We start from the raw sequence: 138,656 nt of genomic DNA on the forward strand, positions 1-138,656 counted from the left end.
GTCAGCGAGAAGTGGAATTGGATCCCGCTGAGCAACGGAAGTGATTCCATCCCTCTAGGCAGGAGGCATTACAACTCCTAAGGGAAGACTGAAGACCGGGGACAAAGATCATTTTAACCTGTGGAGGTCAGAGGACAAGTTGTGGGTGTCGGTTCTCTCCTTCATACCACGTGGGTCGTGGAGACAGAAATCAGGTCCTAAGGTTTGATGGCCACCTGGCCATCTCAGCCTTTGTTTTTTTAAGATTCTAGCCAAGGCATCTCTGGAGTCACCCCATAATTTATTTTACTAAGAGAAGAAGAAAAAGGAGGAGGGAATTCTTAGCAATCTTCTGAGATGTAGTATTTACATAGTTAATGCTAAGACAACCGTGGCTCTTCAAGAAGCCACACCCATACCCTAGGGTGTGTCTTAGTTTCTCCCAGGGAGCCCCCCTTTTTTTCTTAACCCCTAAATTTAAACCCTTATTAAAACGTCTTTAATAAAGTCTTTCATCTCTGCTCCACAAACTCGCTAGTCTTGAACTTCCTTGGGTGGCTGAGAAAGGCAGTCTAAAGCCTCCCACTGCTGACACTACCCAGTCCCAAACATCCCTCCCTCAGTTCCGAGCATTCACACAGGGCTTTGTCCGGAGGACCCTGACAATTCCATCTTCTCCATTGTTTGTTGGCATTCCTGGGTTGACACGTTCCCAGCTTAACAGAGCTACCTCATGGGAGGCCCGGCTTTCTTTTTATAAATTCTCACCTCTGTGAGGACACCTCCATATTCTCCAAGCTAGAATTCTTGGTAGGGTAGAGAATTCTACTATAGGGCTTCGATGTTAACAAACATTAAGCGACTTAATGCACTCAAGCCATCTACATACATCCACAGCCCACGGTGCATACCCTGAGGTGCCCTGCCCGGGTGTGCGTGCATGGGTGTCGGGATGGTGAGCGGTGATAAGGGCGCTTTTTACTCTTAGGTTTAAAGACGCGCCAGACGACCAAGATGAAGAGGACGATTCGTGCACCTGCTAGTCAGTCATTGGCATTAAAATATCTTCTAATTCACAAGAGAGAGAACGTTTGCGGAGGGTGACCCAAGCCACCCAAAGAGCTACAAGCTGACCACACAGTCCAACCTAGCCTGGGGACGAAGGCCGCGTGCGAGCTGCACCTTTCGGCCAACGCACGTGGCACGCCCTTGCTTACAAACAAACGGCGCGGCGAGGCGCATGCGCCATCGGCCTTGCCAGCCCTCAGGGGCGGTGCTGATCACAGTCTTAGGGCGCATGCTCTAAGGTCTCGGCGTTCCGCAGCGGCTGAGGCGACTGGGATTTCGTTTGGGCGGCCGCGTGGTCCTGGGTAAGTGTCCGGCAGCCGGACGGAAGGCCGGGTATGGGTGCCTGCGTCTCGGGCTGGCTATGCCGTCGTGGCCCCGCGCCTTGGCGTCTAGCCTCCTGCTGCAGGGTCTGTCGGAGCGAGCGGTGGTTTCCCCGACCCGCGGGGCCGGGTGTCTTCCGGCCGGCTAACCCGAGGCCGGAAGTGACGCCGGCGCATGCGCTCACCTGCGCGGCGGGCGGGGGTCTGTCGCGGCGCTGCCTCTGGGTTTGTGAATGGGAGCCAGCGTGCAGGGCCTGCCGGGCACTGTTGGGTCTGGATTGCCATAATGGCGTGCCTGAGAGGGAGGGTACGGGCTGTGCACGCCCAGCGCCTTTCGCGCTGATGCAAAGTTGAGTGGGAAGAACTGAGATGTTGAGGGCTGTAAGCTGGCATCCCTTGTGGAGTCATCTTCCCTGCTGTAGCCCTCTTGCAAGCTCTCCTCGTTTTCTTCCTGACTACCTAATAACTGTTTTTACTAGACCACCTCCCGCGTCGCTATTCCTTTATTACCCATACAGTGGTCCAACTGGGTATTTATCGGGTCCCACCGTTATCATCCAGCGTAAAACCCTTTGAGAGCCATTTCAGTGAAATGAAGTCTTAAGAGCAGGTTGTTTTCTTTTTTGTTTGTTTGTTTGTTTTTCCCCAGACTTGTGTGACTTGGTCCTTCTTGGCTGCCTGTTCTCAAAACCGTGTAGGTAACTCTCCAAACCCTAATCCAGCTCAGTCTTGGCTACAGAAACCCTCCAAGATTTACAAGTCTGTTTTTCCCAGCCTTGTAAATCTTGGATATATCTAAAGCCGTTCTGTAAGGTTTACACAGCGAGGAAGGTTCTAATCAGTTCTTTAACTTGGTTACAAATAAGTTGTCACTGTGTTCTAGCCTTTTTCTCATTGTCTCATTGCAAGATGGTAACCCTGCTTTTGACCTTGATTAAATCCCGTCTATCCTTTAGAATGTTACTTTGTCAGAGAGGCCACCTCCACCTCCATCTACCTTCACAGTGTCACTTAGGTCTCTCTTACTGTGGAGTTTTATATAATGTTTTTATGGCCATCACCACAGTTGCACTTGTATATATCCATACTATTGTTATTTTAAAAATTCCTGGCCTCCCAAGGATCTAAGCTCTGCACAGCTGGCTAGTGTGCCTAATGCCTGGTGTAATTGAGTCAGTAACAATTTGTTAAAATTTGTGATTTATTTCACCTCTGAAATTTTAACTTTGTTCAAAGCCTTCAGGTTTACTTCTCTTCCCCCTTCTAACTCTAGCTAGAAGCTAAATGTTTTTTTTGCCCTCTTTCACTTCCTGTCTGACTAAAAAATAAATTAAAAAGCCCATCCATCATGAACTCCAAGCTGTCACTTCAACTGCCCATCCTTGCCCCTTCAGTTTTTATTCCTTTGTGCTACCACTTGTCTGGCCATCGTAAGGAATGACATTTCTGCAAGGCCTGCACATTTCAGGGGGAGGGAACTATACAGTACAGTACAGTACTGGTGTTTCGTCAATCCAGAATTTTGGAGAGCACACACCTGCAGTCCAGACATTTGCCCCAGATACCCACCTCTTCTCAACTTTGACTGATTTAGGAAATACCCAGGCTTCTTCTTAGGGCATTTGTCCTCTCTGTAGTCCCCCTCAACTTCCTTTTGCATCTGTGGACACCAGGACTCTTCAGTGAGAAGCAGATAACACATGCTGGGTCTTCTGCTCACCTCTACTCTGCACCTTCTCTGGTTGCTGCACAGTTCAAGTCATTTCCTTATGACATTATATTGTTTTCTTACCATATATATATATTTTTTCTCTTTACTTTCCAACAAAACCTCAGGTTATTTATCACTCTATTTTTCTTCCTTATGTAGCCAAGGTCCTTAAAGAGGTAGGTTGCCTCCCTGTGTCCTCCTTTGCCTTGTTGCCTGCTGAACTCATCTGCTGTTTAGTTTTTGTGTATGTTACTCCACTGGTTCATTCAGTTCTTCCCCACTTGCTTTTGTTCTTGTTGCTTGTTTTCAAATGGTATAGCTGTGTGGCTCAGGCTGGCCTGGAACTCGCTGTCCTCCTGCTTCAACCTCTCAAGTGCTGGGATTACAGCATGTGCCACCATGCCCAATCAGAAACTTCTTTTACTGGTATCCCCAGTGAGCTGCCAGTGTCCCAGTTGACTGAATCCTGCTTTTCTTATGTAATCAACCCATTTATTTCTTTTAATCATTACTTTCCCCTGCTTAAAATGATCTGTTTCCTCAAATTTTATTTGTAAATTTAATGCTTTCGATAATTTTGGTTTAACTGACATTTTAACTTAAAAAAATAAATCCCTTTGTACATGAAAGATGAGAAAATAAATTTCTTTAAGCTCTGAGTAAGTGGATTTTGAATTCCAGCTCGTACAAGGCTCTAAACCAGAATTCTACCTTCTGTTGGAGGGTGACTTGTTTCCTGAAGATAATCAGAAAGCCCCCAAAGGGAGGAACATTTTCTTTTTACCATCACCCTCTTCTGACAGGTGATCTTTGTCTCCTGTCAGAGCTTAGGGACCTCTGGAGCTGCTTGCCCTTAGAACTTCGTCCACATCTGCCCAGCCCTTCCCCCTTGGACTCGGATTTGCATTTGGACCACACTGTGTAGCAGTATTGTGACTTGCAACTGACTCAGAAGCCCCCATTTCAATTTCCTGTCTGCTTGCTTTCTGAGAGTCTTGCTTTCTGTGATGGAATTCCCTGTGACTCAGTCACCTAGGCCACCCTTTTATTTTGGACTCCTCTCTAAACTGTACTTCCTTTCAGCAGATTGAATGTCCCTTCCATTAACCTGTGGCCAGGTATTCAAATCCCAGTTCATCTCTGATACTCTTGGGTCCTAGAGCCGGTGCATGATTTCCTCCCCTGAGCTCACGAGGTGTCCTGACCATACTCCTACCAACTGACATGCTCTGATTGGCTTCTCACCAAAGGCAGAGGCTGCTCAGTTGTTGGCATTTTTATATCCTAGTGTTGCTGGGATATTTCATTCCATGAGAAATGAGTGGGTTGTGTGTGGTTATTTATTATGGTTATTTATGGTTATTAATTAGAAATAAAGTTTCAGTGCCTAAAGAGTTTAGTAGTCTTTGTACGTTAAATAGAAAGCATAGCTGTCTCCTGTTTTGTTTTTTTTATTTCTTATTTTTTGGTGCTACACCACTAATATAGTATGTTCTCTTTCAAGCAGTTCCTGAGTATGTAATAAGATGTGAAAAATCATTTTCCCCTTTCCTGCTCCTGAAGCCCCCTTGAGCTGTTACAGATATAGAATGGGTCTTTTCAGATGTTCTGTATGCAGTCTGTGCACACACACACACACATACACACACACACACACACACACACACACCTTCCAACATTAATGCACTCTTACTCTGTCCAGGGCCTCTTCGCTTTGAAATAGTTGATGCCTTCATTAGGCTATTAAACATGTTATTCTGGCTATTCTTATACCCATGTGTGAGTAGAGAGTCTGTCTCATAACTTACACACCTTTTCTGTAATGATGGGGTAAAAGCAGAGCATGTTTAGATGAAACTGCACTTTGAATTTGATTCTTGAGTGAGGGATATGTGGTCCAATCCTTGATGATTTAGGGCAGTGCTTCGAATGTCATCTCCCAGTCAGTCACAGGATCATGAGATAAACAACCGAAACTAGCTGAAACCAACTGAAAACAGTGTTTTGTGTTTCTCTGGGATAGTGTCTAGAACTGGAATTTCTGGGCAAAGATTACATACATTTAGTTTTTGACTAATATTTTTAAATTGTCTCTGAACAGGGGCTATACTAATTTGTATTCCTACCAACAGCATGTGAAGTGAATTTTTCTTGCTTATATTAGTCTGTTGTGCCTGCTGACCTGATGGATGAGAAATTATTGAAATGAAGTTTTTTTTTTAATTTATTTTAAAGTTTTAAAAATACTGTATAGTTTGATAATACTTTTTCCTTCCTTCAATTTCTTCCAGATTATCCCCATGTCCCTACCCACTACTTCATGTTTTTTCTCTCTCTCTCAAAAATAAAACCAAGGAAAACAACAGAAAGCAAGAATCAAAATAGACAAACTAAAAACAACAACAATAACAACAACAAAACAGGATAAAACAAGTAACAAGACAGAACAAAAGTGCACAAAAAAATACAGAGTCCATTTTGTGTTGGTCAGCTTTTCCTGGGCATAGGGCTAATATTCCCAGTAACACTCCATTGGAGAAAATCGATTTTCCCTTTCCTAGCAGGTGTTGTTTGCAGATAGCTTCTTGGTTGGGGATCTGAGAAAGAAGATCCCCTTCTCAGATCTGGGATTTTATCTGGTTTTAACCTGTTCTGTCTTGCACATGTGTCAGCCTCTGAGTTCTCCTGTTGTGTCTAGAAGACAGTTTCTCTGGAATCACTTACCACCTTTGACCCATACAATCTCTCCTGCACTTTGTCCATATAGATCCTGGGCCTTAAGGGTAGCGATTTGATAAACACCTCTGGAAAGGAGTTATCTTTTGAGGATTTTTCTAACTTACTCTTGGAGCTTCTGATGTGCTCTGTTTATCCCATGGGTATTCAGCTTACAAGTCTCTAGTGTGGTTCCTACAGAAATTTTCACATTACTGGTACTGTACTGAACAGTTGGCCATGCTACGCTAACATAAAGCATTTGTGCCACGGCTCAGCAAAGATGTTAACTGGCAAGATAGCAGCTGGGTCATTTTACCTGTTTGAGAACCTTTCTCAGGCAGCTGCCCATGTGTTTGTCCTTTGTTGTTACTGTATTTTGATTTAGCTTTTTGTGCTTATCATTTGTACTCTTTAAAGTAGTTAGTATTTAGAAACTTGAACCTATTTAATTGGAAGGTTATTGCTGTTTTGAGAAATCCGTGCATTTAACATATTTAAGAAATGTAATGATCGATTCAAAAGGGTTACCAATGTTTTCCTTTTCTTTTTAGATAGTTTGTAGAGGATGCCCCATGAGGAAATCTCCAACACAGCTCAACCTCAGGAGCAAGACTGTCTACCAAGTCAGCATGTCAGTGCTAACGAAGGCATGTCAGCTGGGCAGGAGAATGGTGGGGTATCGGAGGCTGGAGAGTGCCTCTCCTCTGCTTCCTCTGAGTACCGGCCATCCACATCCGAAGCCACAAGGCGAGGGCCAACCTTGCTACACATTGATCGGCATCAGATCCCCGCAGTGGAGCCCGGAGCGCAGGCCCTGGAGCTGCAGGGCCTGGGTGTGGATGTCTATGACCAGGCCGTCCTGGAGCAAGGTGTGCTTCAGCAGGTGGACAGCGCAATGCACGAGGCCAGCCGTGTGGCTCAGATTGCTGATGCGGAGAAGGAGTATCAGTCAGTCCTGGATGACCTCATGTGAGTGTAGCCCTTAGTTTTTCAGAGTTTGCATTGAAATATGACAGGAAAATTTACATTTTAGAAAGCTGAGATTTATGGAACCTCTCACCTGTGTAACAGTTGGTTAAGATAATCCTCAATTTGCCGTTTGAGCTTCTGTCCCTCCCTTCAGAACAACATTGCCTATAGAAAGGGGCTCAGATCAGCTACCGAAGGCCTGCCCTTGCCTAGGGTCTTGAAGAGAAAGGCTGTTCTGAAAGCACATGCAGAGTGCTCTTAGCAGTGAATTCTGGGAGTTTCATACTTGAGATTCAGGGAACTCTCATCACCCATCATCGCCTTTTTCTTTCTCCTATAGTGTCTAGTTTGCTCTTCCCGAACAGTGTTTATTCTTTTGGCAGTCTTTCAGACTTTAGTTTATAAAAATAATGAAAAATCCCCTGCCATTCAATTTTTTGTGTCCTGTTTTTGGCTGTAAATAAATATTAAGTCTTGTGGGAACTTCATTTGTGTTGTAGAGGAGAGAGACATGGACTTTACTGAGTGGAGTATTCTGGGAAAGGTGGCAGGCCAGCCTGAGGGAGAGGTCAAGGATGGGGAGGTAGTGATGTGTGCAGCTCACTCATCCTCCGGGGCAGTGCCTAGGCAGGGTCAGACATAGAAGAAATTGAATGCAGACTAGAAGAAAGGGCAGCCCCAGTGCATGGCTGGAGAAGGAGGCAGGTGAGTGAGCACGGAGCTGGAAGTGCTACCCAGCCCAAGGGGCTGTGTCTAGGTTTCTGTAGGTACTTTTGTCTCCAATTGTTTGTATTTTTTTTTAATTGAAATATTATTGTGATTATTATTATTATTTAGTTTTTGTCCTTTGAGTAACACATCTTTTTACCTAAGTGTTGTGAAACCTTTTGTGTTCCATGCAGTGGCCCACCTTCTATGATTGAACTGTGTCCACTGTTTTTTTGCTGTTGTTTTTTGTTCTTTGTTTTTGTTTTTTGAGACAGGATTTCTCTGTGTAGCCTTGGCTGTCATGGAACTCACAGAGATTTGCCTGCCTCTGCCTCCCGAGAGGTGGGATTAAAGATGTGTGCCACCATACCTGCTGTATCCACTTTCTATAGAGATGCCAGAGGAGAATGCTATGGACTGCCTTAGATAACCAGTAAGCATTGTTACCCTGAAATCTGCAAAGACTACAAATAAGAAATTATGAGATTGATTTTCTCTTTTAAAAGTTAGAAGGAGCAATTTTGTATTATTTTAACTATTTTAACAAAATTGCTCCTTCTAGCAACTAATTTTCATTTGTTCTTTTCTGTTTGTACCATGAAGTTTACTGTTACAGTAGAGGAATTTCTAGTTCTGTGAAAGGAAAATATTTTCACAGACAAGTGATTCAGTCAAGGAAATTATTTAACCACTTTTAGGACTTTTTCAAACTTTAGGAGCTTCTGTGATGTGTATCAATTTTTCCATGTGTAAAAGGAGACATGGGCTGAGTTCTGTCCTTATCCCACTGTCTTGAGTAAAGTAGACACTAAAAAAATGCTTGAAGAAGACATGAGTCAATTTGCAAACAGGCATGGGCTGATTTAAACCATCCAGAGAAGAGAATAGCACTGTTACTTATTTTATGCCTCTAATCTATTTGTGGCTATCAAGAATGCATTCTGCTTTGGTTTTATTTAGTTTCAGCTCCTAAGAAATAAAATAGACACAGTTTTAACATTTTCCTCTGCTTAGTGCTATGAAAATGTTACCAAGGAGAAAAACAGACCATTCTTATTTTTCAGGTCATGTACAACATCCCTAAGACAAATCAATAAAATTATAGAGCAACTTAGCCCTCAAGCTGCCACCAACAGAGATATCAACAGGAAGCTGGACTCTGTGAAACGACAGAAGTATAACAAGGTAATGCAAAGTAACCTACTAAGTACTGCATTAAAAATGTTAAAATTCAAGACCATTTAAGAATTTAGGAAGTCTTCTGGAGAGTACATATGTTATGTGAAGCAATGTTATAATAATAAAAAAAAACCTTTTTAAAAGGATTTATTTTTAAGTGTATGAGTGTTTTGCCTGCATTTATGTATGTCCGCCATGTGTGTGTGCCTGGTGCCTGAAGAGGCCAGAAGAGGGCATGCTCTCTTGTAACTGGAGTTACAGGTAGTTGTGAACCACCACGTGGATGCTAGGAACTGAACCCAGGACATCTGTAAGAGTAGTAATTGCTCTTCATCTCTGAGCCGGCTCTCTAATCCCACAATAGAAAATTTGGGGTGTGTGATCTGTCAGCTCTGCTCTACAGGATGTTTACTAACCCATATATACAGATATATATCCATGTATATTCATGCATGCATCCATCCATCTGTATGTATTTGAGCGTAGTTCTTGGTGTGGTTTGTATGCTACCTCACTGCTGTGCTCTATTACAGTTGTCCCTGTACCATTTTACTCTACCATTTCAGCCTCTGCTTGGGACCTGGCCTCTGGCTCAGTGTCTTCCTTCTGTCTGGACTTTGCTATCCTGCTCAGGTCTTGCTTACGCCAGTGTGTTCTCTTTTTTGTTTCCTGTGGATACAGCATCATCACTCTCACATCCCATCTCTGCGTTGGGTATAGTCAGCACAGCCACACGGGCTGACCTTAGAGGAAGAGCACTCACGGCTAGGAAGGAACTGTTACCTATGATGTCACTTTTCTGTGGCTTTTAAGGGTAGGATTTATATACAGCTTTCTGAAGTTTGAAATATGTTTTGGGGTTTGTGTACCACCTTGTGAAAATTCATGCCAGTAGCTAGGAATGATCAGCATTGATGGTTTTAGTTCTGATGCCAGCAGATATCTTTGTGCTTGAAGTTGATTCACAGCAGCATGTAGAATACTTGTGCCTCATTATTATAATAGTAAGGTCTGTATGTGGACTCAGATCATGTGGCCTTCCTTTTATTTTCCACGTGGGACCCCATTCTCTCACCCAGCTCTTCATTTCTACAGTAGCAGCCTAGATGTCCAAGCTGGCAGTAGTTCAGTGTGGATGGAACCTTCATAAGACAGAAAGGGACATTTGGCTTCTTGTGGGCTGGGATTTTAAGGGTGGAGAAGACCAAACTTTAAGTGGCAGGGTCATGGTGTGACCTGATTACATTTCCCTATCTTTCTTTAGCTAGACCTCAGTGTTTAAGGTTTTCAGAGGGGAAGTGTTTCAAGTAGGATTGCTGAGAAGACTGAGAAAACAACTAATTGCCACAAAGCACACAGCTTTGTTTCCCTTTGACCCTCACTCTGATGCTGGAGTGCAAGGCCAGGGCTTTGTGTGCACTAGGCAAGAACTCTTCTCCATGAATACAGTGGAAGCCCTTGAGGTCTGGTTAGTTGAGAGGCTGTAGGAAGGCTACATACCTGAGTTCTGTACATGTCCAAGGAGACAAAAAGGAGTCTCAGTAACAAAAGGAAAAGGCATCACAGTGTCTTTCAAAGTTTTTGATGGTGTAGAATACCACAAAGGACACCATTCACAGCCAGCTCTCAATGACTCTCTAACAGCTGAAGCTTTTGTATTTTTGTGTCTCATCACTCTAGCCTGTTGCCTGCCGTAGCCTTGGCTGCCAAGATCAGAAACAGAATTTAGAGATGTAACTGGAGTGGGTAGAGGGAACGCAGAGAACATTTCCACCTCTCAAGTCAGCGCGTGTGGCCTCAGTGCTCAGGTTGCCCAAGGGTGAGGGCTGCCTGCTCAAGCCTGCGTGCTGCAGCAAAGTGGGAGCTGCTCAAAAAGGAATCCACCGTGTGGAGTTTCAGTTTCATTCTTAGTTTAATCTTGACTAAAGTTTTAAATTGTGGTGTAATCTTTCATATGTAACAGTAAATCACTGTATTGTGTATCTTGTATTTGGGGCTTACAATTCAAGGAACAACAGCTAAAGAAGATAACTGCAAAACAGAAACGTCTCCAGGCCATCCTTGGAGGGGCCGGAGTCCAAGTGGAACTGGATCATGCCAGCCTGGAGGAAGAAGATGAAGGTGAGGATGCTGGGGCCAGCTTGCCATGCTCTTCATTGATATCTGGTGCCTGTATTCAGGGGGTGTGTCTTGTGAGTCTTTTTCTGAGTTTTGAGAATAACACATTGCTTTGCCTTTGTGTCAAGTGGCTCTGGGGAAATCTTACCCTTCTGAGGAACCAGAGCTCTTAAGTGACACACTTTTTAGAGACTGGAATAAAACGTTAACCTGGTTTTCTGGTAGTTACTGATGTACATTTAGTATTAGGCTAACAAATAGGAAATTTAGACATTTGCATGCATGTAATTTGATAAAGAGAATGAACATTTGGTTGGGTCCATTTTGTACTCCCAACCTCGTCGGTCAGTGTCTGTAGGATTGTTCTCGGTGCCGAGCCTCGTCAGTCCGTTTCCGTAGGATTGTTCTCACTTACCTTAAAGGAGCATTGCGGGTCTTCATTCTGTTAAGGAAGGACATTAAGGTTAGACCATGGCCAGGATTTCATTTAAAGTCCTCCTCAGGGTGGATGTGCTTTGGAAAATCTCTTGGAAAATATATCAACACCAGAAGTAAATGTTTACTCTTCGTGTCTGTATTTATACACTGTTGGTGGTTGCTTGGCCAGTTCCTGCTTGAAGTATAGATGAAAGATCAAAGCCTCTTAGAGTCTGGCTGATCAAGCAGGCATTCTCTACTAGCTCCTGGAAATTTTTTTCACATAGACCAGTGGATTGGTATGAAGAATGTTAATAGTGGACAAAAAATAATAAATGTGCTCTCCTCTCCTGTCTCTCTGTCTGAAAGCAAGATCTCACTGTATAGCCCAGGCTAGCCTCAAAATTGTAGTCTTTCTGCATTAGGTGTATGTCCTCATCCTGGCTTTAGTTTTGCTCTTAAACTTCATTGTCATCTGATCCATTAGTCCAAGCATCGGTGTTTTCTACCACCTGGGCACTGGATTTCTCACTGGTAAAGGAGATCCATTTCTGTCCATTGTCAAGCCTGCTGTTCTTCTGTTCTGTTGATGCTTTAGTGCAGAGTTCACGGATACCTCCCCAAATCCTGAAGCCTCTTTCTACCTCTGCCGAGTCCAGCCTCTTGATAGCCACTGATACTGCCTGTGCTTTGAGAGAGTGTCAGAGCCTGTGTCCTGGTTTCTTTCCTGCCCTCTGCGCAGTTCTGGGTAGTAATTTTTGGTTAGCGTATCCGGCAGCATCTTACTGACACTGCTTAGGACTTGTTCAGTGCTCTTGTTGTTTCCTCTCTGAGTACTTTATCCATTTCTCATGGATTTTGCAGCCACCTAGGATCTGATCGCTTACAAACCGTAGCCCCCCTTTTTTTTCCTGATTTTTTTGGTTCCCAAGATCCTCCCCATCTGACCACCAGTCATCACTAGAAACTGGGTTCTCTCATTGTCCCTGTCTGCAGAGGCCATAGAGCTGAGTGCCAGAGTAGCCAGGCTTTGGGGTGCCAGCTCTGTACCGTGGGGTGTGGACCCCCCTCAGCCCACCTGGAGCTGTGTAGCAGGTGTCAGGGGAGTGTACTGCTCACATGCTTTCCTGAGGACATGGCTTTGCTGCTTCCACACGGTGATTATGTCAGCAGCCCTTGCGTCCATGGTGGGATGAGGACAGATTGCAGACACAGTGAGATCTGGCTTTGTCGGTGTGATCTGCAGGGCAGCAGACACATGTGCTCACCTTCTCTATTTAGCAGGCCACGCAGTCTTTTGGGAGTAGAAGAAAGGAGGCCCAAAGAGTAAAGGTGGGAAGCATCCATCATTATTCACAGCCATGTGATGGTTTATATAGAAAATTTAAAAGAATTTATGTAGAATTACCTCATGACTTTTAGAGATAGAATTGAATACATAGTACACAAAAATCAGTCATTTTCATATGCCAGAAAAAAAATATAAACGTTATTAAAGGTGCCACTTGTAATCCAAATACCTAGAAATAAATCTTAAAAAAAAGTAGTTCATCAATGTTTTACACATCAAAAAACTGCAAAATATTATTGACAAAAAACAAACAAACAAACAAACAAAAAACAAAAAAAAAACCCAAAGTAAGTAGGGAGATATACTGTGGTTGAGGATGGGTGGTACAGTGTTATAAAGATGTCATTTAGCCCATTGTAATTTCCTACCCCAATACACATTTGAGCCTTTTGAAGATGACAAGTGGCATGTGTAAGACATGTAGGCTGAAGTTAGATGCTAAATCCGCAATCCCAGCTCTTGGGAGACTGAATCAGGAGGATTGCTGTGAATTTGAGGCCAACCTAGCCAACAGAGTAAGGCCTTGTCTTACCACTCCTTACCCAAGAAAGAACAGAATGCCAAGATGTAACATAAAACTGTAGTGATTAAGCCAGCGTGGTGTTGGCATGAGGATATGCAGACAGGCTGATGGACGAATCGAAGACTCAGGAAACAGGCCACTTACGTAGAGTCACTTGATGATGATTAAAGAAAGCCAGCAGTACTATGCTGAATCTGAATTACAGGAAATTTCATATTAGTGGGAAGAGGAGTCTTGAACCATTACATTTTGTACAACTATATATTGCAAGCAGATCATAGATCTGATATTAATTATAAAAACCTTTGAGAACATAACCCAGGGAAAACGCTTTATGATCCTGGGAGGCAGAGGAGGCAAAGCCTGGAGCAAGACCAAAAAATGTGCATATGGAAGAAAAGAGTTTGTTAAATGGACTCCAATAACAGCCAATAATTCCGAGAGCCTCTGCCTGTCAAGGTTCAGACTGGGAGAAGGGAGGCTGCAGAGCAGGTGGATACTTGTGGAACATGCAAAGGACTTGAATTTCTAATGTGTTTTTAAAAACCTAGAAAAAGGATAAGGCAGAGACTAAGAATGAGATTTTGTACACAAAACTAGTTGTCCATAAGATTTGTGGTTCTGAAAGTTCTTCTGTTTTGACTGAGAATCAGCAAAATCATGGAATGGCAAGAACTTTTAAACACTATTGAAACTTAAGCTAGTGCCACTTTGCAAATCTCTTCATGGCTGAAAAGTGTTAACATACTCAAGAATCAGATGCACGCTATTACCAAAGGATGTATACCAGAGTATTCATGGCAACCTCATTCTAATGCCTAGTAGCCCAAACCCAGAAACCACCCAAACTACATCAATAGTGGAAAGAGAAAATGGCTGAATCACAGGATATTATTAACAGCCAATAAATTTCAACTCACTTTAACAAATCAGTGTGGATCTCACATGCCAGGCATAGAGGCAGACAGGAAACATTGAGCCAGGCACGAGGCATCCTTAGAGTCAGCCTGTCAGTATCTGGGGAGGGTGGAGGCTGCAGAGATGCATAGAGGGTGCTCCGGGAGTACTAGTGATTTCTATCAGGATGCTGATACATCACTGTAGATTCTTCTGCTGAATATTCACAGAACGTGCCATTTGTGTACTCTGAGGTACATTTTATCAGTACAGGGTTAGTGAAGAGCTGGCTGTGATGGCATCAGTCTGGTATGTCCTTTGTCTCCTGACTACAGGATAAAGTATTTTTCTGAAGGTCAGCTTCAGTTAGGGAGAGGGGTGTTTCTGGGTGACTATACTTGGCATGTTTTCATGTTTAGTTCATCTTTTCTTATCGACATCACATGTCTAGCATGGTGTCATCCAACAGGGGCATACACATACAGGTGTGAGTGTGTGTGTGTGTGTGTGTTTGTGTGTGTGTATGCATGGATGTGCATGTGCTCATGTGGAGACCAGCAGGAGCTATCAGGAGTTTTCCTTTGTCACTTCTTGAGACCTTATTTCCTGAGACAGGGTTTCTTACTGAACCGGGGGCTTGCTGTTTCGGCTAGGCTGGCTAGCTAGCAAACCTGCAGGGTCTGTTTCCTCTGCCCCTAATGGTGGGGTTTCACCACTGTGACCATGCCTGGCTTTACATGGATACTGAAGATGATTTAAACTTAGTTTTTCACAGCAAACCATCTTGCCAGCTGTCTGGCAGCCCTTTTTGCATTAGGAAGAACACTCCCTTTGTTATTCAGTGTGCTGACCATCGGTCACATCTGCCTACTGAGCACTCACGTATTACAGCTGTGGAATTCAGTTTTCCCATATCTGCAGTGAACCTACCTGTGTCCTGGGGGCCACACATATAGCTATGAGTACAGCCAAGTAGATGACGGTGTCTTGTGGCAATGTTGAAAGGTTAGACAGTCTGATAGAAGTGAGTGGTGGTGACTCTCCAGTTCTTTGTGTGCAAAGCTAGTATTTTGTGTCTTTCTTAGATAGGCATGCTGGTCCTTAGATGAACTAAGGACCGTCTGAGTGGTGGGCAAAGCAATGACATGGAATGTGGGGGATCACTTCTCGTGCCTACTTCTTAACTGATAAGAAGACACAGCTAAGTTTGTCTGTTTGTAACCAATAATGTATAGATAAGCTGCCTTTGCACAGTGCGGATGACTATCAGGTGATACATTTTTATTCAGATTCAAAGTTAGACAAAAGAACTAATGTATAGAAAGGTAAACATTTAGTTTATGGGATGTCATGTGATATTTCAATGTGTATATATTATGCAGTGTGTAAATTAGGTTAAACATTTGTCTTTTCAAATAGTTATTATTTTTTAATAGTTAAAAACATCTAAAACCATTATTCCAGCTATTGAAACATATATGCTCTTTGCACTCCTACTGTGGAATGGCACCACAGACTTCCCGCTTCTATTCATCTGGGACTTAGTCCATGGATCAGCCTACTCTTTCTTCCCTGGGGTTCTTCTCAGCCTTGCTAGTTACCATCCTACCCTGAGCTCTGTGAAGATCAGCTCTCCTGGAGTCCGCACACAGTGAGCGCACACAGTACTTGTATTTATATGCCTGGCTTGTGTCACTTCTCGTAGTTGTCAGTTCTGTGTTGTCACAGGTGCAGTGATTGCATCCTTTTTAAGAATGGCTGTCTAGGGTTCTGTGGCGTAGTGTACCACAGTCACATGGTATCATGTTTGGGGCCACTGAAAAATCACCTTTCAAAACAGGAATATATAACCCATGGGTTGTAAATGCCACAATAAACTTTACTCTGTGCTGCAGTCCACTGATTTGTTCTGTGAATTATTGGAAGTTCTCACTGTCTGTGCGTAAGGGATTGCGTCCTGTGTGCTGCTGAGGGTTCTGACTCCAGTCTTCACTGTTTCCTTTCAGAGCCAGGGCCGTCATGTCTTGGCAGTATGCTCATGCCCGCGCAGGAGACCGCCTGGGAAGAGCTTATCCGCACTGGCCAGATGACACCATTTGGTACCCCAGCCCCTCAGAAACAGGAGAAAAAGCCGAGAAAAATAATGCTCAATGAAGTATCAGGCTTTGAAAAATATTTGGCAGACCAAGCACAACTGTCGTTTGAAAGGAAGAAACAAGCTGCTAACAAAAGAGCAGCTAAAAAAGCCGTGGCCAAATCTGAGTCAAGCCCAGGACCAAGTGAAAGTAAGCCAAAGCCGAGAGGCCAGGTCCTCTCGCAGGCAGACAAGCGCTTGAAGAAGCACATCAGGAAGCTCCAGAAGAGGGCGCTGCAGTTCCAGGGGAAAGTGGGATTGCCAAGGGGGAAGAAACCTCGGGAGCCTGAGGTGAGGCCAGAGGAAGAGGGAGATACCGAGGGTGAGGAGTCTGGGTCCTTTTCCACCGAAGGGGAGGAGGAGGAAGAGCAAGAGGAGGAGGAAGAAGGGGTAGCCAGCCTGTCTTCCGATGACATCAGCTATGAATTGAAGCCTCTTAAGAAGGGCCGGAAATACCAGAAGAAAGTCCCAGTGCAGGAGGTTGATGATGACTTTTTCCCAAGTTCTGGGGAGGAAGATGAAGCTATGGAAGGAAGAGGAGGAGGCCGCAAGGTAGCAAGGTGTCGAGACGATGGAGACGAGGATTCTTATAAGCAGCGGTTAAGGTCAGTGTGTGGGCGCGTGCTGCTCCCTGGATGTGAGGAGGCCAACTTTAAAGCTCTTAGCATTCTAAGTTCGCCTTGTACTAGACCCCGGTGTGCGGGCGCTGGCCTTGCTGCCTTAGCCCACAAGAATCTGGACATGGAACCTTAGTGGAGCTGGCCCAAGGACTTCAGAGTCTTTATACTAATTCAGAGGCAAGTCTGGGATGAGGAGCCAAGGGGAGGGCTGGGCAAGAGCTGAGAGGACTGACAGGAGCTGGGTGGTCTTGACTCAGAGTTGTCATCCTGCAGGAAGTGTCGGGGAAGGAAAAGGTGGTGCTGTGCCTTGGGTCTTTCTTATGAAGTAGGATATTCACTTTAGAGAAATTTCTTTCAGAGAATTAGGTGAAGCTTGTGTTTTGGCGTATGAGAGAAAATGCTCTTTCTCAAATCCCTGCTCCCATGATTTTGAGAAAATAGTTGTCTACAGGATGATAGACCACCACAATGCTGACGATACACTGTGTGCACAGCCCATGTCCCCCTCGCTGCCATTTGCCACAGCTGAGACTGAGTTGGCTTTTTCCTTGAGGACTTTGTCAGCACTTGATGTGAGATAGGTGGGAGATGAGCGTCCGCGTGGAGTTCCAGTCACCGTCGCTGGGTAGTTTCTGTGAGCTGGGAAGGCTCCTCACACGCTGTAGGCCCAGGGCTTCTACCTGAGCTCTGTAGGGATTCTGCTGAAGTCAGAGGAGAAAAGGAACCATGGTACTTGTAAAATATTTACTATTGGGATGGCTCTGGCCTATCTTCCACAGTGCCTTTATTTCTCAATGAGGGGAAAGCTAATTGATAGTGTTTCAGGTGGATTTCCCAGGGCCTTCCTGGAAAAGTTGACCCATTGATTTTCTTTACTTCAGAACCGCGGTAACCTAGCCCATGCGCCACATACACTGCACAGCTTTTTCAGAGGTTCTTAAAAGTAACTCGAGGCCCAGTGACACTGCCATGCCAGAAGCAACTCCATTGATAGGAAGGGGTGGCTCTTGTCATTTCCCACTGCAACATTAGTCTGCACACCCAGTAGCTGTACCATTTGAGGAATACTGCTCAATAATCTTAAAGAGTGAGTAGTGTCAGTCTTTACTGTGGAAAATTAATAAAAATGTTAATCATAACATATTGATTATAAATGAAGCAATATGTAGTCTTCTCATTAAATTGGGTCAATATTAAATGTATTTTAAACATAGCAATTTATTTTGATTGAATTTTAAATATGGGTATAGTTTAATTTCATGGCAGTAAGTTTTTTTTAATAATGTTAAGATTGTAAAACAATTTATTATTTCCAAAGCCATATCATAATCCATTTTTTGCTAAAGTTACAGTAAAATCTCAAATGAATTTCAGAAATATCAATAATTCTTAATTGCCACCAAAATACGATAGCTCTTAAAATTTTATAGCTAGTTATTAAGGCTGTTAAGCGGTAGATATACACATTGAAATGTTTATATTACATCTCCTTTGGTGCTCTTTTGATTGGGGGATGTTAAAATAGAATGCTAAGGATTGAGAAGCATATTAATGTTTGAAATTTGCCAGTCATCAAATTCTGTTATGTCTTGCAGCTCTTTGTAGACAGATTAAGCTGTAGTGGTAGTCATTGGATTGAAAGAACTTCAGTGTTGCTGATCATAGACTGACTAGAATGGTCAGAATAAATCTGTAGTTTCCAATGTAGAAAACTTTGTTTTTTTAATTGGTTAAAGTTTAAGCATACCTTTTCTCTAATAGAACTGGACAAGAGCAGTCACAATCCTTTCTCTGACTAGCCCCAAGCTCTCAGGTCAGTCCAGGATGTTCTAACCACTTGTAAACTGCCCCTTTCTGTGTGTTTCCTACCCCTTTCATATCCTCAGGTCCTCCAGTGAGACCCAGGAACTGTCAGATCTGAATATCCCTAAGTAGAAGCTATGCCTGTGGCCTCTCTTATTTATTTATTTATTTATGTATTTATTTATTTATCAGGCAAGGTTTCCCTGAGTTCTGGTATACAGGTGTGCCCACCCTACCCAGCTTGTGGACTCTTAATTCTTGCTGGAGGTGCACACATAGGACTGGCTTTCCTAACATAATGCTGATGCTTGAGAAATGTCCAAGCTGAACAGCATTTCTGGAACTGATAACACACCCCGTGCTTTTAATTATCTGAGTCTGGCAAGACACAGGTCTACTCGCCTAGTCAAGGCTGGACACTAGGACAGAATAGTAACTCTTTCCCAGCATGGCGGTCAAGTCGGTGCCCCTGTGCCTGGCACTTGCTGCCTGGGTGATGTGTACTCATTTCCCAGTTATGGTTCACGGTCAGCTCTTTTGCTTGGTTTTTGCCTCCACATGCCAGTGCATGTCTACATCCTGGGGCTGGCATTGAGGATTTTTGTAAGAAGTCTGTAGGCTGTTTGTTAGTGGACATGAACAGGTGCAGAACCTTTATAGTATGAAGGGAGCAGTGAACGCAGAGGAGGTGGGAAGGAGACTCTGGAGGAAGTTCATTCCTGTGCAGGCCTTGCCTATTAACTAGCTCACATGTTAGTGTGGTCCTCGTGCTACCTGTTCAATTTGCTGCTCACCTAGGTATGTCCCTGAAAAGGAAATATTCATGACAGTGACAAAAAGGAGATGCAGTCCAGCATTGCCACCCCTCAGGGACCTCGCTTAGTTAAGCCAGACCCTGGATTACACCACAGAATACTTGAGGACAAGTCAGTGAAGCAAAGTTAGCATGTTTAGAGTGAAGATAAGGGACAGTACACACGTCAGGTTTCAGCATGGTGGACAGGGATGTTCAGCAAGGAGATACGTACCCAAGACATGGCTTTGGGCTTCTCAGTAGAGAGCACTTAGATGTCTCTACAGTTTTAATGTGATTTTGTGGCTTTTTAAATTACATTGCTCAAAAGATATAATTTGTAAGGATTAAAGATTACGCAGCTTAAAAATTAAGTAAAAGTACGTGAATTGGTTTACTTATTTACTGTAAAGAACTTCCATTTGTAAATGAAAGTGCACAGAGGTCTTATGAAGTGCGCTGTCTTGTGTAAGGATAAGGGAGGAGTGCTGATACAGGTACATCAAGGTTACAAACATTCTGGGCTTGAACAAGCAGGGCTTATTTGTTGTTTTTAGTATCCCGTTAGCACCTTTAGGAAACCTAGAGTTTTCTCTGTAGGTACTCTTAGTTTTGTCAGAGTGTTGAAGTTTCTTGGCTGTGAGCTAGCAGGAAAGACAGCTGAGCTCCTAGGCTTCAGGGTTACTTTCCCTTCCTATGTCCCTGTGATTATTTTTTCTGCTCTGTCTCTTTGAGCCTTGGAGGCCACCAATTCCTTGGGGGTCTGATTTGGGTTGCCTTAGAGATGAGTATGATGGCAGTGAACTGTCGAGAGGCATGGCATCCAAGCTGTCCACATTAACAGAAACTCAGCATCACCTGGAGCTGTCAGCTCCACTGTCTGGGAGCGGTGCTCTGTTTTCGGGGGAACCAGGCCTTTGGGGAAGGAACACCAGAGTCCCTCAGTGATGTCCAACCTGGCTCCAGGGGGTGGTACAGGGGACATCCACCGTGTTTCTACCAGCTATTTGCTTGAGATGATAAAACAAAGATGTCCTTGGCTCTGGCCTCCTTCCCCAGCAGTAGTCAGCACTGCTCAGATCAGGCTGAGAGGCATGGGTTAACTTAAGCTCATTCCCAAAGACTTTCTGTGGTTTCTGTTGGCAGGAGGACGTTAAAACGTATCATTTAGCTTTAATTCAAACCCAAAAGCTTCACTTCTGTTCCGGCCAGCTGTGGTGTAAGTTGCAGAGTGAACTGCCTGTACAGCCTTAGTATGGAGGAGGCGCTGGAGAGAACTTAGCAGCACGTAGACTGGTCCTTGGCCCCAGGAATGATGTGCAGGTCTAGCATGGAAATTCCACCCAAAAGCTTGTCCGGGCATGCCTCGGCACTCTCTGAGTTGCAAACTGCCAAGATGTGTATGTTGACTACTGTTTCCCTTCTGAGACCGTGACTTTTGGCCAATTTGGTTTCTCTAAAATATTTCCTAGTATACCTTGATAATTGTAAAAGAGGACCCTGGGTAGAGGAGAATCTCTGCCTTTTAGACAATCAGAAAAAATTGCTATGGGCGTTGGGGTGTGAGGTGCAGTGCTTTTTCTAGTCAACCCTAAATCAGTATGACATTGCTTTTGAGATGATCTTCACCCAGTTAGACACAGGAGAGGAAAGAAACCACTGTTTGGAGTGAAGTTGGTTGCAGTTGATCTTTGTGCTTGGCTTGCAGACTTTCCATCTTCCTCTACTTGTTTTTAATTGTGTAACTATATATAGCCATATTAAGGTGGGGAAATCTTTACATATTCTTCTTCACTGTTCCTAACTTTGAGTTTGTGCATACCTGTTTTTGCCTTGTACAGTTATAGTGGCCCTCACAAATATGCTATAATCAACTTGCTCAGAACCAGAGCTGAGGCTTGAAGCTGGGAACTGTTAGAAATGTTTCCTTCCTTTGGTGGGTTGCTGGAAAGGACAGTGTCCATGTGTGACCACAAGGTGGTGCCAAGAAGCAGCACATAGCTGCCTCTTCCATGTTGAGAAAACAAACAGAAACCTGGAGTCTGGGAGTTGGAGAAGGTTTAGAGAGATAGCGTCCTAAACTTTGATCACTGTTGGCAAAAGAAATGGTTCTAACCTCAGAAGGTTAACAGAGATGGCATATTTTTGGAATCAAGTATGAGAGTAGGGCTCAGAAACACAGATTTAACTCATTTTAGTACATTCTTTTAATTTTAAATTTTTATCTTTTTGTGCCCTATTTTTTAAATTTTATTTGAATAAACTGGGGTTGAAATTGCTGATAAAGACTCAATTCATTGTGTGAATATTACAGCGTGCCTTCTAGTTGTATCAGGTTTAGTCTTTTGGGAAGCTAATGCTCTCTTCCCTCCCCTCCCCTGGAGCATTGACCAGGCTTCCCAGATCTGGCTGAGTTGGATCCTAGTATGGCAATTTGACTGTGCACATGGCCGTCTCTGAGGAGAAACAGGTCATCCCTTGTGCTGCCAAGGGTCAGATCCTGAAAGGGTTCAAGTAAGCTAGGGTGAACGTTGAAGAGTCTTATTTCGAAAGTCAGAGTCCTCTATGGTTTGAGAAAAGATTGCATCTGATAACCGTCTGAGTAATTACAGTGCACAGCCCTGGAAGGCAGGAGCCTGAGAGCTGAGCTTGTGTGGCTGGAAGAGCCTTGGGAAGCAGAAGGCTGTGAGTAATCCAGGCTGCTCAGGCCTCACAACACTGTCTCCAAGGTGGATCCTCTAGTCACCTGGAGGAGCGCAGTGCCAGTCCACCCTTCTGGGGTCCAGCTCCTGCTGAAGACAGTGCTCTCAGAAGGCCTGTGCTCCAGCCTGGGCACTGTGGAGCCTCTCCCCGTTTTGCCAGCATCCTTTTTGTGCTGGATCGTTTCTGTTTCCCGAACGGATCCTTGCTTGGATAGGGTAGGCTTTCAGCAGTTTTAGGCTGTACACACTTAAGAAAAAGCCACATAGATTTATTTGTTCCTTTATAAAAGCCCTAATAATTTCCTTTTTGAAAATTTAAGATTAACATTTAATCCAGACTTGGTCTAGAAACCTAAATATAACACTTTGAAGATTGTTTTTAACGTGTTTTGAGGCGCTCAATTCTTTGTCAAGGAAATAAACCATTCTTAGTTACTTTCTTCTTAGGAATCTAGATTTTAAAGAGAAAAGAAAGTTGCCCCACCCCATGTATTTTGAGAGAGTGTGCTGGCTTTAAAATGACAAAACCAAGACACAATGAAGACTAATTCTGTCTCCTGCTCTGCGCACCTTTTATTCTCAGCTCGGGGTGTAATTGTTTGCATCAGTCTTAATTTACTCTGTGAGATCTGGACTCCTAACTGAGGGTGTTTCATCTGCTCAGATGTGCCAATTAAGTTCACCCAGATAGACCATAAAAAGGGAGATAGAAAAGTAAAACACTGAGTATCTCGGTTTAGCAAATGAGACTAATCTGTAAGGGATTCCTAGCTGTCTGAAATAGAAAAGCTGCTGCAGCACACCAATGCAGACGGTGTTAAGTACCCAGCTTGGTGTCCGAGCACACTTAAAATCAGGTTGTACTCACCGGGCTGCCATTGTAGAGTCTCCTTCACGGAAATTGCAATGAGTGGAGAATGATCTTGAGTTTGAAATGTCACTGTATTAACAGTGATTTGACTGTGTAGTGTGTATTGTTGCCCTTCCGGTCTGAATTGTGCCTGGCCCAGTGATCTTTGCAGTGCAGAAACAGTAGCCACCAGCGAGTGGGGACGGTGGAGCTTGAGGGGCGTGCTCATGTCTTGACTGCACAACCTGAGGCTCCTCATGTTTGCCAATTCCCGTTAACAGGCATACTTTGTCCTGTTAGTCAGTTGGTGTGGGCAGCTCTGTCCATCGATTTGTCTGGTGTTAAGTGTGTCTCATGGGATGATTCAGCTCAGATCATCTGTAGTCAGAGCTGCCAAGCAGCTTTTCTGGTTACTTGGAAGAGTCCGTAGGTGTCGGGTGACGTCCAGCTGTGACTTTCCCTGTGCTCTTGCACAGACGAAATCCGTAGCCTTGTTGATTTTGTAATATATATATATATATAACAAACTTTTTAATAAAATGTCGTAAAAAATTCACACACAGAACCTAACCAGGCCCAAGGTCTGTCCATCTACCTGTCTAGCAGGTCACTGCGCACTGCTGATGTTAGGACAGAAGTTGAAGGTGGGAGAATTGGTCTACTCCCATTACAAACCTCAGTCGTCACTGACTCTGGAAGTTTGTGAGACACCATAGAGAGAGACTGTTGTGTAACCAAGAAGGGTAGACGGGGGAGCCTGCCTGACTGGCCTGGTGTTCTCCCACTGTTGCTAGTGTACATTTTCCTCAGCTTCTCTCTCTCTGGGGAAAAAGGAAAGTGTCTGTCTGGTTAGATTAAGGGACGTAATAAATGTGAGCTGCTTAGGTTAGTGCTTGGAATACAGCGAACACCGGTAACCTCAGTCATTATTACTCATCGTCTTCTGACTCTATATTTAAAACTATAGAAATATTTTTTAAATATATAAGTATTTTACATATATAAAATGTAATCTTTGTCACCGACCAGCAGTGACAGACCTTGGTGTAATCTCAGAATTTGTTTGGGGGCCTGGGAGAAGGCTGTCTGGTAAAAGCTCTTACACAAACCGCATCACCTGAGTCCAGTTCCCAGAAGTGAGAAGCTGAGCATGCTGCTGCACGTCTGTGTACAGTGAAGTGGGAGGTGGAGACGGGAGACGCTCCTGGAAGCTCCCAGGCTGGACAGCACGGGGTACGCTGCCTGCACAGCGGCAGAGAGCCGGAAGCCAGTCTTCACCAAGGTGGGAGTAGAGAGCCAACTCCTGAGAGTGTTCCATGCCACTCCCAACCCCGGGAAAAAACCCAGCAACCCCACCACTACTAACAGAAAGCCTGTCCGGGCTCTCACGTCTCGGGTGGAGGTCACAGGCCATGAAGTCAAAGCTGTCAGCTGGCAGCCGTGAGATCGCGTTTCATCTGCACAACAGGAACTGGAGTGGTGGCCTGCCCACGAGTGACAGCACCACAGCAGACAGGATGTTAAGTGGGAGCTCGTAACTGTTGGCTGTTGCTGAGTTCTCATGCCACAAGCAGAAACTGAGGGCAAAGATTCCATCCAACTAGTAAGAGCCTTGAGAAGAGGGTCCGTGAAGAGCCGTGAAGACCTAACAATGTACACATGAGACGACCCGTCTCGAGTGAAAGGTAGCCTAACAATTGGTGCTGATATGTGGGAAAATACCACCTGTCACAAAATTTCATTGTTCTTAGGATTTTTCTGTATCTCTCGTACTTTTTTGTTAATTTGATTATGAATGTGAGCACCACGATCAGTAGTTGTTTCTTCTTCTTTGCCTATAGTAGGGGGCACTAGGCCCCTGCCCAGGTAGGTCAAGGTTATACCGTGAGTCCCCACAGCGCTGCTCTAAGGGATCCTCCCTTGAGGCTCTTCTGTGGTCTTCTGTGGCTTTATTTCCAGACCACTGGTGTGTGTGTGCGCGCATGAGTGTGTGTTTGATGTTTAAGTCCCACAGGCCCAGGCTTGCATTGCATAATTTTTGTTGGTTTACTTATTTTAAAAAAATGTTTTTCTTTTCTTTTTTGAGACCGTCTCATGTACACCAGACTGGCCTCGAACTGTGTATTTGAGGCTACCTTGAACTCCTGATCTTCCTGTCCTGCCTCCTACGTGCTGGGTCTGTGGACCTGTGCTGTGATCCCAGCTGTAGTAGTTGCTTTGGATGTTTGTTATTCATGTTTAAGCCACAGTTAACTAATATTGCTTGATTTTCCATTATTAAAAATGGGCTGGAACTCTCCCTCTCTCTTCTCTGCCCTGCCCAGAGACAGTCTCTTTGATCCCTTCCCCCTTCCCTTAATAAACCTCCCATGTGGAAAAAAAAAGGGGGGGCGGGGGCTGGAGAGATGGCCTAGCAGAAGAGCAACTGTTGATCTTCCAGAGGACCTAGACTCAGTTCCCAGCGTCTGCAGGGGGCTGTGCAAGTTGTGTAGAACTCCAGTTCTAGGAGGGCCAACACCGTCTTCTGGCCTCTGTTGGCATGAGGTGTGCAAGTGGGATAGACAGTAGGCAAAACACCCATGCGCATAAAATTAAATCAAAGATAAATAAAAGTTTAAAAATTAAATAAAAAACTTGAAAAGGTTTGTTTTATGTATCTGAGAGGCTTTTTTGGCTGAATAAATATATGTGCACTACATATGTCCCTGATGTCCCTGGACGTCAGAAGAAGGTACCATCCGCCGGAACTAGATTGCAGAAGAGTGTGAACCACCATGTGAGTTCTGGGAACTGAACTCAGATCCCTGCAAGATGAACAAGTGCTTTTAACTGCTAAGCCATCTCTCCAGACCTTGATTTTACACTTTTTGTAAAGATTACATACTAGAATTATCCAACACCACTTAATGTGTATAAAGTTTCTTTAATATGTTGTCCATCTCCTAACTCATCTAGTCTTTGTAGCAGACCCCTGTTTGGCTCTTTGTAGGGTCAAGGACATAGATGCAGCAGTGGGGAGTGACATTTTCTGGAACACAGGCCTCCCCTTCCCTGTGAAAGGCCTCATGTCTGCATCTGGTTTCCTCTTGTCAGTGTTCCTCTGAGGTCTGCTCTAGTGGCCCCTGCTGGAGTCTGACAGGGCCTACAGGAAGCAGGACCAGGCCAGGAGAATGGGGTGCTCACCTTGTTCAGTTTGCTTGCAGCTGCCGCAATTGCAAGGATAACATAAAGGAGCCGTGAGGATGAGTTCCCTTCCTAGTGATACAAATAGAGGTGAGAATTAGCCACTCCATTCCTGTCCCAAAAGAAGTCTTTTCTAGGTTGTGGAATATTTGCCCATCCTTTTCAGTTGATACCGGGCAAGCATGGAGCCAAAATTGGAGCCTCTGATTCTTCTTACTAGCTGGGATACAGAAACTGGTTCATCTGTTACTAAGTGGATGATTTGGGCAATCCAAAAATGGAAGCTCAGATTTGAAAATAAGGAAATTTTGTTTTAAATTGTTCAAGTAATGAGCGTCTCTTTACCTCTTTCTAATTTCATCTTATTCTCTTTGTTATTTATTTTGTTTTTTTAAGATAGGGTTTCTCTGTGTAACAGTCCTGACTACCTGGAACTCATTCTGTAGACCAGGCTGGCCCCAAACTCCTTTACCTTTTTGAAAATTATTAGTATTCTAAGATTCTAAGTTAAGAATTTCTCTGGCATTGTAGCTAGCTACCCTCTTCCCTGGGTCATTCTTCGTCCGTAGCTAGCTACCCTCTTCCCTGGGTCATTCTTCGTCCCAGACTGTAATCATGCTTGTCAGGAGGTTCAGGGCCTGAGGGTCAGGTGAGTAGCAGGTAAGGGAATCTCTCAATGAGGCAGAACAGGAAATTTCTAGAAACATTTCTGGATGACCCACTTATGTCATTTTCAAACGATGCTTCTATGCATCTATCTTCCTTATCCCAAGCTCAGTTCTGAACATCGGTCATTGCTCAGCATTTATTGAGCTGAGCTGTGAGCTCTAGGGCATCATGCCAGTTCTCTGGCCTCGAATGTCTCCCACTTGATTGGGAGACGGGTAAGGCTCTCACTATATGCTGACACTGTATGGGCACCGTGGATGAGACCTGACCCTTGGTTGTGCCGAGGATGTTATAGAAAGGAGCATGGTATCTGAAGGGTCTGCCAAGTGTGAAGATGTACAAGTTGGAGGGTGGAGGCTGGGGAATGGATATGCAGCTGATGAGAATCAAGGCCACGTACATGGCACAGTAGATGCCCCCAGCTGTGTTTTTCTATTTATGTAATCTGCTTCTCTTCAGAATGTTAGGAATTATAAAACAGACTAACAGTAAATAGTGGCCCGTAGCTCTTCAGGTATGTTTTCTGGGTTCCATCGACAAAGCACCCCAGTGGCTTCCGTGGGCCTTGGTGTCGTTCAGCTGATTATCCTGGGTCTGGGTTGCTTCTGACAGACATTATTGCAACATCAGCCCCAGGCCGCAGAGCCTCGGCCAGGTTCTCATCCCTGCAGGCATGCAGGGAAGCCGAGGAGAGTTTTCCGGGCCTGCGCCGATGAGACTTGAAGTTCATCGCTGGCTTCCCCTCTGATCGCTGCCAGCGGAGTCGGCAGTGGGCTGAGCACGGCAGTTGTGTGAGGCGTTAGAAGCTCTGCCAGGGAACACCGGGCACTTTCACTTTATGTGGCTGCAGCTGTGACTATTACATGTGTGGATTTTTTTAAATGAGAGGATAGAGAACATGAAAAAGTTATGCTTTTCTGAAAAATGTAAATGGTAGATTATTTACTGCCCCCAGCCAATTTTTAGTAATTCTGCATGTGCCTTTTGTTATTGTCATAAAAGCCAGCTGTAATTCAGACACTATACATACACATTTATAGTCAAATTTTTATTTCTGTCTTTGGTGCTGGAGGTTGAATCCAGAGCCTTGTACATTCTAAGAATGTGCTCTGCCACTGAGCTGCATTCCTAGTCCATGGCAAAATAATAATAATAATAATGATAATAATAATAATAATAATAACAATAATAATTTAGCTATCCAGCAGGTATCCTCTGAAGGGCAGGTGTCCTGGTTTGGTCACATAATTGATAATAATTCGCCGTGCAGCCATTGATCAACTGTGGTAGTTTTTGCTGGCGTATATTCCTTCCAGAAGTTCTGTGAAACCTTTGAGGGCCACGCATCACTGAACAGAGACTGTGAGGGAATGCATCTTGCCTACGTGTCCTCTCTTTAAAGTAGTGGTAGTTCCTCTTACAGGGTGAGGGTGGCAATTTCAACAAGCCAGTGTAAGCGATTATATACAGTTCTGTCTGAGAGAAGTATTTAAATTCTCGCTCTTTTGTGCACTTGTTTGCCTGTGACACCTCAGTCAGTCCTTCATGTAGCCCAGTGAAGCAGGCGTCACTGTTCTTACCAAGGCTCTTTGTGGGCATTTAGTTACGAGGTCAATTTTCCTGCTGAGGGTAAAGGGTGCAGATCCATGTTTGGATCTGGAATGCTCTCCAGAGAGAATATTCTCCTCCTCCTCCGTCTCCTTTTTCTTCTCTTCTCCTTCTCCTTCTCCTTCTCCTTCTCCTTCTTCTTCTCCTTCTTCTTCTTCATCATGTATTTAGAAGCTTGATGCCCTAAAGCAGTGTTCAGAGGTGGGTTTTGGGGGAATGGCTATGACCTCACTCATGCATTAATCCACGGATGCTCATATTTTGGTGGGTTATTGAGAGGTTATTGACAGAAACCTAGGAGGTGGGACCTAGTTAAAGAGAGTATAAACCCTGCCTTCTCCCTCTTTTAAGTTGATTTTCTCAGATATTTTTAACACAGTGATAGAAAGGTGACTAACACAGCTAATAAATGCAGCAGGGTTTGCTTCCAGCCAGTCTCTGCAGGCTGTATGGGGGCCTGGGCTTCTGTCTCTTTGTGTGCAGGATAGTCATAGCACAGTTGCCCCTTCACATGTGCCTGCTGGACATATTGTTCAGCCTGCTAGGCTGCAGGACAAGCTGGATTCCAGAGGCCATGCTAAAAAGGGCACCCTTAAGAAGATGCTTGGCTGGTGGGATGGCTCAGGAGGGAAAAATCCTTGTGGCAGGCAGCCTGACTTCTGTGTTTGACACTGGAACCCACCAAAAGATGGAAGGAGGGAACCACCTAGTGGAAGTTGTTTTCTGGCCTTCGCATACACACCACAGCACACGTGTTTCTACACTCCCATGGCTACACCACCAGCAACAGAGAAAGACTCTTGGCAGCAGCTCGGGTGGAGACACCACTGTCTCTGCTATGCTGCTTTTTCTTTTTCTTGAAGAACTGATGTGGAAGCCACAACCCCACCCCCATGTCAGACAAGCACCCTGTCACCGTGCTCCATCTCTCTTCCTGTATTTGGGTGGCTGCAGCTCTCCTAGCTTTCCTGGGCATGCCATGTCTTTCTGGGGTACTCCTTAGATGGTGAGCCCCAATCCACACAAGGAAGTATTGCTGTCTATAGCCCCAGCCATATGTGCATGAGGTCGTATTTTCTGTCCTTTAGATTCTTGTGGGATGATTTGTCTTCACAATGGTTCAGGTGCTTGTTGACCATAACGATTTAGCCCCACCACCTTTGCTCATTCTTTGGCCAAACTGAATGAACATTAAACGCTTTCATCTTTCTTTATGCAGCTGAAAGCTCTAGGATGTAATCATTTCTGCAGTGGCTTATGTGGTTTCCTAGGTGCTGGGTTCTGTGGCAACATGATGCCCATATATTTTAGGACAGAGAGAGGAAGACAAGAGGGGAAGATGCAATCTTGTCAGTGTGGGATGATGTGGTGGGAAGTTTAACAGCCACAAACACTGAGTGGTAGAGTCTTAAGGAAAAAGCTGTCGTCTGTGAGTGAAACGTACTGTGTAAAGTGGAAAAGCCCTTGTTCATCTGTTGTGCCAAACTGCTCAAGACAGTACCTTCTGGGATTCCCATTTCCCACTGTGGGAAATTATTGAAGAAAATACCAACTAAAGTCTCTTTAAGTGCCGGTGATAGCGTTTGTGATTCTCAGAGTGTCACAGTTTGCTAAGTAGAGGCATCTTACTTTGTCGATATTTTGATGCCTAGTTCTGGTGCTCAGAGTTTGGGTGCCAAGGATTATTATTTCATTACCTAAAACTGCAGCACATTTAGATAAGTGCATCAGGAGAATAACTATCCCTTTCCAGCATGTTCTTTGGACAGTTCTTGCAGTTCCACCACTTTCTTGGCATTACTGATATGTGAGGCTAGGCAACATTTTTACTGGAGGATTGAGCTGTCCTGAGTCTGCTGCCATAGCTTAAACTTATCTGTAGTGTCCTCATCCAAGAATGGAACCCCCGTCACCTTCGTGATAGGCAAGAACAGTCACTGTGCTCCTGAGGAGAACGTGTGGCGGCGTGTCCGTTAGCTTCAGATCCCCCTTACGGGAGGCCAGCAGGAGACCTCTGTAATGACTGGGCATGTCAGATTGCTCTGGGTATGGATGCGGGGCAGAGTTGTCCCTGTTGGGAACCACTGAGGCACACCATTACATTAAGCTAAGTTTGTAAATGACACGAAAATTGGAAGAACGGGAGGCTGTTGACGCCACCGAGAGAACTCACTTGGTCCATGGTGTGGAGGTAATTTCAGGGAAGACAAGTAATAAGGGGAAGAAGAGGTGGTCTTCGAAGATGTTTTGTGTAAAGAAGCGCTGCAGTAGACCTTACGGTGTGTGACAGATGTTCCACTAGGCTGCGCTTAGTCGCGCTGCTTCTGTTTGCTGCGCTTCTCGGTTGTGTTGCTCTTCCTGCTAAGATCCCACCGTGCTGCGGAACAGTTCCACCTCACTGTCTAGTGCTTTCTTACTAAGCAAGGATTAGTTGCTTGGAAGACTTGAAATTTTGAAGGATGTGCTTTACAGTCCGCTGGCAGCGTCCTGGGAGGGTTGGCTGCCCATGACTCCAGCCTGTGGCCTCTGCAGCTTTTGTGATGGATTCTCCAGCGAGCGCTGTGCTCATGCTCTCCTGTCATGTTTTCTCTGCCTTCCCTCATATACGCTCTGCTACTCTCACATAGGCAATGGAAGTTAGAAGCTTTTGTTTGCTGCTGTTGTCTTCCTGTGAGCTTTTAATTCAAGGCATCTCTCAGTAGTTACGCTTCTCTTCTATTTCTACCACTTTGTAACATTTAGAATGTCAGTTGTATGCATACTAACAAAGTCATACTTTTTTTAAAATAATGGAATCCAAGGTTATTTACTTTGGTAATTGCTTTTCTTTTTGCTCACAACATCAGAGTTCACCATAGTTGTGGGAATGTAAAATTAGTTAACATGACTGCCTCCTCTCTACAGCTGTGGTGTGTTTCAGGACCTTCGTAGCTTGTCACTGTACAACAAACATGGCATCATGCTTCTGAAATAGAAATGTTCATCTTTCCTTTAAATTTAAGTTTATCTGTAACACATTCTGAGTAGCGTGATTGTCAGCACAATGGCACTGCTGATCCTCTTCACTTGAGTAATTAGAAAAAAAATATCTGATACAGCGATTTTGGATAAAAATTTGTTTTCTTTTTAAAATAGTATGTTTTTATCCTGTGACTATTATTTCCAGTATAGAAATACCAGTTCTAAATAAAGTATGATCTGAATTGAATTGCCATTTTGGAAATGCTTGGTTATATTGAAAATTTCCTGAGTCTGTTCTGGGATGAAGGTCATGTATCTTAGGAGCTGATTGAAAAGTTTCCCTTTAGGATATGCGGAAAAGGAGTAAGTGGTTTTGATAATGAAATGAGAGATACAGGAATCTTTCTAGAGTGGCTGTAATAATTCAAGTAAGAATTGACTTGAGGGGGCAGGAGAGAGAATTGGGTTTTGTAGATGGTTAGTGTTGGGTAGTGAACGCAGCAGAAGCCTGAAAGGCCATTCTGATTTGCCTATTTCTTTCCAGTGCATACTTTAGAGCTATCTCTTTTAATCTATCTTATAATCAAAATAATGGAAATGTGATTTCTCTCTCACCGTAGGAGGTGGAATAAACTGAGGCTGCAGGACAAAGAGAAACGCCTGAGGCTTGAAGATGATTCTGAGGAAAGTGATGCCGAGTTTGATGAAGGTTTCAAAGTGCCGGGTTTTCTGTTCAGAAAGCTCTTTAAGTATGTGCCATTTGTTCTGTCCTTTCAGTTTGTCATCAGGCCATTGTGTACAAATTAACATTCAGAAATCACACAGTAGTTACCTGTGGGCCCTTAAGGTACTTGCAGCAATTTATTGCAAATCCAGACACTGTCAAATGAAATTTTAGCCACATGCTGTTCATTAAAATTAGATGATAATAAATTGACTAAGGTGCACATTGGGTATGTTTGTACACTGATGAATCTGCGTGGGCTTGTCTCGGCAGACTAAAAGCAACACATTTAAAAGTCTCGGCATCAAATTTTGTTTTTGTTCTTAAGGCACTAAACTTCTCATTTTAAAAATTAGATTAATTTATTTCAGAAGATTTGTTTATTAACATCAACATGAGGAGTTATATGTATTAAAGTCAAACCTTGGGGAGGTTTTTTGTTTTTACTTCTGTGTGGAAACACAAACTGTTGATTGTTTTCTCAGGATCTTACGTCATGCCTAAGGGTGCAGTATTTCTGAACTGACCAAATGTGCATCTCAGTATTTTCTGGGGATGTCTTTCTACATAATGGCAAAAGATATGACACAGACAACACCTCAAGAATTAAGTTGCTGTTGGAAGCTGACTTAAGTTCTGTGTGTAAACGGCCGAGTGCTGTGATGACCGGAAGCTGCCTGATAGATGCATGCTTGGTCTGTAAGGCTTGGCAGGACTTGGATGAGGAATGTAAACTCCAAGGGGCATTTTCAGTCTCCTCACTCTTGAATTTACTTAACATGATGCTTCAGGAAGGCTTCTTCAGATGTGTAGAGGAAGTTAAACCATTAGATACCGTCTTTCCTTTTCACATCATCAATTCATAGAGCAGGAGGCAAACTTCCTTCTGTGAGATGATGATGTTTAATTTCCTTTATGGATTCAGCTGTCAGCTGTGTCCTAAACTTATGGAAGTGAGCTACTTAAAAATAGCATGCCCTTTGTGTTTACTCTCAAAGAGTTTATTTATTGTGTGGGGTGGGTGTGTATGTACATGGCAAGCACCGGACTGCTGAGAAACGTCAGGCGAGATCAGGACCTACAGATAATACTTACGTATTTGATTATTATGCTGGAGGAATAGGATTGGGGCTTTGCTCATGGTAGGCAAGTGCTCTGTCATTCTGCCCCCTTCCTATTATAGTTTCATGTTATAGTTTTAATTGCTCTTTGCATTGGAGGCATTTGGGGTGGGGGAGTAAAGAGTAGATATTTATCCCATTAAACATGTAGCAAAACCAAGTCCTACCTGCACTGACATGGCTGGGTGGCCTAACTAGAGTAAGAGGCAGAACCACTGGAAGGCAGAATCCACATTTCTGCTCATTTTTGCAGAGAAGTTAGTTCATAGCCTAGAAAGGCAAGTGGTTTGTTTATTGTTCTTCCCTAATGGAAATTAACTATAGAAAGGTAAAGACTGCATTTATTGGCAACTCTTTTTATTTTCATTGAAGTTACTGTTTATTAAAGAGCAAGTAAAATAGTGTCTGTGTTGTACTAGCAAAAAGAAATACCCAACTTATACATTAAGCTGATGTAACAAGGACAGGCCTCTTCTGCACGTTCAGTGAGTGATCTGTAAATGTCCTCAGGAGTCAGGTTGAATGCACAGGTTTGTGTAAGTGTCAGATTTCCTAGCAAAGAAGTTTCACAGTAACAGAACCAAACTTTGCTATGCTAAGTATATGTAAGAGCCAGTATATTGGCTATTAACTTTCTTATTAATATAAACACATGCTTATAAGCATTTTAAATTTGTCTTTATGGTTTCTAGAAAGTATTGTTTTTTTATATATAAAATAATTTAAAATACTTTATAAATGTTATTAGATTCCATGTTTTCTCTTGTAAGAAAGAGGATGACAAATAGAATCTCTGCTTTTAAAAAGTTATTTTTATTTTGTGTGTGGGTGTTTCGCCTACAAGTATGTATGCGTACCATGTATATAGAGTGCCCATAGAGGCCAGAAGCGGGTGCCAGGCGCCTCGAAGCTGGAATGACAGCTGGTTGTGAGCGGCTGTGTAAGTGCTGAAAGCACGCCCAGGCCCTCGACAGGAGCAGCAAGTGCACGTTCTCTCTCTAGCCTTTAATCTCGACCTTTTTTATGATTAAGTTTTATCCATGCCAGTTTACTTTTAAGTTGTGGGTGTATTTTTATTCTGTTTACTACACTGAGTGGAAGTGAATTAACAGGATATAGCTACACCCCGGGGAGTTAGAAGGCACAGTTTTCCATTTAAGTGCTATTTTCTACAAGATAATATTTAACTTCTAAATTTCAGTTTTGAAAGTTTGCCCAGCAAATGTATTCGTCTCTATAATTTAACAGCCTCATGACAAACTTCAATTTGTTTTGACCTTACCTTCCACCAAACTAGTAAGTGCAATCTAGTATTAGTGTGAGAATGCCAAGATCCAACAATTACGTGTGGTTATTTTCTGATGCTTTGTTCCCATGGGGATGACAGAGTTTAGTAATTTCCTTGCTGTTGTACAACAATTGAAAAGACTATTTAACTCCCTAAAGAGTAAATTTTTATATGCTTCTCAAAGATTTTGAAAACTAGACTCTGTTCCCTGTTTTCATTTTAACTGTGTAGTTGTTTTTATGGTATTTACTGTTCAGAACGTAAAGCAATAGCATTCAGAGCATTTACCAGAGCCCAGGCTTTTTATTCCTTACTCACCATTCACCCCTGCTGACCAGGCCATCATCAGTGACTATTCTTCACCTGAAGGCTGAGAGCCTATTTATGGTGTGAGTAAGGGAGCTAACCCCTTTACCCAGGCTTTGTGCAATCTCTGGCTATTGCAGTGTGGTTCCTGGGCTGCCTCATAAGTATTTCTCCTTGAGTTATTTCTGTATTGCTTCTCACTCTTGCGTAAACATCCCACTGTATGCCCGGTGAAAACCCTTGGAGTTTTAGGGTAGGAGATGTCAAAACATCTCGCCCATTGTTGCTGATTCTCCAGGATCACGTAGAATCACTGGTGTCCAGTTCACTCCCGGTTTCTTTCTGAGAGACACCAAACTGATCAATGTTGCTTTTCCAAATTCTTACCATTTTAATTAAATTTGGGCCCTAAGCAAAGAAGGGTGCTGTCCCTGTATTGGGTGGATTGGTTTCAAGGTGGTCTCCAGAAGGTCCTGGGTGTGTCTGGAGCTGCTTCAGTGGCTTCTCTGTTTGGTAGGAGAAGGCCAGAGGTAGAATCCAGCCCTTCTGGGCCGTGAGTACAAACAGACTGTTTTATTTTGTTTTCTTTATTTTTAATTTATATTCTTTTGAGACAGGGTATCATCTTGTAGCCTGGGGTAGCCTTCACACTTGAAAGCCTCCTGCCTTAACCTCACTTGGGTTGCATTATGGGCGTACAACCAGTTCAGGAACCAGATTGTCTTCCAAGTCAGGACTGCCTCAGCCTTGGCACACTTGACATTTTGGCCAAATAATCTTCTGTAGGGACTGACCACAGCGCTGTAGGACAAATAGCATCTCTGGCTTCTGCCCACTAGGTCCTAATTGTTCTTTTCCACTTGAAAAAAAAAATGTCTGTAGATATTGCCAAATGGCCCAAGGGAGCAAATTAGCCCTGGTTCAGGGCTGCTATTCTAGATTATTCCCAAAGTGGGGTCCCTTTGGAGTCATACAGTTCTGGATTCCAGTATTGCTCGCTTGTATTCTTCCTTGTTTGTCTGTGTGTCAGTCCTTCCTCTCCTTTCCCCTTTCCTTCCTTTTTTTCTCTTCCTCTCCCCTCCACTCCTTCCCCAACCTTTGCCTCCTACGTATAAAATATGCCACCAGCTCCACAGTGCAGGTTCATTGTCAGGTGCTGTCCAGACTGCCTGGTCCAGAATGTCCACATAGGTTTGTTCAGTGGGAGACATTGTTCTCAGAGGGATGCATTTACAGAGCTTGTCTTCTCAAATTAATCAATCTTATTTTCATACTTCATTGGGTTTTGATTTTTTAATCCTTTTTTTTTTCCAGAGTGCATAGTCAATGTATTTATTATAATTAGCCAAACTAATAAGCAGTAAATGTCTCAAAGTTTTTCTTATATGTGAGCAATGATGTCACCACCTAGAGTCACACTTTTAAAATAAAATTGACTTACAAAATACAAAATTATGGCACATCTACTGTGGATAAATAACAGCTCACCAAGAACTGAGGTCCACAGTGAGATGAACTTACCTCTCTGTCTCTGTGTCCGCTGCTTATCCCCCTTCCTCACTTCCTTTCTTCTTTCAAGACAGACCTGGAACTTCTAGAATTCTTCTGCCGTAGCCTCCCAAGTACTGAGCTTATAGACAGGAGCTACCATGCCAGGCTCAGAACAAGATTTTAATAGGCAGAGTAGAACCAAGTAGTCATTTTCAGGGCGGGAAGGCAGGAATGGTAAGCCAACCTTCTCTCACTGGGGGTAGCGCTTAACTGGGGTATTTTCTTCGGGTGCGGCCATCCTTTGGCTTTGAGCATAAGTGGGCTTTACGTGGTTTAATGTGGCATATAATCTTCATACCATTCCATGATAGCAGGTCATAGTCATTCCTGAAAATATTTTTTTGCTTTATTACTTGAACACAAAACAAGCCTTTGAGGTTTTTAGAGTTGAATGTGTGATCGGTGAAGAAAGAAAAATACCAGCTGCATTTTGGGGGCAGAGTGAGGAGATGGGTGAGGGAAATACTGTTTCTTTTTTGCTTGGAAACCTTATTTAAAAATTTAATAGCCCTGATCTTGTAACTTTTGTTAAACTCCTTGAATCAGTTTGTGCTTTAAAATGCTAAAACACCTATTGCACTGTTTGGCCTTTATAGACAGTTCTTTCTTACATTTGTTAATCACGCAACAGAGTCATCGGTCATACACTAATTTTGAGAACAGTTCTATTATTCATACTTGTTTATGGCCTTAAAGTTTAATTTAATTTTCCTTATAAAAAGATAATATGATTACAAAGTGACTTTACAACTATATAAGCTATAAATTGTGGTGTTCTCTGCCTTGCCTTTTTGATGCTATTTAGAGTGAAAAAAAATCTATCATTTCTTTCTGTAGCAAAACTTGTGGAACTTTATATACTTAGGATATTTGAGATTCTTATTTTTCAGAAAGTGAATCAAAGCTAGTAAGTTTGTACTTGTTATCAAGCTATATCTAATGTTTAAAAAGAAATAAAATAGTCCTTAATTACCCCATCTATCAGTTTAATTAGAAATGTGTTAACATTCTATAACAAAAAATTACGATTTTTATGCCTAAGTGATCAAAAATGTATGACCTTATAAATATAACAGTCAAATAAAACACGCATCCAGCACGCTTCTCTGACTGGACTAGAACCTACCAAATGATTAATTCATGAGTACTTTCTGTTGCAGTCTGTATTACCCACCATTTGCCATTTTCTCTTTTCTTGTTGGTGTTTGTTGTTGTAGGTATCAGCAGACAGGTGTTAGGTGGCTGTGGGAATTGCACTGCCAGCAGGCAGGAGGAATTCTGGGAGATGAAATGGGATTGGGCAAGACCATCCAGATAATTGCCTTCTTGGCAGGTCTGAGCTACAGCAAGATCAGGACTCGCGGTTCAAATTACAGGCAAGTGCCCCTCTGCAGACTGTCAGTCTGTGGAGCTCAATTAATATTTCATCAGATGTATTGCTGTGGAGGAGGGTCTTGTGAATTATTGATGACATTTCAATTACAATATTCCTTTAATTCTTTTAGTGGGGGACATCAAAGGAAAAATTTTACGAGACAATGGAGCTGTAGGGCAGGAGAAATTAAACATGTAACACTTGTAATGAATTCCAGGCGTTGATGCTTCATTTTGCAGATGGGCCCCACTAGATATTTTGGGTCAATACAATGTCCAAGGTTAGCTCTTGCAAATGGATTGTTTACAAACTCAATTATGTTAATATCAATAGTTTACACAATATGGAATTTTAAATTAGACATAATACCTTTAGTCCCATTTATTAAATTTTACATTAAAATATTTGTTCTGGCAGGAGACCAGGTGAGCATTACAGTAAGTACAAGTCTGCTCCTGGGCAAAGTTGGAGCTTTGAAGAAGCTGCTCCCTCTGGTTTCCTTTAGCATCCGTGTGCGTGATAGCATTTAGAGGTGTGCTCACTCTTTCGGAGTGAAGTTGCTTAATCTGCTCGGTCTGCTTTATGCTTTCCTCCCAAGGTCAGCACCTGAATGACTTCCAGAAAGTGAGGAAAGTATTTTAGTCTGTTTCTGCTTATTTTCTAATACACCCCTAAAGCATTAGTATTCTGAAAGGTGAGCAGTTAATCTGTTCGGAGGGCGCACGGAAATGTTTGTTCTGGTAATAAAGAGCTGTGAGCATTGCCTTAAGTTGTAAATTGGCCTCATGGAACTCTACATTGGTAAAAATGTTGGTGGATAAATTCTGTAGGATGTTTCTCCTCGGACACAGATAAACCGAGAGCTCCCTGTATCTCAGCAGACTTATCTAATGAGTGGCCGTGGTGGAGTTATCCAGTGGACCTGAGTCCTGTGAATTGAGGCAGTCACTGTATGCCATTTGCAGATGTCTGTGAAACAGTGCTGATGTGTTCAAAGTCAGCAACTGCAGAACATTACTGCCCACATTCTAAGGAAGTGACACAGACCTTTTTCTGTTCCCAACAGGCCTTGCCTCTGTGGCTCTTTTGAGGTTTTCAGATAGCCAGAATGCCCTGACTGTTCTGGATGCCTCCTTAAGTTATTTCTGGAATTTTCTCACTTCCCAATTTCTCTCTTCTCTTTCGTCCTGTTATCATGAACCTTGTGTAGAGTCTTAACATTCTGGGTGTAGGAGACCTTAGTTCATCTCTGATAATATAAAAATTAAAACATGTTCACTTGAGTGGAGAACTCCTATGAGGAGTGGAGTGAGGGCTTCTGATGAGCATCAGCTGCAATCAGTTAACTATCAATGCTCATATTCTCTTTCCATCATGAAATAGTGTGGCACCGCCCACAACATCCTCATTAAGATAGTATCGGTGGAACTGGCTTCTGAGGGGGTGGAGATGTATCAGCCACACTACAGGGCTGGCTGAGGAGCTCCATGAAGAATGACTGTGTAACATAACCTTCTCCTGTACTAGATGACCTTAAGTCTTAAAGAAAAATAGCTCTTAAAGCAACAGGAATATCTGTGTAAGCCAGAATTGTATTGCTGGCTAGAGATGTTGGGGTCCTATTTGGAGGTGATAACCTAATTTTAAAGTCTGTGAACACTGAACCTCTGTGATATCAAGTACTTTTACTAAAAGTAGTTTGTTGTATTAGTTTACGTTTTGATGGATGTTGTACCATTGTTTGCTTTTAGAAGGAAAGAAGCATATTACATGAATGAGAAAGCGATTGCTCTCAGCTGTGCTCCCAGTGTACAAAGAACACACTGACTTTTTTCTTGAGCATTCTTATAGAGATGGCCCTCTGAATTTTGTAACATATTTCAGTTAATACTTGACCTGGCTGTCAATTTTTAATTAATTTCTAATGAAGAGTTAATGTCCTATGAACTTTGAAGGGTAAATGTTACACTTTGTAATTCCCAGTAAGTTCTAGGCCGTAACTAGTAGGCTTCCCACTTGTAAGTTGAAGTATTTGACCATGGGGCTATTGACTGGTCCTAAATTCATTAAGTAATCAATGATAATCAAAGATGAAAGGAGCTATAGTATGTTTGGTAATTGATGCTAATCACTCTAGTACACTTAGCCATTTTGTATCATCTCACTGGTATTGAGGCTGGGGAAGTGGTTCACTTGCCTGTTAATGGATTGCCTTGTCCCTCTGTGATCCAGGAATAGCCTGCCTCGGCTGTGGGATTTCAGCTCAGCATGAAAACCTCCCTGTTCTAACAGAGGGAGAAAGATAGAAATTAAAGGACAGCAGTAGTGCCAGATAGCAGTTCAGCGGAGATGAAATAGTAGGCTGAATAAGCGCGTATGTCACTGACAAAGCAGTCTGTAGAAGTTGTGTTATGAAGGAGAGGAAAATGCTGTACAAAGGCATGCAGGCATGCATATACACTGAGGCTTGTTTGAAGGTGAGCTTGTTTTAGACTGCATTAAACAGCAGTTGATTGGCTGTTTCCTAATCCCTGCCAAGTGCACACTGATGACAAGAAAAGGGAGTCCTTTTCTTCCCACTAGAGGATATAAAGAAGGTGGCATGTGTAATCCTTTTAAAAGGAATGCAGTCGTGGTAGGGGCCAGGGGCCAAGGGCCAGGGCAGAGTCCTGTTGTCCCCGAGGAGAGTGAGAGACACCTGTCTTGGCCCTTGCCTTTGGTGACAACGTGGCTTGGAAATCTGTGAGAAGAGCTAAGTTTGGTATGAGCTCCTAATTCTCTGTTCCGACCCTGAGGGCCAGGGGACAGCGACCATATACAACAGGAACTGAAGGGTCCAAAAGTGGACTGAGGCGTTTTGTCATGTTGGAATGTAGTGGTAAAGCTTTTAGTTAAGAGTTGGCCAGCATCTTATTTTTTGCTAGGCTAATTATTCTTTAGTTATATAGATGATAATTTTTACAATTTCAAGCTCTATGTGGCTCACATTGAAATCTTGAACATTTTAAGTTCAGGAATCATTTCCTGAGTTATAATAAGAATATAAAAATTATGCATGACTTTTCAACTTAAAATAATCTTTCACATTTTTACATTTCCTTCCAATCTTTAAATAAATCTTGTCATATTTATCCTTTCACATGCTGTGGGCTAGGCTATACCGTAAAGAGATTGTCCAGGCTTCAAAAGTGCTGAAGAAGAGTGATGCACGTTACAGCAGGGTTAGCATGGATACATCAAGGAAGGCTCATCTGTTTGTCTGGAGAGAAGGACCAGTTCTGTCAAGGATAAGGAGGTGGTGGCAGGATGGAGAAGAGGGAAAGAAGGAAGTGAATGTGTGCACTGAGGACGGTGCAGGCTGTGTCAGAGGTCAGTGGTGCCAACTGTATGAGCAGTAAGACAAATGAGGCAGCAGGTAGATTTGCATATGGTCTCAAAGGCCAAGTCGGGAGGTGCTCTTCCAAGAGCAGCCATTGGAAGCCATGAAGGGAGAGGACAGATAGACAGATCTTGCTTTCAAAAAGTGCCAGAAGATGCGAAAATGTAGATGAGATTATAGTGGCTGCAACTGGAACAGTGACACTGTCCAGGGAAAGAGATGGTGACCTGTGGAGAGACTTAGGGGGTAGAAGGGATGTAAATTTGTACAGGTGTCTTATGGTGAGAAGCGAAAGGCTTGATCAGAGAACAGAGTCTGGACTTGTGGTTTGGTGCCTTGAAGAACAGATGACAGTTGTGCCCTTTGGCTTGGAAAGCCGTGAAGGAGAGGCGGCATGTGTTTCTGTGGGCACGTCACTATTAATTTTTGATTTGTGCTTCATCTTAAACACCAAATAGCATCCATACACACAGTAGGATAGAGCAAGAAAAATGGCTCCCCTGGCCTGGAGTGTTGAGTTCTTTCTTCCTAAGCCAGGCAGTTCTTCTTCGGGAGTTTCAGGGACATGCTGTGCTGCTTGGCTATGGACAGACGGGAGCCCCTCCTCGTGGCATACCAGTGCTTAGGGTCTCCTGAAATAGTTCTCTCTGGGAGCTAGTTCAGTCTGCTTCCAGTGGAGCTAGGGGAAGCCAGGCAGGAGTGAGGAAGGCTCCGGTGAGGTGCCTCCACCTGCCTCCCGGCTCCTGCCTGTTATGAAATTGCGTTAAGGGTTTTCTTTTTTTTCTCTTTTCTCCTCGTTTTTTAAAAGTTTATTATTATAAGGATTTTCTCAGGCTATCAAATATTCTTCAAAAACTGCTTCATCAGTTATATGATACTGTCTTATTAAACAGACCCTTTTAGTATTTACTAGATGACAATCACCAATACTAGCTGTCAATTTTCATAGTAACTGTAAACTCAGCACTATTATTATCTTGCTTCATGATGAGAAACTGAGTTCAGAGAAGTTAAATATATGCCCGAGGTTGCACAGAGCTGTGTTCAGACCCAGGTGGTGTCCATAACTGCTGGCTTGTGTTGTGTGGGATATTTCCCCTCTCCCTTGTCCCTTGTCTAGGTCATCTACCTTCCTAGTATAAATAAATGTTGCTCAGTGGGTTCCTCAGTGACCCCGTGGGCACTGTGGCACACTTCCTTGGAGAGAGTAATCTCTGGGATGCTCCTCTACTGTGTTGCCATTGCAGAGGGAAATAGGCAGCATGTCATAGTGAGAGGAGGCCGCAGCAGCCAGAGCAGTCTTGCGAGCGTCCCTCCAGCTCCCAAGTGACCGCGTCTCCCTGGACACAGTCTTCCACGCTTCTGAACTACGTCTGTCGTGCATGCTTTCTAGAGCAGTAAAGATATACTGAAATTCCATGGGCTGTGATCTGTGGTGCAGTGGAGAGCTTTATACAAATTGAAGATGCTGCTGTGCATTATCCGGCCTGATAAGAAACTGAAGGAGGGAAGAAGTATTTCGTTGTGTATTGTTTAATTTTAATTTTTCTTTACTGTAGATGTTGGGTTCCAAGTGTTCCATTTACTGTTTGTTCTTAATTCCTCCATCCACTAAGTGATGAATGGAATCATACAGATTTTCCTTACTGTTAACTTTGGTAGCTTTTTTTCCTTAAAGCATCAGCGAATTTTTATGGTTTATTTTCTTTTTTGAAGCATTTTTGGTTTTGGCTGTTGGTCACTTTCTCTAGTGTCTTTCATGGTTATGTTTTCTTTTTTTATTTTTAATTTATATATTTACTTTGCATCCTAACCAAAGCAAAGTACCCCTCCCTCCTCTCCTTCCATTCCCTCCCTCCTACCCTCTGTATTCTATCCCTCCTCCCCTTGTCTTCTAAAAAGGGGAGCTCCCCCCACTTTAAGCCTACCCCAGCACATCAAGTCTGAGCTCCCCCTTATCCACTAAGGTCAGGCAAGGCAGCCTGGCTAGGGCAAAGTGATCGACAGCAGGCAACTTTCTTGAACCATTCAAGGTTTTGGCTGTTGGTTATTTTCTCTACTCTCTTTCATGGTTGTGTTTTCTTCTTGGACTTTTGGGTGCAGGTTCGAGGGACTGGGGCCTACTATAATTGTCTGCCCAACAACAGTGATGCATCAGTGGGTGAAAGAATTCCACACATGGTGGCCTCCCTTCAGAGTGGCGATTCTGCATGAAACAGGTTCCTATGGCCACAAAAAGGTAATGTTACAGTGCTTGGCTGCTTTTGTTTGCCCTCTACTCTATATATTTGGCTTTTTTTTTCTTTCTTCCAAATGTGCCTATGTATTTTTCTTTCATTTTAATTCATTTAATTATTGACTTGAAGCTGTACATTATCAAACAGATATGAACAAAGGCTTTCTTGTTCTAATAGTCTGATAGTATGATATTTTGATGTCTAGGAAAACATGGCAGTGCACAGACGGGATCACAAGGCTGAGTGTGTTCATGGGATCACAAATCAGGTGGTCTACATGGCAGTTGACTGGAGGGACTTTTGACATTAGCAGCTTTAAACAGTTTCAGAAAAGTGGGTTTGAAAAGTAACATACACACTGAGCATCCTTAATCAGAAATCCAAAATGCTCTAAAATCTGAAACTGAGTAATGAACAGTCCATACCTGACTCATGTGACAGGTCACAAGGAATGCAGGCACACCAGAACTGTCTGTATGAAAACTCCTAGCAGGGAGCCTGTAGATGTGTATGAGACCTAAGGGGTTTTGTGTTTAGGCTGAGCTCTATCTCCAAGGCACCTTAGCGCACATATGCAAGTACTCCAAAGTCTGACCTACCCCTGGTCCCAAAGCATTCTGAATAAGAAATAGTTAACTTTAATTAATAAATGCATCTGTAATTATGCTTTTCAAATATGTTTCTGATGCAGGAGAGACAGCATGCTACTTTTGAGACTTTCCTAGGTACAGATAGTTTAGTTTTCTTGCTTTGTCCTCCTGGATCCCAGTGCTTTGGATATTGCAGTTTCTCCCAGGCTTGCAGATGTGGTAACAGATACATTTTCTCTCTCTTTTCTCTGTCTCTCTTTTTCTTCCCCTCATTTTTTCAAAACAGGGTTTCTCTGTGTAGTTCTTGCTGTCCTGGAACTCATTCTGTAGATCAGGCTGGCCTTGAACTCACAGAGTTCCTCTGCCTGCTAAGTGCTGGGATTAAAGGTGTGTGCCACCACCACCCAGAGTGTGTGCCTGCCTGTCTGCTCCCTTCCTTCCTTCCTTCCTTCCTTCCTTCCTTCCTTCCTTCCTTCCTTCCTTCCTTCCTTCCTTCTCCTTCTCCTCCTCCTCCTTTTTCTGCTTCTTTCTCCCCCTGCCTTCCTGCTTCCCCCCTCCCTCCCTCTATTGTTTTTGTTTTGTTTTAAGACAGGGTTTCTACATAGCCATGGCTGTCCTCAAACTCTCTTTGTGGACCAGGATGGCCTCAAACTCACAGAGATCCACCTGCATCTGCTTCTCAAGTGATGGGATTAAAGACATGTGCTACCATTCCCAGCTACAGATGTATTTTTCAGAAGGAGGCTTACCTTTGCTCCTAAATTCTGTAGCTGTGTCATACCAGGCTGTTTTTTTCTTCCCATCTGTTGCAACATGTAGACTGTAGAATACTGCACACCTCAAGCACAACAAATGTTCGTTCATTAAATAGTACAAATAATGCTTCCAGTCCTACAGGTTTACAGTAAGAGTCCTGTCAGGTGGCAGTGTGTCCAGATTCAGTATTCTGAGTCTGCTCAGCTCCTGAGTGAGAGATGCAGTGCTGGCCGTTAGGGCCATGGATGTTTCTCCTCACCCCAGATGCCCTCTGCAGCCACTGAACTATTGGGTCTTTAATTTTGCTCTGTGTTCTTCTTCCTGCAAATTCCCATGCACTCATGATTTTGGGTAAGCAGAATTTTTGATAGATCAGAAATATCTATGATATAGTCACTCAAATAAGGTGAGTTGGAGTCTTGCTTATCAAAGCCAACTGTCTTTGCCCAAGATTCTAAAAGATAAATAGAAAACAAATAGAATTGAAATAATTAGCAAAATAGAGCAAGTGCTGTGATTTAAAAGAAATGATTTTTAGCAGTATTAAAGTAGTAATGGTTTAGTACTTTAGTAATGCTTTTCTTGTCAGACTCAGCTGCTAGTTGGCTCTGTTATCGCCCACGTGAAACATTTTCCATTCTGTTTTCATTTTGCTATTTGCTGATACTTCTTAAAGTTTCATGTTGAGAACTCATATAAAGAGTAGTTTTCATTGACTAACCAGGGGAAAGGTAGTTGATAGGGAATCTGTTGGAAGAACTTGGGACCCTTATCTGTCAGGAGGACAGAACTTTTAAGGAATAGTGTTCACCTTGGTTCATGGTTTCCTTTGCTGTTTTAATTTGTGTTTTTTGAAAGAGAGTCTTGTTCTGTAGCCCCGGTTGCCTTTGAACTTGTGACACTCCCCACCCCCGACCCCCACCCACCCTGTCTCTGCTTCTTTTATATCGAGGTTTTCCCTGCTAAAGAAATTTTGCTTACACTCATGTGCATGCACATGGCAGGGACTCTTTTTTTTTTTTTTTCCTGGTGCTTTTCATTACAGTTTTTTTGCTCACACAGAAAAATATTGTACATGAGTTGATTAATATTTATTTGTGGAACAACTCTAAATGCTATAGTCCAGGTGTTTCATATTGTTAGGTCTCTGGAAGAAAGAGGGTATGATGTTTTTAATTAACCTTGAAAGGGAACTCTTCTTGGGGAAAGACCATACATGAGAGATAATGAAAGAAGGCAGTCTGCAGCACTTATCCCACAAGGCACAGCGGGTGGTGGCGTCATTAGCACTGTGCAGAAAAGCTTATTTAACGATTAAGGATCCTCTTTTCAGTTTGCAAGGAGATGTATAATGAGTGCTTACTTGTATTCTGAAATAACTGTCACTGTCTCCCAGCTTTTCCTGATACGTAGGATCTAGTGATTTTGTGGACATTTCAGATAATGCAAACAGTTTTCTCTCATTTTGATCAACTTATACCGCTAGAATCCTAGAAATGAAAAAAAAAATCCCCCACCTCCTGAAGCCTCTGGAGGACAAGGTTTGTTTACCATAGCAGGGTTTCAGCTGCATGCATGCCTCCTGTTGTGGAGTTTTGAAACTGGTGGCTACTGGCTTCCCTGAGCCTGGTTTGGTGATGTGTAGCTCATCATTGGGAGTTTTGATGATTTTGTGAAGCTCTATTGAGTTAGTGTGTGCGCGTGAAGAACAGCATGTACTCCCTGAGAGGTAACAGTTTCCGCTTATTTTCTTGATAGCAACATAGCGTATCACAGGCTTTGATTTTAGTAGCTGAGAAGGATGGCCCCAAAGACTATTGATTACACATTCTAGATAGAACAGCTCATACCTTTCTTACCAAAAAATGTTCATGACCAATGTCTAGATCTTTTTCTCATGTCCTAAATGGAAAGAATGATTTAAAGCATTACAGTTTCTTTGGAAATTGTAAGGTCAGGGGATAGTTGGAAAGCAAATCACAACAGTACTTGACCATCTGATGAATGCTATCTTGTATTTTTTGAAAAGGCCTGCTTTGTGGAACAGGAGCCAGACACTTGACTTCTTTGAAAGTAGAAAGGGGAGGGCTGGTGATACAGCTCGGGTAGAAGTGCTTTCACAAGGGTTTGCTTTCTGGATCTCAGAAAGTGGCAAGAGAGAATCAACTCCGGAGAGTTGTCTCTTTACTGTCACATTGTCACATTCAGCTGTACAGACACACACACACACACACACACACACACACTAATTAATAAGTATAACAAAAATTAAATGCAAAGGGAGAGGAAAAATAAAAACAACAAGTGGGAATGAAAAGGATGGTCATATGCTCCTCCCAGTGTCCTGAACATTCCAGACGCATCCCAAGCACAATTACAAAGCAAAGTGTGTTATTTCCTATTAGCTCTGAGTTGCTGTGTGCCCCTGATGCAAGACACCATAGCTGCTCGGTGTGTTCTGTGAGGTATACTGTAAAATTACGCTGCTGGAGCCCCTTTTCCTCATTGTCAGCACAAATCCTTGTTTATTAAAGATTTAGCTTGAAGGAAATTTTAATTAATTCCAGGTGCAGTAAATCCTGCCTGGGAAGCTGCCGAGCCGTGTTCAGTGTGAATGGCCTTCATGTGCCTGAGCTTCACTGGTCCTCCCCGCTGCCTGACAGTGTGATTTATGGCTGTTGTTTCCTACCAGTCCACTGTTGGCCCTCTAGGAGGGATCGGTCTCCTGAGCCTCCATAATAACAGCAGCACTTCCTCAGACATCTTTTAATGACAACGGCACTGCATTCAGTAAGTCAGGCTAATTGCACATGTACCCTATTAATTGCAAAAACTAGGAGAGGTTACATATTTTACAAGCTTTTAATTTGAAACCGCCCGAGATGATTTGTCTTAAGTGTTTGGATTGAGACGTCCATAATATTCAACAATTCACCATTATTGAAACTCCAGGCCAGGCAGTTACAGGATTCTGAGATTGAATCAGGTGAACATCAATTGTCATAGATGCATTGTTTTTACCCAGTAGAAATTATATTTTCATTGTGAACATTTTGTACAAGTTCTTGTTCTTTCTCTGAAGCATCTTTTTTAATTCTTTATAATCATTATATGTTTTTTTGAACACTAGAAATGGGAATTCTGTGGTTCTATAGTTAACATTGTAGAATGTTCCAAATAAGCACTCTCAAGAAGCTGTCTGTGAGGTCTTTGATCCACTTGGACTTTAGTTTTCTGCAGGGTGATAAGTATGGATCTATTTTCATTTTTCTACATGTAGACTTCCAGTTAGACCAGCACCATTTGTTGAAGGTGCTGTCTTTTTTCCATTTAATGGATTTGGCATCTTTGTCAAAAATCACATGTCCATAAGTGTCTGGATTTATGTCAGGGTCTTCTATTCGATTCCATTGATCCACCAGTCTGTTTCTATGCCAGTACCATGCAGGTTTTAATATTGTTGCTCTATAGTACAGCTTGAGATCAGGGATGGAGATACCTCCTGAAGATCTTTTACTGTAGAGAATTGTTTGAGCAATTCTGGGTTTCTTGTTGTTCCATATGAAGGTGAGAATTTTTCTTTCAAGGTCTGTAAAGAATTGTGTTGGCATTGCTACAGTGGCATATGTTTCGCAGGTCAGTGTCTCGTTAGCTTAACTACAGTAAAGCTAACTTCAAGAACTCCTTTTGGGGTTGGGCCCCTTAGGGGTAAATGGAGTGGCTGTGGTGAGCCTGTGCAACAGTTCGTGAGCAAGTGGATCTGCAGGGCTTAGCCACACACAGTTGTGAATATTTCATAAATGTGAGTGGTGGTTTAACTTTTGCTCTTATTTCAAGCCCCAGGCAACTATAACTGTTCTCCTTTCTCTGTCTCCCGGTGTGCACATGGCTGACACCTGGACAGCACTCAGTCATGGAGGATTCCATTGCTGTCACTTCATGCTCTGCCTACAGTCACGGCTTTGGGGCGCCCCTGATCTCCTGGAGGGAAACAGGGATAGAGCTGGGGTGCTGCCTGCCTAGAATCTTGGTAGAAGATGTGGGTGTGGAGGAACTGTGGGAATTAGCTCTAGCAGCTCAGTTACGGGGTTCATGGGGAGTGGAGTCTTCCTCGGGCGGTTCTTTTCTGCACGTACCACTAGTAGCTGAAGGGGTGGCACTCAGTCAACATTGATTGAGGTGAGTCTTAGTTCTCTGCCCATGTCTGCAAGGCTGCGCACCACAACAATTACTGTTATAGAATTATGCATTAGACAGTGAACTTTTCAAATGGGACGTGGCAGAAGAGTAGTCGCTGTAATAACACAGTTCACACTTGTTGAGCCTTTACTGTGTCTTTGGTTTATAATCTGTAAAGCAATTTTATTAGCTCCTTGAATGTCTTGTGTGTTGTGGCACATGAACACACATTTCCCACTTTAGTTTTTCTTGAGCCGTCTTGGAACTCCTTTACACTTTATCAAACACACACACACACGCACACACACACAGATATGTACACACATGCATATGTACTATCTGTACACCTGGTTCTAAGGCATGATCTCACTGTGTAGCTGAGGACAGCCTGGAGACTCCTGGGCCTCCTGCCTCCATTCCCCAAGTGCTGAGATTACAAGTGTGCACCAGCCAGGCCAAGTTTATTCAGGTCTGGGAATTGAACTCAGGGCTCTGTGTGTGTTATGCAAACACCTGCCAACTGAGCTGCTTGCCCATCCCACATTAATTTTTTTCATTTGTTTATTTGCGTGCATGTGTGCGTGTATGAGTGTGTGTGTGTGTGTGTGTGTGTGTGTGCACGACAGCAAGCTTGAGTGTGCCATGTGGAAGTAAGAACAACACGTGGGAGTTGTTTTCTCTGTCTACTTTGTAGATTTTGGGACTGAGCTCAGGTTGTCTGGCTTAGGAGCAAGCCCCTTTACATCCTGGGCCGCCGCCTGCCTCCTCTTTTGAGGTAGGGCTTTGTTATATGATACAGGCTGGACTTGAACTTACACGCCTCCTGCCTCAGCCTCCTAAATGTTAAGGTTAGAGCTGTACTACTATGCCTGGCCTAAAATAAATTTTTAACTCCCAGTTTCTTAAAATGATATTAATAAAATATCACTTAGAAGATTTTTGAATTACAAACAATGTGTGAGTGCTATTGGGTCTTTTCATACTGAGCTACTTTTGTATTCCTGTGAGGAACCCCGTGAGGGTGGCACATTGCTAGGTTTATCTGTTATCTGTAAAATGATGACTGTAGCTAGGGATGTACATGCACTTCTCTTTGTTTAGAGGGCTGAGTTGGACCAGCTGTATCCCACCAGTTTGGACAGTTTGAAGAACTGTTCCTGGGGCTCTCGGGGTACCCCTTGGGAGGTCACTTGTAGTAGGAAAAACATAATACCCTTTTCTATTCCTTCTGGTCCCTAGTTAGCCTGGTTCTTCTTGTGCCGTTCTCTTTTGAATAGTTAATTTGTTGTTATTTGAGACAGGGTTTCTCTGTGTAGCTCTGGCTGTCCTAAAACTTTCTGTGTAGACCAGGCTGGCCTCAAACTCACAAATCCATCTTCCTCTGCCTCCTGAGTGCTGACATTAAAACTGTGCGCCACTATTGCCTGGCTTGAATAATTAATTTTTTAAACTCATTTCTGTTGAAATGTTGAGCGTCTCTGATAATCAGTGTTAGTGGTGTTGCATTCTCTCTATTTCTGACATTTTTTTCAAGCTACCCACTGAATTTTTTGGTTTGCCTTTTCAAAGAGTCCATTATTATTTTGGCTTTCTTTGAGACAAGATCTGATTCTGTAGCCCTGGCTGGCCTGCAACTTCCTGTGTAAATTCTCCGCATTCTCAGTGTTGGGATATGGGTGAGTGCCAGCACATGCAGCCTTGCTCTGTCTGTTCCAACAGGCATTTTCTTTAAGAATCACTGGTGTTGTCTCTTGTTCTGTTGTTTTACCCCCCTTGCCCGTTGAGTTGCCTGTATATCTGAGCTTGTGGGTGTACAGGATTGAGTACTCTCTGTCTGAGCCATACTGCTAACTGAGAAGGAGCCCTAACAGCATACTCAGGTCCTGTGTCCTCAGTTTCTCTCTGTCTCTGGCTCTCTGGCTCTGGCTCTCTCTCTCTCTTGTTTGCTTGGCTTATTTCTTGTCTGTGGAAAGGCCTTTGACCCTGTGCCAGGAGCTGCCCTGCTTTGGGGGCTTTGCCCATGTTCGTGATAGTGTTTTATACAGATAAAGGTTCATGGTCTTTTTTTAAAAAAACATGTCATTCCCTGTTAAGATATACAATAAATATAAAATAAAAAAAAAACATCTGATATTTATACGGCAAATTTTTGGTATATCATCACTAGATCCCAGGTTGGTGTTCATGTCAGTCTGGTTTAGGTGTCCTTTAAGCTCAAGGCTGTGTTTTTGTCTCTCTTCCTCCTGTGTGCTCCTGTATGATAGGTATGTGGAGGTCAGAGAATAACTTGCCAGCCATCAGCTCTCCTTCCATGCAGGAGTTACAGGGTCACACTCTGGTCACCAGACTTGTTGGCTAGTACCTTTGCTCATTGAGCTGCCTCACCAGCCCAAGCCCTTGTCTTTAAAGAAAAGGTGGACAGGACCTGAGGAACAACACCGGAAGCTGTCTTTTGGCCTCCACATCCATGTAAACACACACACACATGCACACACTCGTACGCTTGGAGAAAGTGGAGGTTTGGGTCCACTTTTTTATTTGTTACCCTGGTTTTCCTCCAGGTTTTGTTAATTAAACAGGAATTTCAGTACTACTTAGAAAAGTACTACTCCATTATTTAGAAGTATTCCATACTGTACATGTCTGACAGGATTTAAAAATGCTCTGTATGTTTTCACTCTGAAGCTTTCTCCTGTGACACTGAGCAGCAGTGCGACCTCATACTGGATGACTGTAGCTTTGGACTGGGCTATCCTTTTGCCTTTGAGTCTTGACTCTGCCCCTCACCAACCTCAGGACCTGATTCGAGCCATAGTTTCCATTTGTAGAAGGGGAGTTCCTGGGACTCATCTGTCCTTGCCCCAGGAGTTGGTGTCAGCGTGCCCTGTAGAGGGAGCACTAGCCTAGCCCCTCTGCCCAGAGGCTCTGTGGGACTACCTCTCCTGCACTTAGCAGTGTGCCTGGCCAGCTTCCAGGTGGCTTCTTTCTTGAACCTGGCCTGACTGAAGCCTGGATCAAGTAAGATTCTGGGTTTGGCCTTTCCCGCTAAGAATTAAATATTTCTCTTAAGAAAAATAATTTATTTCTGATAGTTGCTGGTCTCATCAAAGATGCTTGATGTGGACTATTTCCTCACGAGGAAAACTTTTATGTTCTCATGCCCAGACATTCTCTTTGTATGTGTGTTTGTATATTTTTACAGTATGCTTTAGGTGCTCTCATGATAATCCATATCTAATCTTTAGATGGTGGTTTTAGGTCCTGCTTGGTTTTCTTTTGCTTCTTACATAAACCTGCCCTTATGGTGTTATTGTGGTTATAGGAGAGGCTGATTCGAGATATTGTTCATTGTCATGGAGTCTTGATAACGTCTTATTCCTACATTCGGCTGATGCAAGACGACATTAGCAGACATGACTGGCACTATGTGATCTTAGATGAGGGACACAAAATCCGAAATCCAAATGCTGCTATCACCCTTGCTTGCAAACAGGTATGGCTGCTTACAGAGAGAGGGATTTCAGATGGGTAGTGACATTTAATTTTAAAATAGGCAATTTGCTTTATGAATACATTTACTGAATTTTGTCTTAATGTAGAAAATTCTTTATGCCTGTCCTTTGTGATTTTCATTGTTCAGGTCTTTTGAAAGAGTCAGCTGTTAGAATGTAACTTCATCCAACTTTAATAGGTGCTGTTTAACCTGAAAAGTAAGACAGAATTCTTCCCAGTGTTTTCATCCATATGCAGTTAGAAAATTCGACAAAATATCCACATTTTGGAGAGGACCAAAATAACGGACAAACAAAAACAATGATTAAATGTGTTAATTAACTATCACATTGGAATGTTTGGGGGTTGGATGGCATTCATCTTTGAAAGTAAATATCATAAAAGGATGTCTCATTTCCCCAAATAGTTCCGCACACCTCATCGGATCATCTTGTCTGGATCACCGATGCAGAATAACCTCCGAGAGCTGTGGTCACTCTTCGACTTCATCTTCCCAGGAAAGCTAGGCACGTTGCCTGTGTTTATGGAGCAGTTCTCTGTCCCCATCACTATGGGAGGATATTCCAACGCTTCCCCAGTACAGGTAATGTGCTAGGCAGTGGCTCCTTTGGCCTTTCCCCAAACATGATACTTTGTAGCCAAGTCATTGACAATGTAAGAAAATGGCCAGGCTTATAAATTGGTGTTTGATAAAGTCAGACATTGCCCCTACTCAATAGAACATATTTTTGCATATAAGGTTTTTAAAAATCATGTAAGGAAAACACTAGAATAAACTTCTCTTTTTGCAAGAGAAAGGAAATGGTTTCAGTGTTGCTTTTTCCTGGGAAGTGTCGCTCAGATAATAAGTTTAAACATAATTTTGGAAGTGATCATAAGATCAGTAAGAACTCATGAAGAAGATTGAGCAGTTCTGGACAGTGTACGCTTTGATGCCAACCAGGGTAGTGTGCCTTTTACAGAGAGAAGGGGTGGACTGGAAGCTAGGGAAGACATAATGATCCACTTCTTTAACCCGGCCCTGGGAACATAGGACACAGAGTGCAGGCATTCAGGGTCAGGGCTGTGAGTGAGCACAGCTGTGTTCTATTGCTGGAGCAGCAGAAGAGCTGCTGGACTGTGCTAGACATGGTGCTGGTTTGACTCTTTAGTGTGGAAAAGCTGGAAGTAGGGCCTTGGGACACCAAGAGGCAGCAGATGAAAGGTGGCGTTTCTTGGGGTTGTCTGCACTGCAGGTGGTTATGAGGAGGCTGGAATTAGAGGACCTGGGACTTTTGAGGGGGAAGTGAGGAGCCAGATCAGACTAAGCGGTGGTCTGAGAATAACACAGTAGGGGATAGGAGATGCAGGTGGCATTTTAGGCAGGATAAGGAAGATGTAGATGCTGATAGAATAAAGAAAACAGGGTTGGGCTTGCTGAACCCAACTGACGCTTCAGGCCTGGGCCACAAGTGGTTTTGGGTTATTATGAAGTTCAGAGGGTAGAGCTCTCCTGGGGGCAGTCTGTGACCTATGGGAGCAGGTTTCCAGCCTTGGCGTGAAGTAGAGCATCTGCATTCCTGTACAGGTGCGTGTGCACGTGCTGGGTCCTGGCTGGGCCAAGACTAAAGTCCTCCTCCAAAGATGACCTTATGTTTTGGAAAACTTAATTAGAAAGACAATTTCATACCTTTAAAACCAGAGGCTTGTCAAAAACCAATTTTACTTGCTTTATGTTTTGTGAGTAAAAAGTTATTAATAAGCGTTTAACTGCTCCCTTCTCTGGATCTTGCTTTGTCCTTTGATTATGTTGTTATTTTAACTTTCCATTTTAGAATCATTTCAAGCCAAAGCTAAAGCTTGTCTCACACGGCTTTCACATTGCATTCAAACTGCATGTTTTGGCAGGAGCCACAAATGAACATGATGTTTTCTTAGGTTGTAGAGTCTGCCACTTTGCCCTGTTACTGAGGACTGCTTGGCAAAGTGCACTGGGCCAGATTTCTAAACTCTGCATGTAGTATTTTTCTTAGGGAATGAACAGGTCATCTGTGGAAAGCTGTCTTGAGAACAAGGACATGTGGTGTGCTTCTTGAAAGCCTCGTCTCAGGAACGTGTGTGCATGGCTCCTCCTTGTGTGTAGGAGGTTTGCTCTGAGACATCTGGCGGATGCCTGCAGCTCTGGACAAGCCCTGTGGTATAGGACAGGCAGTCTGATAACTGAACACACTGCTGGTGACTAATGGATGGGTATCATACACAGTGGGATACACTGGGCAGAGGAATGCTTTGTGTCTTGGATGGAGCAGAGGAGAGCTGTACAAGATTTTATTATATTACAGAAACAACACACAACTTAAAACCTTTGAGCTGTTTTCGTTCTGTAATTTCCAATGTAGTATCTGTGAGGCATTTGCCTTTATAGAAAGCAAAAGTGGGAAGAGGAAACTGCCAAGTGTATCTTTCTTAGTTCTGATGGCAAGGTCTTGTTAGAGGGGCATTGCTTTTCTTTGCTCTTTTTGCATAAGGCCACACTTTTCTCACGCTGTTGAATCATGTGAGGATAGTCTGCCCACAGGTAATTGCTGTGTCAGACTGCGGCTCATATGGGAGACCAGAAGCCTCCCTAGAAACCCAGTGGGGCACAGCGAGGGAAATGTGGTGAAGGGTCATGTAGAACAAGGCTGTGAGGCCTGTAACTACCGATGGCACATTTAGCCCAGGGAGCTGAGGGCAGGCCCAAAGGCTGGGGAGCTGAGGGCAGGCCACCCCAGCCCATAAGAGGCTGGCGGGGCTTCAGAACTAAAAAGAACCTTGGCAGACAGTTGCTGGAACCTCGTTGAGGTCTAGGGAACCCGAGTAAGGTCTGCCCGTTCTGCAGAGGGGAGGCTGGACTGTGCCACCTCTCTCTCCTGTCAGTCTCAGCAGGTGTCTTATGTCTCATCAGGCTTACAAGTAAGAGGAAGGGCATAACTGCCTCCCGCCCCCTGTATTTGTACTAATAGAGACAGACCTGGAGACCAGGTGGGCATTAAATACCAGATTCCTCTTCCATCTCCTCAGAAAGGCCATGCAGAAGACAGTGGGAGCTGGAGCTGATGACACCAGGCGAGCCCTGGTGTAGTTCCCCAGTGTCCCAAAGCAGGGAGATGAGAAGCATTTACCTAGGACACCAGACCTTGCTTTCTCAGTGGGCTGGGTTGGTAAACTATGAAGTTTAACATCTCAGCATTATAAATCATCTATAAATCCTTACCGGTAACTTCTGCTATTGTCCCAGTGATAAACTTTCAGAGTGACTAGAAGTTCTTACCAGCTTAGCCTTCTGTATTCCAGGTACTGCCCGTGTTTGGTAATTGTTTGCACACACTCACACAGCACCGTCATGCAGACAGGTGAACGTAGATGACGCAGATGTGAGTAAGGAGTACTCAGGGTGTTAAGAAATATTTTCTTTTTAACAGTAAAGTGTTTAACTTGAACTTTTCTGTGTTTGTTATGCTCGAGCTTCTTTTAAAACTAAGTTTCTTACATTTAAATTTTTCGATTTTTGTTGTTTTATAAAATAATAATTTACTGAATTGTTAAACCTATTTAGAATTTTTTAAACTATCAATAATTAATTGAAGCCTTTGCTTGCCCAGAAGTGAAATGCGGAGGGTATGGCGTCCCGGGCTGCGGTCTTTGTTTTTCTGTGTACAGCTAATGCCCTCTCATGTGGCCATGTCCATTACGAGCCATATGCTCCGTTTTAGGCCAGAGTGACCTTTCATTTCTGGGATCATAGGACTCCTCTTGGACTTATTCCCTGGAGCCTAATCTCCCAGTATTAGCTGGTGGCTCTCACGGCTGCAGCTCTCCCCACGCTTAGCTTTGATCTCCACCCTCGAAAAGCCCAGGTCCTTTGTAGCTCCTGGAGAATGCAAGATCATAACTAGGGATTGTTGGAGGCTAGTTTTTCCCCTTGAGGATGGTCAGTAATCAGGTCAGTCTCTACTTTCAGGCTTAACAAACAGTGATAATTAAATAAGTACAAGTGAGGAGATAAACCATGATGTAACAGTTTTTTTCACCTATATTTTGGTTAATGGGGTAATTTTTTTCTTCTCTAATGATAATATTTTGAAAGGTGCCATCCTCTGGAGTATACAGAACTTGACTTTTTCTAAGTTGAATTTATATGCCATTTGATCATTCTTTAATTTTTTAAGAAATGAAATCAATTGAGAAGAACAAATGTATTCCTTCAGCTAATCTCTCTCTTTTTTTTTTCTTTTATCAAAGGTCAAAACAGCCTATAAGTGTGCATGCGTCTTAAGAGACACCATTAACCCATACCTACTTCGGAGAATGAAATCAGATGTCAAGATGAGCCTGTCTTTGCCAGATAAAAATGAACAGGTCTGTGAATCTGGGAGGTGATCAAGCATTTCTCAAGCATGAGTGTGTCTGTGTAACTGACTAGGCCTACTGTTGGTCCTGGGACTGTGGGCAGGCTGGTCTGCTGATGTCTGTACCCATTTGTGGCATCAGAATCCCATGGCTGGATTTTCCTCTAGTCCACAGGCTTCGGTTTGCTTCTGTCAACACATTGGCCTGACCCTACAACTACTCTAAAATATCTCCATGTTCCTTAGGTCCACAGTTTATTCCCTCCACACACTGTATAAGCTCTGGGACACAGCAGTGACAAGCAGTCCTGGGACATAGACCTCATAGGTGCACAAATAAGTAAGGTAATGGGGTCATTCCAGGCACTACATCGAAGAGTAAGACATTCTGAAGGAGTGGGCTTTCTCTAATGGATGGTCAGAGGAGACCTTTGATCCACTAATTGTGCTGAAGGCTAAGGGAGGTCAAAGAATGAGTTGTTAGGGATTTAGAGGAAGAACATTACAGGTTATGGTTGGGGCAGTGTGTTGGTACTTGTGGGCAGCAGGGGTGCCAGGGTAGCTGAAGCTGGGAGTAAGGAAAAAATTATAGCTAAGGGGGTATAGTCACATGGCCATCTAGAGGCCAGATCTTGGTTCTACTGGTCATAAGAAAGGCCGGTTTTACTCTTTGTGAATATATTCATGAGAATGTGCTATGAAAGGGGTTGATATCATCTGAGTTGGTATTAAAAAGATGATACTGAATCCACCCTGGTATTCTGTAATCTTATTTATTTATTTATTTATCTGTTTATTTATCTGTTTGTTTATTTATTTATTTATTTATTTATTTATTTATTTATTCTAAGACAGGATTTCTTTGTGTAGCCTTGGGTGTCCTGGACTCACTTTGTGGAACAGGTTGTCCTCAAACTCACAGAGATCTGTTTGCCTCTGCCTCCCTGAGTGCTGAGATTACAGGTTTGTCCACCACTCCCGGTTGTATTTTGTAATCTTAATCGATAATTGCATCTTATTCTCAGGGCCTTCAAGTAAAACACATTGTAGATTTTGTATGTTGGAGGATCTGTCACCAGGGCCACCTTTATCCCTGCCTCTTTTCTAACCCTGCATCTCATTTTACCTTTGTGTCCCCACAAAGCCCTTAGACACTAAGACGGATCTGCTGTGATAGTGGCTTCCAGAGGACAAGTAGTTTACTTTAGGATATGTTGAAGTACTGGGTAACATCCACTTGCTTAAGAGGTTGAGAGACGTGAGAAGGTTCGGCTGGCTGTAGCTAAGATAGTGAGCTGGTAAGGTTACAGTTCTGAGCAGAGATTGGTTTGTCCAAAGGAAATGTGGAGACCAAGAAGAAGTAAACAGATGAAGTAGCATCAGAGGAAAGGACAGAAGAAGAGCCCAGGCAGACAGGCTGAAGGGGGCTAGGAGGAGGTGGGGCTGGAGCTGGCAGAGCGAGGGACAAGTAGCTGAACTGGGAAGAGCCTGGTGCGCTTGGCAGGTCTGTAGTCAGTTCTGATGCTTTGGGGCATTTTCAGTGTCATCGGTGACTTGCACCAGTTTGCTGGCTTGGGAAGCAGCTGGCCAGTGAGGGCTGTCCTGCATGTCCCTGGGAGGTTCCCCTTTTTCTTGTAGAGAGTCTAATGGGCAGGCGACTGTCCTAAGGAAGACGGGTGGGTGCTGAGAGCCAGTGCAGAGGTTGAAGGCTTGTTTCAGGTCCTGCACTGGACTGGTCTTGTTCACCTACATGAAGGAGATGCAGAAGTAGGGCTATTTTAGGGATGGAAACCAAACCCCTATGGATACACATCCCTGAAGCTTCGAGTTCAGCTTTTGTGGTTTATTTGTCTGAATGTTGGTGACTAGAAGTTGAAACAAAGATGGCTGGCAGGTGAGTGGCTCAGGAAGCCCCAGGGCGTTAGCACAGCTTTTTGGGGCTTTGAGTGGTGCTAGGCAGTGCCTCTTGGGGTAGACAGTGGTAGGTTGTTGCAGGATTGGGGTCCTGCTGGGCACTGACTATAAAAGCAGCGAAGAAAGTCAAACCTTGAGGTGGAGCTTGTAGACTTAGAGAGAAGGGACTGAGAGGCAGGAAGTGGGCAATGTGATGGCAGGAGCTGCTTTATTGCCTGGTAAACTTGTGAGCCCTGAGTATGGGGGAATTTCGGGGGAGGTAGAACAGAGCGTAGGCGAGAGGCTGGAGAGAGTCTCGCATCACTTACTGAGCGAAAATGAAGCCTGACTCTGTACCTGGGTCCTGAAACTGCCTCTGAGAAGGAAGGCAGACTGGAGGGACGGCCGGGTGATGGGCTGGCGTCAGGGGGTGGGTGGATCTGGAAACGGGAGAACTCTGTTTAACAGAGATATGTTGTTGTTAAAATTGTGTATGTTGCACTTTCTTTTTTTAAAAGGGCATCTTATTGATAACTTAATGTATTTCTAAAGCTATTTCCTTCCTTTTCCCTACAGGTCTTATTTTGCCGTCTAACGGATGAACAGTACAAGATCTACCAGAATTTCATTGACTCCAAAGAAGTGTATGGGATTCTCAATGGAGAGTATCAGGTCAGATCAAAAACCGACTGTAGGGAAATAAGCTGTTATCCGGGAGAGTGGACAGGAAAGCAGACTGGTGTTGAGAATGCCAGGCTTCCTGTGTCACGCCACCTTGGTTCACTCACCTCCCATCTGTGGAGTGGCTGCTGAATCACAGCCGCAGATGGAGTAGGTGTGCTGGGAACTGGACCCAGGATGGCGCTGTGGCCGTAAATCCCACCCAGGGCTTGTACCGGGCAGGGGGTGTGTCCAGTACACTGCAGGGTTTTCTCAGAAATTATGACCAAGATTATATTGTCAGGACATGGTTATGAAGACGTGTAAGTTTTATCAGCCTCTCAGGGAGTCTCATGCCCAGGAAACGTTGGCAGACCGCTGCCATCTTAGAAACCAGACAAAATTCTAGATCAGATTTCTCAGGTTCTAACTCTTACTGTCCCCGGTGTGTGAAAGGAATTTATTCTTCTGTTCTGTGAAAGCACTTCCTAATATTGTCCAGAACTTAGAAATTACTAGACAGTGTCTCCTCAGAAAATCCCATTTATGTAAATCACAAATATGAGGGTTTGGCTGTCTAGAATACCTTCCTGCTGGGCAGTGTCCCCAAGCACTTGGCATGAGACTGTGATGCTGGGGCCACACAGTGGGTAAGGATCATCATGGACCAGTTGAGGCACGAGTGCCAGAAGTGGGAACATGCTGCCAGTGGGTCAGATGTTTTCTGTGACCTTTGTGTAAGACGTTTTCTGAGAACTCTAACTGAATATGCAGCCCATCCAGACGTGAGAGAGCTCATTACAGAAGAGGACAAGCTGCTCATCTCCACTGGACTGTAGGCCTGGTGCACTTGAGTCCAGCACTGTGGCTAGTGGAAAAAGAACACTGAGGAATGGGGCCAGCAATATGTGGCTTACAGGACCTGGAATCCCATGCAGAATGTAGAGGAAAGCCCAGACCACTGGGTTATGTGGCCGTACTAAAGAGGACATGTTTTCACATAATTCTCTATAGTTAGCACTCAGCATGAGTATGGCTGTTCACTGAGTGAGTATAATAGGCTAACGCTGCAGATTCTCGTATACCCTGTGCATGATTTCACTGACTTGAAATGTAACTTTTCTAGGGCCAAGTAGACAAGCCCCTCTTGCTCTTTATCCAGGCAGAGCTGTTTCTGTGCATTGCTTTCAAAACAAGCCTTAGCAGTCTACTAGATTTGGGTATTGTGCCTTCTCCATCTCAGGAGCATACTTGCATGCCCTTTAATGCATGCTGAGCCGTGCAACCATGGCCTTCACTCTGCCCCGTTGTAGGTACATCTGAGTGTGTTCAGGAGTCTGCTCTGGCCTGCTCCCAGGCTCTGAGGAGGACGGAGATGAACTCACATTCTGTGCTTGTTGCTGGGCTTTGCAGTGGCCACCTGTTATCTTGCGCTAAGGTGCCTGTTCTTTCAGATTTAGTCATTTTGTCCTACTAATGACTTCTCAGCACTTTTTTTTCTTTTGTTCATTTTGTTTTAAAGCTTTAAGTGTGTGGGCTTTTTGTCTACCTATATATCTGTACTTATTTGTGCTTGGTAAATGTGGAGACAGAAGAGGGTGTCAGATCACCTGGAACTTGAGATAGAAGGGTGTGAGCTGCCATTGGGTGATATAGACTGAAGCTGTGAACTTTGGAAAAACAGTGTACTTATCTGCCAAGCCACCTCTCCAGCTCTCATGTTTTAAAGATTTATTTATTTTATGCATACGAGTGTTTTACCTACATACAGTAGGCAAATACTACATGAATGCCTGGTACCTGTGGAGACCAGAAGAGGGCATCAGATCTCTTGGGACTGGAGTTACAAAAGGGTATGGACCACCATTTGTGCTGGGAACTGAGCTGAGTCCTCCGTAAGAGCAACAAGAGTTCTTAACTGCTGGGCTGTCTCTCAAGCCCAAGCACTTTCTTTCTTATTCTTCCAAATGAGTGGTTCCAAAACATTCTTCCAAATGACTGGCCCATCAGTGATCAGCCTCCAGGTTGCGTGGTCTAAGTTGCTTTATCTAGTAGATAGGAAAGGCAAGGCTTACGCTTTCTAGTACCAGGTTTAAACGAAAAACAAGTAAAATGAAGATTATGTCTTTTGTTTCATTTGCAGCCTCAAAATATTTTAATATGTAATGAAGTTTTGAAAACAATTGAGAGGCAGAGAGATAGGCATTCTCTGTGAGTTTGAGGCTATCCGAGTCTGCATAGAGAGGTCCGGGTCAGCTGGACTGCATGATAGGACCTGTCTCAGAAAAGGAAAAAAAAAAAAAAAGATATATTTTCCTTTCTTTTCATATTACATCTTTAGACTTGGGTATGAAATGACTTTTTCATCTCAGTTCAGACTCCCCACACTCGTGCTCTGCAGTTACATGTAGCTAGCAGTAGTTAATGCTGCACTGTGTAAGGAAAGGCGAGAGGAGGGAAATGACTTGCAGATGACGCTGGAGAGTTTTGACCATGTTTCTGGCCTGCTCAGGTCCTCTCTTGTTAGTACAGCTGTTGTTCAGTTAAATATACCATACTCTCTCAAGATTGGCTTCATTTATGTTTCCTTTTTTTTTTTTTAATTAGACTTTCAAACCAGTCTGAATGCTTTAGAAAACCTGAATTTTGTTTCGTTTTGTTTTGTTTTTGTTATTATTTTTTGAGGCAAGGCTTTTCTGTGTAGCCCTGGCCATCCTGGAACTTGGTCTGTAGAGTAGCTGCCTTGAACTCAGAGATCTGCCTGCCTCTGCCTGAATCGTTCTTAATCTTGTGTAAGTGCCCTGAGACAGGGGTTGGGGCCTGGGACCTGCAGGGGAACAACCCCAGCCTCTAATGCTTTTCTATTGCGTGGTCCACCTGCACATCTCTTCCATTCGTGTATTCTCCATACATTTATGCTTTCCGGTGTAGTAGCAGTAATTGGGACTTCAGCCTCTGCTTCACACACTAAACCACAGGGGTTTAAGGGTACTTATATATATATAGGATTGGGACACGTTTAGTCAGTCAGGGATTGGCAGGCCTTTTCTGGCCTGTGTTTTTAAGGTAAGTTAGGTTTTGGGTTTTTTGATGTTTTTGTTGTTTTGTCTTTTTGTTTTTGTTTTTTGTTTTTACCAGATTTATAGTGCTGTGAACTAAATATCCTTTTCTCTAGTGAGGGAAATTAAATTATCAGCTATTGACTGTGACCTCTGTGGACATGTTCAGGGGAATGAAATGAATAAAGTTTATTTTTTTCCAGCTTGTATTAGTCAGTTTTTTTTACCATTATGACAAAATACTTGAGAAAATCGACTTAAAGGAACAAAAGTTTGGGGGCTCCTGGTTTTTAGCCTGTGGTCACTTGTCTGTTTTTTCCGGCCCTTGGTGGGCCCGAATGTCATTTCAGGGTAATGTGTGAGGGTAAAGCTGCTCACCTCATGGTAGCTGTAAAGTAGGGCTCTGAGAAAGGTTGCTGAGGGCAAGAAATGTCTTCAAGGCGTACCTCAGTAGGCCCTTCCTTCAGCTGGGTCCCACCTCTTACTAGGTGATCAGATTACAAACCTACCAATGGGTCAACCTGTTAGTGAGGTCAGAGCCTTCATGGGCCAATCATTTCCCAAAAGCTCCTTATCTAGACACTGCCACACTGGGAACCAAGCCTTCAATACATGTATGACCTGTGGTGGGACATTCAAGATCCAGACTGTTGCTCGTGTTGTTGACATAGACAAGAAATCAACAAGCTGGTAAAAATGACTGTGATTCCTGTGACATGTCCCTCCCTTCCTTTGTTTACATAGGGTAAGCTGAACTCATATGTGTTGTTGTTTTAATCACAGATTTTCTCTGGACTTGTAGCTCTGAGGAAGATCTGCAACCACCCAGATCTCTTTTCTGGCGGTCCCAAGAATCTCAGTGGTCTTCCAGAAGATGCTCTAGAAGAAGATCAGTTTGGTTACTGGAAACGCTCAGGGAAGATGATTGTTGTTGAGTCTTTGCTGAAAATATGGCATAAGCAGGGTCAGCGGGTGCTGCTGTTTTCCCAGTCAAGGCAGGTGAGTGCTCTAGCTGCGTCCAGCAAACAAGGCAGCTCTCAGCACTTGTGACCACAGTACAAAAGGTAGGCTACCACCTCAAGAGAGGTCTGCCGTGTTGCTGAGTGAGGGGGCAGCCGTGCACAGGACTGTGTGGGCCTTTGGCTCCTTAAACAAACCTTATAGCAGGACCCTGGCATCCTAGTGAGACAGGGATAAGGAATTAGCAGAAATTGTTTTGTAGTATCACATGTGTGGAAACACACTTGCTGGGAACCTACTTGCTTTGCAGACTGTTTCCTCACCCCCCAACAGATGCTGCACATCCTGGAAGTGTTCCTGAGAGCCCGCAAGTATTCCTACCTCAAAATGGATGGGACCACTACCATCGCGTCCAGACAGCCGCTCATTACAAGATACAATGAGGTAACAAGGGAGGTGACAGCGAAGGCCAGAGGGCTGCAGTTAATAAAGAAAAAAAAGAGTACACATGTGCTCTCACAGCCCTGTGAAAGGTCTTTGTGTCTGCTGGCAGGTGGAGGGGAGGAGTTAGGCTTTGGGGTGTTTTGTTTTGTTTGTTTTTCTTTGAGACAGGATCTCACTGTGTAACCTGGCTGGTGTGGAACTTGCTATGTGGACTAGGTAGGCCTCAAACTCACAGAGATTCACCTACCTCTGCCTCCCAGGCATTAGAATCAAAGGTATGCGCCAGTATCCATGGTGGCATTTTGCCTTTGACTGTGCACGTTAGGGCTTGGGAAGCAGGCATGTAAGATTTAGAAATGAAATGCTGATGTTTGAGGAGAAGCTAAGAAGCTGGTGAAGCATGGCCAGTGGGAGTGTCTGTGCATGTGTCTGCACTTTGCACGATTATTAAAAGTTGTTCGTGTCATTAATAATAAAGCAGGCGCTCTGACGTGAGAATGTGTTGGTGACCAGCAGAGCCCACGGTAGAACGTGTGTTGAGGAATGCGGAGCTGCAGCAGCTCTCAGCTGTGCCCTCTCTGTTGCGCTTCTTCATGTAGGACACATCCATCTTTGTCTTTCTCCTGACCACACGGGTGGGCGGCATAGGCGTGAACCTGACTGGGGCCAACAGAGTCATCATCTACGACCCTGACTGGAATCCAAGCACCGACACACAGGTCTGTCCTTTCCACCCAGGGAAGGTGTCTGCAGAAAGTGGCTTCTTAATGGCAGTTGGCATCAGTAGCCTTAATGTTATACCTGCCTTCAAGTACTGTGTGCATTTGGTCGCATCCCATTCTCTCACACGAAAGAACACAGTCAGTCATACAGACTGGAGAGTCCTCAGCTGTTTATTCATAGTGTCCATTGCAAGCCATGTGTGAAAAGTGCTCACCAAGAGTCAGAAACGTTTTCAGTCACATGACTGCTCCTCTGCCTGCACAGGCCTCAAGTGTACGTTTGATGGAATTCTGACTGGGATAGAAGGCAGTGACTAGTTACTGCTTTCTCTTACTTGGCCCTGGTTAAAATCTCTCTCTGCCACAGGCCCGGGAACGAGCATGGAGGATAGGTCAGAAGAAGCAGGTCACTGTCTACAGGCTTCTGACAGCTGGCACCATTGAGGAAAAGATCTACCACCGGTCAGTACAGACGACTGCCAAGCCTCAATTTCCTAACCTAGAATTTTCAGGAAGAAGGGTTTTTATTGTTTCCAAGTGTTGGTTTAAAAGATCCTTTCGGGGCTGGAGAGATGGCTCAGAGGTTAAGAGCATCGGCAGCTGTTCTTCCAGAGGTCATGAGTTCAATTCACAGCAACCACATGTGGCTCACAACCATCTAGAATGAGATCTGTATCCATAGTAAATAAATAAATCTTAAAAAAAAAAAGATATTTTCATCTTAGAAGAATAATTGGTATAACTTAAGGGATATCACTGACTATTTTGTTTCCATCTTTTCCTTTGCTGTTAAAACATATTTTGATCCATTATTTTTTTGTTTTTATTTGTTTGTTTGCTTTCGAACAGGATCTCACTGTGTAGCCCTTGACTGGCCTACAGCTTGTACACCTGGCTGGCCTCAGACTCAGAGATCCACCTGCCTTTGCCTCCTGGTGCTGGGATTAAAGGCATATGCCACCACAGACAACTTTACTGTTTTTTAAAATATCAAAACCTGATAATTACTGTACCTTAATCTAAACCAGGGACTCCTTATATGTAAATTTGATGTTGTTTTGTGAGGGAAACATTCTAACTATAAGCTGCTGCAGAAAAACTGAGAAGAGACAGACGTGAAGCTAGTTCACTCAGTGGCCTTTGGAGAGGGTAACAGCATGCACCCCTCCTCTGACTCTCTCGTAACTAGGCAGCTTGAGGCAGTGATGTCTACAGGGAGAGTCCAGACATTGCCAGCTTTTCCTCTGCCCCTGAGACCCATTCTTATCCCGTATCCCGTCGCCTGCAGACTGTTCCAGAAACATTTTGTGTTCTTAGGGAGTTTTGTAGGGCTGGAGATGAGGTGAGTCTTGTAAGAAGAAAGCTTTAGCCTGAAGCATGAGTGGATAGGAGAGGAAGGGGTTGCTTTGTGGTAACACCGTGTGAGAAATGACCTTAAACACAGAGAGTGGACCAGCAAGTGGGGGCAATGCAAAGCCACCACAAGAGGTCACTGCGCAGGGTAGAGCAGGCTTTGGCCCATGAGGCAGGGAGGCTGACTGGCTACTTATGGCCTGTAGAGGTTGGGTCACATAAATGTAAAAGGGTGGGGTTTGACATGTGATAGGTTTTAGAGGTCAAACAAAACTCATTGGGCATAAATAATAAGGTATCATTTCTAATTTTAAAATTCATAAAACTTGTGAGACCACCTGATAATAGCATTAGGTATGTCTTGAGTTGTGATTTTCCAGGCCTGAAAGTCTGGAAACTTTTTACTTAGGAGCTGCTGTTAGTATATCTTTCTCACATTGAAACAAAATTAATCGTTATTTGTATGTGTGGGTGTTCTGTGTGCATGTGCCTGCGAGCCATGTGCAGGCAGTTGCAGTGCCTGTGGAGGCCAGAGGAGGGCATAACATTTCCTAGGACTACTTCCAGGCAGTTGTGAGCTGCCCTGTGGCTGCTGGGAATTAAACCCATGTCTTCTGGAAGAGCAGCCACTGCTCTTAATCACTGAGCCATCTCTCCAGCCCCATCTCTCATGTTTTATAACTGGAATTTTAAGGTACAGCTAAACATTGTTTCATGCCAGTATAATTTTATTTTTTTAGACAAATCTTCAAGCAATTTTTGACCAACAGAGTGCTAAAAGACCCAAAACAGAGGCGCTTTTTCAAATCCAATGACCTTTATGAGCTGTTCACTCTGAGTAGTCCTGAGCCATCCCAGAGCACTGAAACAAGTGCTATTTTTGCAGGTATTACATTAAGTCATTTAATTTAAACAGTTGCATAAGACTTCTGCAGTGTAGCATTGGCCATGTTTTCCCTGTTGCAGGAACTGGCTCCAATATTCAGACACCCAAATGCCATTTAAAAAAAAAGACTCCACCATCCGTAGGAACAGATCTCAAGAAATTCCCTTTTTCTGACACATCTGCAAATGGCGTCACCCTGACTGAAGAAAAATGTAAGGCACTGGGGGCTGCAGGAAGTGAACCTTCTGGAGAAAGTGGCCCTTTGAAAGGCGACCATCATATGAGTGCTAACAGAACCAGCAGTGCTGTGCTGGGAGAAGAGACGGATGCAGGGTCCAGGCTGGAGGAACGCTCGCTGACGAGTGCAGATGGGAAGTGTTCGGACTCTCCAGCCGCCGTCGAGCACACTTCTGGGCCATCTGGTGAGGCGAGCACTGGTGGGGAGCAGGGCTCTCCTTGCAAAGGGGGGTGCCGCCAGGCTCAGACAGAGCCCGTCTGCGTGAGTCAGCAGGCGGAAGGGCGTTTCTTTAAGCACAAATCAAAAAGGAAGCATGAGGTAGCAGAGGGAGAGACTTCACGTCCCCAGCAAAAGGCCAGGACCTCCAAGCACTGCAGAGATGCCAAGTTTGAGGGGACTCGAGTCCCGCACCTGGTGAAGAAGAGGAGGTACCACCAGCAAAGCACTGAGCAGGAGAGCGAGGCCAAGGAACGGAGCAGTGACGATTATGTTTTGGAAAAGCTTTTCAAAAAATCAGGTAATGATTTTGATAAATATCTCACCTAGGTGCTAGGAATGGCGAATGTGAGAGCCATTACCAACATGGTGATCTTTCCCTATGGAGCTGACGTTTTGAAGATTGTATTTCCCTTTCTGAAGACCAGAAATAATTTGAAACTTTAGGAAACAATAATACTTAACATATGACCATTTAGAGTAGGTCAGATACCACAAATAGACATGAACTGCTTGAATGTTAATAGGCAGTTTCCTTACATGCTGTATTTATATGCTTTTCTAACTATAGTAGTTAGAGAAACAGATCATGGGAGAGAGGCAGGACTGGGTAGGGGCAGGCAGAAAGAGAAGCTCATGGCCAAGGTGAAAGAGAAAGCATTAGTGCTGGGGAACTTGGAAGTCAGCATGCCCTGCCCGGCTGTGGTAGCTCCCGAGTGTCATCCTTGCCATTTGCTGCATTATGTTTACAGTGTAATGACCGTAGATACCAAAGATCCCTGAGTCAGGGTACTCCGAGAAGGCAGGTTTATGTGTTACTTCAGAAAAGTCTTTCAAAGAAATTAGCGTGAAAAGCACGTGAACTTTGCGGTAGCCTTTATCACTATTAGCATTTTTCAGCATGTACTTTATCATTCATATACATATGTAAACATGCCTACAACTATACATGCATGCATGTTATGTGCACAAACAAATCTGCACACATTCTTTTATCTCTCTGCATCTCTGCATAAGAACTGCAATTCTGGTAAGGATGGAACAACATTTACCCTCCTAAGGTGCAACAGATGAAACATGACAGTATATGAAGCACTCGTGCCAAGAGGGCACCAAAGGGCGGTGAGCTCTAAGATGGGAGACAGATGAATTCAGCCTGCTGCTTGCTGCCTTGAAAACCGTGAGTCCAGATGGAGCCCTGGACAGACAGCATCCAGGGAGACCTAGGTGCTGGAGTTTATGCAAGAGAGTGTGCTAGGTGAGAGCCCTATGGAGAAGGATTACTGCTCAGCTGCAGAGGGGCTCCTGTGGAGCCTGGCTGGATGCTGAGCAGCACAACAAGGAAACCTTTTGAAGCTGCAGAAAGGACCACTCAAAAGGATTAAAGGAGACATTCCTATGCACACCCATAGCAGGGGCCGCTGCCTGTGCCTGCCAGGCCGCCTGGTGTATTGCAGAAGAAGGTATAGGATTGCCTCAGTTAGCGTCACCTCAACCCCTACAGGCCTGTATGGAGAGTGAACACAAGACGAGATAAAATTTATGATGCTTTGCATCAAATATAAATATTATTGGGCATTGAAAAAAGCTGGAAAATGTGATTCACAACGAGGGAATAAACAGGAACTGACACACAGGTGGTGGAATTAGCACAGAGATTAAATAATTATGACTATATTTAAAAAGAGGCGCACACACATTCAAAGTGAACTTATATGAAAATGTAACACAGAGCAGGAAAAGCTATGCAAGGAAGAACACAGTAAATTCGCAGAAGCAAAAAGACTGGGATATCAACAGCCTATTATAATGCTAACTGAGACCCTGATTAAAAAGAAAGAGGAGGAGAATATAGCAGTCTGAAGAAATAACTGGTAAAGAATATTCCAACTTAGATGAAAGCTATATATCCACACAGTCAAGAAACTTAATAATACTCAAGCCAGGAAATGAAAGAAAACATACCAAAGCAATAATGATGAACTGGCCAAAGCAGGTGGCAATGAGAAACAGTGGTATGTGAAGTGGCGTAGGTGGGGAAGGGTCTAGAAGAAACAAAGGTAGTGAAGCTTGAAAAGAAAGATGGTAATAAGTCACCGCACGCAGTAGAGCGAGGGACAGAATCACACCATCTTGTGCCCATGGGCCACAAAGAGGGCTTTGCAAGTCATGATATCATTGCCTTGACTGGTAGCTCCATGGCGTGTCCATGTCAGAACTTGTCATATTGGACATTTTAAGTAGGTGTGCCTCATGGCACATCATGAACTTGAATAAACCCCATGAAGCAAAATAGAGAAAGCTAATGCTGCTCAGTCTTAACTTGGATCAACATCGTAGAGCCCTTCCCATGCATTAGACTCCCTTCTTGCGGAGTAAGAGAATTCTCGACTATCATTCTCAGCATGACTTTCGACCTATTTGTATTCATACTATGCATGGAATTAGAATGTATAACCTGTACAACCACAACAAAACACCATACTAACAAAAGTTTAATATTTATTTATATAGCTTTTTGTCTCCAATCTGAAGTTTTCAATCAAAAGTTTTTTAGTTTTTTTTCTCACTTTCATAGTAGAGTTAATTAATTTATTTTTGACTGTTTCAGTGTTTTCCTTGTGCTTCTTCATGTTGTTGTATTTTATTTTTGAATCTGTAACATGATGCATTTACAAAAGTCAAGACTTACCAGCTATCCCATCCCTCCTTTGTTTATCCACGAACTTCTGGCTTCTCCTTCCTGTGTTTCTTTTTGTCAGAGTAGGCCCGTACATGACCTCATCTTTTCTAACCCTGTGTGTGCCACTTCTCTCAAAAGCCACTGTGTATCCTGATAGCCCCTCCATATTAGTTCATAGAGATCCTTCTCCCTCCCTGTAGCTGTTACATGGACACACCATAGTCTCTTCATGTTGAGCACTTAGACTGCTAAGCTTTTTTCAGTCAAGTTGTTGTGATGAATGATCTTGTGTCAATGTATTGTCCTGCTATTAGACATATAGCTTCTTAAAAATTCTTAGAAATTAGGTCACTATATCAGAAGATAGACACAGGACGTTTTTAGTTTTTGAACTAATGCTACCTTGCCACACCCCGAAAAAGATAGTTATATTAGCATTTGTCCTCAGTGGTCTGTCTTAGTCATGCTAGGACTGTGCGTTTCATCTTTTTTTTTTTTCTCCTTCTTTTCTTTTTTTGCTAGCATAAATATGAGAAGCCAGGTGCTGTGGCATCTGTTACTAATAGCAGCCCTTGGTAGGCAAAGACTACTAGACTCTGTGAGTTCCGGGCCATCCAGAGCTGCATAGAACTGTCAGAAAGAGATAGGTAGCTGGGCAGACAGACAAAGTCTGTGTCTGAGGAGCGGAGGCGTCAAGTACAGCTCCAGTCTTGCAGCCACAGCAGCCTGAGAGATTCCCTTAATCTTTAGGGCTCTCGGCACAGGGTACCCTGAGATTGGTGGCTTCAGTGCACAACAGTTTGAGTACCAGTCAGTATAAAGGAAAGAGTGGGGATTTAATAAAGATATATTAATCTAGGTTTAAGCAGGTGGGTTATGAGAGAGGGATTTGCTCAGAAGAAAGCAAAGCCCTGGGATGCACGGATGTGGGCTTCAAGTAGTTGAAGTCAGATGTCTCATCTTAAATAATAGTTCTATGTAGGATTTGGACAGGGTTTGAATTTACTATCTTCAGAGAGCTCTTAAGAAACCTGAATGAAACCACCCATGTGGCTCCTGAGGGCAGCTATCAGGATTACAGTTGCTAGACAGGAAGGTTAAGATGTCTTTGCTTGAAACAAAGGTAACAATTCTGTTTGAGAGTCTCAGGGATCTCTAGGAAGAGGAGGGAGACCCCACCCAACAGGTCTTACACGTCATGTCTCAAGCAGGGGGAAGGGGTTATTTGTCGTATTTGCTGTTCTTTCTGTCCTGACTCTCTTTGCCACCTCAGTTTAGTTTAACTTGCATATGTTTTCTTAGTGAGACTGAATTAATGCATCCATCCTTATTTTTTTTGTTGTTGTTCTTATTTGAATTGTTTTATGTTCATTGTTATTGTATATGGAGTTTCCCCACCATTGCATTCATTAACTGCTACTTATTTGGAAGGGTGTAGGAGTTTTATTTTATTCTATTTTATTCTTTCCTGGATGGTTTTACTGCTTTGTTTTCATCATTGAGTCTCTAGAGTAAAAACTTCAAAAGAGAGAGGCAGTGGAATTGTATTGATCAGTGGCAGAATTTGTCTCGTATACATGAAGTCCTGGGTCCCAGTTCTAGCCCAAAAAAGAAATAAAGGGAAGTTAGGAAGGAAAGGAGAGAGGGAGGAAAATGAAGAAAAGAAAAGAAGAAAAATTTTGAATCTGGGGTAAGGCAAATGTTTTATGAAGGAAATTCCCAGTTTGGGGAAAGGCTTCACAGGTACGGCTGATGAAGAGACACTGTAGAAAACACCTGTGGTGGTAAAAGAGCATCATGAAGCTTACTAGGTAATTGATTTCTTAACATTGTCCAGCCTTGAGTTCCCAGGACTCTTCCCTGAGTCATCTGTGATCCTTTTTTGCTGTTGGTTTCTGTTTTTAATGTTGTTCCTAGTATTTTCTCACTAATGTTCATAATGATACGTACTGGTTTATCATTTTCTTTATTGTCAGTAACTTTGTTTTTTCTATATACAGTACTTGTCTGTTTTCCTAGAAAAATACTTATTTTGTATGGTTTTCATGTTGGCACACAGGTATACAAAATAGTCCTACAATGATTTTTTAAGATTTCTTCACCTTGAGTTGTCAATTTTGCTACTCTTTTCTAGCAATCCAGGGTTCTCATTTATTACAGTGATTCATGGTTGATTTATTCTCTGCTTCATTATTTTGTTCTATAATTTTCTTCCAGTGCTTTTTGTTTTAATTATATTTTAGTGGGATTTTGGGGACATAATCATTTCCTTGTATTTATGTCTAGCTATAAGTTTATTTCATTTTTATCCTTACTCTATTAATTTTAATCTTACTGTTTGTTGTTAGAGTATAACTGTGTATCCCATGCTGGCCCTACAGTTCTGATCCTTCTGCTGTCGCTGCTCAAGTGCTGGGACTGTAGGCATGCACCAGCTTGTGTGGCTATTTCATTTTCACGGGTGCAGACGCTCAGGGCTCAGGGAAATGCACTTTCCACTGATTATTCTAGTAAGTGTATTCTGGTGGTTCTGATAAGTAGCAGTCTTGTGCGTGTTGGTTTGTTTAAATTTTGTATTTCTGCTTTATGTTTTCCCTCCGAAGAGTTTATTAACATTTTCATTTTCTCACAGTATGGATAGGAAGAGATTAATGTTAAAATACGATTAAAGCATTTTGCTTCAGGTATTTTTAAACGAGGATAATTCATAACTGTCCCTTGTGGCATAGTGGCAGGTATGAACAGAAAGCATTTGTGAAGTCCTTGAGTCAAAACTGCCACCCAGAAAACAGCAGCTATGAGTGTTGTGGATTTTTTTCTCCTGTGACACTAGTATTGCAGTGTGTAGACTGCATTGTCACTGTCGTTCTTTCCTCACTCTGGCTAGCGGGAGTGCACAGTGTCATGAAGCATGACGCCATCATAGATGGGACCAGTCCGGATCATGTGCTGGTGGAGGCGGAAGCCAGCCGCGTGGCGCAGGATGCCTTGAAAGCGCTGAGGCTCTCTCGTCAGCAATGCCGGGGGGCAGCATCTGGCATTCCCACCTGGACCGGCCTCAGGGGTGTTTCTGGTGCACCCGCAGGAATAAAGTAAGAGACCACTCTAAAGCGACCCCAGTGGTTGAGACTAGCTACACAGCCAAGGCAGAGGCTTGTTCTCTGGGACAAGACGTTCCTTTAGGGAGCCATCGTGTGGGTCAGGCGTGATGACTTGGGAAAGTACTGTTGTCTCTCTTCCCTTTCATTTCCTGCTTTTTAGAGATCACTTCTCGGGAAGAAATGCTCAGTTTGCTTGTGAGATGATGTTTAAAATCCTGAGAAATACAAATAATGACTAAATGTTAGGCAGCCAGTTTATAGCCATTAGTATATCATTATGCACTTATTATCCAGGGCGCTTTCTCATGTCCAGTGTTGAGTGAGGACTCTGAGTGGAGCTCACTCTGAGAGGAAGAGCAGGGTGTAACAGCCAAAGCAGGTCGAGCAGGACTGTGGAGCAGGAGCAGTTTCTCCAGGACAGGTGTAGTTGTTGAGAATACTCTGGCCTCTGTGTTGCAGCATCTGACATCCTGTCTCCCTGATTCTCTTCCTAACCTAGGAACAGGTTTGGTCAGAAAAGGAACTCCAACCTCACTGTGCAGCGTCCTTCATCGTTAACAGAAAAGAATCAGGTAACGCGGTAGCCTGGCTGCCTTTCACGTTTATTCGCTTGGATGGTCAGGAGAAGGTCATTTAGACGTGAAGATGAAAACGGTTGTAACTCACACAGTGACACCTGATACTTGTAGGCTCCGAGTTGCCAAAATCTCTAGCAGATTTTCTGTTCAGTGCTTAGAAAGTTAATATGCACAGCCACCTACCTGGAGGAGATGTGCCGGCTGTAGAGAGACCACTGTCTAACCCAGATGGCCAGAGAGCCTTCTAGAATGTTGAGCGAGGCACCTACGCTTTGTCACACTGTAGCAGTGGTAAAACGGGGCGACACCACGGTCTTTCTGTTAAGGGTGTGTTAATGCTCGAACTGGACAACTCCCAGGTTTAGGCTCTAGTTTTAGATCCATGTGAACTCCTTACAGGACAGAGACCCTTTCCACGCTCCTGGTTCTGTGCTCTTAGCAGCAGGAGTTTGAGGCACTTTCCAGGTTGGAGCTGTTCTAAAGCACATGAGACGCAGGGTGGGAAAGGAAGAAGGCTGGAATGGGGAGAAAGTCCCACAGTGTGGGTCAGCTCAGAGTGCTCGCAGGAGAAAGCAGGACAAGCCCATGCCCGCAGGGCAGGCTCTCCCTCAGCTCCCAGGCTCTCACACTCTGGCATCCAGGAGATGGCTTCAGTTCTCTTCCTTCCTGCTTGCTTCTTTAGGAAATGCCCTTTGCAAATATCCACATCTCTTTTACCTTGACATTAAACAGAGTCTCAGTCTTTCTCCCACATCTCACCTGATGGTATTTGGATTATTTTGTGGGTCCTCACAGCCTCGGTGGAAATAGCGGAGTGATCTAGAAGTCCGGTCTGTTAACGCGTGCTCTTCTTTCTCTAGAACGAGAAAAAGGAGGGGAAAGTTCAGGCCCCTGAGCACTTCAGTGGCAAAGAAGATGGAGTGTCTTTGTCTGGAGCCCCCAGTTCCTCCTCACTCTTGGCCAGAATGCGAGCAAGAAACCACCTGATTCTGCCAGAGCGCTTGGAGAGTGACAGCGGGCACCTTGCTGAGGCTGCCGCCCTGCCCCGCTCCAGCACAGAACACGATGACCTTCTGGTGGACATGAGGAACTTCATTGCTTTCCAGGCCCAGGTGGATGGCCAGGCCAGCACTCAGGAGATCCTACAGGAGTTTGAATCCAAGCTATCCGTGGCACAGTCCTGTGTCTTCCGAGAACTATTGAGAAATCTGTGCAATTTCCACAGGACTCCTGGTGGTGAAGGGATTTGGAAACTGAAGCCAGAATACTGCTGAATAGCAGTACTCCCTAGACTTTTTCAAATGGAAATCTTGGCTCACCAATCCTGTGATTAGTGATCGTGTGTGTGTGTGTGTGTGTGTGTGTGTGTGCACGTGTGTGCGTGCACGCGCATGCCTAAGGTCATGGCTCCATTTAGTGTTTACTGTGTTGTCTACCTCAAGACTAAAACTTGAAGAAGAAAATACTTGGAGGTTTTAGTTTTGTTTCGTCTTGTTTGTTTTCTTTTGGTGGCACTGTGGATTATACTATAAAACTAGGGACCTAACATTTATTTAATGAAGCAAATATATTTCTTTTTTTTTTTCTTTTTTAGGTTTTTTTTTTGAGACAGGGTTTCTGTGTGTAGCCATGCCTGTCATGGACTCACTTTATAGACCAGGCTGGTCTCGAACTCACAGAGATCCTCCTTTTTCTGCCTCTCCTCAAGTGTAAAGGTGTGCACTATAACGCCCAGCTTGCAAATATATTTCTTAACTGAAAAGATGCTGTCAGGGAGCATATTCTATTTAAGAATAGATACGGTTCTTCTCACTGGTGCTGGGAACAAGCCTTTTGTTTATCCCCCCCCCCATCCCATAAGTCACTTCATCAGTACCTGATAACCTCAGTGTCTTAATGCAGAGATGTAAGTGTTTCTGGCCTCATACAGAAAGACTTACTAGCCATCAAATCATTAATTATCTGTCAATAACTATCTACAGTACTTTCAAATCAGTGGGTTAGGGTTTTGTTTATTTTAAATGGTGCTGGAGGATAGACTCTGGTGCCTTGCTCATGCCAAGCCTGTGCTCTACCACCAAGTTCATACATGTGCACCTAGAGGGAAGAGTGTTTACTGCTCTGTGTCATCATTCTCTAAAGACCATAAAAGAGGTTTGTTTAAATAGGCCAAGACGTTCTAAAGTTTAGTCCTTGGCTCAGAAGGAAGTCACAACACCTGTCTCCTTCTGGGAGGTTCTTGGCTTATTTTTTTCTTCTAGCCTGGAAGGAGATGCTGCTGCCCTCTCAGGCTGCTGTGCTGAGCTGACTCGTTAGCGTGTGCATCGGTGCGTTATGCCTGTAATGTCTGAGGTCCGAGTTGTGTTGGGCTAGAGAAGGTGTAGACATCTCTCAAGCGTCGAAGGTTGCCCACTGTGCCATGTGGTGAGGGGTCCATGTTCCACCTCTGCCGCTGACCTGCCCAGCCTGGGGAGGTTGAGCCTCAGGTCTGGAAACATGATCATCCAGCAACTGGGAGAAACCTAGGGACCAGTGCTCTAAGTTAGAAGTATATATAGGACCTCTACACGCTGAGCTGCAGTCTGACTTTTCGAACATTAAATGCTCTGTGCAGTGTAAATAGATCTAATGTATTAAACATGTTATATAATTACAAATAAAAGATTTTTTTAAATACCAGCTTTTTACTAGATTGTCCCTGTTAAAAGCTTTCAAGCACTCTCTGCCTTTCCACCCCAACCCGGTTGTGCTACTGTTCCAGACCCTGTGCGGTTGCCCAGGCATTCACATGGCTGCCGGTGTGGGCTGCTCCTTCCAGCCTTGAGTTTTACCTGGACTCATGACTGCTCAGCTGAAAATTGCTTCTCAGCCTCTCTGGCAGGTAGTTGTGGCCACATGACAGTTCTAGGCAGTAAGATGAAAATTTTCCAGTTTGGGGCTCAGACAAAGAGCCGTGCACTCCCGTGAGAGCGCCTTCTTTTGCTGGCCACGATGTCTGTGAGAGCCTCAGGGGTCTCCTGGTGTTTCAGAGGGTGTGTGTGCAGGTCAGGTACGGCTGTCTTTTTGACCTGTACCTAAGAGTGGAATCAATAAATTTTTGTTTAACATTGTAGTAGAGACTGTTTTAATACATATTTATTTGATGCATGTCATAATACAATAAAATTTTCCTGTTACATCTAGCTTTGACATTGTATAGGTCTTTTACTCCTATGATATAGGTCCACTTTCGATGAACCTCTGAACTCTAACCTTTCACAGGCTCGGTTTTCCCAAGCTTTCCCACAGCGGGTAGTTTCCATCTTGGTAGATTGTTTTAAAGTCAATCTTGTGAATGAAATAACCTATTTTAACTTGAATTTACCTGATTGACACCATCTATGTTTGTTGATTACTTGCAAATCTTTGCTGTACCTTGCCTGTTCGTGTCATATTCACCTAGTTTTCTAAACAGAAATGCAAGACAGTTATGGAAGAAGCAAAAAGGAAAAGCCATTATGGAATAGTCCATCCCCCATTCGTTCCAAATGCCAGCTTTCAACTCATGACACTGCATGTGCCGCACAGCTGGCGTCAGACCCCATGTCTGTTTCTTTTCTTCACACTCTGCATGCTGACATTTGGGTTTGCACTGTTTTGCCACCTGTAGGAAAGTATTCTTTTAAATCTCTTCTGTGTCTTATTTTTGTGCATTTTCTGTTCCAAGAAAATGATAGAATTCGCTTATTAAGTTCCACTAAAGTCGTGGTGCTCTTTTGGCTGGGATTGCATTGGTTTGTCCATTAATTGGAGGATAATGGACTTCATAATTAGTATAATTTTCCCATTAGTATTATGATAGGCCTCATTTTATTTAAGTCCTTTATGTGTTTGGTTAACATTTCTCATAAGGGTCTTCACATTTTATATTAGCTTTGTTCTTGCTCTTTTATAGAATTTTAGGTTAAAAAAATCTTCTACTTTCACATAAAAATCTGGACAATTGGAACATTCCTGTATTAATTTTGTGTTGCTTATCAGCAGGAAGCATTTACATTCAAGGCTTCTATATTTAGTTTTTTCATTTTGCCTTCTTATTAATAAGCCACTCGTTAGCCTAATGCAGTCTCATAAATGCTCTTGTTAGTTACCGGTGTGGTTTGAACGTAAAGGGTCCCACCTGTAAACTCATGTCTTTAAACACATGGTTCTTAGCTGGTGACGTTCTTTGGAACATTGTGGAAAAACTGGACATAACGTCCTGCTGGAGGAAGTGGTCTCTGGGGGTGGGTCTTGAGGTTCATAGTCCAGCCCCGCTTCCTGGTCCCTCTCCGTTTCCTTCTGACTGCTCATGCAATATACCACTGCACTTCCTCATGGCTGTCATGGACTTTGTCAGGCAAACATTTTGCCCTTAGGTTCTTTTGTCTGGGCATTTTTGTCAGCAATAAGGAAAATGACTAAATACAATTATATAGAGATAGTTATTTTCTTAACATTTGAAAAACATAGATCATCCCCTTCCCCCTGATTTTTACATTTATAAAGACAACACAACGCTATCATGTCCATATAATTATGGGAATGTTTCTGGGCTTTATATTTTGTTAACGTGGTCCATTCATCTTTACCAATAAGCCATTTTTAATCATGTAAGTTTGTAATTGGTTGTCGGAAATTATAGAACAACTCTTGGATCTTCTTTGTTCTGTATATATTAGATTATCTTGCCACATTTCGATTTTGTGATTACTAAGAACGTGCAGATTTGTTGAAGATTATTTATGATGCTGGGTTCTGTGTGTCTCTGAATAAGTCACTATTACTTATCTTTACTACCTGTTTATAAAGAAATAATTGCAGTGTATCTCCAATTTTGTAATAGAATCATGTACAACTTTGTCCCATCCCTGATTTTGTTCACATAGTAAAAGGCACTTGAAAACTCACGTGTTCTCACTTAGTAAGGCTTGTCTCCTGGTCCTCTCTGTACGTCGGCTTTGCTAACTGATATTAACGCATCTGGCGGCTTTGCTGAACTTACAGTTCGATGATCTGTAAATTGCTCTGTAACACTCAGACCAGCTTGTGTTTTGCCTGTTGTGATGTGTCCACTCCATAATGAGCTGGTGTCTGGTTAGCTGTCTCTTTTTCCTGCCATTGAAGAGAAGCTTTAACACTTATAGTTGCTGCCGCTTTCTAATAGATGGTTAAATTGGGTTAGGGGAATAATCTTCCCAGTTTTAAATCCAGTGCTGGATTTCATTAAATGTTTCTCCAGCTTGTATTGACAGTTTTCTTCTTTAATACCCTCTCCTCTTCCAACATAAAAAAACTTCTCTTAAGTTTCTACCAGTTTGGGTAGATGTACAGACACACTGGCCAAAAAATCAACTGTGACACAAAACTGGAAGAGTAACTCCTTCCGGAGCAAAACCATGTGATGTCTTTGGAAATTGTCCTTAGAACATATAGAAAATAGATATCATGCAAGCAGTGCTACCAGTTCTGGTGATGACAGTGAATGTGACGTGAAGCACGGCCCAGGATGTCTCTACCCTTCCTCAGTGTTAGGACAGCCAGCAGGGTCTGTCTGCACACAGCCTGTTCCACATGAAAACCAATGCCCGAGACTATTCTGTGATCAAAGATGAAGTGGGAGGTTTTCTCAGCTCCAGGCCTGGAAGGGTTACAGATGGACATGAGAAGTGAGGGAGAGAGGGAGCTCATAAAGGGGAATAGTGAGACATAAGTTGAGATCCTCCAAGAACCCCACTGCTACTCTTCTCTCCTGGTCTGGTGTTCCCAGTCATGGCAGCTGGGGGGTGTCTTTAGCCTTAAAGTAGGAAGAGATGAGGCAAGTTTAGGTCAAGGAAACTCTTATCACAGTCTTGGGTAAAACAGTTCTCAGTGACTGACACACCTACATGCCGAGCTGGGAAGGGGACAGACCCTCCCAGTAAGGACAGACCCTTACTATGTGTTCACTCACACAGTAAGTGAACGCATCACACGGGCTGGGGAGCTGTCTCGATGGCGTAGCAGTAAAGAGCGCTTGTTCCGAAGCTGTGAAGACTAGCCTTTGAGTTCCGGCACCCATCCTTGCAAATACATGTAACTCAAGCTCTAGGGGATCCAATGTCCTTTTCTGTCTTCTACTCACACGTGTACATACACAAGCACATACGCAATTGTTTTTTAGAGTAAAGAAAATCCACACATGGTGTAGCATATCTGTAATTCCAACTACTTGGGAAGCTGAGGCAGGAGGATCCCAAGTTTGGAGTCAGTTTGAGCAAGAGGAGGAGGAGGAGGACAGCAGAAGAAGGAGGAAGAGGGGAAGTAGTTGCAGCGGCTTTAATACAGCACCCGTGCGGCTGGGAGGACTGGGACTTCCAGGTCAGTTTCATTTTCTCTGATAGCAAGTTCCAGGCCTGTTGAGGCTGCATAGTGAGACCATGTTCAGAGGGCGAAAGTGAATTAAACAATGATGCACCACTTACAGGCGCCTTCGGTAACACCAGTACTAACTTCTCAGGAAAAAGAAGCAGCGGAGGCCAGAAGACTCAGGAACAACAATCAACACCGCGTTTGTCCAGAAAGAATCCCACTGTGAAATCGAAGCACACTTTCCCAGATAAGGAAAATGGAGCAGAGGCTGTTAACAGATCTAGCAAGGAAAGCTAAAGACAGCTCTCCAGAAGGAAGGCAAGGGCCTCCTTCTGAAACAATTCAAGGTCACACAGAGAGAGAACACTTGCATATGAATTAGGAAATGAGGGGGTGTGCTACACAGGATAGTCTTCTCTTCCTCTCTAAACTGTTCTAGAAGGGAGCAACACAAGCTAGAGTGTATCCAAGAGCTGCCGTCCTCTGACACATGGGCATGTATGTTTAATATGTTTGCTAAGTCCCCACAAAGGAGGCGGGTGAGGCAGAGCTGATGAATTGCTTTGGTTAAATGATGACTGATGAGTGGATATGCTATAGCCAACCCTGATATTATAAAGAGTAGAAGAGGAGATAGATCTTTACGGAAGCGAAGTTTTTGTGTGTTGTTGCTGTTAAAATTGTTCGCCGTAGATTCTGGCTTTTGTGTGAGTTCTAAGCCCTGAAACAACCACTAAAAAATAATAACAGAGACATAGTGGAGAAGTCATCAATGAACTTAAAATATTGCATTAGAAGATATTACTCAATGCAAAACAACAACAACAACTCTAAAGGAGGCTAAGAGAGCAAAGAGAGAGAAAGGTTGTGAAGTAGGGACCTGTTTGTGAGGGTGGAGTGGGAAGGCAAAAACGGAGGCAGACCTGGTTAAGATACATTGTACACATGGATGAAATTGTCAAAGAATAACAACCCCCCCTTTTTAAAGACCTAGATGATTCTGCCTTATCCTTCTCTTGGGGTCCCTCCTTTCCCCTTTCTTCTTCTTCCTTCATTTTCCCCCAGCCCACTCCCCTGAATCTTGGAGAATAAGTCATAACTTCGACACATCAGTGCTGTCTGTTTTCCCCAAGAACAAGACAGTCTCCCAGACAGCTGCAGTAGTGGGCAGACGAGCTCACAGAACTCCGAGGCAGCTCCAGCATCTGAGATACCCATCACCCCGGCTCTCCCCGGCTCCGGGAAGCCATCCTCTGCAGCTGCTGTGCTGGCTGCTGGTCACGCACCTGCAGCCACCTGTGGCTGAGACAGCACCCACTGTCCTCAGCCCTGTGTCCACCAGAGGGTGAGGCTGTGCCATGCACCCTTGCTGTCAGGGTGAACCGGCCTGGCATGGTGCCTTCATGCAGTGCCCCTCCATCCCTGGCTCTTCCTATTGAGCCCTGTGTAGGGCTCCTTCACCATCAGCCATTCTTGTCCCCTCTGAGCTAGGTAGGTGACGTATGGGAAAACGTTTTGGAAAATAAATGAATATTTTGTTCCTCATTGGACTTTTACCCACTGCTTTAACCTTCATTGATGGCTTTTTCCTAAATCCATTATGACCGCGGTGCCTGCCAAGGGCTCCTTTGACTCTCGTTCACCATTTATTGGCACTTACTGGAAGGAAGAGCTGGCTCTATTATTTATTTACTTACATCAGAATGGACTCAGAGCATCTTTATCATTTGTTAGATTATAATCCATTGGCATTGTCTTTTGTTCTGAGGTTCATATAGACCCAATTGTGGCTAGGGCTGCTCTGGGCTGGCTCTTGTGTCCTTAAATGTGCTCCATGGTTTGGGCCGCTGCCTTTCTTCCTGGCATCGGTTTCTTGTGTGCTTGGCTATAATCAGCCATCAGTCATTTCTCTAAGGAGTTGTCTCTCCTCCTCTTCTCTTTACCCTTTCCTCTCCTCATTTTAAACCGTTTATTCTGGAATAATTCTGCATGTGTATAATCTTTGCAAGACTGGCTCCCGATTCAGTGGGGAGCGGCGTTCTGAAGCTTTGCCCCGTGTGCTTGCAGCCCTGGAGCATCACTTCTGCATTTATTTTCTATCTGCCCTCATGAACTAATGGACACTGAGTTTATGATCTCGCTATAATGCATCTGTCATTTAAAATAAATGTTTGATGGTCAATGGGAGGAATTGGAAGGAAAACAAAGTCGGTAGTAGATCCTGGATGCAATAAACACTGCAATGGCGGAACAGAGACATTGAAACCTGGGAGTGGAGATAAGACAGCAGAGAAATCTAGGGCCCTGTGTTGCTGAACTATTTTTTTAATAGAGAGAGATACTTTGGCATCTTCCCCCAGCAGGACATGTCCTAGTTGGTGCTCTGTTGCTGCAAAACAGCACTCTAACCAAAAGCAACTTGGGGAGGAAGGGGTTTATGTGGCTTACAGGCCACACTTCATCATTAACCCAAGTCAGGGCCAGAACTCAGGTAAGAGGTGAGGCAGGAACCATGGGGGAATGCTGCGTAGTGGCTTGTTAATCAGCCAGCCTGGTCTCTCTCTCTTTTGTAGTCTTGATAATTATCTCTTTATTTTATTTTATTTTATTTTATTTTATTTTATTTTATTTTATTTTACCTTTATCTATGTGCATTGATGTTTTGCATGCATGCATGTCTATTTGACAGTGTCAGATCTTACAGTTACAGACAGTTGTGGGCTGCCATGTGGTTGTTGGGGTTTGAGCCTGGGTCTTCTGGAAGAACAGGAGGTGCTCTTAACCACTGAGCCATCTCCCTAGCCTCCCAGCCTGCTCTCTTACAGAACTCCAGGCTACCTGCCCAGGGATGGCACGGCCTATGTTGGGCTGGTCCCTCCCACATAAAAGATTACTCAAGGTGTGTTCACAAGCCAACCTGAAGGAGGCAATTACTCATCTGAGGTCTCCCCAGGTACCTCTACTGCAGGTTGCACAGGTGAAACCGAGACACACATCAAGGCCGGGCTCCCTGACGCTGCAGGGACTTATCAGCAATTGTGTCCACGAGTGCTGAGCCCTGGGTTTCTGTTTGGAGAGTACTTTGTTGGGGGGCAAAAGAAGGTCCTCAGCATCGCTGATGCACACAGAAGAGATGCGAATTGGGGTTGTGTTTCTATCACAAATGTGCACAGTTAGGGCTGCTGAGGCAGGAAGCCATGATTTGCTGGTCAGTTTTTCTCAAGAAGAACTGGCTGCTGTCAAAGGCTTTTAACTTGTCTCTTTCTAGCTTATTTATTTAATTAACATATGATAGCTATAATAGGTGTGCAGTTCAGTGTGGCTGCTTGGTACATAGTAAGTACAGATCAAATCAGGGTATTTCATGTTTTCCCTTTGCTTGGGAAGCTGTGAGCTCTTCCTTTCTTCCTCGTGATTTGTGAACTGAGGTCACCTCACACAGCATTGTCCACCGCGCTGGGACGTTCCTAATGCAGCTATGTTCTGCTGTGTGTTTGCTTCCATCTATCCCTCCCACCCTGTCCCCTTTCCAGCCACAGGTAACGGCTCTTCTGCTCTCTACCTCCGTGGAATCAGACTTTTGGCTTTCACAGACGATGAGCACACAGTGCTTGTTTTCTGTGCCTGGCTTATTTCACTAAACAAAACCCTCCAGTTCTGTTTGTGTAGCCACCAATGACAGGAATTCATTCTTATTAGTACTCTCTTACTGCATGTATAGTTTTAAAGGAAAAAAAAATAATTTGCAACGGATGTCCAACCAGTTCCTAGAGGGTACTTTTCACTTAAATCACTAAGGCCACTCTGATTTTCTGGTCCCCAAACCAACCTACGATGCCATTTGACGACTGTATCTCAGGTCCTCTTGCCCCATAAGTGACGTGTCAGACCTGCTACATCAAGATCGACGCCTTATGTTTGAGCCTCCCTGTACCCCTTCAGCCATCTGTGTGGTCTTAGGGAAATTCCTCCTCCTCTCTGAGTGACAGGCACAGTGCCTGTATAGAGTGGAAGATACTGCATCTCTTCATGGTCACAGAGGAGCAAGGTGCTATTGAGTGGACAGAAGGGAAAGTGACCATCAACTCCAGCGAAGGAGGCATCACCAGCTCACAGGAGAGGTGGTGAACGAGGATGGGCTGGGGCAGCGGCTTTGCAGACAGGCCCGGCAGAGAGCTGGCATTTAGGGTAAGGACTCTACTTAATGAAGTCGAGGAGGACAGCAGGGACATCGGAAGGGAGAGAGGGTACCCTGTGTGTGTAGCTGGGGCAGGGGAAGTGGGGAGCAGAGGGACCTATGATCTGGCACCCAGGCGATGTGTGTGAATGGATGAGTGAGTGAATGGTTCTGGAGCTGGGTTTCCCAGCAGCCGGGGGGGTGCCGATGATTCTTTGCTGGGAAGACGGGGTACTCTGCATTGTTTAGTTGCATCTTTGCCCCCTGTCTGCTGGATGCCGGCATCAGTCTCTGCCTCCCTATCCCACGTGAGACACAAAATCATTTCAGACTATACTGAGCGTCCACTGGTCAACCAAAATTATCCCAGCTGAGATAATCCTGATGATCTAGGAAGAGGATTCTTCCAGTAGGCTGAGGGCAGGGTGGTGCAGGTCACATGTCCAGGAGGACTGAAGCATGGCAGTGCTGGCCATGGCCTCGAGAGAGAAGGAACTAGGCTCCGACCCTCTCCCTCTCAGTCAGAGTTCTCCAGCAGTGTCTTCAGGCACAACTCCGGAGCTGACAGCCCCAGCTCATTTCCATTCATATACCCAGGAGCTGGTGGTGGTGGTGGTGGCTGGGGATGGTAGTGATGATGGTGGTAATGATTCCCACCCCAGCACCACCACCCTTCCATCACTATGGCTTACCCGCCTCACTCACCTTCTGTGGGGCCTAGAAACCTGTGGAGCTTAGTGACAGAGCCTTAGGTCTACAGGTCCCCAGGATCCCAGCCATCAATGTACACAGAGAGAAACTTCTGTATTCCATAGTAAACACCCAACCACACAAAGGGAACTGCCTCATTAGCAGGCTCCTACCACCTGCTGCAGAGAAGCCTGGCAGATACCTGGACATATTTGCACCCCTTGGGTGTGATCGCAACTTGTAGATTCAAAAGCTAGAAGCATGTGTAATAGCCCCTGGACTGTTAGTAGGATTCAGGCGGGTCCCCCACTTGCCTAAGCCTCCTCCAAGTTTTCATGATCCAGAAAATCCACACAGAGAGGTTGGCTCTTCTGGGGCATGGGCTCCCTAAGATCAGCTGTGAGTGACATTTCAGAGCCCCGTGTCAGCTGAGGCCTAGATTGTTTTCAGGGTCCGCCGACTTTTTCTGCATCTAGTACAGCCTCCACAAATCTCACTAGATGGCAGATGACAAAAGATGTGCTCCTCCAGCCTCCCTAACTAAACAACAGGCCACTGCAGTGTGCAGAAATCTCAAAGGAGGCTGCAAGCGAAAGCAAGCCGCCACCATGCTGGATGATTACAGGGGCAGTTTGTGTAGCTTAGGTGTATGCATTGACCTCTCAGGACCTGTCTGGTACCCGGAAGTCCACAAATGGCAAAAGTCCATGGGTGTTTAAGTCCTTTACATGGAATGGCATAGTATTTGCATGAGGAGCTCTGAAACTCCAACAACAACAAAAATGGGGCAAGAAGACTCCTTATTTGGCAAAAGAATAAGAGAAAGAGAGAGAGAGAGAGAGAGAGAGAGAGAGAGGAGGAGGAGGAGAAGAAACATAGACTACAGAAACAATTAACTGACCAAACCCATAAAAATGAGGGAAAAAATGAAAAGAAAAGAAGGGAGGTCCTTTTATGTGGCCTGTTGGCTTTCTGATTTTACTATGAAAGTTGTCTACAGCCTTTGTGGATATGGCCAACAGCTCCAGGCACCTGACCCTTGGGAAATTTCCATCATCCCTAGGCTCTTGGTGGCTCTCTGGAAGGGCAGCCATCCGGCCAGGGTGGCAGGCTCAGAGCCAAAGGCAAAGGAATGAATAAATGATGGGCTTTCTGAGCAGAGTCAGCCAGAATTACAGTTAATGAAACCTGAATCTTGAGGCTACCACTGGGGACCCTGCCTGGCCCCTCAGCATTGGCGCTGGCCCTGGAGGTGCCTGTGAAGGACATCTTTTTGTTTACTTTCACTGTGGCCCATTGAATGGAGAAAATGAGACTACAGCTATATTTAGTCTGTTTATTCTAGCCATTGTAAGGAAATGAGGCTGAAGCCTACAGGGCTCAAGGTTGGCAGGGTCACTGGCGTGTGTCTGTGTACTGTGACGGGGTGCTAGCTTCTCCCGGGATTTCAAAAAGCCATTCTCAACTGCAGACGGTGCTGTAGGTGTTGATAGCACCTGGGGTTTGGGAGAAATGGCTTGTTAGCCCAAGGGCGCAACATTTCTGTAGGCAGAACCATACAGAAATCCGGGGCTGTAATGAACAGCATGGTGACCGAGGTCAAAACACTGCGTCACATGCTCGCCATTTGAGGAGTGGGGGGGGCCTAAGTGTGCTAACCATTTTTACAGAGAAAAGTAACTTGTGGAATGTCAGTTATGTTGATTAGATGCCAGGTCATAATGCATATCCATGCAACGCACTGGGTACCTTCAAGATGAGGCCTTCAAAAAATTGTCAGTCAGACCTCAACAAAGCTAGAAATTCTTTCTCCAAAGCAGACAAACCCAAACGGTGGAAGGGTGGTCGGGAGTTGTGGTGAAGGGTGACTGAGAGGAGCAGAGCTTCCTGGTACTGGCCCAGTCAGAGAGGGGCCGGGGGCTCACTGAGGTAACCCATTTCAGTGTGCAGGGTTCTGTTGGAGGTGTTAGGGCACACCGTGAGGCTGGCATGCCACTCAAAACAAGGACCCGCGAAACATGCAAAAGAATTCCCAAGAAGGAAATCAAAGCAGAAGGGGCCATGGCAGGGTGGAAGGCAACGGTCAGGAAATCTTAAAAGAGACCATTTGGAGCTGAGACGGGATAAAGTGAGGGACAGTGCCAGAGTTTTGAAGGCCAGTCACGACACGGGTGGTTTTCTGATAAAATAATGACAGCAGGGAAGGCTGCTCACCAGGGCTGTTCAGCTGGGTGGGAACTGGGTCCAGGCAAGGCCCAGTGTGTGGGCACAGTGCCCTCTTGCTCTCTGCCCTCACAAAGGTTAGAAGACTTGATCTCATCAGTTTGCGCGACCATGATCCTCTTCGAGAGACCCTGGAACCCTCATGAAGCGAGGGGACAAGATTCCTAGTAAGGCCTAGGCACGTATACAGCTTCATCTATAGTGTCTACTGCAAAGCAGAAGTGTTACCTGGTCATCCATCCCCCTTCTCTCCCTCTTTCCCTCCTCCTCTCCTTCCCTCCCTCCCCCCAATCAGCAGACATTTTTTTTTTTTTTTCTGAGCTTCGCTCTGTACCGGGGCCCATACAGGAGCCAGGTACACCTGAATAAACCAGCTGCTGCCTTGTCCTGAAGTGGCCCGCTGCAGCTAGAAAAGAAGGAATTTCTCCCTTTTGCAGTTTGGTGCCATCTAGTGGCAGCTGGTGGTTATGGCTGAAACAGATGGGTGCGATTCCCGGTTGGGTGACTCCCTGACTTCTGGGATGCAGCGTGTCCGTTGGTTGATTCCTGCCTTTCTCTAGGTCCCGTCTGGGGACATGAAGCTGTGAAAACACTGAGGGTGCAGAAATCACTGTCTGCCTCCTATCCGGTGCGTCCCAGAATAGGGTTGCCTAGATTACTGCTCCTCCCCACACCCACACTACCCTTGGCGTTAGCTGCTATTCTGAATTAACCTTTTGTGCAGTTTACACTCGTGCCTAGTTACCCGAGAACTCTGGCCGCGGAGGGAGCTTTCTTTAGGACTGTAGGCAGACAGCCCCATCTGCTGGCAACAGCCCCTTTGACCCAGGAAAGGCACTGAGGGCTCAGAGGCCCGCTGTGTACTGTTTGCTGCTCGCCTAGGCCGCAGGAGCAGTGGCCTCGGTGGGCGCTTACCTCCTGTGGCATTTGACCGTGGGAATCTCTTCGACCCTGTGCTTGTCTCTGGAGCCTTCTAGGGGTCCTTTGGTCCTGAACTGCTGACTCCTGGCCTCCCCGGTGTGTGTTTGTGGGGTGCTCAGCAGCTTCCGTCGGGAGTGCTGGCCTTTGCAGATCTGTCTGTCTGCTTATCTGGGCTGGGGCACGTGCACACCGAAACACGCTTTCTAAGCTTCTCTTGCAGTAGGCTGTGCTCATCGTTGCAACGAAGGGGAAGAAAACAGATCATGTCTCCAGGGCTTGGAAAAGTGTGTTAAGTGTGGCTGTGTCCTTTGGGGCGCTTTTCCCGTCTCCCTGGGGGTGAACTCTTAGACCACATGGGCAGCGGCCCTGTCTCAGGCGTGGTAGGTCATGAGTAGTCTGACATCCTCATGGGGCAGAGCAGAGCTATGGTGCCCTTGATATCCACCTCAGACCGTTGCTGTGGCCTCTGTTACAGCAATCGGACATGCATCCCACCTACTCATAGACGCGGTTAGAGCATACGCAGGGACGGTTAATAGCACAAGCGGATTTTGCGATATGGCCTTAAGTGAAAAAGCGCCGGATAGGAACAGGAGTACCGCCATCTAGTTCTTGCCTTTAAAATGAGGCACGTGATAAGCTCATAAAAACATCGGTGAGCTGCCTGAGAACGTGCGAGTGACGTTTACCCTTGGGTGGGAAGGTGCGAATGATTTGAGGTAAATGGATTCCTTTTGCTTTAGAAAACCTTTCCAAAAGAGCACACTAGAAGGAAAGTCAGCTATGGCCACAGCGCCTCAAGTCTAGCCGAGGACTGTTAGGTTCAGAGGCTTCAGATGTCAGAGACCAACCAGTGCTGTGTGAGGTGCGGAGTGCCACATGGGGGAGGGGGGGACAGTGTGTGAAATCCCGAGCGCTGTGCAGTTGTTTCCTATTGCAGACACGAAACTAACGCAGATATATAAGACAGAGCCAGTACTCGAGGGTGTCCTCCCTGCTGCACAGAAGAGGGGTAGCCTTCCTCCCACCCACTCTCCATTGCGCCTTCCCCCTTCTCAGCAAGCTCCCAACTAAAAGAGTGAAGGTGGGAGCCAAGGCAGGCGCTCCCGGGACAGGGGAGAGAGGAGAACACAGGATCACTCAGATACAGCTGGGTTTAGCACAGGCACTGCCAAGTGGAAGTCGGGTTGAGGTGATGGGGTAGGTAAGAAATGCTAGAGAGAGCATGAGAGAGAGAGAGTGGAAGGAGAGGGCTGGGGGGCGAACAGAATGCCAGGCAAAGTGAGGAGAGGCAAGGTCTTGCTGCAGAGGTGGAAGGGCCATCAGCATCACGTGCCTTCATCCTCTCTGGCTGTAGGAACGGGCCCTGCCGCTATAGGGGATTGCTTCCCGTTTCATAAAGACACTTCTTCCTGGATGGAAGTCATTTCACATTTTCAGATGGAAAACGTCATTCTTAGAAGGTTAAGATGAGCCAAGAGCTGGAAACAGCCACGGGACGTTGACTGTGAGGTACCAGGTTCACCTTCCGACTGCAGCTGTGGGGTGGGAAAGGAGCACCCGGGATGGCTTGCAGGGTGGGGTGGGGGTGGGGAAGTGGACGGGCTAGGGTGTTCCTCTGTTTGTGAACTCAGTGCCCTGTAGGCCACCTTGAGGCATCGCTTTGAGACTGTCCCAAATCCCTCGGCAGCAGTTAGCAACAGGTGCAGGAGAGTTAGCTGGCTGAAGGTCTCTCGTTAGTACACAGCTGTGTTAGAGCCTGGACGTGACCTCCGGAGCAGGGAAGGCCACAGGCGGAGCAGGGAAGGCCACAGGCGGTACTGTGGAGAGCCGCTTGCACTCACATGCTCTGTTCACGTCTCCATTCTCTGTGACTTAACTCCGTAGAGTCTGTTATTAATCTATGAGTTCCACATGTCTTTTCTGTGAACATACTGGGTGTGGGCCCTGATAAACCCAGGCTGTCCTGCTCTCCACCGTCATAGCCTTTAAAACCTAATATTATGAAAACAAAAACAAAACCATACAGAATTGTTAGAAGGAGGCTACGGAGTTGGCTAAGGAGTACTCCAGCTAGTGGAGTACTATTGCACAAGCTTGAGATGTGAGCTCCTGAGCACACAGCTGGAATGGTCCTGTGTAGATGTAACCTCCGTGTGTGTGTGTGTGTGTGTGTGTGTGTGTGGTGTTATGTGTGTGTATGTGTACATGTGGTGTGATATGTGAGCTTGTGTGTGTTGTGATGTCTGTGTATGTCTGTGTGGTGTGATATGCATGTGGTATGAGCTTGTGTGTGATGTGATGTGTGTGTATGTGTGTGTGTGTGTGTGTGTGTGTGTGTATGCAGTCAGGAAGATTGCTAGAGTTCATTGGCCAGCCAGTCTAGTCAAATTGATGAATTCCAGGCACACGGAGAGAAGCTGCTTCAAAAAATTAGATTTGAGTGGTAGAGGAAGACCCCTGACATTGACTTCTGGACAGCACACATGGACATATAGAAGAATTCATCTGCATAATACACGCACCCACATGTGAACATGTACATATATTACATGCACACACTCACCCACAATGTTGTAGAAGAGTACTGTGAAAGAAGAGATGGGCTTTCTGTCACATGTGGCATAAGGCTGGTGTATTACTCTCTTTTCCATTGCTGTGAGATAAGACACCAGAACCAAGGAAACTCATAAAAGAAAGAGGGTAATATTACTTATGGCTCCATAGGGTTAGAGTCTATGATGGTGGAGTGAACACACGGGGGCAGGTGGCTGATAGGTCACATCTTGATCCACAAGCAGGAAGCCAAGAGTGCACTGGAAATGACACAAGCCTTTGGAAACCTCAAAGGCCGCCTCCAGTGGTACACCTCCTCCAATAAGGCCACACTTCCTGTTATTTCCTAGCCAACCAGGAAGTAGTATGTAAATACCAGAGCTTTGGGGGGTTGTCCATTCTTATTCAAACAACCACATTACACTTCCTGCCCCCCCCATAGGCTGGTGGCCATATTGTAATGCTAAGTGCATTTAGTCCCATTTCAAACGTCCCCACAGTCTTTCATTCTGAGACCCAAGGCAAGCTTTTATCTGTAAGTCTCTGAAAAGACGAAGACATCCAACATAAAACGGCACAGACTACACATTACCATTCCAGAAGGGATGCGTTGGGGCATAGTAAGGAAATGTGGACAAAGGAAAGACCAAAATCCATCAGGGTAAACTCCAAATCCTGTGACGCCATGTCCACTGTCAAAGGGCTTAGCGGTGTTTGCCTTCCAGCTTTGTTGACTGTACCAAATGTCTCTTTTTTGCGGTTATTCCGCTTCCTGTTGCAGTTCTCTTTGGCAGATATCCCATAGCTCTGTCACCTCTAACCTTTTGTGGAGCTTCAACACAGTCTAAGCTCCACTTTCACAGCTTCACGCAATGGTCTCTCAAGGAACTCCCCTCCACACACCTGGCCTCAGCAGCCCTCTTTAGCTCCAGAGAAAGATTCCATAACCCCTTCCTCATGCATCCATCATGATTCTAAAGCCAGAACCTTGTGAACAGTGCTGCAAAGTTAGGCTACCAACTTGGCATGGAGCCTGGCCCCTTTGACCCACATTTGCAGCAGCCTTTGTTTTTGTTGCCTTTTGGGAGCAGAAACTTCCCTCGGCCTTTTTTTTTTTTTCTTTCACAAGTTGGAAGCTTATCTGGGTGGGTCTTGCCTTAAGGGGCACCTGTCCATTTATTCCATTTCTCATCAGCTCTCTCTTTCATCTCTGTCTCTTCCAGTGCATGCCTTGGGTCCAAACCTTAAATTTCCTGGCATTCAGTTTATCTTCAAACTATGCATTTTGTGTTTTTTTTTTTGCTCTGCTTGCTCATTTTCAAACGTAGACCTGAAGAGTAGTGATTACTAATAACAGTGTGATAGAGTCAATATTGGGCCATCTTCAATTTTTCTCCATTAAAGAAATTAGTCCATCACTTTCCAATTTAACCTCAGGAAAACTCTTAGGAAACAGGCAAAAGAAAGCCACATTCTTAGCCGAAATATCACAAGAATGTTTTCTAGCACAATTGCTTATATTTTCCCTTCTAAAGCCACTTGAGCCAGCCTCTGTGGTCTGCCTATCGTCTTCCAAGATCCTACTCGGGTAGTCCATTAAGCTCTGCTTCCAGTGTTCAGCTACAACTCCCAGTGCAAAGTTCCAAAGTCTTCCAATACACACACACACACACACACACACACACAAAACCCCAGCATGATCGGTCCTGTCATAGCAATAGCCTGCTCCCTAGTACCAGCTTCTATATGGCTCCTTTTCTGTTGGTGGAGGTATGCCACTGGGGACAGGCGTAGAGGTTTCAAAGACTGCCAATCCCAGTGTACTTTCCCTGCATTCCCTCTGTGGTTCGAGGTGTGAATCTCAGCTGCTGATTCAGCCCCCTATCCCTATGCCTTCATTCTGTCTTTGTTGAGGCCTGCTCCTTTGGGTGTGACTATAGTAGCCATTTTTGTTTCAGGCCCAGGAGCCAGAACATCTCAGGTCATTGCTGACATAAAAGAATCTCTGGACAAGGTCAGGTTGACCACAAACTATGTTCATGTTCAATGAGAAACTCTATGCCCTTGTTCCTAGAAATTCCCCAACCATACGCTCAGCTGGCCCCAGCTGCCAGGCATACATTCAGAGTTAGCTAGAACTGCTTGTCTAGTTAGCAAAAATAACTTGAGTCAGTCCTGGTCATCCTGTTCCATCCTCTGCTCCCCCCCCCCCATGAACTAGTTGACATTTTTATCTTTATAAACTGAGAAGCAATGTCACAGTGTGGCTCCTTAGTCTGCTCTGCATCTCAGATCATGACCAGTCTTAGGGTGTGGGGTTCAATAAGCCATCTCTATCCAACTGAGATCAGTGTGTGGGTTTGTGGGGCCACCTCTGGACTCCAACAGCCACCATAGACTATAACCCTCTGGAGCGACAATCCCAGTTAAAGCCCTTCTTTCATAAACATTGGCCAAGGTGTCTTATCACAGCACCAGAGCATCTTTGGGATGCTATGCAGCTCCACATGCTGGTACCCAGATCTCTGAGATCAGTAAGATGAATATAGGTCATGGTCATGTTGGGCCTAATTCCTCTCCAGCCTAGCCAGTTGGGGCTGAGAGTGGCAAACGACTGACCCAGCCTGGCCCAGCCTGGCCCAGACACTAGCCAATCTCATTCTGTGTTTCTACTGGGTTCCATATGTGCTCCACAGGAGCTGCTGTCACATCAGGCCACTGAGTTGGGAAGGAGGTGGTGACTCCCTCTGGAGTGCACTGAGAGGTTCTGTCATGGTGTGGCTATGGTAGGCAAGAACATGTTACTATAAGGTCAAGAAAGACCACAGTAGGAGCAGAGTAGTGGGAAATGGGTAGAGCGCTGTGCCCAATGATCTGACTAACTACAGATAGGAGAAGTACAGTGAGCTGGTTATGGGGTGCAAGGGAAGGCCTTTGAGTCTAGGTTTTCATGAGCACCATAAAAAAAAAAAAATCAGAGTTGTGGAGAATCCACTCTGTGAGTGTGTGTGTGTGTGTGTGTGTGTGTGTGTGTGTGTGGTGATAGAGTGAGAGAGGGGAATGCAAATATGTGGGGGAAAGAGAACGGTGTTTGAGAGAAGGTATGATTATAGAGAGGTAGGCATGTGTGTATGGAGATATTTGGGTGTAGAAGAGAGAGAGAGTTGTAGTGGGTCAAAGAAATGCTGAGTCAGATAATAAATAGCAAGCATTTCCAATAAAAGAGGTTTAAGAAGTCAGATTTGACCCCAAGTCTGCCTGATTGGAAATCTGCCCCTTTCACCACCGCAGTTTACATAATTCAGATCTCTTACAGATGAGAGAGCATCATTGTGTTTACTAATCATTCATGTAGTAAACTTACTTCATTTGTTCAATAGTCATTTCAATTAAATTTACTGAGCACTTAGCATGGGCAATTGACTGAGCTTATGTTTTAGGAGAAACATGTCTTATTTAAGAGGTGTGGTGGGAGTGTGGGCCCTGGCTTGGGAAACCCAGCTCCATCATGCATCTGTTACTCACCAGCTCTGAAAGAAATTCCAGTTTCCACATCTCACAAGGCTGCTCTTCAAGTCTTCTTCAACTGACTGCTTTGTAACCAGGAGCTGACTGTCAGTTACTGGTTTCTGAAGGAAAGCTGTTTCCTATACTTAGCTGGGTGGGATTTGAGATTTCCCTGGATTGATTTCATCTCCTGTTAGCATTTTGACTATGTTTTAATAACAGTTAAGACTGATCAACTAAACGCCTATAGAACAATACTAACTCAGTGACTATGGCAGATCAATGACAGAAGACGTAAATGTTTGAATGTGAACACTGACCTTTGACTGTGGTTGAAGTCCTAGGACACACCCCAGAAGAATGGAAGCCCAACCCTAAAACCTTCACTCTGGCTAGAAGGCAGATCGACAGATGTCCTGTCAAGTTCTCTTCACTTCCCAGAAAGAATGGGTGCTCCCCATTCAGGGCAGCAGGAACTTACATGAAGAGGGGAGGACCTCCCAGAAGAGGCGGGCTGCCTTCCGAGAGCGGACCTTTCAGAGGGCCAGCCTGTGCAGTGGGAAGAAAGCACAGAGGATGCGACTCTTTTCTGGTGATGCAAATCCTCTCTCCTTCATCCTTCATCTCTCTTCATAGCCAGATCCTCCAGGGCCTGGAGCCTGAGGCCACCATGAGCTCAGGCGCACGTTCCCTATTCCCAGACAGACCTTAAAACACGAGCTGCTGTAGACTTGGTCTCCCTCAACAACTCTATTCCTATCCTAACATTTGACAAGAGGTGCGGGAATCATGAGCGCCCCCCAGCTTTTAAGGAGGTCGTATGCTGGAGCGAAGACACACAGAATAGTGACATCTGTAGCCAGAGGTGTCCTACTTAGGTCAGAGGCATCGAACCGTACTTCTATTGGCCAATTGGCATACCTTTAACACAACACAAAGGCCCCTGTTTAGGTTTTTCTAGCCAAGCAAATGTGCCAAGCAAAGCTGAACAAATGTAATTAAGTGTGGAAAGTAGAAAAATCTAGGGAACCAGCATGGCAGCCAAGCAAAGGAGTAGGATGAAAAGCCACAATAGTGCTCTCTCCAGGAGACCTTTACCTTGTCCCGTGGGAATGTCATCTTGGAGATCACAGGAGACTCGGGTTCCCTCTTAACCACCCAAAGCCACTCACGTAGCTCTCTCTAGAAATATAGACCCTAGCAGGTGCCAGGAAAGCCTGGAAAGTCACACAGCATCATTGTAGCAGGATGGTGATGAAGATGATGATGGTGATGATGTAGTTACAGTTGATGTTCACTGGGTGATTGCTGGGTACTGGGCATTACAAAGAATTTGTATTTTTAAAACTTAAAAAAATAGTCTTTATTTTTTTAGAGCTATTTTCTACAAATGGCAAAATTAAACAGAAATTAAGGAGAGTTCCCATATGGCCCCTGCCCTGACAGATGTATATTGTCTTCTATAACTGATACCTAGCACCACAAGGCTCCATTTGCTCCCCTGGGACACATCCTTATTACCCAAGGGGCAGGGTTTACAACATAGTTCACTCTCAGGGCTAGACATCCCATGGGTTTGTATAAATGTCAAATGACACCCTTCCACCCTACAGAGTTATGCACAATGGTTTGAAGGTTCTGAAAACGGCCGAGTGTGGTCTTTTAGTCTTCCCATCAGGACTTGATGTAGACACTGCTATCCCACTCACAGCCGGTGTCATGAAGGTCAGGAAGTGAGTTCATCCAGCTTGTGAAGACCAGGGCTTGCCCAGAGGGAAGTAGCAGTGGATCTGCTCTCCTGCATTTGAGGACCTTGGTCCACCCTCTCGGCTCAGCAGCAAGGCCAAGGCCCTGAGCTCAAGCTGAGCTGTGAGATTTCCAGGAACCACACAACATCTCTGTGGTCCTGTGGCCCTGGACCAGGGCAAGCGTGGCTGTGAGAACCTGGTCTGCATGTGAACAGCTTCTATCGCTCCCAGGGCAGATAAAGCTGTGGGCTATAGAGAATTTAAGTTAATAAAATGCCTGGCTATCCTTCCCTCTACACACACATTCTGTTCATAAGTTAACAGTTCATTCACAATTTCAATTAGCCGCTATTAAAAAAAAAAGCATATTCTATATGTGTAGCTAAGCCAAGCCTTATTATTGGGCATTTCCAAAACTACAAAGTGACTGAGTCTTTGCCTGTAAGTAAAAAGAATGTCACATTCACCCTAAACACATAACTAAGCATACCCTATGCTTTCCTTCTCTTTCGGGAGGGACGCATGCTCAGGAAGGATAGCTCTGAAAATGCAGTTTCTAAAATTGTCACTCAAATAACAGCACAAATATCCTGGACTCTCCCCAAATAAGTAGTTAGGAGCTGAACACGTTTTTCTCTCCTTGCTTGTTAGCTGGAGTATTTATTTGCCCCTGTTGTTATGGATTTAAGTGGTGTTTACTGAAACTGGTTTTGCTAAGGATAAATTTTGAAAGGGAGGTTGGGAAAATTCCCTCCTGAACACGGCTGAGGTATCAAGTTCAGCGAAGACTCGTGGGTTGGGGTTCAAAAGATGTGCACAGAAGGGCTTCCCTGGATTCCCTTGGACAAGGGAGGGGACACAGCTGTGTGTGGCGTTGGAGATCTCCACCCAGCATCTCAAACTCCTCCATTTTCTAGGGATATAGGATTCTTTCCAGGAATCAATTTAAAATGACTCACAACATAATCGCAAACAGTCGAGGCCTTGCATGTAGGATGTTCTTATCCCCAGCACGTTATTGCTGCTCGCAGTGTCTTTGCCATAACAGTTTTCCCTTCAGAGAACCAGTTAAAATTAGAAAAATCAAACCCACATTACAGAAGGCAGATTTACCCTGCTATTAATTGATAGGGGATGTAAAGCTCCCACCAGCTGGGTGGGGCCCAGCACTCCCCTGCAGAGGTCATCAGCAGCCCCTTCCTCTAATCTGGGAGCTGTCTGCCTTTTGGAGCCAGCCTTGGATTTCCGGTGCTATGACTATGTTTGCACTGGGAAGCTGCCTCTGCAACACATCTGCACACAAGTCTGTGTGTGTGTGTGTGTGTGTGTGTGTGTGAGATATTCTCTTCTGCCTTTATTTAAAACCATGAACAACCTTGAAAGTTGAACTCCCCACTCTGCTCTGTCTTCTCTCTGTCCTGTTGGACAAGAGGTAAGTTAGCAAGCATGCCCTGTGCAGGAACCAAAAAATGATTCTTACAGGGAATGCAGCTTGAAGCTGATGGAGTTAAATATTATGAGGAGCCTCCAGGACCACAGAAGTGTCTCCTAGAGGCTGGAAGCAGCCCAGGTAGGTGGGGGTGGGGAGGGCCCCACGACAGAAAAATGCTGAAATATGACCCTGTGTTTCAACTTTAAATAAGCATTCCTGTCCTAATAGAAGTCCCATCTAATGTCTCCCGCAGCTTTGATTTTGGAACACGTCACATTCCTCATTAAAGCAATCACTGTTAAAACATAAAGCAACACAGGATTTATTTCTTCATTAAACTGATGATCCGTATATGAAGCCAATTAACATTATGAGTCTGGTGAACATCAAGTGTAAAGAGGTTAGAGAAAATTAAAAGCAGTCACCTTGGTCTTTAGATAAAGAAAGTACACTTTCAGGTTGTAAATTATCAGAGTGTCCAAGCGGGACAGATCGGCAAATTTGGTTAATTGGGAAATACATTTTACTGCACAAGAATTAAGAAAAAAATGAGTTTCCTTGCTAACATCCCCCTCCCCCTTTTCGGTGAGGGAAGACCATAACGAATATCTATTAGTCACCTTCTCGAGGGCCCCAAGTATCGGAGACAATTGGGGAAAGGGGTGGTTCACGTCATCAAAGTTTACAGTAGCTTTTCGTTTCTGCGGCTGTTTGGTTGGTTGTTTATTCGCTGTTTTGCCGTAGGAACGAGCCCAGCCTGGTAGCTATGGGGAAGGGAGAGCGGTCGAACTGAGGCTGAGGGTCCCGGGCTGGCTCGGAGCCCTCGAAAGGTGAGTGTTTCCTCGGAGCTGCGCTGGTTGCCCAGCCAAGGACGTGGCCCGGTTCGCATCAAGGGGCTCTGGGAGGACCGGGCCGAAGGCAAAGGGGCGGTGGGGCATTTCGCAGCTGTAGCCGCTCAGTAGGAGGCATGCGTTTGAGACTGCGGGGTCGGGAGTTCGCTTCTTGCTCCCAGCGCTTAGTGCGCATCCCAAATGACGTTCGAAGGTTTGGGCCGGGAGGATGTCAGGATCGCCCGGAATCGGCTGCGCGGCCCTCGGCGAGGCGCACGGCAGGTGCCCACAGGGAGCCCTGGGGACCGAAGGCCCCTTTGGCCCGCAAAGCGCCGGGTAGGGCGAGGACGCTTGCTGCTATCCAAGGTTCTGACCAGTCGGCTGATTGGGAGAGAGGCTCCGGCGCCCGGGACCTGTCTGCTCAGCTCCCTCGGACAGCTCAGAGCTCCCCTAAAATACCCGACCGCCGCTCGATGTCAGCGACGCGGAGCTGAGGGGAGCTTGGGTGTCACTGTTTTCTGGGGCCAACGCGGCGGTCGGCGCTAGGTTGCTGGGGCCGAGGCCCCCGCTGACAACGCGCTGAGCCATGCTGGCGGGGAACCCTCTCTCACCTCCCTTCCAGGGCGCTCCACCTGGGCGCCCCGCGGGGGAGCTGCAGTCCAGGGCAGGAGGGCGTCCAAGGGCGCGCTCGGCAGACGCCGGCGCTCGGGGGGCCCTCGGCTCCTGAAACCGGTTGCAGAGATCAGGGATGCTGCCCGAGCCGGACCCGCAGGGACGCCGGCCCCCGCCGGCTCGCCGTGGCCTGGGGCCGAGCAAGGGTCTGCCCGCCCGCGGGCGCAGCTGCGCACCGCCCGGCCGGCCGCGCCATCCATCCACCGCGCGGGCCCGCCCGACTCGCCGGCGCTCTCCGCCGGGCCCGCCGCCCGGACTCGCTGGTCTGGGGCCCCGGAGGAGAGCTGGCGGCCGGGTCTGCCCGCTTCGCTGCGGGCAGGGATCCCCAGCGTTCCCTGGCTCCCGGCAGGGCGGATTCCGGCCAGGGACGACTGAGGCCAGGAAGGGCCGCCTCGGTGAAAGAGGCCCAGACTTGCCTGGGCCAGAGCGGTGGAGCGGTTCTTCCTGCCTGTTTTCCCCGCGGTGTCCACCAACCGGCCGGGGCTCGGGGCCCGGTTCTCCAGCTCCGCGCCGCTGGCCTCGGGCGCTTGTCCACGAGTGGGCCCGCCAGGCCTTTTGTTTCCGAAGCTCTGTGTCTTTAAGATCAGGGCTGGATCCCAGGCCGGGCAGGGACCCGACCCACCGGTTCGCCAAGTCTCTCAAACGCAGCATTAGAATGTTTATAAAATATTCAATTTATGTAGTCTGTCCAAGAAGCCATCGTCCCAAAATAAAACCGGCAGTCTAGACGGAACACAGACACCAGAACTTATCAACAGTTGTCTGATTCGCATCTTCTGATGCTTCTTGAGTGGGTCATAATACCAACTTTATTTTCAGTGGTGCATAAATTAATTACACGCATTTAATAACCAAAATATCATTATATTCCCCCTTTAATATCATAAAGGCTTTCCGCCAGGGAAGCACTTAATAGAGCAGGGGGCCGTAACGGGCTATTATCCGGGTGTAATGCTATTACAGAACCAATTATGCGCCATTAGACTTGCTTTTTTTGCAGTTTATGTGATTTGATCCAATCCCGCGCCCCTGACTTGAAATTTTCAACCCGGTACTTTAGAGTTTAATTTTCACCCAGGCAGAGAGAAGGGCGGTCTCTCTCCGCTGAGCCTCTGCCTCGGATGCATTTTAAAAGTAATTGCGAAGGGTCCCACTGCATATCATTTGCAGGGAGAAGCGGACATAAATTCAGGGACCCCTTGCTGAGAACAAAATCAAACTTTCCTGTCGTACGATCACTTGGAAAGGGGAGCCGTGTGCAAAGAGTCCCCCCAAAACCCATCCGCGGCGACAATTAGGAGCGCTTAGATGATTTCGCAGTCCAGGAGTCGCCAGGCCTCTGACAAGGGCGAGTCCAAATCCAATCTCGCTCAGAGAAAGAAGGTCTGAGTCTGAGGGGACCCAGAGGGCCCGGGTTGGGCCAAGTGTTTAGAACCTAATCTCTTCCGGGTGGGGGATGTTATTGGTTCGGTAGCTGTGCCTTCTTTTAAAAGAAAAAGAAAAAAAGAAAAAAAGAAAAAGATTGCTGATGTTTGCTGAGAAGTGACGGATTTTTTTTTTCTACACCACGTGGGCCATTTGTAAGGCCCAATAGACCTATCCAAGTTACTCGCTGTAGACAGCGCTGGAAATAATCAGATTAAGGCCAATTATGCGTGAGATTATAAAGGCGAGTGCTGAGCGGCGGCGCGCGCTGTAGACAGACAGCAAGACATCTGGCCACTTCCCCAGTCACTTCTCCGGTCCTGCGGGCGCCAGCAGCGCCAAGCCCCGCCCGCCGCCCGCCGAGCCCCGCGCGCGGACGGCAGGCGAGCGCCCCGCGGCCTGCCCGCCCGCCTGCCTCCCGCCGAGGTAGGCAGGGTCCCCGACCCGCTCGCCCGGCTCCCTCCGCCGGGCCTCGGGCTCCCCCGCCTCCGCGGCCGAGCGGCTGCGCGTGCGGACGGCGGCCTTGCGCCATCGCCGGCCCCGGGGGCCGGGCGCGGGGCCGGCGGCCGGGACCCCCGAGCGCCAGGAGCCAGCCTGCGCCCGGCGTGGGGAGGGCGCGGGGTCCGGAGCCGGACCTCCCCGAGAGGCTGGCCGCAGGGTCGCAGCTTGGGGCTGGAGGTGCGACCACTCACTCTCCCCCGCCACCCCCACCCTCCCCCCATCCCGCGGTGGCCCCGAGGGGGCCGAGGGCTTCGGGCAAGGCTCTGTAGGAGGGGCGCACCCGGCGATCCTCGGGGTGTGCGGACGGGAGACTCAGGCTCTACTGCCCTTTGCTTTGCAGCCAGGCCGGAGCCACGCGCGAGCACAAGTCAGCCAGGCCGCTAGCAGCCCCGGTGCAGCCGTCAGGGCCCACCCGACCGTCGGCGATGTTTTATTTCCACTGCCCGCCACAGCTAGAGGGTGAGTAAGCGCTTGCTCCGCGGGCTGTTTGGCCAGGCCAAGCCGGCCAAAGGGGCCGGGCCGCGGCAGGGCTGACGGGTGCTGGGGTCTTCGCCCCACGAGGTGGCAGCCTCCAGGTGGTGCCGAGGGGCGCCCTTAGCCCCCTCCCCACGCCCAGCTCCCTACCTCCTCCCGGGTGCCACCTGCCTCCCACCTCCCTCTCCGCCTGGGTCGCGCAGCCCCGGGCTATGGGTGCCTCAGGGACGCCTGGTCCTCCCAGCACAGATGCTGGTGTCACGCCTCTAATCGGGGGCTCCTCCGCCCAAGGGGGCCCGCATCAATCTTTCACGGTGTTTTGCTAACATCCCGGAAAACCAAAGCAAGTTGAACTGCCCGCTGCGTCCCGAGCTCCAGCACAAGCCAGGAAGGGCCTGCTGGCTGCTGGCCTGCCCTTACCCTGGGCGTTGGCGGAGAGTGCTTCGCGATTGTACATGGGATTCTGGACAACTTAACGTTAGTTCCTAGCGGCAAAGCTGTCCCCGGAGGCAAGCTCCCCGCTAGTTACTTGCTCGAACTGGCCAGGAATAGCTTCGTCTCAGCGACTCATTGAATTTCTGACCATAATTGTCCACACTCGCCAACCCCCAGGACCAGGGTCTGGTTGTTTAAGGTCTGTAGACCTTAGGGGGGAAAAATGCACTTCCCTATTCCAGGCGTGGTCTTCGCTCCTTCCGTGGGGCAGGGGTATGAGGTTGCACCTCTCTGGGTGACCCAAGGCTGAATTCTTCCTGGCAGTGGTTTGTAGCCGTCAGGTGGACATGCTGTCCCACACTCTGGCCTGTGCTGTGGCCCTGGCACACTGGAACTTTTATAACCCGGGGACACCTTGCTGTAGGTTGCCTTGGGCAGCCTCTGGTGTCAGCCACGATTTGGGAAAGTTTGTTTTCATTTCCCCCAGAGAAGCCCTTCAGAGTCCGGCAGAGTTTGCTAAAGGAAGCCGGCGGGGAGTAGCTTCAGCTCCGCAGGCCTGCATCTCAGCAGCGGGGGAAGACGCAGGCAGGCAGGCTTTAGGGCAGCCGGAGGGGAGCCGAAAGGAGCAGTCCCTTCCCGCTTACCCCAGGCCCGGGGGTGGGGGTGGGGGTGGGGTGGGACTCTACTGGTTTGAGGTGGGCGGTTTCTACTGCTGTTGATTCCCGCCTCAGCGCTGATTGCTAGTCCTTAGACCAGGCTTTTGTCAAGTGGGAGAGAGAGAGAGAGAGAGAGCGAGAGAGAGAGAGAGAGAGAGCGAGAGAGAGAGAGAGAGAGAGAGAGAGAGAGAGAGAGAGAGAGAGAGAGAGAGAGAGAGAGAGAGAGAGCTGAGCCTTAGCAAGCTGTGTGCATTCCGGGTGACCCGAGGGGAAACGTCTGTTTGTAGCGGCGGGTTACAAATGTTTCTTAGAGTCTGCCCTATCCCAGGCTCTCTCTGACTTGTTTACTGTTTGTTTACTGACTTGGATTTTTTTTTGGGGGGGGGAGTGTCACATTTGCTACTCACGCTCTGTTCAGGCCCCACCTTGACTCTGATTGAAGTGACCAGAAGGAGAGGGGTGCTTCGATCACATTTCAGGCTTTTATAGATACCCGTGTTGCCGGGGCAGGCGTTGTGCTGTAGATGGGAAGGTTGTGAAGGCCAAGGACAGACCTTGGACTCCAGGGAGGTGCTGAGGAGAAAGCCAAGTGTGACGGTAGTCTTACTGCTCAGATACTTTGCTCAGATTAAATTAGAGAGGACTGTGTGGGTCTCAGAGTTTGTCAGAACAAGAACCTACGCTCTGGCTAGCAAAGCCCTCTTCTCCCGAAGCCACCCACTGCAGTCTGTTTCTTGTGATTCTATCGCCTGAGCCTTTTACTCTGTGTCTGTTATGTTTTGTTTGTACTGAGATTATATTGTCACATCATTCTGGACCTCATTTTAAAAACTTCATAATATGTCTTTGAGGTTTTTTTTTTTTTTTTTTTTTTAATGCCTGTGTAAATGGATCTACTTATTTTCTTTTAGACTGCTGTGTAGTATTCCAGTATTTGTTTTGCAGAATATGTTCTTGATGGTTGCTTTGTCTTTCCTATTTTATTTCTTAATTACACCATCTTCAAGAACATTCTTTCCTCTCTCGTTCAGCATACTTTATTACTATATTCATAGATTTAAAAACCTATGCACTTAAATTTTTGATAGTTATTATTCAACTGCCTTCTAATACAGTTTCACCAATTGACACTCGTATGAATAATAAATGAACATACACAATTTATTACAATTTATCGGTTCTGGGTATCCTTATGCCCTTTTGTGAACATATTACCTCACTGTCCTGTTATGTTCTGTTTAAGGAGCTGTGCAGAACTTTGTCGAGTATTTTATTTATTTTTAGGAAGCCGACTCTCGTCTCCCTTTCTTTACTCTTGGTAGGCTGTCAGTCTTTTTTGCTTTTTTCCCCCTAGTTTGGTGAAGTCAGCTTTTGTAGGATTCAGCTGGGAAGCATGGCGGATAGTGTGCAAGTGAGGTGTGAGAAGACTGGAGACACAGGGACCGGAAGCCTGCGAGGGTGCTCCACTCTCGCCGAGCAGTCAGACTTTACCTCAGAAAGACAGTGTGACCTTTTGCAAAGTAATGGAAAGAGGGCTGCTTTGGATCTGCCCCTTTCAGATTCCACTGAGATGAAGAGAAGTATTTGTTTCAAAGGTTTCCAGGAAGAATGCAGTTTGGACGGGAAGATGGTGGGAGAACGCTCTGGTGGAGAAGGGGAACAGTGTGTCGTCAGGCATGTGGTCTTTTAGGGCTACCCTGTGTAGACACGACGTGGAAAAGCCTGGAGGCCGTGGCCTCCCAGGGCTGAGGCGCTTGTGGAGGGTGCTGTTTGGATGCTGTGCCCAGGAGCTAGTGATTCTGACAGTAGCGCCCATGGCAGGTGAAACGCGCGGTGGTTAATGGGAACTTACTCATTTGTTTTCCTAAGAAGCCATTGTGGACTATCAAGCAAATAGTGCACATTTGGAAAATGATCCAAATGCACATTTGGGGCCAGACTCTGTTCTGGCTTTACCGTGAGCACTGGAGGCTGCTGAAGAGAACATTGTCTTTCTTTGTCTGGGGAGGTGGGGACAGCAGGGTAACGGGTAAGGCCTGGCTACCTAGCGGAGTGCCCTTGGAGAATGGCCCTTGCAGCTTGGCCTGGCATCCTCTTGGTGCAGGCCTTTTGTTAATTGGTGTCTATAGAACAGACCGGCAGTGGTGCTGATGAGCTGTGACCAGGGGTAATTAATAATCATTTGTAAACTTCTTACCTCCTTGAATCCTGCACTTCTGGGGGTAAGGGGTGTGAAAAGGTCTCAGTGTCTTCTTTCTTCCCCAGCCTTTGATGGCTTTAGTGACAAGGGGAGTGAGCTAACAGGTGAGCAGAGGGTTCTGTTAGAGAAGGGTCCACGGTAGGGGCTGAGAAAACAGGTGATAGAGGGACAGCCAGGAGTAGGATGGAAAATGAGGACCAGCATTTTCTCAAGCCACTGACCCCTCATGAATCAGAGACCACAATTTCCTAGGAAGCAGACTTGGCCATCTTGGGTATTAAAGTCACTAAGGCCCTCTTACATAGGGAAACCTAGTCCCCTGTGGTGACACAGAGCAAGAGAGCGAAAAGAAGGGTCTTACTAAGAGAACACAGAGAAGCACTTTGGAAGGACAGGCCCTCTGGGGAGAGGCAGGTCTGTGTCCTGTGATGGAGCACGCAAGGGAGTGTGTGGTGTGAGGGTCTGAGCGAAGACCGGGGTCTCTCTGCTCAGACTGGTTCCATTTATGCCACGCAGGCACTGCACCTTTCGGCAACCACTCTGCAGGGGATTTTGACGATGGGTTTCTTAGGAGAAAGCAGCGCAGGAACCGGACGACTTTCACTCTGCAGCAGGTGAGGACGGATCCCCAAGTGAGAACCAGCTTTTCCCACCTCCGCCATAGTCACAGCTGAGCGTTCTCCCTTGTCTTTTAAAAGGAGACCATCTGTTGAGTGAACCAGGTCCTCGTTTTCTTGAGTAACTGACAGGGCTGCACGGGGAACGAACAGGGAACTTGGGCCTGTAACTCCAGGTCATCAGGAAGGGAGCAACGACGAATTTCCCCATGTATTTTAGGTCCATGGCCTGGGTCTAAGGGTCTACTACATTTCCCCGTAGAGAGCATGTTGGGCACTCTTATCTCCCAGAAAGACAGAGGGGAAAACCTGACCCAATAGGTTGGTTCATGAGAAGACAGTGTTGCTGGCCACAGCCTCAATTTTTCAACTGGGCTCCCCAAAGCTGAGTGTCCCAGCCTCCTCCCTGAGCAGCTTTGGAGGTGACCCCCCCACTTCTGTAAGGCTGACTGGCCGGGGGTTCGTAGATGGCACACCCTTGCCTATCCCCATGGCGGCAAACATCTATTACTTGTCTACTTCTATGTCACACCGTGTTGTCGGTAGCCCTGGCTACAAAAGCAACCGGCATCTAAACTGTCATTCTGTGGCATTTAAAAAAATCTTTCTTAAAAGAATATACTTTATTTATTTATGGTGTATATGTGCATGTGCATGCACCTGTGTGCACGTGCCGCTGTTCACGTGAGGAGGGCAGAGGACAACTTCTACCACGCGGGTCTCTGGGATCAGACTTCATTCATCAGGCTCGGATGCAAGCACCTTCCTTAGCTGAGACTTCTCCCAGACCTCCGTGGAATCTTTTTCAGAAAGCTCTCTTCTCCATCTCCTTCCTGGATTTGATCCTCCTCTTCCACTGCTTCCTCTCCACTCCTGTCAACTCTGAAATGTGCCTCCCTCTCCTAGCCACAGCCTCTCACCAGTTTTTCCCCCCTTTCTTTCTTTTTACCAGCTGGAAGCTCTGGAGGCAGTCTTTGCCCAAACACACTACCCAGATGTATTCACTAGAGAAGAGCTAGCCATGAAAATAAACCTTACAGAAGCCAGAGTGCAGGTAAACCTTCTTTTAAATTATTTAACTCTCTCATATTAAAACTGGCAAACTTTTTTTTTGACATCATGACTGCAGAGTGCACATTTGGCCAAAGAAAGCAAATGAAGACTATCTGTCATTTTCATGATGCACTTTAATAACATCAACATAATGTGGAATATTAGATTAGGTTGATTAATCGGTCATTCATAATTAACTAGTGATAATGTTCTACACTAATTTGTCCGCGTCTCTAAGGTACTAAATTACATCAATGCACATCCATTTCCTCGCTTTGAAAAAAAAAAAGCTGAGATGCTATTCGCAAAGCAAATCTGACCGCTCTGGGGTGAGGCCGGTCAATTGCAGAGAGCCGCGTTTTCAGATGGGAAGCAGGACAGGATCTGCTTTCCAGAAATTGCATCATGCCCAACTTTTCCCTTGCACATGGACTCTCGGAGCAAAGTGGATCTGAAAAACACGTGCAATTTAAAAATCTTTAAACAGCAACAGCAAAAGGGCTGAGCAGAGATGGGCCTCCCGGCGTAGCTGCCGCTAAGCTGCATTGCTTTTCTGGAAGCTGCCTTTCAGTGCCGAGCCCAGCAGCCGGGCCCCGGCGAGAATGGGAGGCAGAGACTCACAGTGCCGCCTCTCCAGGCGAGTTATTCTTTGAGCACAATTATATATTCATTTTATTTATGGGGTTTCCTCCATGCTGTTTCTGTTCTTTCTTATGTAGGAGCTTGGGGTTAAGACTATGCAAAGATCTAATTGTAGGAAATATAATAGTTTGCTTTCTGTTCCCCTGGGTCATGTTAGTATCTCTTAAAAACCAATGGCTGAAGAGAGATAATGGAATTCTGAGCAGTAAATTGGGGGTTGTAAACAAATTATTTCCCCTATAATCAGATTATGTGATCCCGATTATTAAATCTGAACATGAATCATTGGTCATATGCGGGCAAATTAAACTGATTATTATTTGGGAATGAAAATGTTCTTTGGCCCGGACCCCGTCTATAGTTTCTTTTTTTAATGCCAGCTTGCCAATAGCTGCCTAAAGACTGAACTGCAAATTGAGATAAATGACACAATTATTGAGCATTCAGAAGTAGAAGATCATAACTTCTCCCTGAAAGGTGCAAGGGTAAGATAGGGGTGGTGACAATTAAAGCTGAGAATTGTTGTCCAGGCAGTTGTTGGCTATTATGCAGGCAGACAATGGCAGTCAAGCTGGTGCTTAGCCGGGTTCCGTGTGGGGCAGGAGCCTCAGTGGCGGGAAGGGAGATGTGTTTACACTTATACCACTTGCTCATTCAAATATGATTAATGTTCTATAAAGCAGGGTCTTAATCGAAGCTGATGTTGTCAAACAATAACTAAATAGGGAAATAAACGACTCCATCATGCTCTTTCCTCAGAAGCAGGCGAACTGTCAGTGCAAAGTCATTAAAATATGATAATGAAAAATAGCTCAATTAAATGTTGTTATAGCTGTGACCTTCATTCAATTAAGACACAAGAAAGTGTCTGCATTTTGCTTTGCATTTAACTGCCCTAAATTTAGAATATAGATAAAATCATTATTCAATGGTTGCTGATATGTGCAATTAAAAGCCAACACAATTTAAAAAAGAAAGAAAGAAGCCCAGTTAAAGGAGAAAGAAAATTAAGAGATAGGGTGGGCTGGCAGAAGGCTGAGCCTCAAGGACCCAGACGCTCTTTCCCCACCAGTGTGCCATAGCCAGAGGAGGTGGGAGGTTGCCTCTGGGAGCTGGAGAGAAGTCTGGCTAAACCTGATTTTTAGATGGAAATTATCTCTGAGTAGAGGAGAGAAGAAGAGAGGAGAGGAGAGAAGAGGAGAGGAGAGGAGAGGAGAGGAGAGGAGAGGAGAGGAGAGGAGAGGAGAGGAGAGGAGAGGAGAGGAGAGGAGAGGAGAGGAGGGGAGGGGAGGGGAGGGGAGAGGAGAGGTATCTCTGGGTGATGTAAAGATCCATGGGCTTTTGTTGTCTTCTGTGAACATCTTAAGCTGCCAGGATTCTATCAGGCACATGCAATTCTTTTTTTTTTTTTCTTTCCAAGACTTAAGTATTACTTGACACCAGGTTCTAAGGAGGTACCAAGGTCAAAGTCAGACTCGAACTTTCTCCTGACCTGATGGTAAAGTAGATAGGACAGTAATCACTTCTCACTGAGTGTCCAGTTGCTGTATGCTGCTGTGCCCAATATTTTTGCATGTGTGTTGGTCTTTCTAACAATGCTTCAGGGTGGTAGCACTGCCCTCTCTCCCTGAAAGTGTGGAATCCTGGTTCTGAGTCAAGCCACCCGCCTTCACTTTATAGTCTTTCTTTTATCACTTGAATGGACTTCAGCAGGTTAGTGAACCTTCCTGTCTGTGAAATGGGAATACCAGGACTGCTGTGGACCCCAAACCACGTTTGTTAATTAAGATTCAGAATTTCCAAGCCACACTGACCCCAGAGAGAGGTCTCTCCTGGTGCTGTGGACGGCTGGTCAGGAAAGATCCTTCAGGGCAGAGCACAGGTGTGAGCTTGCTGGAAGGTGGAGTGTCTCTTCTTTTGATGAGAAGCCCCAGGACAGCATTTTGCAAATTGCTTTCACCATGATCCCTGTAGGGAAAACTTTTCACATCAAATTCGAGTTCTCATAGGCAGCTCAGTGTTGCAAGCTCCTACAGGATGGCACATTCCCTTCCTGTGGGCAATGCAATTGATGTTTTCTGCTCTTTACTACTCACTGAAAAAAATGCCTGTCAGAAGCAGCTCAGCTGCTCCATCTGTGGTCTGATGTTCTGGGGCAGAGGAGAACCAAGGGTATCTGCATGGGCCTCCTGGAGTCCATGCTTGGGTCATGGCTGAGTCCCCTTGTCTGACTCTTTATCTCCCTTGGGTGTGTTTTGATGGGGTTCAGGTTTGGTTCCAGAATCGAAGAGCCAAATGGAGAAAGACAGAGAGAGGGACCTCAGACCAGGAGGCAGGAGCCAAGGAGCCCATGGCAGAGGTGACACCACCGCCAGTGAGGAACATCAATTCTCCGCCCCCAGGAGACCAGGCACGGAGCAAGAAGGAGGTCCTGGAGGCCCAGCAGAGGTAAGATTAGCTGGCCCTAGGACTAGGGGTCTGGGGTAGCTCTGTAGACAGGCTGAACCTCAATGGAATGTTCTGTTTTCACCAGCCTGGGAAGAACAGTGGGCCCTGCTGGGCCTTTCTTCCCCTCCTGCCTGCCAGGGACCCTCCTGAACACAGCCACTTATGCCCAGGCCCTGTCACATGTGGCATCTCTGAAAGGTAAGATTTGCTGGGTTGGCCAGTGCAGAGGGTGGGGATGGTTGAGAGGGTGGAGCCTGTCTCGCTTCCCTGTTGTCTCTGCTGAGCAACCTCCTGCTCCGACAGTCATACCCCGGATCACAGGCACCCTGCCTTTCCACACTTGCTGTCCTGTTTGATTTCCAACAGTCTGAGAATGCAGGGGCATGTTACTAACATTCATCCCACTCATCTCAGGGCTTTTCTTAGAGGCAGCCATTTCAGAAGCAAACACTCCACAGCTTCCTCCCTCTCCCTGCTCACGGTTTAGGGGCTGACCTGGAACTCAGGTCTGGAAGGGGTGGCTCTCCCTGATTCTGACCTGTTCATCTGTGAGTCTTGATTATTTGTGCTACTCAGGGATTCCTGGGGATAGAGGTCTGAACCCATAGGACTTTTGATGTCTTGTCGGTGGCTAGAATTATGGGAGGTGAGACATTTATTGTAGTTGTTTGGTCAGGCCCAGGGCAAAGGCCTTTGCAGGGCTATTCCTTGGGGATTTCTGGGGCACCATCCTAGAACTAAGGGTTCATCTAGCATCTCTCAATTCCAGGCCATAAAACAAAACAGAACAGCACCAAACCAAACCAAACCAAACCAAACCAAACCAAACCAAACCAAACCAAGCCAAACCAAGCCAAACTAAACCAAACCAAACCAAACCAAGCCAAACCAAACCAAACCAAACCAAACCAAACCAAACCAAACCAAACCAAACCAAACCAAACCAAACCAAACACTGCTGGAGATGTTTAGTCAGTCAGGCAGCTCTGCTGGCCAAGAGCAAGGAAGAGCCCCAGAAGAGATCTGGGGAACTGCCGTGAGTGCTGTCTCAGGAAGTCTGGGGATGGGACTGCGGGTGTGGGCTTGTAGGTTTTCCCCTGAGAATAGGAAGTAGGGGAGGCTTCCTAGGATAGTTACTGCTTGTTCTGTTCTATGGTCTTGTGGTCTCATCTATCATTGGCTTCCACGGGGTTTCTCTGCTGCAGATGTGTTAAAGTAAACACACCACACGTGCGCACACACACACACACACACACACACACACACACACACACGAACCTTCAGCCATATTCTGCTGGGGTACTACAAGCCAAGCACTCCTAATTAAAAATTCTGAAATCCAAAACGCTCCAGAATCACTTTTGAAGATAGAAGTGATGGACACATGGAAAATTCCATACTGACCTCACGTGACAGAGGTTGTCAAAAGGCAGAGGTGCTAAAATTACCGCGCAAAATTACCCTCACGCAGTGTGTAGGTGCGCACGAAACCTAAACAAACTTTGCTTTCAGACTTCTGGCCCAACCCCAAGGTACCTTAGTATGTATATTCAAATAATCCCATAAAAAAAGAAAAAAAAAATCTCAGATCAGAAACCTCTCTGGTCTCAGGCATTTCAAACAAGGGATGTGTAGCCTGCACAGAGATGGCTGCTTAGCCAGCTCAGGGTCCCAGAGGAGCTTGGCATTATCCTGACAAAGGGGCAAGCCACAATCCGTCAGTCCATGAAGCACCGTCAGCTGCAGTCAGCGCTTTCAGCTGCAGCGAAGAGCTGCTTCTAATAAGCATGTTCCGCTCACTCCATTCCAGCCCTGTAAAGTGGGGGTGCTTTGCACATTTCTCCTTTCTCCCAGTTCTTGGGGTGTCTCTGACCATGCAGTGGACCTTTGCCTGCAGTGGCTGGGGTAAGGGTAGATTGGGCAAAAGCTAAGCTTTGAAACAGGAAGGGAAGAAGAGTCCAAAAGCAGTGGGCCATGGAGGGCAGAGCTGGCATTCGTGCTTCCCGTGTCCTTGGCGATGTCCTGAGGTAAAGGGCAGGGCGGGTAGAGGGTCAGCTGCCGAGCTGGGCTGGCTGTGCTCACACACCTCCATGCTTCCCCTGCCTTCTGTTCTTCCTTCTGTCCCTTCGCTAATCCCCTGTGGCCGGGCTGGGCGCCCGCAGAGGCTGCCCCGTGCCTGCCTTGTTAGGAACTGAATTCCTTTGACACTACATTGCATTGGGGGATCTGGGACGGGCAGGGACCTGCCGAGGTGGCAGGAATCACTGTGAATTCAGGAGACACAGGTATATCTCTGTGAATCGCGGGGGCCAGCCTGGCAGCCTTCAGGGTCCTCGGGTACATACACTCTTCCTGGCAGGTGAGGGTTAGGTAAGGAGAGGGGCACAGGCTGTTGGGACCCACAGCATGCTTCTACGGTAGTGAGGCCACAATCTTTTAATATGGTTCCTCAGGTTGTGGTGACCCCCAACCATAAAATTATTTTTTGTTGCTACTTCCCAACTGTAGTTTTGCTACTGTTATGAATAGTAGTATAAATATTTCCTGAGAGAGAGGGTTGCCAAAAGGGGCCATCACCCCCAGGTTGAGAACTGCTGTTCTAGGGGCAGGCAAAGGTGAGGGACCTGAGCTGGGCAGTCACTCTCTGTCCCCCTTGGTACACGTGACTCTTGTCTACTTTTCTGGAAGCGTGGGGCCCTTTGGATTTGTCATTTTCCTGCTTCGAGACAGGCATGAGCAAAAGGCAGAATTCTCTATTACTAGAGCCAGCAACAACAGGAATGATGCCTGGGAGCCTTCAGGTTTGGCCTGGGCGGAGGTAGGGGTGGAGTTAGAGGGCTTTGCCTGAGAAGGGGCAGTGGCTTATCAGGCTAGCTGATGGTGGTGAGGAGGAGAGTGGACAGTTCTGCTAGAAATTCTAAATTTTCTATAGAAGTTGAAAATGTGTTTTTATTTGGAATATTCCCCTCTTAGTCCTTTTGGGCAGCTGTAAAGAAGCACATAGACTGACGTAAAACAAGAGGCATTTTCTTCTTGTAGTTCTAGGAGCTGGAATTCAGGGCGCCGGCAGCATGGGCCGCTGCTGAGGGCCTGGCTCTGGGCTGCATACACAGCAGAGAGAGCAAGTGAGCTAGTTCTCCATCAGGGGAGCCTCATCCCCCTCAGGAGGGCCCCACTCATGTCCTTGTCCCTCCCAGAGGCCCTACCTCCTAACACTGTCAGCACATGATGTCGGCATATAAACTTTATCCTATCACTAGTTCACATTAGTTTCCATCTTCCAAGTGTTGCCTCCACTGCAGCACATCCATGAACAGGGCTGGTGACTGACCTGTCCTTTGTGGCCCCCATTGGGCCAAAAAGGACTTTGCTTTCCTTCTTCTCTGTCTGCTTTCTGAATTCTTCTCCTTGTGTTTCTGTTCCTCTTTCCTCTTCAGATCTCTCCCCAGCAAAACCCTTTCCCGGGGCTCTCCCTGGCCACCCTCTGTGGCCCTGTGCCCTTCAGTCTCTCTGAACATCTTGCTTTTCTACCTCCTATTAGCAGAGCCCCAGGGGAAAGGGAGGGAAAATGAACAATGACTGAAACTCTCCTGTGTTGGCCAGGCAGTCTCAGGTCTTAGTTCAGCTGAGTTCTTGTAGCGACACAGATTGCTGGTGCTGGGATGGCTGAAATAATGTAGATTTGGCACTCCCTGCTGAGATGACACTTCCAGAAAGGACACTTTCTGAGCTGGAAACCGCTGGGGGCTGAACCACAGTCTGCTGTACCTTCAGGCAGGCTCTTCAGCGCCCTAGCTGCATTAGGGGTAACTCTGAACCAAGATATAGGCTGAGACGTGTCCTTCTATTCTAAGCTGGCTTCTGAAAACTCTTGAGATTCAACAGTCAGCTGTTTTGTGGGGTGTGTGTTAAATGCTTTGGAGATGGGTCAGCTTCCTGACCACTCCTTTCTTCCTAGGCTTCCCCCAAGTGAATAGCAGCATCTAGACTCAGGAGGGAAGACTAACTTTCTAGGACCTGTTTGCTTTCCAGGAGCCCTAGTCTGTGACTCAGTTTCCATCACTTTCCCTGCATTCCTAGGTCCTGTGCAGACCTTGCTGACTCCACTGTCTCCTACTCTTGGGCTTGAACTCAGTGGCCAAGGGCTCTGGCCAGTACAGAGGCTCCATGAGGCAGTTGGGAAGACCATTGTTCATACATGTGCTCAAAGAACATGTCTAGGCTTTCTATAGACGAAAAACTGAGGTTCAGGGTAGGAAGTCATGTGTTCACATCTGGCAGTGTTGGGGCACCTGTTGGGCTCTAGCAGAGGTGGATGAAGGACACTCTTAGGGCACAGCCATTACCAAGCACCCCTCCACTGTGAGTAAGCAAGCTTAGTGTCTGTAGTCCTGAGCTTTTCCTTTGATCCTGTCCAAAATTCCAAAGGGCTTTTTTTTTTTTTTATTAACTCTACTTTAATTAGGGTGTTTAGGCCTCTATCTCCCTTTCACCAACCTCCTAACCCTAAGTAGGAGAGAGAGAAGGTTAGCGGAGAGAGGGGCCCCTTTTACTTCTGGCTGTTAGGGTCAAGGGGTTCTTTTAGGGCTATATCAATCTCCTTCAACAGCAGACACAGCTAGCAGTCTTCTCCAAGCTGCCTCTCCCTGAAGCGTTTCTCTCCGTCTGTCTGCTCCAAACTGCCACACCGTCATCCCTCTGGTCTCTCCAAACTGCTACACGCCACATGCCAACACTGCATGCCAACACTGCAAGCCCCACCCTCTCTTTCTTGGCTCTCTTTTCTATCCTCAGAGCCCTAGACCACACCCCTCTCCATGCTGCACGTGGCAGGCCATTACCAGCTGGCAAAAGCCACACCCTGCTCAAGACAACAGCTGTGGACAAACTAGAGCTCAAACTAAAATCCCACTCATGGGATTAAAACAAAAACATATTTGCATAAGGTAACTGAGTTTACAAAGGAACCAAATCTTCCATTTCAGCTATTTCCCCCTGCTTTTTGAATGTTAAGGTAATGGAGGGGAGGGATGGCTTCCTTAAGAAATTGGAGGACCAACTTTTTCTTCCTTAGAAATTCATGTTCAGGGAAAGACCTGGGACTCAGCTAGGAGGCTGGAGAAGCCAACATTGGCCACTGTCTGAAAAATTGATACATCCCATCATTTCTGTGCATGCCCTGGAGGCTGGACTTGATGGGTCTGTCTCAGGCCCAGAAGGTGAGGGCAGAAACTACCCTTTGCCTCTCCCGCTCTACTCCGGTGCTGGCAGCCCCGTGCTGTAGCCCGCCGGTTTATGGGCTATAGTGCTTACACGGGAGGCTTGGTGCTGGGGTGTGGGGGTTGGCAAAGTGTGCCCAGAAGAGTGCAGCTGTGCAGTTCTGCTAGGGGACCCTGGTGATGGGAAACAGAAGGCGTGTGGGAAATGGGCAATGGCAGTCTTTGACAGGAGGAGGCCGTGGGTCCTCTAGTAAGCCAGTTCTGAGGAATGTGCAGAGCATAGGAGTGAGACCAGCTTCCAGGCTCACTGGGCAGCCTCTGTCGGAGAGTGAAGCAGCTGGCTCCCGTGGCCAGGAAACTGCTCATCAGGGACAAAGTCAAATAACTAGAGCCCACACTCGTTCCTCCTCCATCAGTGGGCACAGGCTAGCATGGATTCCAAGCAAGGGAATGCCTTGCTGCTGTGGTCTGAGCTTTCCCTTTCTTAAAAAAAAAAAAAAAAAAAAAATATATATATATATATATATATATATATTTGTATGTGTGTGTTAGCAGAGTAAGGGGATTGTGCACATGGGATGGAATGAGGAGGCCATGAGTGAGGACAGCTGATGGTCCATGGGGGTCCTTGTTGAATACCGCCTACCATAGTGCTCACGGTCCTTTGTTTTCATCCTGTGGCAGTGCCTGGCCACTTTCCATGGACCCACCAGAAAGTCTGCTCCTCAAGACTTCCATCTCCTGGAGCTCTGTCACTCTTGGGATGGTTGCTCCTCCCACAGACCGTTTCCTATGTCTTCCATAGTTTTGGCAATGTTGAAAGGCCTTACCAACCCTTGTAAGGTGTCATGGAGCTTTCTAAATGAAGTGTTTTGCTTATGGAACGCTTGGAGAGAACTCACACCAGGAAGATAGGCCGGCCTAGCTCATGCATAACGTGATTGACCATTTCATGCTAACTGTCATCTTAGGAGGTCACAGGACATGATTAGACAGGCAAGATTTATAGAACAGTAATGGGTGTCGGGGGGACAACATCAAAATTTTTCTGTGTTATCTTAATAGAGAGCTTGGTGATGGAGATTCATTAATGTAGAAGAGGTCATTAAAGGCCATGGAGGCACTTGGCTTTGTTCTGGGGCAGTGCTGGCTGAAGATGAGCAGGCACTGTTGGGGCCTAGCGAGCCTTGGGCAGCAGAGGGAGGTGATCTCTGGAGTGCTGAGTTGCTTAGCTCCCCGCCTCTAACCTGTGATTCAGTACAGAGCTTTCACTATTCACAGCTTGCTCTGCCCATGCTTTCAGAGCTACGTGCTCTGAGCCAGACAGTGGCATCACAGGAGACCTTCCTAAAGGGAGCACCCCTTTCCCAGGGCAGAGTTCGTGATGGAGGTTCTGCATCCAGGATGTGGGTGCAGTGGCTTGGGATAGCAGCACGGTGAGGTCTGACCCCTTTCCTCTTGTCAACTCTTCCTCGGGAGATGACCTGGGCCTCGCAGGCACAGGTGAGGTCTGGACAGGGGGACTCAGGAGCAGGCAGGTCTGCTGAGGATGTAATCCTGGTGATGCTTGCCTGGCTGAGGCCTGGGGGCTGTGAAGTCTGAAGACAATGCTGGATCAACTCACTCAGGTTCAGTGGCCCTCAGCAGTCCTAAATCCTGCACGCACGAGATTGAGGGGATGCAGTGGGCACCGCTGGGAGAGGGCCCTGCTATGTCTCTGCTGAGGCAGGCTCTCCAGTGAGCCACCAAGTACCCTCTTACTTCTGGCTTCTAGGCCAAGCCAACAACACCTAGTCTCTGAAATGAGTAGGGCTGGGTTAGCCAGTCAGAATTTGCCCATGGGGCTAAACTCAGAGCCAGAGGGGGATCATTTCCTATGCAGAGCTCTCTAAAAAGCATTCTCCAGCCCTTCTGCAATGGCTTTTTTTCTTTTCTAAAAATGACAGTTTTTAGAAATAAATGTTGAGGCAGTAGTGGTGGGCCACGCGTACTATCTTGGCACCTGAGACCCCGAGGCAGGGGAATCTCAAGTTTGATGATAGCCTGTATTCCGCTGTAAGACTGGCTGTCTTAAAAACAGCCAAACAAATAAAAGCACACTGGAAGAATGTTCATTAGAACTAGTCAGAAAGCACACAGCTTGGGCTTCAGGAATGATCTGAGCACAGCGTTGCCAGCTTGGTTGTCCCCCAGGGGCCCTGACTCCCTGGGCCCCATTCTAGTCACATCACCTTGCTTCACACTAAACGCAATCAACTTGCTGAATTTTAGGATGAGATAGTTTTCCCACTGAAGTAGGCATTCTGGAGCACTGCAGTCTTGGCCAATTGGGCATTTTATGCACACATACACACACACACACATACACACATCACATGTTTGTCACATGACATTTCAGTCAAAGCCTACATGTGTCTTATAAAGAAGGTTCTAGCTGCCTATCAACGTCACAGCAATGGCTTATATCAATGCACTCTGATGTTTGTCCGCACCATGGTGAGATGGTCTATGTGTTTCTCAGACTATTCTCCCATCTTTAAGTGACACATGACTGAAGATAAAGGGAATAACACTGCATTTAGGGGAGTCTGTTTTCTCACGCTCAGTGTTAGGCTGGTAAGATTTAGCAGTGCAAATAACTAGTTTGTGTGTGTGTGACAGCTCATATTTGTGAAGGTCATCTCCAAGTATAGTTTGTCTTTTTTTTTTTTCATCTGGCTTTGCTGGTTAGAATTCCTGGTACAGTTATTTCTTATTTATTTATTTCATTTTTTACATAGAGTCTTGCTATCTTGCCTCCAACACCCTTGAACTCTTGGACTCATGCTATCTCCTGCTTCTGCTTCCGGAATGGTAGTAGTAGAAGTGATGCTATTGGAAAATCCTGTACTATTCTGACTTTCAAATCAAGTTCTGTGAGATACAGTTAACATATCACACAACTCACTGTGCTGCCCAGCCTTCACATAACCATCTTCCTGGCTCCGCTGGCAATTGCTTCCTTTTCCTCTTAGCCTTGAGGCTTCCTGTTTCTTTAGATGTAGACATTTTAAGATTGCTATTATAGACTTTAAAAATAAACAGACTCATACAATATTGCATCTGAGACAGGGTCTTACTATGTAGCCCAGATTAACCTGGAACTTGAATTTACAGAGCTCCACCTGCCTCTGCCTCCGCAGTGTTGGGATTAAAGGTGTTCACTGTCACACCCAGCTCTATCTTCCATGCTTGTTGATGTCACCTGTCTTGCCCTGTTCTTCTTCTCCTGGAAAAGCCCTCAAGGCCTCACAAAACCGTTTATGGTCATCATTACGTAACTATTTGTGGTGCTTAACACTGAACTCAGGGTCCTACACATTAACCTCATGATCAGCCACAAAGCTATAGTCTCAGTCCTTGCTGCTTGGAGAGTTTCACATAGGCTCTGGCTCAGGTTGGCCTCAAATTCAAAATCCCCCTGCTTCAGCTTCCCAAATGCTGCAGTTATAGGAGTGTGCCATCGTGCCTGGCCTGTCATTATTTTTCAAGGTGCCCTTTATCAGAGGGGGTGACTCCCTTGCTGTCCTAGTTTATCATTTAAAAATTCAACACTGTGAGGAGACGCAAGGCCTACTTCATCAGATGTTTTCTTTGCAGCTTCCAAAACGGTCGAACGGTTTTTCTCTTTCTTTATGTTAATGTGATGTATTATGTTGATTGGATTCTAAAATGTTAAATCAACTGCACACTCCTGTAGTAAACCCAAATTAGATGTGACATGTTATCCTTTTTATAGATTGCTAGATTTGATTTGCTAATATTTTCTTTCGCTTTTTGCATTTGTTATCATGAAGAGGTTGATCTGTGACGTTGTTTATCTGCAATTAGCTTACAAAGGAGCAGGCCTCCTTCTGGCCAGTGGTTCTCACCCTTCCTAATGCTGCAGCCAGCTCTTTAGTACATTTCTAATGTTGTGGTGACCCCCAACCAAAAAAATTATATTTGTTGCTAATTCCTAACTGTAGTTGTACTACCACTGGGAATCATAATGTAAACATTGGATATGGAGGATATTTGGTGTGCAGCCCCTGTGAACAGATCGCTTGACTCTCCAGGAGGATCTCTATCCGTAGGCTGAGAAACACTGTGTTAGGCACTTTTCACACACAGTTTCAGTTGATTCTCCCATTTGATAGTTCTTTTAGGTTTGTTTATTTATTCACTTTATATCCCTAATGCAGGCTCTTCCTCCTTTCCTCCTGGTCCCACCCTCCCACCGTCTTCCCCCTTTCTCCCCTCCCCTTCTCAGAAAAGGGGAGATCAAGTCAGGTGGGGACTGAGCACTTCGTCTTTCACTGAGGCCAGGCCAGGAACTCCACTACGGGGAAGTGATCCGAAAGCAGGCCACAGGGAACATGTCAGAAACAGCTCCTGCTCCACTTGCTAGGGCACCCACATGAAGACCAAGCTTCCCATCGATTACATATGTGAAGGAGCCTAGGTCGGGACCATGCATGCTCTTTAATTGGTGCTTCAGTTTCTATAATCCCCATCAGCCTGGGTCAGTTGTCTCTGGTGCTCTTCTTGTGGAGTTCTTATCCCTTCTGAGCCCTTCTATCCTTCCCGCATTACTTCCACAAGACTCCCGGGCTCTGCCCCATGTTTGGCTGTGAGTGTCAGCATCTGTTTCCATCTGATGCTGCGTGAAGCCTCTCAGAGGACAGTTATGCTAGGCTTCTGTAGGCAAGCCTACCAGAGCATCATTAGTAGTGTCAGGGGTTGGCTCTCTACCGTGGGGTAGGTCTCAGGTTGGGCCAGTCATTGGTTGGCTGTTCCTCAATCTCTGTTCCCTCTTTATCCCTGTGCTTCTTGTAGACAGGGTAAAATTTGTGTCAAAGGTTTTTGTGGGTGGATTGTGTTCCCCTCCACTAGGAGTCCTACCTGGCTAGAAGGTGGCTACCTCAGTCTCCATGTCCCCCGCCCCCTTGCTTGTAGTCTCAGCTTGAGTAATCCCCTTGTTCCCCCAGGAGCCTATCCTGTCTCAGGTCTCCAACTTGTCTCAGAGATGGTTTCTCCTCTCTCTCCAAGCTCTCTGGCCTCCTGCTCCCCGCCTCATCTAATCCTCACTCTCGTTTCCCTCCCTTACACCATCCATCTCCTATCCATTTACCTCTCTTCTTACATTTCTGCTGTCTGTTCTACTTCCCCTTCTGGGTGAGATTCAATCAACCTCCTTTGGGCCCCCTTATTACTTAGTTGTTTTTGTTTTTTGTCTGTGAGTTGCAGTATGGTTATCCTGTACTGTATGGATAAAATCCAGTTTAAGTGAGTACATACCTTGTCTGTCTTTTGGAGTCTGGGTTACCTCACTCAGGGAGATCTTTTCTAGTTTCATCTGCAAGTTGCATGATTTCCTTGTTTTTAATAGCTGAATAGTATTCCATTTTGTAAATGTACCATACTTTCTTTATCTGTTCTTCAGTTGAGGGACATCTAGGTTGTTTCCAGTTTCTGCTTATTATGAATAAAGCTGCTATGAACACAGTTGAGCAAATGTCCTTGTGGTGTGGTGAAGCATCTTTTGGGTTTATGCCCAGGAATATAGCTGGGGCTTGAGCTAGAACTATTCTCAATTTTAATAGAAAGTGCCAGATTGATTTCCAAAGTCATTGTACAAGTTTGCTCTCCCGCCAACAATGGAGGAGTGTTGCCCTTTTTCCACATCCTCTCCAGCATATGCTGTCACTTGAGTTTTTGATCTTAGCCATTCTGATGGGTGTAAGATGGATTCTCAGAGTCATTTTGATTTGCATTTCCCTGATGACTAAGGACGATGAGCAATTCTTTAAGTGGTTATTGGTCATTAGAGATTCCTCTATTAAGAATTATGTTTAGCTCTGTACCCCATTTAAAAATTATTTTATTTTTATTAATTATAGTTTATTCACTTTGTATCCCAGCTGTAGTCTCCTCTCCTCTCTCCTTCCAATCCCACCCTTCCTCCCTCCCTCCCTCTTCTTCTCCTATGCCCCTCCCTCAGTCCAATGATAGGGGAGGTCCTCCTCCCCTTCCATCTGACCCTAGTCTATCAGGTCTCATCAGGACTGGCTTCATTGTCTTCCTCTGTGGACTGGTAAGGTTGTTCTCCCCTCAGGTGGAGGTGATCAAAGAGCCAGCCCATGAGTTCATGTCAGAGATGGTTCCTGTTCCTATTACTGGGTAACCCTCTTGGACACTGAGCTGCCATGGGCTACATCTGTGCAGGGGTTCTAGGTTATCTCCATGCATGGTTCTTGTTTGGAGTATCAGTCTCAGAAAAGACTCCTGTGCTCAGAATTTTTGGATCTGCTGCTCTCCTTGTGGAGCTCCTGTTCTCTCCAGGTCTTTCTATCTCCCTCTTCTTTCATAAGGTTCCCTGCACTCTGCCCAAAGTTTGACTGTGAGTCTCAGCTTATGTTTTGATACCCGGCTGGGGAGAGTCTTTCAGAGGCTCTCTGTGGTAGGCTCCTGTCCTGTTCCCTGTTTTCTCCCTCTTCCGATGTCAGTACAGTTTGCCTTTCTGAATGAAGATTGATTATCTTACCCAGGCTCCTCCTTTTTGATTAGCTTCCTTAGGTATACAGATTTTAGTATGATTATCCTATATTATATGTCTAATATCCACTTATAAATGAGAATATACCATGAGTGTATTTCTGTTTCTGTGATACCTCACTTAGGATGATCTTTTCTAGATCCCACCATTTGCCTGCAAATTTCATGATTTCCTTGTTTTTAATTGCTGAGTTAGTATTCCATTGTGTAAATTATCACAATTTCTGTATCTATTCCTCAATTGAGGGTCATCTGGGTTGTTTCCAGCTTCTGGCTATTACAAATAAAGCTGCTATGAACATGGTTGAGCGAATGTCCTTGTTGTATACTTGAGCATCTTTTGAATATATGCCTAGGAGTGATGTAGCTGGATCTTGAGGTAGCACTATTCCTAATTGTCTGAGAAAGCACCAGACTGATTCCCAAAGTGGTTGTACAAGTTTACATTCCCACCAGCAATATAGGAGGGTTCCTCTTTCTCCACATCCTCTCCAGCATGTGTTGTCACTTGAGTTTTTGATCTTAGCCATTCTTATGGGTGTAAGGTGAAATCTCAGGGTTGTTTTAATTTTTATTTCCCTGATGACTAAAGATGTTGAGCATTTCTTTAAGTGTTTCTCTGCCATTCGATGTTCCTCTATTGAGAATTCTGTTTAGCTCTGTACCCCATTTTTTAATTGGATTACTTGATTTATTGCTGTTTAACTTCTTAAATTCTTTATATATTTCAGATATTGGTCCTCTGTTGGATGTAGGGTTGGTGAATATCTTTTCCCAATCTGTAGGCTGCCGTTTTGTTCTATTGACTGTGTCCTTTGCCTTACAGAAGCTTTTCAAGTTCATGACATCCCATTTATTAATTGTTGATCTAAGAGCCTAAGCTGTTGATATTCTGTTCAGGAAATTGTCTCCTATGCTAATGAGTTCCAGACTTTTCCCCACTTTCTCTTCTAATAGATTTGGTGTATCTGGTTTTATGTTGAGGTCTTCGATCCACTTGGACTTGAGTTTTGTTCAGGGTGATAGATATGGATCTAGTTGCATTTTTTTTTTAACATGGAGACATCCAGTTAGACCAGCACAATTCATTGAAGAAGCTTTCTTTTTTTTTTTCCATTGTATGATTTTTTTATTTCTTTGTTGAAAATCAAGTGCCCATATGAGTGTGGGTTTATTTTTGGGTCCTCAGTTTGGTTCCATTGATCAACTTGTCTGTTTCTATGCCAATATCATGCATTTTTTAAATTACTATTGCTTTGCAGTATAGGTAGAAATCAGGGATGGTGATACCACCAGAAGGTCTTTTATTGTACAGAATTCTTTTTGCTATCCTGGGTTTTTTATTTTTCAATATGAAGGTGATGGTTGCCCTTTCAAGGTCTGTAAAGAATTGTGTTGGAATTTAGATGGGAATTACATTGAATTTGTACATTGCTTTTGGTAAAATGGCCATTTTTATTATGTGAATTCTACTGATCCATGAGTATGGGAGATCTTTCTATCTTCTAAAATCGTCTTTGATTTCTTTCCTCAAAGACTTGAAGTTCTTGTCATATAGATCTTTTACTTGCTTGATTGAAGTTACATAATGATATTTTATATTATTTGTGGCTATTGTGAAGGGTGTTGGTTTCCTAATTTCTTCCTCAGCCCATTTATCACTTGTTTAAAGGAGGGCTACTGATTTTTTTGAGTTAATTTTGTAGTTAGTCACTTCGCTGAAGGTGTCTTTCAGCTGTAGGAGTTTCCCGCTAGAACGGTAGTTCTTTTTTCTGCTTTCTTTAGAAGCATCTGTACTCACTTCCACCTGGCTCTACCAGGGTACATTCTCACTAGCAGTGAATATTTATTCCTCTTTTCCCCCATCTTCACCAGCATTTGTTGATTTTAATTTCTTAGACCCTGTAATCTAGGCTCTGTTTTAGCTTTACCTAGCTGTGATTACCCTAAATATCAGCACACTTGTTCTTTGGTTTCTGGTGAGGATTGGTTCCAGTATCCTCTATGCATGCCAAAGTCTCCAGATACTCAGTCCCTTATAAAAAAGGGTGTAGTGTCTGTCATTACCTATATCCCTTCCTGTCCACTTTAAATCACCACTAAGTTACTTATAATCCTTAATGTAATTTAAATGCTTGGCAAATTGTGTGGGGAGTGGTTACAAGAAGAAAATGTCTGCACACATTCACCAGAGAGCATGTTTCTTCTGAGGTTTGGTGAATCTGGGAACAGATACAGTAGGCCTACGACATAAGAAACCAGCAACTGTCTTATTGTCTCACAGTTCTGAGGACTGGCTGGGCTGTGTTGAGCAGTTTTTCTGTAACTTTTGCTTAGGATCTCCCAGGAAATTGCACCGAGACGGCAGCTGGGCCTGATACATGTGAGGTGGTCTCACTTATGTGTCTGATGTTTTGAAAGGAAGCCTGGGGAGCAAGGATGCCCCTTCTTTTTCTCTGTGGCTTCTCTCATTCCAGGCTGGGCTTGAGTTGGGTGGTAGTAAGGTTTCAAAAGTGTAAATTTAAATGCCAAGCCCTCAGGAGATGCCAAGCCCTAATAGGTACCATTTTTTGCTATATTGTGGTGTTTAAAGGGCCAGCCCAGACTTGAGTGAGGGAGTTTCCTGGGCTTGAATAGTGGGAGCTGTTTCACTGAAAGCTTTCTTTGGAGTCCAGCAACCACAGCTATAAGGGATGTGTTGTTCTTGTGAATGACCTGGGACATTTGTTTTTAAACTCAGCTTACATCTCAGTTTTTGCTAAGCACACATTAAGGTGTTGGTCATATATGACTAACCTCTAGATCCTTCCAAGACACTCACTTCTGCCCCAGCAGGGTCTTTGTAGCATGGAAGATAATGAAACTTGGATGAAGAGGAGAGAAGGCCATGGGATGCAGGGGGTGAGTGAAGGCCTCTTTAGGAAGGCGCAGGGCTATTGACTCCAGTCTGCACTGTCAGCTGCCTTCCTCAGAAACCTTGAACAAGCACTCACCATCCAGTATCAGTGGAGCATCACGGTGGCTGGATGCCTCTCTATAGAGCTGAGCACCCAGCAATGGCTTAAGCATATCTCTAAGCTAAGGGGCTGGAAGGCTGGGGGCTGGATGTGGAGAGAGAGTTGAGTTGGCCATGAATGCTTGAGTCAGGTGACAGAGTTAAACAAAGGCATGCAAAGAGAGGCATGAACTCCTTTTGCAGAGGAGGAAGGAAGGTTTGAAAGTGGCATAAGAGATTTCCTGGGCAGAAAGAAGGCATGCATAAGACACATGGACTAGCAGCACAGTCTCCTTCTTATTTCTGGGTCGCCTGTGAAAGGGGTCATTATGGCCACACATAGTGGTCTGGTAAGTAGGCATGCCTCAAGCCTAACACAGTAATTCTAGTAAGTAGTAGTAACTGCCTGTAGGGTCAAAATGACAAGGAGCAGAGGTCACTTGGGTCTGATAAGGGCTTGGGTTTAGATGTCTGGGGCAGAAGACCCTATACCTCATGGGCATTTGCTCACCCAGGGAGTGGCCTCCAGGGTGCAGTGATAGAGGTCCACGGTGCATGGGCAGTGCACAGTGCCCCAGAACCCCAGTGCAGTCCTGCAGGACTCCAGATGGATGTGTTTTGGGGAGCAGAGGACCTAAGGGACAGAATACAGCCATTCCCCATGAGGAAGGTAATCGGGTGAGCCCTCTGTCCTCTCCATGCTGTCGTTCATTATTCAGTATCAGCGTCAGCTTTGTGGGGTTGTGACCAGACATCTGAGATACAAAACTTAAAAGGAAGAGAGGTTTATTTCAGCTCATGGTTTCTGAAGTGTCAGCCTCTTTGTTCCATTGCTTTGAGCCTTTGACTGCCTAGGCCCTCCCAGCAGGGGCACTCGGAAGAGGGGGCCTGTCCATTTCATGGCAGCTGAGAAGCAAAGGGAAGAAAGAGCAGCGGTTAGGTTCCACTATCCCCTTCAAAGATATGCGCCAATGGCCTCACCTCTTTGTACGGTCTCACCTCTTTGTACGGTCTCACCCAGTAAGGGCCTACCCAACTCAGCAGCACCTGCAGGCTGGAGACCAACCTTTAACAGTACATGGGTCTTGGGGGAGGGGGGAGAACATTCAAACTCCAACTTCTAGAAAGGTGGAGAACCTGGCACTCACGGTTTGTAAGGGACCTCCTTACATCTCTCCGTGTAGGAGCAGGAGAAACGTAGGCCAGCAGAAGCCCTACTGCCGCTCAAGGTCACAGAGTACACCTGATAGCAGCAGGCCACGCCAGCGACCTGAGCGTCCCTCCCTGAGACCCCAAGCCAGGCGCCCGATTGATTCTCTTTCTTTGACAGGCACCTGCTGTCATCTTCCAGCTTAAAACCTACAGTTCATTTTCTGGAAGTCATTTCCTATGGGTGCTGATGGGTTTGCCCTTCCTGATAATCAATGGGGCCCTGGAGTGCAGGGAGCTGAGAGGAAGTGTTCCGCTGGTGCCAGAGGCTGAGCAAGGCAGCCAGAGGAGCAGCCTGTACATGCCCCTGCATTTGCTCTGGCCGTGCTGGGGTGTTCTCAGATCTGGGAGCTGCTCAAATGTATACATTTTAAGCTCTGGAAAAGCATCCAGGCAGAAACAGGACACTTCCGCTAGCCCTGAATCTGCATCAGATACCTGGGGACAACTGTGAGAAGAATTGGTTCTTGTTGATGAGTTTTTGCTGAGCGAATGAGTGAATGTAAAGACGCTGGGTTTGTAAGGGTTAGAGGGTGGCAAGGTAGCGTGTGATTAGGGTTGGTAGTGCTAAAGGAACTTGTTAAAATAGCGTGATGCTCTTGGCATTAGTCACAGGCTGTAGCTGCCGTAACCACAGCGCTTCCTTCCACGAGGAGGTTTGGAACATGGACAATAGAAAGCCGGAGAGACTGACATACGAGAACTCTCCAGGAAGGATGCATTGTCCTTCTCTTTCTGCATCCCCCAGATATTCACTGGGTGTTTACTTTGCATGAAAATGGGACCATTGGTTCTGGGATCAGGAGTTGGAGAAGGATGCTTGCAGGCTTGGTGCACACACAAGCAAATATCTTATGGTAAAGGCTGGAACACCACAGAATAGGACCAGAAACAAGTACTCAGGGTCTACGGTAGAAGGCAGTGTCTGGGTATGAATTTGGCTCTGCAGTGCATCTGGTTATGACAAGCATACATAGTCATGGGCATCTATCTATAGTCTCACATAGACTCTCCTCAAGAATTTAAGGAATAGGCAAGGGGGCTCAGAAATATGGTTCTTCATTTATTTATGTGACTAAGAAACAAAATGACTATGGTTTTAGTAAGAAATGTCTCACAATTCTGTGCATCTCTCTTTTTGTTCAATTTCTGCTTTTAACTGAAATGTTCTGCAAAGAGACAGAGCTCCAGAATGCCACCTGACACCCACATCAGATCACACGGCCCTTTCGGAGGAAACTGTGCTATTGGCAGAGACGAGACAGAGCTAACTTAATTTTTCCTGTCAGTCTCTGTAGTAGATCAATTAAGCTGCCAAGGAGATCAAATATTTCAGACTGTATTTATTACATTAAGTATTTATGTTCAGGCCAAGCCTTTAAAGCATGATGTCATATAGGGATAGAGGCCGATTAGATCAGTTCAGCAGAATTTGCTGTAACTTAATGGAAATCTAATTGTATGTTTTAATTTAGTGTCCAGGAGGTAGTATGTTTCCCAAACAAGACAATTCTCAGGCTGTATTTAAGGGCCGCATGATTTCTTCATGATGGGGTGTGTTGCAGGCTAAGGGGCTGTTGGGTCCCGCTCAAAGGGCCTGTCAGCTCTCACTGAGTGGGAGATGAATGGAGCGCTCATGATGCACCCTCAGCTTCTTGTCTGTTCTAGTAGTCCAGTGTGGCCAGAGGCCATCAGCCAGTCAGAGTCTTTCTTTGAATCTTCAGGGGATTTGAGCAACATTTGTCCCATCATCTGCACAGGAACAGATAGAAAAGCACAGCCCACAAGAAGGACCAGACACAGTATTGATGAGAGCAATACCTGTTTAGCTTAGCAAATGTAGGAAATGCAATACAGAGCAAATAAGAGATGATTCATAACTGGAATCTAACAGATTCATAAACTGAACTAACCACTCTATTTTGGTATTGGTGCGATGTTTTTTTTCCTTCTGTAACTTATTTATAAATTTAAATTTACTATTAAGTTAAAAATGTCACGTTTCTAAAAAATTTTAAATGTAAATGTATATATATTTCTGTGATACAAAATCAGCATGCTGTATATACTTGCAAGTACTTTATACGCCGGCTGTTGGCTTCCTGTAACTGACGGTTCTACAGCCACAGATTCAGCCAACAGCGGAGAAAGAAGGAGGAAATTTTGTCTGTACTAGCTTGCACAGACATTTTTCTTGTTACAGTAAAGAATACAGCACAATTATCCTCACAGTACTTATATTTTGTTAGGTATTTATTACAAGCCATGTAGCAATGCTTTAAAGTTGAAGGGAGGAGTGAGGAAAATAAACACTATACCATTTTATTTAAAGGATTTGACTGGTACCAATTCCTCATCGAGACTGTGGACAGTTGTGCATGTCCTTTCTTTTTCTCTGTTTCTTTCTCTTTCACCTATGTATCATCTGTCCATCTGTCTATCACCTATCTCTCATCTACCTATTTCTATCACCTACCTGTATGTATATATGTATGTATGTATGTCTGTATCCAACCTTCTATTTCTCTATCTTTCATCTATCACATATCATTTGTTCTCCCTGGACTCCTGTAGGGCACTGAGCATTCTTCACTTGTGACCTAATCACGTTCAAAGGCTCCACTCCCTTGGCCCATCACTGTGAGGATTTGGGTTTCAATATGTGAATTTTGGGGGCCCGCGATATGTCAAAGTTGCATCACACTGACTTTCAGTCCCCAAACCTGCTTTTAGCTTACTATCTAGTTTGTCCTCTTTCATGGCGCTAGCCGTCCTGTAGTGTGAGTCCAACACAGCAACAGTATGTTCTGTGTACAGTATTAACCAGTCGGCCTGTTGTCGTGTGCCGCACCAGAACAGCTACTGGGGGAGAGAATTTAATTTTTCGCCCAGTCACGATGATAAATTTTGGTAAGCTGAAAACAAAGCCAGGTGGAAAGAAGACATAAGAAGACTGCATGCTGACCCCCCTCCAGCTAGTCCCTTCCAGATCCCAAGATCTAGAAATCGGGAGCTTTAAATATTTGTCTTACTTCTCAAGATTCCTCCAACAGAATAAATACCCTGTTTCCAGGTCAGATGGGAAGTGTGGTGGAGGAATAACCATGGCTGTGAAAGAGTGCAGGAATTGTCCCCATGGCAGGACAGAGAACGCACAGATAGGAGCGTCGCTGCAAGGGACATATTGGTACCCATCTCTTGGCCTCTGGGATGCCCAGAACAAATCAGGCTGATTAGATAGGAAATTAGCGAAGCCCTGAGCTGAAACTTTGAATTGCTCTCTACTTTCCACAGGATTATGAAACTTACAGTTGTTTGAGGACAGAGAACCAGTTGTTTCTAGACTAGATCTCCATGGTAACTTACGGAGTTGAGGTGAATTCAGAAGCTTGGGGTGGTGGAAGGTCTCGGCATCATGATGGCTTTGAGGCTTAGAGTCGGACCTTAGGATGGTTGGTTGAAAGATACACTGTACACTTGTTTTCATCCTCACCCTCTGTACTCACAGAGCTGTCTGAGGGATTCAACACTTCCTTACCGAGCAGGCTGAATGCTGAATGCTTTTGGCCAGCTGTCGGCTAATGTAAGCGTTCTGGGCATGTGCAGGTGGTCAGGTTGAGCTCAGATGTTGGGCAGGTTGGCTCTATCAGGTGCATTTTCAATTTACAATTATTTTCAACTGCGTTGGCTTCAACAGAGTGTGACTCCATCACAAACAGAGAAACATTTGTGGCCCTGGCTGGAGCATTGTGCCAGGGTCATGCTTCAAAAATCACATTCTTCCAATTTGCCAAGCCAAGAGACATTCTTTCATCCTACGAGCTTCTGAACTCACTGATGACTTGATTTTGCTGTATGCGCTTTTCAAGTGTCTTCATCACCTCCCTGCTGCACTGGAGAAGACTGCTGAACCTCTCTCCTGGCCAACTCGATGTCTCTGTCACTAAGAATCACAAATGTGTGATTTCAAAGCCTCATAAACCTCGTTTTGCATGGCTTGCCAATTTCTATTGTGATACCTTCAAGCCATCTTTTTCTAAACATTTAAAAATTATTTATTTATTTATTTAAATGTTTACATATGTGTGTATATATATAATTTTTGTCTGTATGTATGTGTGTGCTCACTTGAGTGGAATCCAAACGTTATCTTCTTCAGTCATTTTACCTTATTTTTTGAAGCAGGGTCTTTAGGTGAACCGGGAGCTTACCATTTTAGCTGGCGAGTGAGCCCTCAGAATAGGCCTGTTTTTGTCCTCAGCACTGAAGTTACAGGCATGTACCACTGAAAGCAGCTTTATCGTTGGTTCTGTGGATCTGAACTGAGGTCCCTATTTCGACTCAGTAAGTGCATTGTCCACTGGGCTCCCTCCCTGGCCCTCAGATAACCTTTGCACGGCTTTTCCTCATACTAAATGGTTACTATGTGTTTTGAGTTTTGTTTGTTTGTTTTTAAGGCTGTTTATGTAATTTTGTCATCTTTATATTACCCACCAACATGTTTGCTTTCAACAGTCACTTTTTTTTTCTTGTTTGTGACAGCCTTCTAAAGCAGACTTTTTTTTTTTTTAGCCAGAAATGCATGCATAGGAACTCGGAACACTTGGCAAAGGCTTTGAATGGACCTTTCCTGGGTATTGTATGGGTCTTGGGCCCGAGTTTTTTCTAGAACAGCTCTTTGTTAACCAACCACTCTGGAAACAGGTCTGATGAAGTTCTCTGTTGTTATCTCAGATTCTCAGGAGCAGTTTGGAATGATGACCTGTGGAGACAGCTGGTGGCCTATCAGTGTTGTAAAATTACTGAGAAATCCAGGGAGTTTTATAGGGATTCTATATAGGGAAGCCATTGTTTTCCTTGTTTAAAAAATGGTTGTGAGATGTAAGGAAGATGTTGGCTGGAAGCAATTTAAATAAATGTGTGTGTGTGTGTGTGTGTGTGTGTGTGTGTATGTGTGACATTCCCAGCAATGTGGAATGTCAGCCCCTTTCCTTAGAGTGGCGGCAGGAATCTGTTGACAGAAGACATAAGGCTTCATGCAGCCACCAGAGGGATTTACCCTCGTCATTTCTGTGGACTTTGCCTTTATTACGGCAGCTTGTGACATTATGGAGTCACAACAAGTTTCCCATGAAGTTACAGTGACGATTTGCTTGCTGACAAGCCAGGTCTCACTTTGGACAATCAGATCACAGATTCTACATGACTTCCTGTTAAATACCATCCTGGTACCGTGTCTCCTGCTTGCTTTTGATGCTATCACATAGACAGTCTCTCTCGTCCTGTCTGTCTTATATGTAGTTCCATCTATCACTAGGGAAGGACAAAGAGAAGTCCCTTTTGATATCTCATGGGACATCCTTCCCTCTGCCATGGCGTCCTTCCTCAGCCTTCCTGGATAGGCTGTTCAGGCATTTGTAAGTTTAATTTAGATGTCTTGCCATTGATGGTTGTCTCCGGAGCCCAGTGATTAGTTCGTCTCAGAGTCAGTGCCCCGATTCATGGTCTTATGTACAGGCATGTACCAGCGTGTACTAACCGTGTAATGTGGCCGTAGTCAAAGACCTGCCAAGTCAGCAGTGTTGAGGACATCAGTCAGTGGGTGTAAGGCTACATGACTAGGCCAGTGTGGGGCTCCCCAGGGACTTTGGAAGTCCTCAGTCACTGCCGTAATTTCAAGAGTCTTAGCAGTCTCCTGGGTCCTCATCTTCCTGGAGAGCTGGACCAATCTTTTGACCCTAACAATTTAAGTTTTTTAAAAAAAATTATGGTAAAGTGCACTTAATTTTTTATCACCTTAGCCACAATTAAAAAGATTTATTTTAATTAATTTAATTATGTGCATGTATGTGTGTCTATGTGGAAGTATATGCATTTGAGTGTCCTATGAGGCCAGAGGAAGGCCAGAGTGTGTCCGATCCCCTGGAGCTGGAGTTGCAGGTCGTTGGGGGCCATCCGATGTGTGTTCTGGGAACTGATCTTGGGTCCTCTGCAAGAGCAGTCTGTGCTTTTAGGTGCCGAGCCAGCTCTCCAACTCCTTAACCTCTTTTAAGTGTACCATTTCAAGACTGTTAAGTATCTAATCATCCCTGGACGCACATGAGTTCCAGATTCCCCAGTTGAACCAGCTACAGGTAGAAACTGGAAAAACTTGGATCTGTGTTGCCGAAGTTTCCTTGTGATTATTGTCTAAACAAGACAGCATGGTAGCTACTTTCCCAGCACTTGTATGACCCAGAGGCGAGGAAGAGGCGCTCACAGGCTCTGTGCAAACACGAGCATTTCATTACAAGGGACTTGGGCATGCTTGGACTTTGGTGTTGCAGGTGGTCTTATGAGAATGCTGAAGGATGACTATTCACTTCATGAGATCTTTCACTCCTTTTCCTCTCCTAAAACTAAAGCTGTATCAATTAAACAGCAGCTTCTTGTTCCTGCTTGCTCCAGCCCCGGAGAGCTGCCATTTTACTTTCTGTCCCTATAGATTCGTCTAATATCTTTAATATGTCCTGTGACTGGAAAATCCTGTAGTACTGTCTTCCTGATGGCTAATTTCATTTACCAAGTCCTTAGGGTTCCTTCTTGTTGGTACACAGGTCAGTGTCCCCTTTCAAAGAAGAATGTTGCTCCTCAGTGTGGAGCCCTTAACACTTTTAAATTATGGGGTCTGCTAGGGCCTTCACTTTATTTGGTCCAGTTTCCCCACGTGTCTAGGGTTGGGGTAGGCTGAGAACCAGGCCACAAACTGGGTTCAGAGTTATTTTTCTTCACCTCTGACTCTGGGGTGTGAGGCCAGGACTGAAGTTATTGGTGGCCTTCTTCTCAGGGCCGTACTCGTGATGAGAGGGGATGGTGAACCGAGCGAAGGGGATCTTTGTGTTACTTTTAAGCAGGATGGGCAAAGAAAGACAAAGTACTTTGATGCTGAGGAGGAGGCGGGTTGTGTGGCAGAGTGACACTGCGGCACTCACCCTCAGAGGCTGGTCTCTGTGTGACACAGGTCTGCATGGCTTTGAAGACAAAGTGGGCATTGGCACTGGATTATTGCTCTGAGGTAGCTTGATGACAGGGACTTGAAGCCATGTTCAGACAGTGGAAAACCAACTCACAAACACTTATGGGCATACTCAAGAGGGCAGGGGAATCAGGAACATAGGGGATTCTATTCTCTCCATGGTTTTCAGCTCTGGCTTGGGCTCCTTCAGGAATTCCAGTGCAGTATGTCCTGTCTTTGTTAGTCAAGAGGCAACGAGTGTGTAACAATAATAATCCAGGTCACAGGTCTGTGCTCAACGTTTTCCCAGCAACTGCTTCAGAGCCCCAGACCTCAGTCCTTCCAGCCCCTGGACCATAAGCAGTAGCCAATTGTTCTCTCCATCAAATGGCCAGATGTGAATGACCTTAGTTATACCTCCTCAGCAACTGCATAGGCATTTGGAAAAGAATTCTTAGAATGGGAAAGGCGATCAATTTCAACAGCTAGCACCCCTTTGTGATGAGCTGGTGGACCGGTGAGTCTTGCTCAGCGTGTCCAGCACTGTAGGCAGACCGCAGCACCACTCTCCTTCTCTACCCCATGTGGTTGTCACTGCCCCCATCCTCCTCAGCGTGTGGTCCCCACGAAGTCGTGGCTCACAGAGATTTGTTGTTCTGGGATGGGACAGATGGAATGTGTTCTGGTCTCCCAGCGAAGCCGGGCATGGCTGTGAGCTAGCAGTTTGCTTGGCCCCTGTCAGAGGGGCTGGGTACCCAGCAGAGCCACGCAGTGGGTAGTTAAGGGTGCCTTGGCGCACAGTTTGAGGTGCGGGATGACTTCCTCACAACAATCCTGTGATGTATGTGTAGCATTCCATTTTACCCAAGTACAAGTCAAGGTTCAAAGAAGCGAATGTGCTGGACTAAGACAACACAGATGGCTGGCGAGAGAGGCAAGACTGACCCTGTCTCCCTGAGGCTCTGACAGTCCATTGGATTTGCCAGTTGGATTCCTTGCATGATGCATCTTTGGGGACCTGGGGCTTTGTCCTCTGTCTAGTATCTGGAACCAAAGGGAATCAATGTCCCTCTTGGGGCTGAGCCCCTCCCCAGCACTAAGAAACAGGGTGTGGACATTGATAGAGTTTACTGTTTTCCTTCCTTTAGGGGGTCCGCTCTGCTCTTGCTGTGTCCCAGATCCTATGGGGCTCTCCTTCCTCCCCACTTATGGCTGCCAGAGTAACCGTACTGCCAGCGTGGCCGCCCTGCGCATGAAGGCCCGAGAGCATTCAGAAGCTGTGCTGCAATCAGCAAACCTCCTGCCATCCACCAACAGCAGCCCAAGCCCTGCCTCCAAGCAGGCACCTCCAGAAGGCAGCCAGGGCAAGACCTCCCCAACCAAGGAACAGAGCGAGGGAGAGAAGAGCGTATGAGGGTCCAGAGTACCCGACTGGAGCCCTCCCCACCCCCGCTTCTCTCAGCCTCAGCAACTCTTTGAACCACAAGGAGTAGCCACTTCCTCATGGATCTGGCGGGGAAAGCGAGACCTGCAGAGTCCCTCTAGAATTCTGCTGGTAGGCTGTGTTCTGGCTTTTTTTGGTGACAGTTTCCAATGGCACTTAGTGGCTCTGGACATTGCTCTGTGGTGAAGTCCCTAGGTTTTTTTTTTTTTTGTTTGTTTGTTTTGTTTTGTTTTGTTTTGTTTGTTTTCTAGGCCAAGCAGCCTTGGAGCAAAGCCAAGCTGTTCATCCTACCGCCCTTCTTGAGCTATTTGGGAGGGCTTGTCAATTCCAAGGACTGTTGCAAGTATCAACCCCCGAAAGATACCAAGAAGCGACATTTCATGATAAGAAACGACGGTCACTCTCATTGTTTAAGAACCACAGAAGTGGTGGAATAGCAACCAGTTCTCACTCCCTTCAGCCAAGACTGGCAACCACCCATTTTTTTTTTCTTGTTTTAGCTGAGGGTTTGGTTAGGAAGGGACAAATACAGGGTGAATTCACAGTGGTCTGGACCCTAGCAGATTTCTCTGGGCACATCTGACTGGGCCCCGTCGGACAGGCTGTCATTCTGTCAGCCCGGAAACTGCTGTCTTGGTATGGTGTGTGTAGGGCAAATGTGGGTCTCCTGCAATCAGAGTGTCCACTCACAGGCCCTGCCTCTCTTCAGAAGAACAACGGAAAGTTCACCAATCAGAAAGTAGCTTTGTGGCCTATGAAAGGACCAGAGCTCCTGAGGGGAGAGGAAAGTCCCAGGGAGGCCCCTGAAATACATATGTGCGGACAAACTGCCCTTCTTCATGTCCCTCATGTGTGGAGGGAGATCTGCGGGGGATGACGAGATGGGACTGGTGGATGCACAGACAGGAAACCCAGGAAGATGACTCCCTTGGGGTGGAAGAGAATGGATTACAAAGGGCCAAACTTCATAGAGATTTCTGCCTCAGTCTGGTGTGGCTGTGTTCTTTCACTTGGACAGTGACCTCAAAGAGATCCAACGGAGGATGTGCAATAGCACGAGGCCCGCCCCTCGCCTGGCACTGGCAAGGTGGCCGTTGTCGGTGGCTTTCGCTGCTGATGTTTCTACACAAACAGTTACCGCTTTCATGAAGGCTGTTTTCATTCCAGTTCTGATAATCGAGGGGCTGTGCTGTGAGGCCCTCTGCCTCCCCATAACTCTCCAGGAGCGCCCCCTCCCCTGTAATACTCCTAAGTGTATCGTGCCTCACTTCTGGTTACTACAATGCATTTGATAGAAAAAAAAAAAGAAAAGAAAAAAAAAAAAGCAGCCAGATCCTTGTTCCTGCTGTATTTTGCTTGTTGAGTACAAAGATGAAGTGATTTGCCAAAAAGCGGCCAAGTTGCTTCCATTTCCCTGTAATTAGGAAGGTTTGGTTGAGCAATGTATGTTCCAGCCCTTATGCGCACTAACTCTTCAATCTAATTGTTTGATTAAACTCGTATTTCCTCCAGAAAGGTACATAAATAAGTGAACTGTTGGGCAAATTAAGAATACTTAACAGCATTGCATCCGAAAAGTAGTTATGCTGATTAAATTTTGTGTCCTTGAGGACTTTCAGGAAATTACTTTTGATCGTCAATAACACAATTAAGTAAACTACACACACATTAGCATGAATAATTGATAAGAAATTATGTATTACCACGAAGCACTGATTTAATAATTCATGACGCGACACTCCAGTGACTGTGCAAAACTGGATAACATTGAAAAGTCTGCCTGACGTTCTGGGAAGAAGGAAAAAAGCGAGCGCCAAACCTCTGCAGAGATGTCTGAGCAATTAGTTCTGTTGTACAAAGGGTAAAAGTAACCGATGCATGATGTTTCTGTTCCTTTAAACTCCTGAATAAATTTAGACTTTAAAGACCTCCCTTGACTTCTCTATCTTCTTCCTGGTGCCTGATCCCTAAGCTTCTGGGCTGGGCGGAGTCTGTGCTCTCTAATACTCTCTCTTGGCCAGCGTGCAAATGGAAATGCTCTTGAAGCTTGAAGGAAAAGGGCCTGGAAGCCTCGGGCACGAGAACCTTTTAACAGATGCCAGGCCGGGTTGGAGGCCCCCGTGTGAGCTAGGGCTCTCCCTCAGGTCTTCAGGACTCACTTGCCCCACCTTGTCCTCATCAGGGCCATCACTGGTGAAGTGCTCTTTGGGGCGGTTATAGCTGGAGCCCCCGTGGGCTGCCCTGTCTGCAGAAATTCATAATGTGACTATAAAAAGACAGCCAGCTTTGGTCTGGGAAGGAGGTCCAGGCCCCAGGGATTGATTGGTGATTGATTAATAACTATTATTAATTTATTAGTTGAAGCTTTCCAAAGAGCATGTCTTAATGTGCTGCAGGTTATGGTAACAGCTTGGAAGCCACTGCGGCCATGATAGGGAGAGTGGCCAGCGTTGGTCAGGGTGATCGTCCTAGGAAGGGGAGCAACAGCTGGGCCTTAGGGGGTGACCTGGCACTGTGTGTCATAGGGGGTGACACAGGGCACTGGGCTTCCAGGGCTTCCCTCCTCCTTCAGTTTGCATTTTATCTGGGAATAGCCAGTGTAGGGGCCTCCCAACTGGGTAGAAAGAGCTTTGTCAGACACCACTGTCCCAATGGCTGGGAACTCAACAGGGGTTAGTGCATCACACCACGGACACTCCACCCACAGGATAAGTACTGCTTCAGGACTTCCCTGTCTGGAAGTCCAAAGTCCACAACGCTCCAAACCCCAAAAGCTCTAGAGCGCTGACTTTGCCAAGGTGGAAAATTCCATTCCATACCTCACACGCAGAATCATGGAAACAACTGTGTAAAGGCTATGTAAAGTGTTTATGAAACACACACTCTGGTTTTGTTTGGGTCCTTTCCCCAAAGCATGTCATTATGCTTATGGAAAACAAAACAAAACAATCATCCCAATATCTGAAAAACGTCTCAGATCTCAAACACTTCTGGCCACAAGCATCTGAGAGAGTCTATTTTTATTCCCACTTAATGGGTATGAAAACCGAGGGCACAAAAGTTGGACAGTTTCTCTAATGTGACATTGCCTGGTGACGTTCAGTGGGAGGAACAGGGGCTTTTCAGCAGGGCTGTTCCTAGCTCCGGACACAGGTGGCTTGACAGTGCGGGTGAGCCGCAGTTTGGCAGGTGGTAAGTAGGGCAACTTTGTTGCTTTGCTTGCGGTGGCTGAACTCTAGCCTGAAGGCTTGTGGGAAGGGAGGAGGCCTCCCTGGATTCAGCCTAGCCGAGCAGAGGCGGACTTCTTCCCTCTTGCTCTGCCTCTGGGCCAGTACACTGGCCTCCTGGTGTGTGCAAGTCCCTCTCGTGACAGACCCAGCCTGGATTTCCAGTCCTGCTGGAGTGAGAGCTCCTGGGCTCTCCAGAGTTTACCACAAAACAAACTGGGACTCAACCAACATACAAGATGAAACATTCTGGCGTCACTAGAAAAAACAATATTGTCAGTTCAGAGCCTTGCCGAGGTAAACATTTTACATGTTCGAAATCCCAGCTCTTTGGCTGTGTGGCTCTGGCCGGTCATCTAACCTCTCTGTGCTTTAGTTCTCATCTAACCCAAAAAAGCAACAGGCTTTTGGGGTTCTTTGAAGGCAATGATTGGATCTATTTCTGAATGGTGCCTGGTATTGAGGAAGCACAGGGCGGAGGCTGGCTCTCTTCCCATAATGCCTCACAGGTATTAGGGCTGGAAGACTTTTCTTAGTTGGAAACCTCATGTTCTCAAGGAGAAAAGGGGGCAAGGGCACGAAAGAGCCCACCAGACCCCCTTTCCAGCAGAATTTATGGAAGGGCATGGCTTCCAGAAGGAGGCATATGCTCAGTCTTCTGCTTGCCTCTCAGCACTGAGATGGGTGGGAGCAGGGTTCCAGGAGGAACGAGGATGTCCGAGTACAAGTTCTCAGTTTTGCAGTAAGTTGAAATCAGTAAGACAAAGGGATACAAGATGACATCATATAGTTTGGACTCATTCTGGACTTCAGAGGGCAGGTATCAAGAACCAGGTGGTTGTGTGTGTGTGTGTCTTCTCTCCTTTCTGATGTTCTTTGCAGAGGCCACTGATCTTCCCCTGGGCAACATCGCCCTTCTGCTTCAGCCCTCGTCACATGAGAATGATTGGTTCATGGTGGTTTTGGAAGTTCACCCAGACCTCTTGGGCAGTGGGACTGATAGGTCTAGGCAGGGCCCAGTAGATTCATCTGGTTCAGTGGGTTGTGGCCAACCAATTGTGCCCGAGGTGCAGGCAGTTCCTAGGGATTTGGAGAGAGACAAGGAGTGTGCCTCTCAGGGCAGGCCACATTAAAGGCAGGGAAAGGCACAGATGTGGCAGAGCCTGCAGGATGACACTTACATTCCTTAAGGAGAGACTTGAAGGATTGATATATAAAATGGCAGTTCAGAGCCCTGCGTGGACGAAGCCCCCGGTTTGATTCCCAGTACTACATGAAAGTAGGCACTGTGGTGCATGCCTGCCCAGCTCTCAAGAGTTGCCAGCCAAGTACCAGGACTTCAAGGCTTTCTTCTACTACACAGCAAGTTCAAGGCCAGCCTGCGCTATTTGACCCCCGCCCCTCCACTTGAAAAATAAAGAGCACAGTCTTAGCCCAAGGCTCTACTTTGGAACACAAGCAATCCAGTGCCACAGAATTCAGCACTTGGTGTTTTTCATGGCAGGACTTGGCCATTGCTACAAATCCACACAGAGGCATGACATGTGCGGTATGCTTGCCCGGACCCAGGAGGCTCAGGATCCCTGCAGCCATGAAACACCCCGCTGCCCCTATGAGCTGTCCTCAGCTGCCCACCTATGTCCAGATGGCCCTTCCAGTGACAACAAAGCTCTTGCACGGGAGGGTGGACCAATGGAGCCGCAGCACCACCGGCAGCTGTTCAATAGAAATAATGTGTGACACGCTAGCCCTTAATTTTTTTTTTTCCGTCTTGGCAGCGGCCCCATTCTCCCTCCCAGTATGAGCTGTTCCCTGTACAGACCCAGGCCCACCAGCTCATTTCATCTTCTTGACTCAGTGAAATGGCCCTTGCCCTAGCCCAGGACTCCCCACTGAAGTCCCCATAGACCTTAGCATCCCTCCAGGACCGTGGTAGCTTGGGGCTGGGGAAGT

At 45.6% G+C, this 138,656-nt stretch overlaps 2 protein-coding genes across 5 annotated transcripts; both read left to right on the top strand.

The window, feature by feature from the left end:
• The first annotated feature begins 1,256 nt into the window (after nt 1-1,256).
• On the top strand, nt 1,257-78,391 carry Ercc6 (ERCC excision repair 6, chromatin remodeling factor). Of its 3 annotated transcripts, none has more exons than XM_021655035.2 (21): nt 1,257-1,349; nt 6,348-6,765; nt 8,538-8,658; nt 10,662-10,773; nt 15,965-16,697; nt 31,902-32,030; nt 37,489-37,647; nt 43,129-43,264; nt 52,110-52,280; nt 52,707-52,883; nt 56,564-56,680; nt 59,140-59,235; nt 63,066-63,281; nt 63,576-63,686; nt 64,286-64,405; nt 64,776-64,870; nt 66,502-66,647; nt 66,728-67,402; nt 72,672-72,876; nt 73,385-73,457; nt 74,324-78,391. In XM_021655035.2, the coding sequence occupies exons 2-21, from the start codon at nt 6,362-6,364 to the stop codon at nt 74,735-74,737; spliced, it is 4,410 nt and encodes a 1,469-aa protein (XP_021510710.1). In that variant the 5' UTR covers nt 1,257-1,349; nt 6,348-6,361; the 3' UTR covers nt 74,738-78,391. The 3 variants fall into 3 exon arrangements, with proteins under 3 accessions (XP_021510710.1, XP_060246864.1, XP_021510711.1); XM_021655036.2 differs by having other exon boundaries at nt 1,272-1,349; nt 6,352-6,765; XM_060390881.1 differs by lacking the exon at nt 37,489-37,647.
• A 21,912-nt stretch (nt 78,392-100,303) lies between these two features.
• Nucleotides 100,304-135,399, top strand: Drgx (dorsal root ganglia homeobox). 2 transcript variants are annotated; one of them, XM_060390882.1, is made up of 7 exons: nt 100,304-100,439; nt 100,855-100,973; nt 104,796-104,893; nt 105,849-105,950; nt 108,861-109,039; nt 109,125-109,237; nt 133,181-135,399. In XM_060390882.1, exons 2-7 carry the CDS (start codon nt 100,940-100,942, stop codon nt 133,444-133,446), a joined length of 792 nt encoding a protein of 263 aa, XP_060246865.1. In that variant the 5' UTR covers nt 100,304-100,439; nt 100,855-100,939; the 3' UTR covers nt 133,447-135,399. The 2 variants fall into 2 exon arrangements, with proteins under 2 accessions (XP_060246865.1, XP_021510718.1); XM_021655043.2 differs by lacking the exon at nt 100,304-100,439 and adding an exon at nt 100,556-100,691.
• The last annotated feature ends 3,257 nt before the right edge of the window (nt 135,400-138,656 follow it).

This window comes from Meriones unguiculatus, chromosome 9 (genome assembly GCF_030254825.1).
Source record: "Meriones unguiculatus strain TT.TT164.6M chromosome 9, Bangor_MerUng_6.1, whole genome shotgun sequence".
Classification (NCBI taxonomy): domain Eukaryota; kingdom Metazoa; phylum Chordata; class Mammalia; order Rodentia; family Muridae; genus Meriones; species Meriones unguiculatus.

Excerpts from the sequence above, each read along its gene's own strand:
- Drgx (XM_060390882.1), top strand. The coding sequence starts at position 100,940 with ATGTTTTATTTCCACTGCCCGCCACAGCTAGAGG. Across the intron at positions 104,894-105,848 it reads CGACTTTCACTCTGCAGCAG|CTGGAAGCTCTGGAGGCAGT; the intron begins GTGAGGACGGAT and ends TCTTTTTACCAG. Across the intron at positions 105,951-108,860 it reads TTACAGAAGCCAGAGTGCAG|GTTTGGTTCCAGAATCGAAG; the intron begins GTAAACCTTCTT and ends GATGGGGTTCAG.
- Ercc6 (XM_021655035.2), top strand. The coding sequence starts at position 6,362 with ATGCCCCATGAGGAAATCTCCAACACAGCTCAACCTCAGGAGCAAGAC. Across the intron at positions 63,687-64,285 it reads TCATTACAAGATACAATGAG|GACACATCCATCTTTGTCTT; the intron begins GTAACAAGGGAG and ends TTCTTCATGTAG. Across the intron at positions 66,648-66,727 it reads AACAAGTGCTATTTTTGCAG|GAACTGGCTCCAATATTCAG; the intron begins GTATTACATTAA and ends TCCCTGTTGCAG.